The sequence below is a fragment of the Lingula anatina genome, chromosome 4 (assembly GCF_051362555.1).
Source record: "Lingula anatina isolate TDL-2025a chromosome 4, LinAna3.0, whole genome shotgun sequence".
NCBI classification, from domain to species: Eukaryota; Metazoa; Brachiopoda; class Lingulata; order Lingulida; family Lingulidae; genus Lingula; species Lingula anatina.
The window spans coordinates 1,318,837-1,446,651 of record NC_141770.1 but is presented as its reverse complement, the minus strand read 5'-3'; the positions used below and the strand labels follow the sequence as shown (position 1 = coordinate 1,446,651).

The 127,815-nt window shown below is 36.5% G+C and overlaps 4 protein-coding genes and 1 long non-coding RNA gene across 8 annotated transcripts; 2 read left to right on the top strand and 3 right to left on the bottom strand.

Moving 5' to 3' along the window:
- Positions 1–6,152: 6,152 nt before the first annotated feature.
- LOC147762021 (uncharacterized) lies at positions 6,153–19,470 on the top strand. The gene is made up of 15 exons (XM_087010577.1): positions 6,153–6,733; positions 7,719–7,940; positions 8,365–8,490; positions 8,746–8,796; positions 9,276–9,515; positions 9,731–9,870; positions 10,514–11,720; positions 11,906–11,983; positions 12,311–12,421; positions 14,398–14,477; positions 14,688–14,861; positions 15,210–15,429; positions 16,148–16,288; positions 16,511–16,620; positions 17,757–19,470. The coding sequence occupies exons 1-15, from the start codon at positions 6,154–6,156 to the stop codon at positions 17,895–17,897; spliced, it is 3,621 nt and encodes a 1,206-aa protein (XP_086866703.1). The 5' UTR covers position 6,153; the 3' UTR covers positions 17,898–19,470.
- Positions 18,615–21,110, bottom strand: LOC147762020 (uncharacterized). The gene is made up of 2 exons (XM_087010580.1): positions 20,969–21,110; positions 18,615–20,593 (listed from the first exon to the last, which is right to left on the bottom strand). Exon 2 carries the CDS (start codon positions 20,480–20,482, stop codon positions 19,106–19,108), a length of 1,377 nt encoding a protein of 458 aa, XP_086866706.1. The 5' UTR covers positions 20,483–20,593; positions 20,969–21,110; the 3' UTR covers positions 18,615–19,105.
- Positions 21,111–27,769: 6,659 nt separating this feature from the next.
- Positions 27,770–61,718, top strand: LOC106162425 (uncharacterized). Its single transcript, XM_087010578.1, has 16 exons — positions 27,770–28,491; positions 48,565–48,980; positions 49,657–49,884; positions 50,277–50,432; positions 50,678–50,728; positions 51,059–51,298; positions 52,186–52,310; positions 52,687–53,872; positions 54,056–54,133; positions 54,486–54,557; positions 55,945–56,030; positions 56,261–56,434; positions 56,832–57,054; positions 57,443–57,580; positions 57,784–57,893; positions 59,511–61,718. Exons 2-16 carry the CDS (start codon positions 48,581–48,583, stop codon positions 59,652–59,654), a joined length of 3,411 nt encoding a protein of 1,136 aa, XP_086866704.1. The 5' UTR covers positions 27,770–28,491; positions 48,565–48,580; the 3' UTR covers positions 59,655–61,718.
- On the bottom strand, positions 30,569–37,497 carry LOC147762019 (uncharacterized). The gene is made up of 2 exons (XR_015333789.1): positions 36,877–37,497; positions 30,569–31,351 (listed from the first exon to the last, which is right to left on the bottom strand). It is a non-coding gene; the product is annotated as an uncharacterized LOC147762019 (long non-coding RNA).
- Positions 61,719–118,445: 56,727 nt separating the features above from the next.
- LOC106163369 (uncharacterized) lies at positions 118,446–125,651 on the bottom strand. Of its 4 annotated transcripts, none has more exons than XR_015333996.1 (3): positions 124,373–125,651; positions 123,431–124,041; positions 118,446–123,261 (listed from the first exon to the last, which is right to left on the bottom strand). XR_015333996.1 is itself a non-coding variant. In XM_087011539.1 (3 exons), the coding sequence occupies exons 1-3, from the start codon at positions 125,450–125,452 to the stop codon at positions 123,168–123,170; spliced, it is 927 nt and encodes a 308-aa protein (XP_086867665.1). In that variant the 5' UTR covers positions 125,453–125,651; the 3' UTR covers positions 118,446–123,167. The 4 variants fall into 4 exon arrangements, 3 of the variants coding, with proteins under 3 accessions (XP_086867665.1, XP_023931705.2, XP_086867664.1); XM_087011539.1 differs by having other exon boundaries at positions 123,976–124,041; positions 124,686–125,651; XM_024075937.2 differs by having other exon boundaries at positions 118,446–124,041.
- Positions 125,652–127,815: the final 2,164 nt, after the last annotated feature.

Sequence of the window (127,815 nt, the reverse complement as noted above, 5' to 3'; positions counted from 1 at the left end):
AAAACAGCAGTTATAGATATTATTTTTATATCTGAGCTTGTCTTCAGACCACGTGACCTCCATTGATGGCTATACTCTGTTATAACCTCTAAAGAGATTTTAACAAAAAAAAACAAACTTTTTAGAAAAAAACCGGGACTAACTTTGAATGTAAAAATAGATTCATAAACCATTGGTAAGTATGGGAAAATTGTTGTTTACTCCAGGAAAATTCATTTTTTGGCCAAAACGAAGAGTTATTATCCCTTTAAATACTAAGTGGATAAATATATAACAATAAACATTTGGTTAAATATCTATAACTAATAATAATGATCATGGTTAACACACAATAAAATGTTCATTATTATATATCATAGTGCATAGTGATTTTTAAAAAAACCATAATATTTATCAAAACTTACAAATGTTATGTTAATTCCGTGCATCTCACACACTCTCAATAATAATGATACCTAGATCAGTGTCTGAAATCATTGAAGTAACAATAAGGAAGAATGAATCATAAAGTCATTCAAATGTTGTGATAGTACACACACTTCTTATACCAAAAGTTCGCTTGCAAAGATCAACACATTATGTTAACTATAGACACATGTAGAAAGTTGTTTTTCTTGTACTTCTGGTCAGGCTTCTACGTAAAAGATGGAGAAACTATAAGAAGTTTCCTGAGTGAATGCAATGGATATGTATACAATCCTATCAGACAAGTTACCCTCTTTCGCCAATTTGTCTTTTCATATTAGACCCCGGGGTAAGTCCCCCCCCCCCCCTCCTCCATCAAGTCTCTTTAATGAAGTTACTTTAAGATGCTAAATCATTTCATTTGGGCTCACTGCCGACGCTTTCTTAGCACTATTGGATGCGGTCACTTTACAAAATGTGATCAATTATTTTACCCCATAGTTACTTTGTCATAGGGGGCCAACTTAATTACCCCGGGGTCTAACTAGCCCCGGTCTCCCTTACGCCAGACAAATCTAGATGATTAAATGCATGTTCATTTATTTCTACCTATTGTGACAGTATACATGTGAGAATACCATTCATTATATTGGTTTTAGATATGTACCTGTGTACTGTCACTATTTCTCTTTTTATGATAATTCCTTGTCAAGTATATTACATTTATACATGATATTGTATATTTACAAACTATGAAAAACGGCAAATTACTCTATAAACCAACATAGGAAACGCCTTGTCTTTTGATCTGATTATTGATTTTCAAATTTCTAAATCCAAGTTGTCATATCCAGGTAAAGAGACAAATAATGCCGTTTTTTACAATATCACTAGTACAAATTACTGAATTATAATATTTGTACAAACTTAGTCTTTATCACAAGTAGACACGATATCTGCATAGCTGATTTTGATTTTTCTGTAGCAGTTAAGCTGTATCCTATGATCGCTCCATTCATTAAATAATTAATCAAAATCTTAGCTGTGAACACGTGTTATTTAATATCTCCATCATTACTGTGGTGTTCTAGCAAGTTTATTTGTAATATCATTTGTACATTATGTGTATCACCTAAGTCAACACAATGTCTTGATATTAATGGATCATGTCAACTAAATGAGAAGTCGAATAATAAATAAAGTTAACATATCTTTATCACTAAGGGGTCTAAATTCAGTTTTAATGCGAGATGGCCATTGCTATTTGATAATTATTTCTAAAGCTAGATAAATTGCATTTGAAACAGTCCACCAAAGTTAGCCCCGTAGAGCTGATAACACGTAGCTGCAGTGAGATATGCTTCCTTTCTCCTGAAATCACATACTGTGGTTAAGTATAAAATAAAAAAGGAATCAACAGAATAAAAATCGTCTAAATTAGCTATCCAAATTTTGGTCGTAATTTAAATTAAACAACTACTTTATTGTGTCATTTTCACGTTTTTAATTTTAAACAAATTGATTTGAGTTCAATGTTACCGAAATTGGCATAGTCATCCTAATTCAAGTTATTCCGACAGTGAACATGTGAGTAGGAAGAGGTATATCACAAAAAGTCATGTTTACCATAAAAACACACCTATATCTAAGACGTTCAGGATGAAACCATTCACTATTGTTCATTCTCAGTCTCCTCGCCATTGTTATAAATGGACATAACATGGATTCCGTTTCCTTCCACAGTAGTACACGTGATGGCAGCTATCTTCCCGTCGTCTGCTACTTTGATTTGTGAAAACATATCCGCCAGATTCAGTCCGCTATCACAGTCCTGAAGATCTTGGGTATCGGCCGTGTGCTCACTATCGACTGCCATTTCGATAGTTTTGTTGAACCTACAGGTATTATTTGACCGTCTTCTTTAACAGCTTGATGGACCGTCCAGAAGTCTTCACCAACCCACGCTCCACCAAGTATAGCCTCTCCTTCCTCATGCTTCAGATACCGGTTATCATGGATGCCCTGTGGGTCAATCAGGATCAAGCAATGGCGGCGGTCTGCCTCCATAACGGCGCTCACAGCTAACAACTTGGAATCCTTGCTGAACTCCAGCACACAGTGACGGGTAGGGAAGTCGTCTGTTGATTTTAAACCGGTCACACACGCCCCTTTTTATAGATTAAAAAAAATTAGCAGCCCTTCGAAATATGAAATAAATTAGGTTGTAAAAGGAAACATTTATATGAAAAGCCTTTTACCTGTGGACAAAAATAGTGAGATATTAATCTGAAAATATCACTCATACAATAAAACAATAAGAATAGCTGTTCTCTATTAGTTACCCGTAATAATAGCACAACCGGCTGCTTTGGGACAGCGTAGTCCGTGCGCGTTTGGTCTTGTACGGTATTTTCCGTTTATTGGTGCTTCTCCTTACCCACATGTATTATTACATTGACTTATGATTATAAAACTAGGGTTCATAACAGTTAAGTTTCTGTGACCTAATGCCATCATTACACGCAGGTTGTTTATGAAATTGATAAGGTACGTGTGACACTCATCGATTGTAGAAGGATATATTGATGCATCCTTGAAGATCTACTTAACAGTTGTAAAATAGAATGCGATGTTTCGGTCCCTGGGCCTTCTTCGGGGGTTATGAACAAAGAGTGAAAAAACAAACTCATGAGATACGTGACGTCGGTGATGTGTTGAAGACATGCGATGTCCCAAAAGTGTGCTTAACGTAAATAATGTCAAAATTCCGTAACAAAGAAAAAACAATACTCATTTAAGAAACTATTGTCCCTATTGAGTCCATTATTCAAGGTGTATAGTGTTCTGATGAATTTTTGTTCTGCCATCCGTCTTTGCCTAGTGTCGTTTAAGTTTCCTTTCGCATTTCACTTTTTGTTCGTAATTCCCGAAGAAGGCCCAGGGGCCGAAAACTCGGATTGTGTTAAGTAGATCTTCAAAGATGCACTAATATGTATACTTCTATTTTCCTTAAAGGTACATATGAACCGAGCATCGGTGGAGTGTGGATTCCGAGTAACACATGTAAACCACTTCTACTAGATTCTTATATGACTCAAATAAATTTGACATGCCAAGGGATAAACTGAATAGATCACTCGATCAGCCATAAAAGACCTTTAGACTGCTCCTTTCTTTTAATTTATGGTTGTAAATTTAACCTACTTCCGTGACCTACTTTCCCGCCCCATTGACATACATAGAATGCCAGCAGAAAAATCTGTTCAAACATAATTTTCGGGTAAAATTAAACAATGCCATTTAGTAATTCTCTTAGTTATACTACTTGAAACTATATGCTGGCATTTGGTTGGTTTTTGTGACAAAAAATTGACTTTGTATGCATCTTTAACATATATACGGTGAATTAACATGAACTCTCAACGATTGTATCGTTATTATTGCATTTCTCAGTTTGGTGTTGTTTCCCATCTGGCTCTCTTTTCGAATAAGATAATAATATAATAGTTCCGTGATTTGGAGTTGTAGTGCGACTGAAATTCTTATTTCAATTTTTCTAGACCCTGCAAAACGTATCGTAAAATTGAAATATTTGAAAACAACAGCTGAAAATCTAAAATATCATTTAATTACTTTGAAATGTGATGATAAATGTTCATAAATAAAGACGGATAAACGATATTCAATATACTGCAAACTTCTTAATTAACTTAGGGTAGCCAGTTTTGCGGGGATCATTTTTATTTGAATAAAAAACATTAAAACATTTTGTCATTCTGTCATAAAATAAAGGTGTTGAGTAAATGGGTGTAACAGAAATAAGGTGACAATAAGCTTGACACGTGCCACTTTGAACAAAGAGAGGATAAGAATGTGTGCGTACATCACAACACAATTTCTTTTAAATTTACAAGAAACACATGAAATATGAATTTTCCAAAATTTCTAATTTGGTGTACATTGGGCTTGTAACAATATTTTTTTTCATAGTTGGCAAGATGATAAAGGATATATTCACCAAAATATGTATTGGAACGGAAGAGAAGACAAGATTACGGATCGGTGCGAATTCCACAGCTATCACCGACAACCGAAAAATGTGGCGTATCAGTAACAACATAACAAAGCCCCATAACTATTTAACTAGCTATAAGGTACAATGGGAATGTCTTTACTAAATACTCTCATATTAAAACAGCATGTGTAAGAAAGTTAGCAAACAAAAAAAATGTACGAGTACATTGTACCTTTATGACATGAGAGTGTGCTTTGTGATTTCACCACTGCTGGTATGTATTTTTGTTGTTTTGTAAAGTCCCGCGTGGAAATGAGTCAGAACAAACATTTTAATATACCAGTACTCAATGTTAGCTACCAGTAAATGAATAGAAAAGGAAATATAGAGAAACACAACCCTTTCTTCGAACTGGGTCTTTATACAAATTTGTTTTTTATTTAAAGACTGTTTGTATTACGCGCTCCGCTTAGCACAAAGCATACGAACTTCTTTGTGTTTTGTGCGATACAATGAAATAGTTCAATGTATGATTTTATCGCGAGACTCACGTCCAATGTGGTTATTTTTAACTTAGCGTTTTTTCCGGAGCTGTCTCGATAAATTGCGCAGTTAAGTTGTAACACCAAGTTACCTGAGGTTTTAGATGTCGAAGCTGTAACGACAGATTTTACAAGGAGACCTTTCGGTAAGTTCATCAAGGGCGGCTAAACATTAATTTGTTCATCAACTAAATTACATGCGTGATTCTTTTTGCACCGTGCGCTGCCCAAACGTTTAAGAAGATCATGTAACCCTTAACTAGGGCCACATATTGCTTTCCCCTAGATATCCACAGGTATGCCCTAGCAGGGCTGATTCTAGTATAGATAGATATCATAGTATATTTGTGAATACCTAGCGGATACCAACCATTAATCCCGTAGAAGGTACACTGTGGAAGGCGATGGGTGAATGATGACCCTCTTCTAGAAATACATGGAGTGTACAGGACAAAATCAAAAGAAGAAAAATAACCTCAAGCCAGTGAAAGAGCAGTTACATATATCATCTATATTCAGTTTAAATAATATGATATTCACCTGTGTATTACACGTATGCAGTAAAAATGAAGCGTTCTGGTATGTATCTTGTCGCTAATTTTGTTCCTAGATTACATGACTGTGCAAAATATAACTAGCATCCTGGTTGAAATAGAAAATCATAGTACAAAAAATGGACACCCGGAAATCTTCATAATGAGTGCAGTAAAAGTTAATGACTAGTAAAGGAAGTGTGGGTCCCTTATAATTAGTAGAGGTTAAAATTTAGCCGGTGAGAAAGAAATGGTAGTCCTAGGAATGGAGTTCCCATGTGATGACTGCATATTGGGGGTAGCGGTCACAAAATGGATGTTGGTCCCGTTATTGTTTACACTGAAACTATTGGCTAGGGTAGGCAAATCTGATATTTGCTACTTCAATTTGGATTTTATGGTTCACTTCATGTGGTTAAATGGTTGAAAGTCAGGTTTTGTCACTGCAAGTTGGTATGTAGTATTTGCAATTTACCCGATCCCTTTTATAACCTGATGTATAAGACAGCAAAATATTAAGGTGCATTTTGAAACGACGTCTTTGGTACATAAAAAGCTCAATCTTTTTTCTTTATTGTTTACCGTTAATGTATAAATTGAGTAAACAACTAGAATAACGAACATATCATTTGTTTTTTATTTGGATCTGTAGACGACCATGGCAACGGCAGAGGGAATGCTATCTGAAATCCCAAGAAATGAAGAAGAAAATTATTTCCACATGCAGCTGCTCTTAGATCATGCAACTGACGTGCTTCGAGATGTTCTCAGGACTCAGCTACAAGCAGCTTATCCAGGACTGTTTGATCCTAATAAAACTGACAAACTTTTTGACGTACTTGACAATCAACAAGTCAAACATTCCTTGCTGTTGTTGAAAAAGAGAAAGGGATTGGATCAAAGTCAGATGAAACTCCTGTACCCCTCTGGCTCCCCTTCAACAACTGTGACAATGCAGGATTTGGATATTACCCTTGCAGTTGTTTTATTAAGAAACATCACCAATCTGGACCCTCGTGCTGAATGGGAAAGGCCATCAGCTTCCGACACCTCCATAGAGGCAAACATTGGTAGAGTGAAGTCCAGCCGCAATCAGCACGTGCACTCTCATCCTGGCCTCACTGGCTCAGCATTTCAGGCACAGTTTAATGCCCTCAAGCACGTCCTGCTGTCACTGTCACCAATATATACCAGCGATGACTACGACAAGCTTCTTCTTGTGCCACTGGAGGCTAAAGGTATGTTAAAACAGCATTTGCAAAAATAAAAAAGGGGTTCTTTATCATTATATTCCAGCGCTGAGTACGACATGCTTTTACTTGAGCCACTGGACATGAATGAAGGTAATTGTTTATCATGTTCAACATCAGCGTTTATAGACACATAATAATATTGATTCGCAATTTTAAAAATTGCATTTTACAGTATTCTCTTTTACCTCTTTCCGCCAACAAGGACAACACGTTTTTTTTTTTCGCCTGTCAGTTAGCAACATTATGCGAAAATTTTTGCACAGCTTTTAATGAACTTTTGACAAACTGTTGGGAGTGGACCAAGTAACAAAATATTACATCTTGGTTGTGAACTATTTTTTATTAATTGGTTAATTTTAATTTTATTAAAAACAAATTGAGAGGTGAGCTGCATTGACGAAATGTGCTCCTTTGGTTTTTTTTTAATGACAACTTTTTATTGCGTCCTGTCGACAAGAGGAAGACAATTGGGAAGACACTTCTTACCTGTTCTTCTCCATATCCTTGCGCCTCCATAAACTCTGGCAACGCTTAACCTGCTTTCATCTGAGAACAGTGTCATTACCCAGTTATTGGCTGGTGTTCATGCCAGAGCTTCAGTAATACCACCTGACGCGAAGTAAACAGTTCCTGGTAGTGACCTCTAGTCTCCTAAAGGCAAAACTTGCCAAAATGACTCTGCAGACGTCTCCTGACGATAAAATCAAAAACATATGTTAAATGTTGCAGTCAAGTTTCTTTATTTCCTGAAAAGTTTCTACGAGGAAGGCGTATAAATATTCTTTCTTCTCTGAGTGTGGTTTCCTTCGGTCGATGTACTCAAACAATCTAATATGTAATAAAAAATGCAATACAATGGTACCATTTTAAGCAATATATGTAATTGCGGAACAGGTGACACTCTTTTTGATAAGCGAGTATATACAGTACTTCTGAAGCAATATTATGATTGACATGTTATGTTTATTAGGAGAGTTTGGAGAACTGGTTCGCCGCTTATGTGAAAGTGGTAAGATTACAGTATACCGACAGCGAGTAGCTATTGTTGGACCTTCTGGTGCGGGGAAGACTCACCTCGCCCGGCGCCTCCTGCAAGAAAAATATGACAACGAAAGAGATGCTCTTACACCTGGCGTTGAGATACACCGCCACGTGTGTATAGTCAATAAATCTCTCTGGGTCAAAAAAACAGGTAATGAGAATATAGGAACACTTCTGACATTGATGGATTTGGGTTATAAAAAAACAAAAAAAGCAAAAACAGGAAATATGTTGTTTTATATGCAGTTGTACCAATAGAGCGTACAAAAGGAGTTATGGGGGTCTCACATGGGGTGGTAGCCGAGAGTTAATTAATACTTTTACGAAAGGGGTGACCATAGATTGTAGCCAGTAATGTGCATATATTTACAAAATGATCAGTTGCTCATTAATATATACATGAGTTTTTAGAGAAATACCTGGAAACAACTACAACGATTCCATGTTTATAAAGTGTTCGTCTCAGCTTGTTTTTTCACAAAGGTTTGAGTACAAATTTTTAAAGCTGTAACTATTTATACGCCTTGTTACAAAACGCTGCATCAACTTGAATGTTATTCACACGACTCTCCCAGAACATGTCCCAGAAAATCAATTTGTACGACACATGGCAAGCGCAATGCAGAAGCCAGAGACATACCTCCAGCTAGACCAAATGGGCCAGCCGCCATCAGCAGAATTCACACAGGAAGCCGAAAGCGGTACGTGTTAGGTTATAATGTAAAGTAAACAATACATTTACACTTCTTGCTTGCCAAAAAAACATTCTTCCATGCTGTAAAAGGTTATGCTACTTCAGTGACATAAATAGTCTTTTCCGACTTGTTATAATATATAGAAATTTGTGAAAATTAATGTTTAAATAATTATCTCCCAGTTATGTTCCTGTTTATTTTAACAACGTGGGTTTTTAATGCCTTTATGATATATTTATGCAAACCGTATATGTTCTCTAGCTTCTCCTCCTGTAGACAGTGAACCACATCCCCCTTCTGACAAGACAACAGGTAAATAATACGCTACTACTACAACGAGAGTTTTTTTATTTTTTTTTAACTTTATTTAAAGAGGGTAAACATGTTAAGCGTAAGCTTATCTTCCACATGGGCCTCTGTTACCATTCATTCAACAGTATTGTCTTTGTTCCCTACTTCAACCTTTATATGCCGAGTGCTAAGCAAGGAGACAGTAGGTACCATTTTATGATGGTCTTTGGTATGACCCGGCCGGGGATTGAACCCACAACCTACTGCACCGGAGGCGAGCACTCTACCATTTGAGCCATCCGGTCAGAGTTGCCGATTAGTCTGAGCTCGTTCGTTAGATTCAATGCTGAGATTTAATTAATATACTGCAAACAATATAGATTTTTAAGTTCCAAGATATTAACAATTACCAATTTTCTTTAAAACTTCAAAAAACACAAAAATTAAATGACATAAATCCACAATACTTTACCGAGCAAACCTTATTGTAATTTTCACAGCGGCAGTCAGGTACAAGAATATCGATCCGAGGCTGCTAAAAAAAATGGAGAAAATGACTCGAGGAGAACCTGTGGATCCCGAGAAACGGATCACAATTTGGGATTTCGGAGGCCAAGATGTCTACTACACCACTCACCAGACGTTCCTCTCACAGCAGGTCATCTACCTGTTGGTGTTCCGGCTTGACAAATGGCACAAAGGCAAGATTCCTATGTATGGGGGAGAGAGGACAGTGAAAGGTATGATAAAGTATATATTTATATCTACATAAGAGGTGCTATTTTGGGTTTGTTTTTTTTCAAAATTTGGTCTGGGTATTTTGATTGATATAGTTATTAATCAACGGTAGTGGCCATGTAGAATTTTGTTAAAAAATAGAAAACGTGAAGTAGAAAGTAGAAACTTAGTGATCAACATTCATCTTTAACGCATCACTTTTTTATAAACGTTTCAGAATTTGTAATGTTTTGGTTGAACTCAATCCACATGCACACAGTTGGAAAATTAGAGAAAAAAGACAAGACTATCACGCCATCCGTGTTGATTATTGGAACTCATAAGGACAAATTGCATAAAAAAAAATTCAAGTCACAGGTGAATATCCAATTCCTTATCACATTTGTCTTATAAATCCTTTAGTAGCACCCACCTCATATAATATGCACCCCTCACCAATGTCTATCACGAAGTAATTGCATGCCACTTATGTTTGTGCAATATATGCATGGCACCCATGACGAATTGGAGGTTTAAAGAAGACACGTTGCTTTCTCAGATAGTACAAGGGTGATACATAGGAGGTCCATGTGCCTTCATGGTCGCAGCAAAAAACTGACAGTATACCCAACAATGTGATATCACCCAGAAGTCGCCTAAGATCACTCAAACAACGTCCACTCTCTTAGGCGACCTCAAAGTTTCATGGTCGCTTAAAGGTCACCTTTCAGTGTAAAAAGGGGTTTAAGTCTGGGACATTACATGTAATACAAAGACACGATTTTCTGGCTTTGGTGAACGTCTTTGCCTAAACGTTGACATAATTTTGTGTCTACTTAAACGTGTCACTTTTTTACCCCCTCCTAATTTATTAGTTTATATACACCTTCTATCTGCCCCCCCCCCTTTCCTAGAAGGAAGTGGATACATATCCATTACAAAAGGATAATCTGCTTTGTACAGTAAATTGACATCATCATGTGAACAACGGCATAAAATCCCACATCATGTTTATTTATAGGTTGACAAGATTCTTCGTGAAGTCGAGGAGTGTCTCAACGAAAAGCCTTTACTCAAGTCCCACGTCTTCAATTATTATGGCATTAGCAACTTGGCTGAAAATAAGGAGTTTGATAACATAAAAAGTGCAATCGAATGTCTGTCTGGTTTTACAAGCTACGGTGAGACTACTGTTCCAGTAAATTGGATCCAACTGGAATTGGATTTGGCAGAGAAGAGTAAAGAAAAGCCACTCATAGATATTAAAGAACTGCGTGAAATGGCGAGCTTAGTTGGAATCCCTGACGCGGAGTTAGATGAAATGTTTGTCCCTTACCATCACCGCCTGGGAAACGTCCTACACTTCAAAGTGGATGGACTGGAAAATGTCGTCATATTGAATCCACAGTGGTTGGCCGATCTGTTTTCTGCCATCATAACCCCACCCGTCAGTGAACCTGCCATGATGGCCACGGCCAATACTGACCCTGAAGGCACCCACTTTGATAATCTGAAAGCTGATCTGAGAAGAGGGACACTAAAAGAGGAGGTGTTTGATCGATATCTACAAAGAATAAAGATGGCTGAAATAAAGCCCGTTGTAATTCGACTTATGCTGCATTTTGATTTGATGTTCGACATATCTGATTCGGTTGAATTCCCACTGTCAAACTTGGGGACGAGAACCTACCTTGTTCCCAGTATGCTTAAACCCAATGCCAGTGCGAATCCTGCGTCTTCTGAGAGGGATTCAAAGAAGTTTTTACTCATCTCATACCCTCACATATTTTTCCCTCATGGGTTATTTCATCGTTTGATCATCAGTCTGTTAGGGACGTATAACGCTCAAAACTATGTACACAAAATTCCAGTTGTTGGGTTTGACAGTGCCTCTTTCTGTCTGAAGGATGAACAGTCAATTCTTCACCTGGTCATTGAAGAAAATGCCATGAAACTGTTGATAAAGAAAGAAAACGCTACTGCTAGTCCACCACAGCCCTGGGTATACTCAAATGCACGAGAAACAGTTGAACGCGAGTTGTCAGATCTACAAACGGCATACTGCCCCGGGATGAATTTTAGGTACTTCATCAGGGTAAAAAATGACAAAATATGCCAAAATGTTTTAGTAGACTCTCAGACCGTCCAAACAAATGATGTCATCAATAGAGTCGTTGGAAATTCCGATAAGCGAATAGATTTGACGCCATATCGTGTTTGGTTTTCAGGTAAGCAGTTCAAAAAATACCTTATAGTGTAGAGGCATTATGATACTAAAACTTGATGGAATGAGAACTAAACAAATGTTAACAACCTACGTTGTCCAAAATAAGAAAATATAATTGAATAAAATTTCCATAAAAATTGAAATATTTATTCCGATTATTTATAAATATTTATTCATTTATTTTAGGAGAGGGGGCTGTGGAGAATGTGCCTCAGGTGCCTCAAAAGCGTCCTTCAGAAAGCAAACTTGGCATACGAGAAAGAGGTGCTTTTGATGAGTTCTAACCTTACATGTTACCCAAGCAATAGACATAAAATTTAAGAAAAATATATATATACATTTCATCTTTACGGTAACGTTTTTACTGATGTTTTGTTTATAGCACACAATCCAAGACAGATTTTGGAAGTTTTTGGCTTTTTTTTGTGGGAAACATGTACTAGTTTATGAGTTTAATTCGCAATTTTACTAATGCGCATAGGCTTTATTGCCGATGCAATAGCATATGAACGAGTGCACAATTGTTTTTAAATACATTCATTTCTAGGAAATAAGTGAAAATCATGTCTGTGTAATTTTGCATGCTTTCAGAGCGTGATTATCTGGCAAATAAAAGCAATTTCTCGCCAGCCAAGTCAGCAGAAAAAGAACAAGATCTCTCCGAAAGCCTGCCACTCGAAACTGCTTCTTTTCAAACACCAAGTACGTACAAAACTGGACGTAATCTTATCATAACAACTTTCATAGGGGTCTTTTAGCCACAATTTTAATATATTGATAGACACATCAGGACCTTAGCCAGGGGGGTTTCGGGGATTCGAAAGACCCCCCCCCCCCCTTTTTTCTGGAAAAAGGTCCAACCTGGGTAAAATTTGACCTAGGTACATGGGGATTATATTGTAAAAGGTCCACTTTTTCAGGAAAAGAACCCCCCCCCCTCCCTTTGGAATTGCTGGCTACGATCCTGCACATTGTGTCATTAATGGTTATAAAGTTGATCAGACCTTTGTGTCGTGTTACGCCTCTCTTCTTCCCCAAACGTGTCCTTAGCTGGCTCTCTTTTGGGCCCCAAACTTTTTCTGCGGTATAGTCTTCATTTGGAAACCTGCCAGTATGACGTTCCGGGAAGGGGAAGGGGTTAATTACAGTACTTGCAGTTAAGCAACCCAATTAACGATCAATTGGTTGATTCGCGCGATCAACAGGCTACTTGGGTAATATTTTACAGCATAGATTGTAAGAGATAAATTGCAGAGTAACCTTGTGTCCCAAGGATACTGCTTATAATTATTCATTCCCTCCATGCTCCCACCCCACCCGAGCACTTGTAATTGATACTCCGTATCTTGATTAATGTTAAACATTCAAAAGATAAAAAGAGTGCGCAGCCTTGCGTTTTGCGGGTCAGGTCACAAAAAATTGGATACGGCATCATACTGTAGAAATAATCCAAGATCAGGTGTTCAGAAATTTGTCCGTAAAATCATACTTGTTTTCGAGGACAGCACTTTTTCATGTTAAGCAGTAGGGGGGTTGCAGATATATGGTGGCGTATTGTAATGAACCTTTTCATATACATATGGAATGAATGACATAAACTTATGTAATTTTGAACGCTTAATTCAAGCGTGGGCTCGAAATAGGACATTGCGTTTTAGACTAACTTAGTGGATAACGCAATCTAAAGATTCCACGGTTCGTGTCAGATTTACGTAAGGTCACGCAAAGAAAACCCTATTCCACATAATGACCAGTTAAACGATGTATTCGTTGACGCTCGGTAACTATACATATTCTACGTGGTCTCCAACTCCTAGCTCTCCTAACCTCCTTCTTCGCTCTCTCTCTACCTCCCCCTAAAGTATCAGTTCTCCTTGCCTATATACTAATTTCTTATCTTACATGGATCCAATGCTGCACTATTGTGCGATGTACGTCAAACCTAATTACTTTTAATTGTAAAGTTAATTTCTTTACTTCGGCGTTATACACAGAGACCCCCGCATTACTTAACAGCTATTGGACTACAACACATTACGTCATCTGACTTTAAAAAAATATCTATGTCGGACACGAACAGTATGTCTATCTTCTTGACCGATATTCTCAAACAGCATGTTGCGAATCAATAAAAGCTTATTCTAACAGCTTTGTAATTTCAAATCGTTATTTAAAAACAAATTTATATAAGAGATCTAACGCGTATAACCTTCTGAGGAGTCGTCTCTGTAACCTTAGAAGTAAAAGTTTCCCACAAATAGACACGTTTAGACTGCATAATTCGCTAGTGCTCTCTGGCAGCAACAGAATTGCGTCAAAAATTCTTTATCTGTATTAAATTATCAAAGACATCCCAATTATATTTGACACATAAACCATAACCCCTACCAAGAATTAATCCCTGGAAAAGCTTAGATGTAACGAATGAACACAATCCTCCGGTGCTTGAAAGCTCTAATGGTGCTGTTATAAATCTTTCCCTCGAAGTGGTAAATTGAAACGGGGATATTGGCTTTTAATTTTGCCCAAGTGAGTACGACGTTGTGTAGCATTTACGCCGGTAAGTTGACAGCAATTTAGTGATGCTCCCCAAGGAGTTAGACCGATCCAAATGGAATGATCTGCGTATGGGAACCCAGTTTAAGCTAGACACATTATATACAATTTTATCATTTCAGGCACAAGCATGGAAGAGAAAGTCAAGGTCCGGCCTTGTTCACTTGACCGCTTCCAGAAGGAGGCATTCGACGATGAAAACGTTTGTAGTCACTCTTTATATGGTTTTATTTTTGATATGTATTTGTATTTAATATTTTATATATGTATTCATCTTTTAAAGCAGCTGCTATGACAAAAACTAAATGTATTTTTATTGTTACTTTGCAACTTTAAACCACGTAGTATAGGTTTAATGTAGTGAATAATTACCCGACTTCGACTGTCAAAAACCATTTTGAATTTATCGTAGGTCTACAAAAACTACACAAAGTTGAGGGGGAGAGCTGTGATCATCAACAATGTCAGCTTTGACAATGACTATTACCCTGACAGAGAAGGCACAGAGGTGGATGTTGAACGTCTGGAAAGATTATTTCAACAACTAAATTACCTGGTGCTCACGCATGACAACATGACTGTTGGGGTTTGTTGATCTAATTTAAATGTTCACATAGTCTGCCGCATATTTTTACTCTTAAGATACAGTTGGTAACATACCAGCTATAAACTCTATTATGACTACATATTTACTCTTTCTGTCATTGAATATATGATAAGGATGAAATTATTTTAATAATCCATTCTTTGATTATATAAAAAAACACAATGCTGGCCGTTTTTAATTCATTATGATGACAGAACTTTTCCCTCAGAGATTTACAAACGCTGATCTCGCTGATGAGATCAGGTAAAGTGAATTTCTCTTTGATAATATAATATTATCGAAGTGTACTGTTATCACCCTGAATTGATCAATCATTGCATTATACAGGCTATCAATCAACTAGCCGAACTTGAAGCTAGAACTGATCACAGTGCTTACTCTTCCTTCATGGTGATCCTGAGTCATGGTGGAGAGAACACGGTGATAGGCACTAACGGTTTTCAAATAGGATATGACCAAATACTGGCACACTTTGAGGCCTCCAAGTGTCGTGCGCTGAAGGGCAAACCCAAGATGTTCTTCATATCTGCGTGTCAGAGTCCCAGTAGTAAGTGTCCATCTTCCATATGGGGCATTGATGTGAACCAAACTATGTGAAGCAAGTTTTAATTTCATGAGTAAAGAGTGAGAGGTTAAATTGATTTCCTGTTTTCTGCTTTGACTTTAAAGCTGGGGGCCTTTTTGCAACCCCACAAATGAATTTTTTGCAAAATTGTTGGTAAATAATAACTTTTGCTGACTCATCGCATGGTAATTTTTAGGATGATGAGTCTCATTGAATATTTGATATATAATTTTTATCCCTAAGGCCATAACATTTAATACAGGCAACAATTTGCTACATTGTTATTATTGTTAATACGATTAGGATAGAGGAGTTATATAATAAAAGCGGCCTGGTTTGGCCAAATCACAAACAAACAATATTCCTTGTTGCCTTCTTTCTTGCTATGAATGAGACTATAAAAGTTTGTGGTACACTGAGATGGAGGAGACATAAAGCTATCATGTTGTATAGTACTAGATACTGCACTTTGCACTTTTATACAAACGGATGGCGTTGCTATTATTATTTTTAGATAAAAAGTTGGCCAATGCTGCGCTGTCAAAATGTAGTTCGTTTATGTATTTCAAGCAATATATTGTTCAATTTTGCCCAGTATAAAGCAAAACGATTTTTGTCAATTACAATTTGGGAATTGCTGCATTATACTTCATTAACTTTCTGTTGTCTAAGTACAAAAAAAGTATCCTTTATTTCACAGAACGTGAGGATAAAAGTGCGTCAGATGTAAAAACGAAACCCAAGCAAATGACAACAAAGCCGCAAAATACTTCCTCAAATACTGAAGACGGAGAAATAGCAGAAAAGGCCGATATGATATTAGTTACCTCAACGACCACAGGTAAGATTGTGAAGTCTGCTTGTTCTTTTTCAGCGGTTTCTTCTATTGATACTTTCTCTTTGTGGACAAGAATCCTACACAAAAGACATGTGAAATAAGTATAACTAGATAAGGTATAACAGTCAATTTTATGTTAAAATACCCTTAGCTGCAGGGTGACTAACGTTACTAACGGTTTGACATCCAGTCGCCAAACTGAAGTTTGCTGAATTAACCTTTCAGGTGACAAGTCTTGGCGATCTACTACACATGGCACGTGGTTCATTCAGTGTCTGGTGAGAGAGCTCTTGGAGAGAGCATGTGACACCCATCTATCTGATATATTGACAAAGGTAATCACGTATTACAACAGTATTCTTTATAAGAGTAGAGAATAGAGATTTATCTGTTGTTGATTTTAAAAAGGGGAATCCAATATAAGAACAAAGGGTGACCGTCGTCTCTATCAACGTCACATCGGGTACAGGGGTATCGGAGATTTTAAGCAGTTTAGAAAGTTGTGCATGATGCAGGAAGCAATCAGATTGCGTTTCACCGCCCACGAAGCCAAGTTCCTTCAATATAACATTCCCATACATAGCTCTCTACCTGCCTGAGCAACAGCGCTTTAAGTTCCCTGCACCAATAAGAAATGTTGGACAGGTCTATTAAATAGCAGTATGCTTAACTGGATTGACCCACTTTGAGCGGTTCTAACATGTAATCAGTCCAGTGGATTTTTACTCTCTTTTCAAAGTTTGATTATTGCTTTTGGGGATTTCTTTAAAATTACGACTGTGAAAAGGATATTTGTATTGCCTAGCGTATCATTGTTTTAGTCCAAAATAAAGTCTGAATAATAAATGGTGAAACAAGATGTATACCGCTGAAATATGGCTGATGGCTTAGCATGTTCAAGTACATGTGTAAGATACATAGATAGAAGGGTAAAACATTTGTGTAGATTTGATATAAGAGAAAATGTGGTGCTCTTAAGTTTGAAAAATACTCAGATTTTTTATAAGTGGAGCAACTTTCTGAACCAATCAAAATATTGATACTGAAAACAGAGAATATGGAAAATCGCAAATTAATATGATTTTTGGTTCTTAAACTCAAAACATGCGTTATATTTAAGAAAAAGCAAAGAAGCTGGAAGATAAATAAAATCATTGGTTAATGAAAGCTTTCAAAATGAAAGAGAAGATGGCAAATCAATTCCTTGTTCTGTTTAGATAGAAAAAAGAACATGAAAGTTAAAATAAGTGAAAAAAGAACATGATTGTTAAAATAACTGTTAAAAGAATCTTCAAAGTGAAAGGAGTTTTTAAGCTACCAATGAGCTGCAAATATTTCTCTATTAACATTTTGCTTCTGGATAACAGCAATAAATACAAATGTTTAAAATGCCATATTTTGAAGAAACATATTGGTTTTCAGATACATGTTCTCCATTTACTATGTTAACTAGTACTTGTTTGTCTTCAAGGTAATCAAGAGTGTGTCCCAGATGACAACTCAAGACGGCTGCAGACAAGTTCCAGAAAAAACAAGGGACAGGCTAACGAAGGCCTTGTATTTCTGGCCAGGTTTCTACATAAAAGATGGAGAAACTAAGCAGTATCCTTAGTGAATACAATGGATATATACAATCTTCTCTGACAAGTTGTCCGCTTTCAACATTGTCTTTTCATATTGAGACGCCACACAAACATGGATGATTAAATGCATGTTCATTTATTTTTACCTAATGGGACAGTATACATGTGAGAATACCATTCATTATATTGGTTTCAGATACGTAACTGCGTACTTTCACTTTTTCTCTTTTTATGATAGCTCCTTGTCAAATATATTACATTTATACATGATAGTGTGTATTTACAAACTATGAAAAACGGCAGATTACTCTATAAAAACATGAAAAACGTGTTTTGATTTGATAATTGATTTTCAATCACAAAAAATGTTCAAATCCAAGTTGTCTGTTTACAGTTAAATAGGCGTGTAATGTCATTTTTTATAATATTACTATTACTTACTACTGAATTATAATATTTGTACAAACTTAGTCTTTATTGCAAGTAGACTTGCATAGCTGCATATCTGATTTTGATTTTTTGTAGCAGTTAAGCTGTATCCTGTGAACGCTCCATTAATTTAATATTTAATTATAATATCAGTTGCGAACACGTGTTATATAATGTCTCCGATGTCTTTAGTGTGGTGTTCTAGGGCTTTGATTTGTATTATAATTTGTACATTATGTGTATCAGCTAAGCCAACACAATGTCTTGATATTGATGGATCATGTCAACTTAATGACAAGTCGAATAATCAAAATAAATAAAGTTAACATATCTTTATTACTAAGGGGTCTAAATGCAGTTTTAATGTGAGATGGGCATTGCTATTAGATAATTATTTCTAAAGCTGAATAAATTACATTTGAAACAGTCCACCAAAGTTAGCTCCGTAGAGCTGATAACACATGGCTGCTGTGAGTTATGTTTCCTTTCTCCTGAAATCACATACTGAGGTTAACTATACAATTAAAATGAATCAATAAAATAAAGATCGTCTAAATTAGCTAGCCAAATTTTGGTCGTCCATTATTATGCATAATAATTTAAATTAAACAACTACTTTATTGGGTCATTTTCTCGTTTTTAATTTTAAACAAATTAATTTAAGTTCAATTTTACCGAGATTGGCACAGTCTTCCTAATTCAAATAATTCCGACAGTGTACATGTGAGTAGAAAGAGGTGTATCACAAAAAGGCATGATTACCATAAAAACACACCAATATCTAAGACGTTCAGAATGAAACCATTCACTATTGTTCATTCTCAGTCTTCTTGCCATTGCTATGAATGGACACAACATGGATTCCGTTTCCTTTCACAGTAGTACACGTAATGGCAGCGATCTTCCCGTCGTCTGCTACTTTGATTTGTGAAAACATATCCGCCAGTTTCAGTCCGCTATCACAGTCCTGAAGTTCTTGAGTATCGGCCGTGTGCTCACTGTCTCCTGCTGCTGGCGAGTGCCATTTTGTCAGTTTTGTTGGACTTTTTATTTGACCGTCTTTTTCAACAGCTTGATGGACAGTCCAGAAGTCTGCACCAACCCACGCTCCTCCAAGTATAGCCTCTCCCTCTCCATGCAGACACTGGACATCATGGCCGCCCTGTGGGTCAATCAGGCTCAAGCAGTGGCGGCGGTCTTCCTCACGAACGGCGCTCACAGCTAACAACTTTGAATCCTTTCTGAACTCCAGCACACAGTGACGGGTAGGGAAGTCGTCTGTTGGCTTTAACTCGCGCGCAGAGGCCCTTGATACGAGGACCCTGTGGCCACAGAGAACAAAACCGTCATCATTCCTTCTGAATATCAGTAACACGATGCTGGCGTTTTGATTCTTTTCCCGCTGTTCTCCTATGACGGCGACGTAGTTGTCATCAGGAGATATCGCCACGGGGAACCGGTCCCCGTCTGGAATGTCCAGGCCTTTAAGGACTTCAAGTGATACTTCTGATTCCCTGATATCCAGCATTGTTTTTCTTTGGTCTGAAAACCCCAGTTTGCCGAATTCCGTGTCTAGAGTAAGAAAAATGTAGGATTGAGACAGGGTGGAGTTGAATGGTAGTCCCTGAACAAGAGACATTTTATCAAAGTAAGTCGGTTTGGACACAGCGAAGGCCACTGATAGCTCCTTCCCACTTTCTTTGCTTTGGATAGTTTGTATAGAAATTGTCCTGAAACACCCCTGAGTTGGCCCGTTGTTCTCTGCACAACCAGCGATAATGACGCTAGTGGTCCCTGTGGTGGTGGTACTGATTGCTACAACGCTGCTTCTGCGCGTGACACCGGTTGCGATAAATGTGACACTGTCCAAACGACAACTCTTCGTGTCATAAACCCCTCCAAAAATCTCTCCGTCATCAGCCATTGAACAATTTCGCCCCTTATCTAGCAAAACAATCACCTTATCGTCTCTATTGGGGATGGGGATTGTGACGGGAGGGTAAAAGCACTGACCCTCACTGACCTTCAGATACTGTGTCGTGTTCTCCTGTACACGCCATCCAACCGGAGGTGTCGGGAATGTGACGTCATCAGGGCACTGCGCGGTGGATGTGGTGAAAAGAAGGCCCCGCAGACGACTTTCCTTGTCCTGGTCCGCCATCTTGAAGTGCGATATTTGAGGCATGACGACCCTCTGGAAACTGGGCCCCTTGATGTCTATCTTCTGCACCAGAATCTGAGGCGGCTGCACGCCGGGAATGTATGTTGCCAAGGTTTGTACTCGTCTTGATTGAGACTGAAAAACAAGGTAATAATAATAATAATAATAATAATAATAATAATGGTGATGATGATGATGATGATAACATATTCAACGAATAGGTCTACTTTGAAAAACTAACGAAAAACTAAATAAAAATCCTTGCTTACTTTTATTTAGTCTTTAATAATTTTTCAGTTAGCGAGCGATTTGTAGTTTTTATAGAGAGAGTGAATAAGTTTGTTAATACAGCCTTATTTCACAAATGAATGTTCTGGCAAGATACAGCGTTTTCCCTTCGTTGTGCAAATGAAATATACTGTTGCAAATGTTGGGCCCTTCAAAACGCAATCTACATGTACAGTCGCAACTAACACAATGTACAGACTGTGCCGCACAGTGCAGATTTACCCGATGTGCTGACAACCGTCTTCCTTACGGTTCTCCTCGCCAGCAGTTCATATTCATGATCGACGCAAGGTAATATCGACATCCGGGCATTAAAGAAGTGTTTTGTGGGATTATCGTTTCTTTCACAAAGCTTAATAATCTGAGTGTTACGTCTCAGACGGCCCAGGTCGAACAGCGAACGATTTTAATAGATTATCCAGTCAAGGACTATAATACATTTTAGCAAACAAAAGAACTGCTGTGCTGAACTGTTCACATTCTTGTAAAATAAGTGAAACCACTGAGCGCATATAAATTAACGGGTTGTCCTCGGCGGTGAGCACTTTCCGTCCACACTGTAATTTAATTGACCGGGGTAAAACCTCGCCACAGACGAGTTAACTGACGCTGAGGTAACATTAAAGCTAGTGAACGGCCTTATTAACGCAGTAAGGGAGTTTATAGTGGAAATCAAACGCCGATGTCAGGGTTGTGAGACCTCGAGCGGTTAATATTATCCATAACCTCGTGACTAGTATTAGTTTTCGTATTGTTTTTCCTCTTGTCTCCACTACCAAAGCAAGATAACTCTGATTATACTAGTACATGTCTGCAACCTGTACACGTGTTAAAATATTCTCGTTTGAACTTCTAGGAGGTAATGCTATGTATACTAAACAATTTAGAACTAAGGGACCGAATTTGACCTGAGGAGCAGAATAGAGCCATAACATACGCCGTGGTGATTGTTGAGACACGAGTTACTTGGTGGCAACACATACCTTAAGAGGTCTAAAACCTGTAATAGAGAGTAAACCTCGAACGATGGTATTTAATTGATCTAATCGACCTCAGGCCAGGCCGTTACCTGAGTAGCAGTGCACATTGCTCGTGAATAATTTAACAAATTGATGCTAACAAATTTTAGAAGTTAACCCTAACAAATTTAACCCTGTCCGCAATGGAGCTATCTCGGAACAGATACAGCAATAAATGCTGTCGTTGTGCATATGCAGTCATCCGCGTCACACACACAAAAAAAAAATTTAAACATCCATGCCCAAACCGCGATTTGGAGGCAGCTGCGGATGGATTAGCAGCATCCCATAACTTGGGTCCGCGCTGGTTTCACTGATAACAGCTTAATAGAAAAATTAAATTGAAGTCAATTGTAACATTTGACCCTAGTAGAATACAGGATTTAAAACGCAGACACATTCACAATGATATTAATGCTTTTATGTCCATTCCTTCAAAACTTTTTCTCTGTTCCCTGTTCCATTAGCGGATTTGATGGGGGGGGGGGGTGAGGGGGGTCCTGAACCCCCCCTTCGGTTTCTGCAAAAAATCCAAAATTTTATCTAATATTAAAAACTAGTATTCCCCTTTTGAGATTGGAAAATTGATTTGCTGAATCATAGTTCTAAACCGTACCAAATGCCTTAAAAAAACAGGTCCTCTCCCTGATCCGCCCCTGCAGTTCTGTATTTTGGCTAAAAAAACTACTTTAAATATATTGATCAGATTGGTACTTGTGTTCAATATATTATGTTCAATGACCTGGCTGTGCTCATTCAAATGGGATTTTCTTGTGCACTGAGACACGCACACTGACAACGCAGAGACACACTCTAACAACACTGGGATATACCGGTATACTGACAAATATTTCATCAGCAGATTTTCTTGCGAGTTAACTTGAACATTACAAAACTGAATATGAAGGACGCATCGATAACAGGAAACGAAACGTCTTCAAGCGATTACAATCATGAAAATGTCAGTTTGAAAAACTTCAGTAAGGATTTTTTTAAACGGAACATCATATTTATGTTCTTATTTATATATGTGGTAAACAATAATGGCACGTGATGTACTCCAGCGCATTTGCTGTTTCTGGCGTTTGTACCGTGGATCGCTATCCGGTGTAAAAATGTAAAAGAATATTGTTTTAATCGATTTAAAGATACTTTAAAAATGTCATATAAGCTATTATTTCTTGGCACATTGATAAAAATGCAAACAATTCATTCAGCTGATAAAGTTCACACACACACACACACACACACACTCAGTAATTCAAAAAAACTGTTTTAAACAGACAATAAAAACTCAAGTTTAGTGTTAAAACGAGAAACAGCTTAAAAGGACAGAAGCTATTGAAAAACCTCTTACTAGCTTTAGACAAAGGACCCCTGGCAAATAAAAGAACTTCACGTAGGCATCACAAATACAGAAATGACCTTTCTTTGTGAACAACAGCCCCAGGTGCGTCTCGGAGACGAACACAATTACAGAATACAAAAACGTTTCTTCTAATGAGATAAAAGACCAGACAAAAGAAAACAGATCCACGTTACTCCAGCCACCCAGAGGAGCTCACAGTTGCTCAAGTTACCAGGGTAATTGTGTTACAATAGCATTAAGGTGTCCTGTCGCGTCCATATGGTATGACACTGAAGACAAACCAGAGGTTATTGGGCACGTTTGGCGTCATTATCACGCCACATCTGGACAGCGTTGCTGTCTGACCACACCTCAGCAGAAATGAACGCCGGACTGACCAGTGATACACTCCATATGATGCTGCCTCGCTTTAGGAGAAACCGGCAATCTAGGTCAGAAACGGCAAATCAGGACACAGGCAAATCAGGACAGTTGTTAATAGATGGCGTAGCAGTAGAATATAGAGGACATTGTGCTTTTCGGGGGCAAATGAAGAAAGATCGCCTTCGTCGGGGCCAACAATTGCATTATTATGGATTAAATCTATTTAGGCCTACATTTTTCTTTTGTACCTACACAGTTTGGAAATATTTTGCTCCTTGTTTATATCGGCTTATATAGTTATTATAAAGATATATATTAAAGCGATTTTGGAAAAAAAGAAATGTTATCTTGAATTGTTGCAAGGGTTTAAATCTATAAATATGTGTTTTCAGACTCTTTTTAAATATAAAAATAATGCTTTTTCCCACATCTCTCTCTCTCTCTCTCTCTCTCTCTCTCTCTCTCTCTCACACACACACACACACACACACACACACACTTTTTCTCTCTGATCTTTCAATATGTTTTCTGCTTTAGTTCCTTTACTTATTTTTTTTTAATTTCTATACAAGATTCTACATTTTAAAATGGGAAATAAAAGATGTGGGACATTTAACAGATACACCCCAGACAGCCTCAGTAATCTGGCCCACGTCTGGCCCAGATCTGGCAACGTCTGGCAATATCTGGGCCAGATTTTGCCAGACACTTGCCAGATCTGGGCCAAGTCTGGCAAAGTCTGCATGGCATTTATGCCACATTTTGCCAGACACTTGCCAGATCTGGGCCAAGTCTGGCAAAGTCTGGCATTTATGCCACATTTTGCCAGATGCTGCCCAGAATTGGGCCAGATATGGTACTTTCATTTTCAATTTTTATTTTCTATTTATTTATTTTTTATTGACCAGTGAGCTGAATGCATTGAACTGACGTCATTTGATAAATTTTGATTTAATTTATCTCTCTCTCTTTTCTTCAAAGTCCCCTCATAAGTGTGCTATTTGTTTAATTTGACTTGACATTTGAATGAATTCACTGTTCTAAAACTTTTTTGAACTACTCGTTCCGCTGTTGTAAGATTCCGCTTTTTATGCTAAGCCGCTCAAGGACCCGGATGTAGCGTTTCTTAGAGTTATGGATATGAAAAAAGCACTGCAAGCGTATCAAACTGATACAATTCGTTGAGTGATTTGATTCGTGATGCGATTTATTTCAAAGGCATCAACACTGGCGACGAGGATTAACACTAGTGCAAAACTGTGAGCCAACTTTCTTTGAAAAAATGGAGGAAAAATGTGAAATTACGGAATTCGAACAGTACAGAAGTCCGGAGACATTAGGGTCACGCTCGACGCGATGGCTAGACAGTTTTAACCTCTTCGCTGACGGAAAAGATTGATCTTTTCAAAACCAACGGACGGCATGAATAATGAACAAAGAGAGAAAATTAAAAATACATGACAGAGGAGACGCGCGCTTATGTTGTATTCAGCAGGGACAGGTGTACAATATATTTTCAGGACTCTCCCAAACACAGGTTAGAAACATGAATATACATAAGACAGTTAACGCTTTGAATGAAATTGGAACACCAGAAACTGTGAGTATGATGAAACCGAAGTCATTTGACAAACCAAGCCAGTCTAAACATAACGAGTTTAGACATGAAAAACGAAGTAGAAACTCCCCTACTGAGAAAACATGGAACGTTGGATCACTCTGCAAAAGTCTGCAAAACTGAAACTATTATTCATGTAAATGACAGCTTTGAACATGATAATCCAGGAGTGCATATACATTTGGTGTGGGAGCTAATGCAATATACACAGAAGACATGGAGGAAATAGAGGAGGTGTTAATCTCAGTGTATTACCAGATTCAGGTGCATATTGTAATATCATTGATGAAAATACATGGAGAATGCTGAAATCCAAGAAAAATAAATGTGGCTCTTGTGGAGGACCAGAAAACAAACAGTATTATTCATACACGTCTGAGAAACCTTTAAAAGTGAAGGGAACATTTGAATGTGACGTAAAGGAAGAGACCAGTAGTAGTGAAAGGACATGGGATTTGATACGAGTTGATTATAGTTTTGAGAATTTTCAGTGTGGTTTAAGGAATAAAAGTTGGAGTTCATATGCTATTCTGCAAATGTTTGAAAAGACATTTTAAAGACTGAACTGTCAATTAACATGTTTCGAAAGGATCGTTTCTCTCCAAGAAAGGAAGGGATGTTGTGTTTTGACTTGACATTTGAGTGAACTGTTGTTAACTTGGTAGAGTTACTTGTCCCATTGTTGATTCCTTTTATAAGCTTGTCAAGGAGCCGGATGTATCATTTCCTAGTGTTATGGATTTGAAAAAAGCGCAAGCATTGCAAACTGGTTCAATTCATTGAGTGATTTGATTCGTGATGTGATTTAATTCAAAAGCATTGATACTGGGGTTTGTTTTTGTGCACATGTAATTCTCTTTTAATTGTACATCTATATCTGTGCTGGAGTATACATATTTTTTTTTCAGAATTTACATGTATGTACAGTACTGTAGCCAGCATGCAAGTTGAATTGAAACAGTTACTGCATGGTTATTTATAATTTTGTTATAACTCTCCATCATCTAAAAAACAATGTTTTTTCATTCATTATTCAAGATTTATTTATTACAAAACTATATTCATTAGTGATTATTATTATTAATGATATGTTTGAATTAGTTTAAAAATGACTGTATAATATTATTTAGGTTGAGGTGTGCAAAAATATTTCCCCCTCAACCCCCCCCCCATGCATGATTAATTACAATTTTTGTAATTTGTGTTAATTCAGATTCGATGAGCAGCTTTGTGTTGAAAAAAAAAAAGTTGTTATAACTGTTTTCTTTACATGTATGTAAGTGACATTTCCTCCTGTCAAGTGTCTGTATATTTGCCTTTTTGCAGTGTAGTTTTTTTTTTTTCAAACATTGTTTTGTACAAAAAGACAAGGAGTGGCCCTTAATGTGTTACATGTTAGTTGCCAGCAAGGTTATATAATGTGTAATAATTTTGTTTAGGGTTTTAGCACAGAATAAATACTTGAATCTTGAATCTTGTATGTCTTTTTTTATAGTAATCTTATTGAATAATTAAAAATAATTTAAAAAAAAAAAGAAAAAAAAACAATCTGGGCCATATGTGGTCCATGTCCCGCCCTAATCTGGCCCACTTCTGGTCCACATCTGGCATGCCATACCTTTGCCAGATGAACTCCTGCGTTCGCTTTCTCTAATGACTTCTCCACTTATGTGGTATCAGTTACATTTGGGAGTAAACGGCAAATCAGGACAGTAAATCTTTTACGTTAATGTTATTGTTACTTCCTTTTTTTCTTCACATTTTACAATGATTTGTAAAAAAAAAGTGTCTCCTAGACATACAGTGTATCTGTTAAATGTCCCACAATTTTTTTCTTCTAAAAAATATATATAATCTCGTAGAGGAAGGAAAAATAAATAAAGGAAATAAAGCAGAAAACCTATTGAAGGATTAGAGAGAGAAAATGTGTGAGAAAGGAAGAGAAAGAGAACTGTGTAAAGAAGCAGGAGGGGGGCGTTAAATGCCTTTCAACTCCTGCGTTTGCTTTCTCTAATGACTTCACCACTCATGTGGTATCAGTTACATTTGGGAGAAAACGGCAAATCAGGACAGTAAATCTTTTACGTTAAAATTATTGTTATTTCCTTTTTTTTCCACATTTTACAACGATTTGTAAAAATAACTGTCTCCTTGACATATCTGTTAAATATCCCACTACATTTCTTTGTTACTTTTTAAAATTTGTATAGATCTAATCTTATAAAGAAATGGATAAAAATAATTATCTATGATATCAGATAACCCATTGAAAGATCAGAGAGAGAGAGAGAAGGGGGGAGATACGTAAATAACTTTTTGATATCGCCTCTAAAATGACCTCTTATCTCTGCACATCTGGTGGGCTAGATGTACGGCGGTTTAAGAAATTATTAACGTTTATTTTTTATTTGTTTTACAAATGCAAATTTGTCCCCTTCTCTGTTATAGGCCTATCTGTTCAACATTGTTAAATTTTGTTCTGAAAATTATTGCCTTTTTGATGTTGATGATGGTAATATATTTTGAATTAACACGAGTCCAGGGTCCGGGTAAATATAAGGCCTACTGTTTTTTTCTATATAACAACTTCTTCATACATGCATGCATTATATAGTAGGCCTATACATTAACAATGCAAAAGTGAATTTTCTTTTAACTAAACCTTTTTTCGTTGTTGCTCTCTATATATATTATTTGATTGAGTGATGGGCGTGAACTTAAAACCACGTACCGTACATACTCATATGCTACTCTCTACCAGGGCCGCAGTTATTATTGTGGACATTTTTTGCTGAGAGCCAAAATGACAGTCTATTTATCTTTAGATATATCTGTGAATATCTGTGGAAAATCAATCTGTCGCCCTGGTAGAGGGTAGGCCTACCCATATGCCACGTACTGTTGCTTAAAAGTCACAATTGAAGCTTAGTAACTTAAAAATCTTGGATATAATAACGCTTAAATTTAATTGGTAGGGCCTATATTGGGTGTATCATAATAAGATACTTAATACTAAAGTGAATCAAGTTCTAGAAAAGGTTCACGTATTATTTAATTAAAAGCAAAATCCCTCTCCTTGCTAATTCTAGTATTGATGATGTTCTACTGCTGCGCCATCTATTACTGTCCTGATTTGCCTGTGTCCTGATTTGCCGTTTCCGCCATTTTCTGACCTGGATTGCCGGTTTCTCCTAAAGCGAGTCTGCGTCCTCTCGCCAATCCCATAGTTTCACCATTGAGCTTTCTTTGCGATCGCCATTTTGATTTTCATTAGCTACAGTGAACAACATATGTCGTGTCGTACTTAAGTAGGTCTACAGCGTGTGCTCCTGTTATAACAAAGGCGCTAAAGGACGTTCAATCTGCGTCGTGCAAGGTATGTTGAGAAGCTGGCAAAATATTCCGTGATTAAACTAAAACTACCCAGTACCATGTTCTTGAATACGTGCTATATTCACTGTATTGATAATATTGATAAGCTAACTTCTGTGCGTATGTTTCGTTATAGTTAACTGCATTACTTCCATTGAATTAATATTGTTCTAAGTCTACTACTGCAGGGGCACAGTAATTAAATCTCGTCCCAATGCGAGGGACGACGCGTAGGGGGCGTGTGAGAGACGGAGAGACCATTACAGGATTAATCGATATTCCTTGCATGTAGGTCCGCTATATTTAGTTCCTAGACCAGCTAGCACTCGGCTCTTCTCACTATTGGCCCTACCGATAAAATCGTTTGACTTGAAATCAGTAATAAACAACAGTTTATTCAGCCATTGGTCAACCAGTTGATTGGTCATCATGGTAACCGTGTGGATCGGTCTTTGAATAACTAATCTTAGCCCTTAGCAAAATGAAAAGTTTGCAGCAAACTTGCAAAAAATTTGCAGCAAATTTGCCGCAAACCAAATAGTTTGCAAGAAACTGTTTGCAGGTTGTTGCAAGAAAAATCACAGTTGTTGCAAATTTGCTGCAAATTTGTAGGAAGATTAAAAGTTTGCAGGTAGTTCGCAAGAAAACTATCATTTTCTAGCGAATTCGCAGCAAATTTGCAAGAAAGCTTCTATTTTCTTGCAAATTTGCAGAAAATTTGCAAGAAGACCCTCATTTACATAAAAGTTTGCTGGAAGTTTGCAAGAAAGACTATACACTGTTGCAAATTTGCAGCAAATTTGCAAGAAACTGCTCATTTACATAAAAGCCTGAAGAAAGTTTGCAAGGATAAATATACCCTGTTGCAAATTTGCAGAAAATTTGCAAGAAAACCTTCATTTACATAACATTTTGCAGGAAGTTTGCAAGAAAGACTAACATTGTTGCAAATGCAGTAAATTTGCAATAAACTCCTCATTTACATAAAGGTTTGCAAGAAACTCAGCTTTTATACACACCAAGTTAATTCGTTTGCAAGAAATTGCAAAAAATTGTTTCATGTTTGCAGCAAATTTGCAAATTCTTTTTCATATAAAAGTTTGCCTGAGTTTTGCAAGAAAGTCCATACCTTTTTTTACTAACATACAGTTAAATTAATGATGTTTGCACTGAACATGGGTGTCAGGAAGTGCCATGTTCAAGCCAAAATATTAGTATTAAGTTTAAAAAAAGAAGAAAAAAAAAGACCAAGTTAACTAACAGCTTATGAGATTTTTGCACGAAACTAAGAAATTTATAAACTTTAGCTTATGAGAAGTCTGAAGACACCTGAAGACACTTGGACATTTGTTAATAGTTTGGGAGAAGTTTGCAAGATGACATTTACTTAGTTTGCATAAAATTTGCGAGATACTCAGCAGTCTACTTACAGTTTGCGATATGTTTGCAAGAAACTTGGACATAAACTTACAATTCACAAGAAGTTTGCAAGAAACTTAAACAATTACTTACAGTTTGCGAAAAGTTTGCGAGAAACTTAGTCAATTACTTACAGTTCGCCATAAGTTTGCAAGAAACTTAAACAATTACTTACAGTTTGCGAAAAGTTTGCAAGAAACTTAGTCAATTACTTACAGTTCGCCATAAGTTTGCAAGAAACTTAGACATCAACTTACAATTCACAAGAAGTTTGCAAGAAACTTAGACATTTACTTACAGTTCGCGACAAGTTTGCAAGAAACTTAGACAATTACTTACAGTTCGCGATAAGTTTGCAAGAAACTTAGACAATTACTTACAGTTCGCGATAAGTTTGCAAGAAACTTAGACAATTACTTACAGTTCGCGATAAGTTTGCAAGAAACTTAGAAATCAACTTACAGTTCACAAGAAGTTTGCAAAAAAAAAAAAAAGGGCTATTTGCTTACAGTTTGCAAAAAACTTATAAAAATAGAAATTAACTTTTTTTTTTTTGAAATAATCAAGATATAGGCATTTGAAAACTTCTTTTCCATTTTCGAATCCATCCTTACTCAAACTAACAAAATTGTACTAAAAAAAAAACAAACAAACAATTCATGTACAGTTATGGATTTTGCCCACTTTTTGGCCAAATTTATTTATTTACATAACCCCACATAAAAAAAAATAGTTCCAAAGGCTTATATAAATGATTATTTATTTATTACAACATTTGTACTTGATATAATTTAAGTTCTTATGTATTATTATCAAATTAATACTTTGATTTACTGCTTATAAAACCGAGTAACCAGGATGATGTTAAGATTTCATAGGGTTTTCGTGATTTAGGCAGATTTGGAGCAATACTGAATTATGATGTAACCCACCAACTATCAATGAACATAAAAATCAGGGGATGACATTCCTGAGAAGTACTTCTTAAAAACAAATAAACTCTTTAGCCCAGGGTGAGTTTGCAAACCAGTGTATACTGATGAGCATGTGAAGATCACTTAATTGACTCCCAGTAATTGCATGGGCAGACCACGGCATACAGAAAAATGAGCAAAATACTAAGGTGCACTGTCAAGTTATGATCAGGGTAAATTGGTTTGTCACATGGGTCATCACAGGTATCTCCATCGGATCATCATCACTGTAACTATAATCACCATCACAGTGGACTTCATTACTCAACTCTTCTTCGCTATAAGAGAAGTTAGGACCACAGTTTTCTTTGCCATTGTCATTTTCACAAACTTCTTTTAGTTGTGTTATTGTGTCAGATATGTCACATATAGCTGTTGCTTTAATATTCTGTACATCCAACTCTTTGGCATTCTCAGGATAAGGTCTTTATCTTTTGGGTCTCACTCTACCAAGTTGGTCAGCCATCTTGTCTAAAATAAATAAGAAAAAAAGAATTATGAAAAATATATGTCACAATAAGCCTAGATTGATCAAATTTATTATAACAGGTCTCATGATTAAAAAAAGATGTATATTTTCAGTCCCCATTTACTATAGATTACTAAGTAGCATTGTATTCAAAGCAGAAAGATTCTCATTTCATTATATAGCACCTACATAAGCAAACTGATTTCTATCTAAGCAAAGAACAGTGGTCCTTCAATTGAAATGCATACTAGTAAGGGTGGAACTTCAAATTCAGTGTCCTTGACACATCTGGTCTTTCAAATTTTCATGGATAATTACAGTGCAGCAGAATGGCTCTTTGGTTCTTTTATGGAAACTACACACCTGAGAGATAATTAACTAAGCAGACCAACATATTACACACTGATTCTTATCTGAGAGGTCTTTCAATTCAATTTGTTAAATCTCTAAGCCCTGTGGTTCATCAGAATGAAACAATGAAAGAATTAAATGCAAATTATTAAAACTTAACAAAAAAAAAAAAAAAACAAAAAAAAAAAAACAAAAAAAAAAAAAAAACAAAAAAAAAAACAAAACAGCAAACCCATGCTTATTAAGTTCAGTTGCATATATTCCTTTTTTCAATTATTTGTCCTTCTTGAAAAGTAATCATTATACTTGGATCCTCGGTTTTCAGTTTACATTACTAGTGAAGTATGAATAAAGTTTTATTTACAGTTATTTGTGCATTGATTATTTAATTTTCCTCGACTTTAAGACACCCCCCCTCCCCAATCCGACATTCTTAATAGTAAAAATGTATTTCTGCTTAAGCATGCTGTGGAATGGACATTTAAGAATAAAACCCTAGATGTCACTCAAATCATGTAATTCACAGGCTCTTAAACTCTAATGAGTGCCTGAATACCTTTAAATTTCTTCTGCTAGTTTGTACATTGATAGTCTTCATATAGCAATACATGTATATATTCCTTATGTCTGTGGTATTGGCTTGTTCGAATAGAATTGCACTGTAAAATTATCAAGTAAATGTTGATAGTCCTCAATGCTAGAAAATTATATTTTCCTTGGCACTTGTTATTATATTCTGAATCTTTTCTTGTAGTTTTTTTTTCACTTTTGACCTAATAACCTTCAAATTTTTGCAATGTATTAAACTTATTTTTTAAGAGACACCTGCCAGATTCCCCCACCATCCCCCCCATTCAAGTCTCTGACATGCTCATCTTGCAAGATGCTGAGAGAAAGGATGAAACCTGTTCACACCTGACTGTTAATAACTGATCTGTATCTAGGTAAAGATCATGGACCTTAAAATTCCTACTTGCTAATTAGAGAAGCATTTAACAACAAACAAGTATCTATCCCTTAAGGTACATACTGTCTTTCAACAAGCTTAGCTGAACAATTCCACTTCTAAGAGTATTTACAGGTCATCAAATTCTATATTATCTGACAGATATTTTAGGACTACCTAAGCTATTTAGCTTCACTGGATTATAAATGGATTCAGTTAAAAGCATTTCACCTCCTGACAAATAACCCAAATGACTGTGGAAGGGGTTCTAATAATGGAAAATTGCATTTTGTTATGTATATACCTAGAGACATCAAAATTTTATCAATTTTAGGATGCATAAATGGTAATTTTTTGCCACAAAAGCTCACCAATTGCCTGTAAAATTTTAAATAGTACTAAGGTACTGTAATTACCACAAGACATCATTTAATACTGCCCGAAAAATGATATTTGAACAATATTTTCTGCTAGCTTGCTATGCTGATATAATCCAGGCAGATAAGTAAGATATGTACTTGTATGTTAAATTTTCAGCCAAAATTTAAAATAAGGACAATTTTCAATTGGCCGACAACTATCTGAAATGCTCAGCCCACAAGATGTGCTGCTAGCAAGGAAGAGCCCTATTCACACCTGACTGTAAATTACTATAGCACTGATCTGTATCAAAGATTCGGGGAGTATTGTAAAGTGAATAATTATTTGTTGTTTAGGACAAGCAAGTCCCCATCTCCTAAGACTCAAACTGTCTCTTAATAAGCTTTCCTAAACAATTCCACTTTGAAGAATACAGCACATCAGAGCCTAATCTAACTGTACCTCAAAAATTTAATGTAACCTGACATATAAGTACATTTGGGCTATTTAACTTCACTGGATTGTTATAGACTTGATTTAAAATGTCATCATTATTTGACACAAGCTAAAATGTAAGCAGAAAAGATGCTTTTAATGTAAAAATGCATTTTATATGGCATTTATCAGTTTTAAGACATTAAAATTATTTAACTTTTATCAATGTCAATTCATAAACAAGGCAGCAAAGCTGTCAAATGTACAGACAAAAAACAGAAAAAAAAAAGATGCAAAATAGGTCATTATGTCAATTTTGATGCAATAATAAATGCTTATAATAGCACAGTCAGTCAACACTGATTTTTAATCATGCACAACAGGTAACATGGTCAATAACAGGAGCAGATTCAGAGATATTTTCTGACAGTATTCCAAAGTATCTTTGTTGATCCATCCTCCATTTTGAAAGTCTTCCAACAGAAACCCGTTAATATAAACTGTAAAATCTGACTGTCTTCCAGGAGACCCAGAAGATGGTCTTAATCCACCCTTTCAATAAGATTACAATGTCAGGACCATGAGAGTTAAAATTCACATGATGAAAGTCCCTATATATGATAAATGATGACAGTGCATAAAATAATATTACATCGTGTTTAAAGACATAAATACCAATACAGCTGCTTATGTGGAAATACTGAAAATGTGCACAGCCTCAGGTGGATGGGAGTTAAAAATCACATCTTAAAAATGCCAGTGTTGGAGAAAAAATTAAATAGAAACAACAAAAATATAATTCTAATGAAGCTGTTATTCACTGCTTCCTTATTATGGACACTATGTTATCTAGCAGAGAGCTTAACAGGGAAATATCAACAAGTGTGCTTTATGAAATTTCAATTAATGGCTACTTAATTAGGTAAATGAGTTTATAGCACTGAAATTAGCCTTGTGAATACCCAAGGGGAATTAACAGACTGACCACACAAATTTGTCTATCAAAGGTCTTCAGGCCCATAAGTCACACCTTAAGAAAAGCAGAAAACAATAATGCACAAAAACAGGAGACTGCCCAATTCTGATGCAATAATACATTATGTTTAACTGCACAGTCAACATAAAATTTTAATTATGCACAACAGGTAACGCTGATGAAAGTAAAAGCATAAGGCTCCAGGCCCATCAGAGTTCAAGTTTTCAATAAGAAAGTGCCAGAATGAGAAAAATGAAAATTTCACAAAAAATGCATAAATTTAATAAAAATGATGACCCAATTGACCTGGCTTTCTAATTTGAACTGCATGCCAATCCTAAAAATCGTACTTATAAGTCAAATATAATAATAAGTAACACAGTTTTCTTTTCATAATGTTTGCAGTAGCAGTGCAAAAAGATTATTGTCAATTTTGATGTAACATTACATAATAAATTATAGAATAATTATCACCAATTTTTGATTATTGACTATAAATAGCATGGACATGTAGAAAATTTGATTACCATTAGGCTTCATGTCCATGGGAGCTCTGAGTCCCACAATGAATATGCCAAAAAGATAATGAATATTTCACTAAGTGTATAACTTCCAGAAAAAGAAGCCAATTAGACTGCTTTTCCAACTCGGGCTGCATTTTAGTCCTGTGTTTCTTTTTTGAAAGTTTGACAGTAATAAGTAACACCGTTTTCCCATAATGGTCATCATGGCAGCAGCACCAAATATTGTGTTTTCTTCTATTTTGATGCAACATTACATAATGCTTAACAGCATAATGACCATCAATTTTAAATGATAAAATATACGTGTCATGGATTTTCAGAAAATGTGACTAGCAAGGGTCTTCAAGCCCGTGGAGGTTCTAAGTCGCACCTTGAAAATGTCAATAAGTGAAAAATTAAATTTTCACAAAAACTGTTAAATTGCCAGAAAAATTTACCAAACAGACTGCATTGCCTACTGAGGCTGTATGTTAGACCCATGTTTCTTTCTTGTAAGTTTGAGAACAGCAAGTGACATGTTTTCCCTTAAATGGTCATCATAGGAGCAGTGCCCTAAATAGGGGTTTCTTCAAATTTTGATGCAACGTTACATAATGTTTAACAGCATAATAACCATCAAATGTTATTAATAAAATATTAGTAACATGGACATTCAGAAAACATGACAAGCAAAGGTCTTCAGGCCCATGGAACTTCAAAGTCACATCTTGAAAATGCCAAAATGTGAACAAGACAGCACTGTCCTGAAATGGGTTTATTTCCATTTTTAACACTTTTTTAACATAAAACAAAATAAACATTTTACTGCCATTTTTATATGACCAACTAAGAAAATTGATGAGATGGGAAAAGTATCAATAGAACAGTGTTAAATGTCCAATTTCCTCCATTCTGAGATTCTGAACATAGTGGATGATTGAATCTGACAAACTGCAATGATATGAGTTTATTTCCATTTTTGACACTTTATTACACAATACATGATAACAAGTTTACCATGTTTTTTTTACATAATCAACTAACAATGTTGTAAAGATGCAGGAAATATCAAACAAACACTTTTACGCATCTAATTAGTTCAATAATGAGACTGTTAACATGCCTAATAATTGAATCTGAGGAAATGTGAAAAAACAGTATAACTTCTAAAATAATGGCCCGCTTATGCTGATTTTCGAACTCAACCTGCATTTTAGTAAGATTGACCACTCCTGTGAATATAATGCCAATTGGCCAATCCGTTTTTCTTATATTGTGTTATCAGTGTTGCATTTATATTGAAAAGTGAAAAAACAGCATAAATTCCCTAAAAATGGCCCAATCATGCTGATTTTCGAACTTGACATGCGTATTAAGAATTTTCATCAGTTCTGTAAGTTTCAAGCCAAAAGGTAAAATGGTTTTCCACTTACTGTGTTATCGGTGCTGCATATATGCTGAAAAAGTGAAAAAACAGCATAAATTCCCTAAAAATGGCCCAATCATGCCGATTTTCGAACTTGACCTGCGTATTATGAATATTCATCAGTTCTGCAAGTTTCAAATCAAAAGGCAAAATGGTTTTCCACTTATTGTGTTATCGGTAAAAGTGCACGGCGACGGCGGCGACGACGGCGACGACAGACGCAGATGATGGCTATATGTACAGACACATCTGTGTCTGTACATAAAAATACACAAACCAAATGGTCCTTTTAATAAAACAATGTAAAGATAATATAAATCTGATGGTAACTTAGGAATGGAAAGAAAAACAGTAATATTTACTAACACTCACTATTTAAACAATGTATCAAACTGTTTCGTGCTATTTTTTTTTTTCTGAAGAGACACCTGAGAGACCTACATTCAAGTCTCTGTTGACACCCACTCAAATATTGAGATGATAATTTTCAATCATCTGATAACTATCTTGCTAGATAAGCTGCTACGTACCTTTCACTGCATGGTTTGCTAGTGTTGCTGGGATTCATCTTCCGCGAAATAAAGACACGCGCAGCCTTGACGACTTTTCAACAATTCCACCCCAGTAAACATTAGTTGGTCTGGATGCAGGAGCAGATCTGTAGTGGTGTTGGCAGAATCTACCTTTTCTAATCGATAGATCAAATTCTTGGTCACGGGGGAGCTCTCATGAACAGCGATTATCTGACAACCGGAAATGGTCATGAAAACGATTAATCGTGATAGGTTGATGCGCGATCTGATGCATCACGGGAAATTTGGAAGAAGAAGACGGTTTGAGATTTACCGGCAGCTGATTTTAAGTTGGTGTAACCAGTTAGAAATTATGATGCGTTGATTGCAAAGCCAGGTGAGTGCAAAGATTAATCAGAACGTTTGATTCAAGATAGGATTTTACTACACTCAGAGAATTCTCATCATGCCTGCGAGTAGAAGGTAGAAAGTAAACCGATTCTAAATACAGTTCTAGTATGGGGGCGCTAGTATGGTACTTGTTGGGAAGGCCATCTCGTTCTCTCTCTCTCTCTTTCTCTTCTTATTTTCCTCCCTCTCTCTCTCTCTCTCTCTCTCTCTCTCTCTCTCTCTTCTTTTTTTTCCGCTCGCTCTCTCTCTCTCTCTCTCTCTCTCTCTCTCTCTTCTCTCTCTCTCTTCTTTTTTCCTCTCTCTCTCTCTCTCTCTCTCTCTCTCTCTTCTCTCTCTCTCTTCTTTTTTCCTCTCTCTCTCTCTCTCTCTCTCTCTCTCTCTCTGTAACTGTGGAATAAGTGTGTAACTATATTCTTTTTAAATTATAGAGACGTGGATTACTATTGGTTTTGACAAGGATGGAGTTGTATCAGTGGAAGACGTTTCGAAGTTTGAGAGGGAGGAAGAGTAAGAAGGGGAAGTCCCTACTGTTGGAGAGACACTCATGGCTCCTTGGGATGGTTGCTTGTATTTGGCAAAAGTGATTTACATTTAGTGGTAAGTGTATTCTCAATTAGTATAGTTTGCTTAGGTGAAATAAATTCAAAGGGCAGAAGGGTTCATACAGCACTTAAGGTAACAGAGCATCGCTGTAACATGGGTTTCCAGTAACACATATAAACTACTTCTTCAAATTTCCTAATTACTCAAATAAATTTAACATGACAAGGGGTAAACTGAATAAGTCACCAGATTGGTCATTAAAGAGCTTTAGACTGCTCCTTTCTTTAAATTTTTGGCCAGAAATTTAGCCTATTTTTATGACCTATTATTATTATTATTGTTTTTATTTATTATTATTTTTTTTTTTTTGCCCATTGATATACAGCATAGAGTGCTAGAAGAAAAATCTGTTCAAATATTTTTTTTTTTTTTTTTTTTTTTTTTTTTTTTTTGGGGGGGGGGTTAATTAAACTATGCCTTTTGGTAATCCTCTAAGTTATACTACTTGAAACTATATGCTGGCATTTTGTTGGCTTATGTGCATGGCCAAAATTTACTTCATATGCACCTTTAAACTTAGCCCCTTGAAATTACTTTTAATCTTGAAAAAAAAAACTTGCACATTCAATCATATCTGCCACAGGAAAAATTTACTAGTATAGTTTTAATAGTCTTGATGGTTTTAAAAGTCAGTTTTGGTCATTTCCACAGAAAGGAGAAATATCAAAGTGCAAATACATGTGTTTTAAAAGAATGCTTTAAGAGCTTGTCCACGAGAGAACCAGCCCAGGGTGGCAAGGTGGGGGTCAGCGGATTTCAACCAAATTTGTTGTATGGAGGCATATAAGGAAGTTATTCATGAGTTAGGAAGGAATCACAAAAATATCCTTTCTTCAGAGAATTATAGCCTATTATAAGTCATGGCTTATGTAGCCTCTTTGAGACTCCATTTTTACCTTGAAAAAATAATGATATATTTTGTGTAAATTAAACAAAAATGGAGAAAACTAAAAAATATTAGACCTTACAATCATTGAAAACAATCATTTGGCTTGCCACAGATATATGTAGAATTCAGATAAGACCCTGCTTGGGCGAGCCACACCCATTTATAACACCCCTCCCCCCAAAGTCCAATTTTGATACTACCATCTTTAATTGCATATATCTCTATCTTCACAGGGTTTACAGCTATAAAACTGCATGAATATTTTAGGCAGATATGGGTCATTCCAAATCAAGTTTCAAAAGTTACTGCTGTATTAAAACAGGTACTGAAAAATACCTCCAAAGTTGGCCATTTTTAAGGCAAAAAATCGTGGTGGATTCATTCAAGTCTATGTAGACGATAGGTTTGATTAATTTATTAAACCATTTTGCTCTACAATGATGTTACTAAATTAATAGGGCTGGTGAACATGGAAAGTGGGTGTGTACTAATGAATATCAGGTCAGTAGGTCAAGGTCACTGGGCTTCATATTTGTAAATTGCCATATATGGACTTCTTAATTTATATGGACAAAACATTTAGAGGAAATAAATCATAGATTCTGTTACTTTGGATAGGCACTGGCAATTAACTTGAGAGTTTACAAGATAATTTTAATATATATATATATTTTTTTAATATCATCAATTTGGTGAATACAAATTAAAATCTTAGTTTAGTAGCGATTTCTTTTTGGTGCAATATTTATCATATAGAGATTAGGATATGCCATAGTATTTATGATAGCAAAGCCAGAACAAATCTTTTTTAATTATCAAGAGTTTTTTTTCATCATCCACACCACTTTTTGGTGACTATTTATGAGCATACAGTAACTAAAAAATTATTCAATTTAGTTTATTGTTGTCTCAGATGAATAATTACAAATTATAAAAAAAATCACCAAATTATAATATAGCAATACATGCAAAGCAGTGCAACATTAGTTGTGATCATTACAAACTATATCATAATGTAGCAAAACAAGATAATTTTCTATTCAAAAAGCAAAACTAACACAACCGCAAAATATATCCTGGTGTTATGAAACATCTTTGCAGTTTTGTATCAAACATTACAGCTCATAACATCAAAGTTTTTAATACATTCAAAAATAACTGCCGATTTTTTCTTCCTGAATAGTCTGTAACCCTCCTTACTGACATTTCAATCTCATCTTCATGCTCACAAATGCTAGGTTCTGCTGGCCTGTTTCTTGTGCCCTTCTAAACTCCTTCAGTAAAAACTCCTTTACTTTATTTGAATATAGTTTCAAAGGTTTAGATGACTTTAAAGCTCATCCATTGTGTAACTCAGTGAGATATTCAAGAGGGTGGAGTTTTCTCACAGCTCTCACAGCTGATGTGCTTTAAGTTTTTCTTTAGTCAGATTGTTGGCCCACTAGACTTTAATTTGATCAAAAGCTGTTTTTTTGGCACATTTCATAACTGTGGTCTAAAAAAGGACCTTACAAATACTCTTCAGTCTTAGTAGCAAAAGATTTCAGAGAAATCTTCTCTGGACAAGAAAAAATTTCCCTGTTTGTGATCTTGCTTGGTATAGTCCCAGTTGGCATATTTGCCTCAGAAAAACCCAAATTAACTTTAACATCAGTATCACTCGTTAAAACTGCTCAAGGAAGGAAGACACCTTTTCTCATGTTGTAGGAATCAAGAAAGCTAAATTGTTGTAATTGGACACTCCAGTCCACGCAGGTTTGGAAGATGTCTGTCTAGCTGGATGTAGAAAATGGCTCCAACTGCAGAAACTAGGGCCTCATGCATCTCCTCAGCATTTGTTATATTGTGGCTTTCATTTACATACATGCCTTTCTACAACAGCCATCATTTCCACACTAGTTTCAGTTTCTGCAAGACTTTGGACTCTTTTGCTGACCATAAGATCACTGTGTGTCAAATAACACTTCTCAAATATGCCTGAAATATAAATATAGCTTACTATAGACACACGAAAACACTTATCTGAAAGTTAATTGATACATTGATGAAAAATAAATTATTATCCCATTTGTCCATGTTTTATAAGTAAGGCATGGTTTCGAATATTAATTATGATGAGCCTAGCAATTTTGCCAAGACCAGCCCTAGCTTCAATCTAATTTCAATTGTTACCCTTAAATTTATTTTACCCAAGTACCATTAAACCTACATAAATACCCACACAAATATAGCTTAAAAGATAAAATTATCACAGGTCCTTAGGATGCAATTTCATTATTTGAAAGGGGGCATTTTTCTTTTTAAAAAAATGGAGCGTTTACCATTAAAAAATTACACCTAGATCATTTTTCTGAGTGAACTTTTTTTCTGGATTTTAGCCTGTATTAAAATACAAACAAACCCGTTTCTTACCTGAACCAAGTGGCATCAGTATATTCAAATGGCTTTTTGTCTACACTGACATCTGCAAGTTAATCCCATGACATATTTCGTTATAGGCTCGTTTTCCCCTGTGTGGATGGTTTCCAGCACAAACCAAGCCCATATCCCAGTGCTGGTCACATGGTGTAACCCATTTATTCTCCCAAAGATACTTGAAAAAGTCCAATTGCTGTCATCGGATACAAAAGAATTCACACCTGACAAGAATCAGTGTGCTTTCGTAACTCACGCTGTTTTGCTTCAGGTAAACGCGACGAAGATGACTGTTAATATCTCTGTTGCAATTTTTCAATACACTACATGTTTTTTTATATCTGTAGACAGAGTATAAACCACATGATATACGACTTCGTTGAGGAAGATTTGTAAACAAACAGTCTGCGATTTCCGCCATGTTGGATAATGACGTTGTGTTGTTCTGACGTTAGTACATTAGTTTCACATGGTTTTAAAATGTGTTAGATGCTTGTTTTAACCAGAAAAAAATTAGAATAGGTAAAATGAAAATAAAAAGTTCAACTAACAGTGTTTTAAACCATTCGTTGACTTGAAAGAGATGGCTGAAGTTCAGTGCACCGATATACGTGTCCGCATATATTTACGAAAAATGAAGAAATTAGGTCATGTTCTATCTGTTACAACGGACAAGTTGTAGAACAGCAGTAAGTTTTGATTTCATGTATAAATAGATTAATGAGTTATCTGTTAGTCCTGAACACGCTTTATCCCAAAGACCTGTGAAGATGAAGATATTGTCAAAAATAGAAGGGGGGTGTTCAAAGCATGTGGTTTGTAGGCCTGAGAAAAACGCTTGGTTTGTTACCATGGAAACAAAGAGAGTGGAAAAAGTGTATATCATTTTAATCCCCTATCTTTAGGTTATAATATATCACCAAACTAAATCATTTGGTGACACCAGTATAAACTTTAAGGCCAATCAATATAACCCTGTTTTTCAGAAGAATTTTTGGTTGATAAACCCCCCAAATTGTCACTGGCCATATCTCTGTAAGTAGGGATTTTTTTCAGGAAATATTGCAGCCTCAGATATTGTTCATATAAAGGTTCAAACACACCAAATATGATGTAAATCCGTTCACCCCCACCTTGCCGCATTTTCTACATTTGGTTTGGTTTTCTCGTGGACACACACTTAAAAGCTATTCTCCTTTTATTTTAGATTACAGAAATGCATGTCAGAAGGAAAAGAAGGCATATGTGAAAGGTGAGTAAATGTATTTTCAGTGAGTGTCAAAGACTTCTGAACAAATATAAGAATTTAAGTGTATCGCCCTCATACTGACTTACCTCTTCTTTGTGAAACTAATATGTCTGATAATTCCATAATTATTGTTGGGTTTTTTTTAAATAGTAACACAGAATCCAAAATGTTTCAGTGTTGCCTTGCTTCTGAATAACAGGAACCCCACTTTTTGTTTTAGTTCAAACAACCATGCAACCTATGATGAACTGTTCATATATATATAACTATATATTCTTAATGCATCACTTTTTTGGTAGAATAACATTTTATGTTTTAACTTTTTTAGATAAAAAGGACAACCAGAGCAATGGTAGTAGTGTAAGTATATTGTTAATTGTCCTGCAATTGCTGTTGCATATCTTTTCCACTAAATGGTGAAAAAATTGTAATTTCCTCTTTCAAATAATAAGTACATTTTACACAGTGCACTTAAATTCAAATTTAATAAAGCTTTCCCTATGTTATTCAAGGAAAAAAATCAGAGCCAGCTTGTAATGCAGCAGTTGAAGAAAGTGTTTCAGTGCCTCGTGCATCATCTGTTCCCCGTCTTACTCCCACCATCTCCAACTCTGTGCCCTCTATATATCTCCCCACACCCATACCATATCCAACCCTGTGCCCTCTATATCTCCCCACGCATACCCTGTGCCCTCCATATCCATCCCCCCCCCCCCCCCATCTGTCTCATTTAGTTTTTTAAATGAAGTCGTGCTTTCTTTATTTATTGTTTAAATTCTCTTTCTTTCAGTGTATGTTATTAACAACTTGAAAATGGATGGGCCAGCAATTAAGCACACTATGAGTGCAAAAATTCACACTGCAAAGAGGGCCTTAAAAAAGGTAGGAAAAGTATTTTTAACTGTGATTAGATTATACCATGCCTGCTAAATTTATTTTTGTTTTACTTAACAACATAAATCATATATATGTATATATATATATATATAGGTGTATTTATTAAGGGAATCTACTAGAAGCTTACTTGACAAACTACCTGTGAGTGCAACAAATTTTACAAGAAATGTCAAGTTTTATTTTTCTCGTCTTTCAGATGTGATATGGTGCTTGTATCCCAGTCGAAATTTGGTCTGACTTCTCTAGCGGGTGAAACAACAGCAGTGATATGTTTTCCAGAGTTCAACTACAACCTGCCTGATCTCTATGTTTATTTCTCTGGCTGACAGATTTGGAGTCTCCTAGGACAGCAGGGACTATCTAGCTATCGGTTCAACTGATCAAACTCACTCTGAGCTCTTATACTAAGTTCTACTCCTTATATACTTATACACACAAAATACATTACAGTGAATCATTAACAGGATTGAGATATTGAAGCCAGTTAACAGAATTAAGACATATTACTAAGGACTCGATAATTAAACTCGGACTTCTTTAAACTTGGATGTAAATAAAGTTGTTGAACCCTCTTAAAAATTAAAGCATCCTTTATAGCTTGGTTACTGTTCTTTCCAATGAATAAAATGCAGAAGCAGATTCACGTTGTATCATTATATCAGAGACATCTGAACAATCTTTACCAAATGTTGATTTAATTTGATTAAAATGTGCAAGTTTCTAAAATAAAATATTGAAAAATGTTTATGGTGTTTCTTACTGATATTCTGTGTGTGTGCTATTTTTTCATTCATTTGATAATTTTCTGTATGTGTTCTGCCAGCTGTACTATATGGCTAAAATACAGTAATAAAATTTTGCTACTCCATGATTTCAAATATGGCATACATGATTTAATTAAAAAAAAGAACTGGCATAAATAAAAGCATAATCACTGGGTTAAATATTAGTTGTCAGTCTACTGCAATAGTGGTACTGCAGAAGAATGTTTTTTTTTTTTTTTATTTGTTTTTTTTTTTTTTTTTTTTTTGGGGGGGGGGGGTTTCCGGAAAAATTCGCGAGAACAGTTCTGGAGAGTTTGCAGCAAATTTGCAAGAAGGATTTCTTAAGAGTTTGCAGAGTGTTCGCAAGAACAGTTCTGGAGGGTTTGCAGCAAATTTGCAAGATCTTCTAGTGAATTTGCAGAAAATTCGCAAGAACAGTTCCAGGGTTCTCCCCAGGATTTGAAAATAGCCCTTATTTTTTTTTACGCGAGAGTACCGAAGCTCGCGAAGCGAGGCACAAAGGGGGGGGGGGGGGGGGAGTCCGGGGATGTGCCCTCCGGAGGAAAAACTTTCATTATTTCATGCAAAAAGGGTGCAATCCCATGCAATCTGAAGCTGTCATTAAATCGTTACGACATAGCCCACTTGCAGGACCAAATTTTGCGGGGAAAATCAGGGCTAGACACTAACTTTTATGAGTACCTGTCCGAATTTCAATCCAACCTGTCCAACAAAACTAATATTTTTTCTATTCATACCATTGAACTTTGTAAATAAATATGTGTAGTCATACATTTAATGCATTTATTGCCAAGACATTAAATTAAATGAGCCGGAAAATGCACCTTAAAGTGGATTTATTTTCAGATAAAAAGTTGTTTTTTCATACTTGTAAACTCCTGAAGATTTAATCTTGCATTTAAGTCTGATTTAACATTATAAAGTTTCAATCAGGGCTTCTCCTAGGATTTTGGGTACAGGGTCTGCTAATTGTAAATCTGCAATTTGATAACAAATTCACATGAAGTTTAACCAAAGCAAAATATAAATACCCTGAGTGGCAGGTGGGGAGGGGGTACTGTTAGATTAATTTTATTAAAATATTCAAAAGTTCAATGAAAAATTAAAGAATATTCATCTTATAATACTTTACTTATATTTATGTTAACAATTTAACTTTTTAGAGGTTATCTTGTGTTTGATTTTCTTAAATATATGAGTTAAATAAAATCAGTATAAAAAAGTTCCCCTTTTTATTTAAATTCTCATATTTGTTATTACTAATTTCTTCCTTACATCAATACCACACTGGTATATAACAGCAATGTTAATTTATCATATTCCAGCACTAAATTTTTAACTGTAAATAATATAGGTGATGATAAAGTCATTAAAGAAAACATCATACAAAATTTCAGGTTATATTTTGGCCAATAAACAATATTTCAACAAGATCTTCAGTCCCAAAGATTTCACGTTCTGTAGTGAGTAGATAGCATACAACGTATTTGATTGACAGGCAGTATGTTGCCTGGACAACGAACTAGATATAGCCAGTTCATCTAGTTCAATCTGGCTTTGTAACCAGCATAGTACTTGTGTCGTTTCTGTAACGGTCTTTCTCTCTAGAGCACGTAGATTTTTAACCAAATAAATATTCAGTAGTGAGCCTGTTATGTGAATAAATTTTGTCTGATGAAGTTCTGGAGGGTGTTCACTTTCATAACTTGGCGGTAAGTTTGCTCAGACTTCGTTTTGTGACTGCACGTGTTTTGTGCCAAAAGTAGGTCATTCTTTTCAGTACCGTGTAGGAGGAGACAAAAAGACGTTAGTATGCATTAAAAATGATTTTTTAAAAGATTTTTGCTCCAAATTTCTCATAAACCATGACCTGTCTGTCGGACAGCCAACCCTGCAACTTCACCTGTCCGAGCTGAATTTTTACCTGTCCCGGACAGGCGCTAATGTATTAAATAGCGTTGCATCTTTTCTGACATTTTCTCTTGCCGCATGGATACATTTATTTATAAATGATCACGACTGCTACTATTCTTCAGTCAAAATAACATGAAGGATTGACTTTTTATTATATTTTTCAAAAATATAGACAAAGCAAACAAATCTCACAGAATTACATTGATGACGAAACTAATAAGCGGATGTTGATATTCGAAACTTGTCAGTACGCAGATCCCGCGCCCTCAACATAAGATGTTGTACTTGTATTACTGCGCCAGGCAGAATAAAAATAAACAACTTAACGCGCACACAAGAGATCCAAGTACGCACACAGTCGTTTTTATTTTACGGTTTACGTCGCGACTGTCAGGAATAAAGGCATTAAAGGCATTGGTCACACACACACTCTTAAAGGGTATCGGGGTTCAAAGAAGCGTATCGGCAAAGAAAGAAGCGTATCGGCAAAAAAAATAGCGTATCGGGGCCGATACGCTATAAAGGCCTGGGGAGAACCCTGAGTTCTGGAGAGTTTGCAGCAAATTCGCAAGAACTGTAGTGGAGAGTTTGCAGCAAATTCGCATGAATGGTTCTTGAGAGTTTGCAGCAAATTTGCAAGAAACCTGTGACAGATTCCCTTTTGTCATGCTGATTAAGTTTGTGGGGAGTTTGCAGCAAATTTGCAAGAGACTTAATTTACATGGTAAATTTCCTCTTGCAAATATGTTGCAAATTTGCAGCAACTGTTTGCAAGAAGCCTTAAATTTTGCTAAGGGAGGACAATTGACAAGAATATAGAAAGCATGTAATGTAATTCTACAAACTTGTTGAATATTGATTATTTATAACTATTTTGCCTTTCTACAAGCGGAGAATGACCTTGTTACTCGGTTATTTAACTATTCTGCATTGTGTCGATCGCACTAAGTAACCAATTTCTCAGTTGCTGTTGAGCGTGAATCTTTGACAAAGGTTTCTGCGCGCGCAGGACTGCCCTAGACAGTCTCAGGCCTACCCAACTACAGACTCGGCACCTAAGGACCCTGAATTCACCGGTAGATCAGACCACACTACCCGTTTTCAAGGTGTATCAGATCGCATTACACAGTATCAGACGCGACACCACTCTTGCCTAGTACGCGATGTGATAGTGACGATTCTCAGCGGGTGTTGAAAAGCATTGCATCACCACTCAAAATTTGTTCAGGGTATGATACTGTGTAATGCGATCTGACACACACTATAGCTTCCGCATGGCGAACGGAGCCGAGATTAAATGGCTGTACCCCGCAGGGACGATGTGTGGGGAGGCGTGTGAGAGGCGGACTATTAAAAGATTAGGCGGTTTTCCTTTCATGTACGTCCGCCATATTTAGTCTCAGGATTTGTAAAGCCTGGCTCAAATCGTTGTGAATGCGGTCTAAGACTGCATTCCCACAGATTTATATCGATCCATCTGGATCGACCTAACTCCCTGGGGGGTCACGGTAAATTGCTGTCAGCCGAGCGCGCAGTATAGTTAATTACCCCCTTGCAGCTTATAGTAGGCGGGACAGACATTTAAGCCGATTAAGCTGACACCGATCTAGTGAGACTCCCCAGGGGGATAGATCGATTTAAAATCTGTGGGAATGCAGTCTAAGGCGTTCATACCCTGCCTCTCATCCCCAATGGGTTGGAGCGGTATCATCCTCTCTACGTCTTAGTGGCCTCACCGCACGCTCAACAGAACATTCAGAAGACGTTAGAGAATGACTCTAACATTTCTGGCATTTGTGCAGTTGAAATACAACGTACATGTTTACAAGGTTAATTCTGACTGAGGATATGGTTGAAAGTTAAACGATCAAACCAGTTGACATGACAAATTCTAAAATCCAGTTGTTTTGAACTACACATTACCAACACTCAACATGAATAAGTATAGATTATTACTGAATCCAGTAGATTGTTTTGGTCAGTTACTGCAGTGACTGATTGAAAACAACTGTATATCAATGGTTACAACTGAAGTAAATATATCTAAATGAATGTATTGATTAAAGGTAACCGAAATGTAAACCGTTTGGATTAGTTAAAAGGCCAACTGATTTTCATACAGTTCGGTCAAATTTCGGTTAAGTTTAACTGATCAGTTTTAAGAGTGTAATATTTGAAATCATACTTTGATCACGTAAGGGGGTCTGTTGTTCATTATTCTTTACAATAAAATGACGTCACTACATATGTTTGTTGCAAACTTGCTGCATTGAAATAAACGATTTTGACTTTGGCTTGAGGGACCTCAGAAATCTAAACAAGGAGCAGCCAAGGTTACAGTGTACATTTTTTGTCTATTTTCACTTTTAAGTGACAGAAAATTGTTTTGGTTGTATAATATCTTGTCATTGAAAAATGCGTAGTACTGTTTTTGTTTAATTGAAAAATGCGGATGCAATATCAAAATACGTTCGATTGCAAATTGTTCTCTACAGCTTTGTTATCGTTGGTGATTTTTTATTTCATTTTTTTTTTATTTTCAGTAAACAACCATTAGACATGTACAAGTACGATGCGTTTATGTACAGTTCTGAGGAAGATGAAGCAGTTGCACTGGAAGTAACACAAGCTTTAGAAAGCAAAGGGTATCGGTGCTGCTTGCCAATGCGGGATTTCACTCTCGGGACTCCTTTGTTCAGTTTAATACACGAGGCAGTGGCAGAATCAGAATTCTCTATGTTGTTCATATCGAATGATTTTTTCAGATCTGAGTTGTGTCGTTATGTAATGAACATTGTGGTGCGCGAGGCCCAAGAAACCCGTCGAAGTCCATACGTCATCCCTATCTATTTAGACGTCCAAACACGAAATATCCCTTCTCCACTTACATCTATAAAAGGGGTCACATACTCTGACGCCACCAAGGTCTGCAGTATACTGATTGGTGTTCTCGAAGCTGGTAAGTTTGTTATGTACTATAGGTACATTACGAAACATCCCTTGTGTGCAACAGCCAAGATGGTAATTATTAAGGCGTATTATTAACCCTTTGTGCAAAGTTCGAAGCCATGGGATGGATAAGATATAAACATGTTACAACAATATGATGTTTCAAGTCAAACGTTGTTGACATAATGAATTGTAACGTGTAAAGCACTGTCGTTTGTGTTATACAATGATATCAAAAAGAAAGGGAATCGATAATGAAATATGATAAAACAGAACAGGTATAACGGACTTGCAATGTTGTCGAGCTTTTATATCTATAAATTACCCAAAATAAAGTTAATTTTCAAGTGTTTGATATTTCAACATCATGAAAATTTCATACTAAAACAAATCCATGTTTCCAACTACATATTAGCCAGACAAATGTTTGGTTTTAGCAACCCCTAAACGATTCTGGCCCTCTGTCATAATTGTTTCTATTTTTGGCTTTTTTAAACAAAGACAAGTAGCGAAATGCTTTAAAGATGTAATTTTGCACCAAATCTCATCATCTTATCCGACCTAACAGCAGACGTTCAAATTCAAATGTAAAAAAAAAATCTAAGTTACGTAGGTGGCGGACGTTTACCCTTGTATGCTATAACTAAATAACAACATCATTAATTACTAGTACTGTTTATAACCAGGACTTAATAAAGGGTTTCTCCGCTTGTGTGCGAATGGTGCGATTCCAGTGTACAGAAAGCGAGTGTCTATCGTTGGACCTTACGGTGTGGGGAAGACTCATCTTGCCAAGCGCCTCATCCAGGAGGAATATGACGAGGAAACAGACGCGTGTACACGTGGCGTGAAGATATATCGTCATAGGTGCATCGTCCACAAAGCCGGTCAATCCTGCTGGGTCAAAGGAAAAGGTAAACAAGATATGGTACTTAGGTGGATCACTAACATAAAAAAAACTGAATGTGAAAAAAAATACTAAATCTGCCATTCGGCAAACCCCAGGCATGGGTCTTAAAATACATTTTCGCCTGTTTGGGATAAATCAGCAAAAGTACCGGTATATTCTCACAGTGAATGATGCGTGTATGTGTGATAATCAGTGACATGCATCAGGCTTAACAACAGACATGCAGACAAAAATAATGTACAACTATGAATATTCTATTTTCTAAAACTGTTACTGTAAATTTCAGACTGATTATACTATAAACGTTGCAAAATTTAAAAAAAAGTAGCTTGATACAGCATGTTCTTACTCAGACAAGTCTATATTGGAATACGTTTTTGTTTTCACGATCCTCAGATGACCCAGAAGACCAGTTTGTACAACATATGGTCATAGGAATACAGAGACTTGAGACATTCCGCAATCCAGACCAAACGGACCAAACGCCATCGATGGCCTCCCGACCAGAATTTGGAGAGACTATTTATAGCCGCACAGTGGAAGCAGAAAAAGGTACACATGTCCATCCTTAACAGCTGATTACAATGCAACTAAAACCAGACGAAACTCTTCCTTACTCCCCCAGAACAACCTAAAGCAACCTATGTAAAGGACAGGTATATCCCCGGATTCTTTGTCCTGATGCGGAGGCGTACTGTCAAACCACATGGTCATACTATTTGTTAACTTTAATGCTTTTGATTTTACTTAACGCTTTATTAATAAGTTTCGTTTGAACCGTGCTCTTTGTTCTACAGCAGCTCCTCCTGGTGGCAGTGTGCATCATCCCTCACCTGACAGAGCATCAGGTAAGTAGTCCACGTTTAGTTTATGTGTATCATTCACATCGCACGATATATTATGTATGCACATGTTGCTCATCTAGCCGTGCTTCAAATAAAATGTTTTTAATCCAATACTGCAAATAAAAAGTTGACAACTGTTGCGTCTAATCTTATTAGTATGATCCAATGTAGGGATGTTGTAAACTACAAATATAAACTATGAAAAAAAGACGTGAGTGTCAACTTTTGATTCAAACTGCCAACGTGATATAATCTTCAATGTCTAGATGCATAAAATGCGTAGTATTTATAATCCCGCTACTTTCAGAATTAACCTGAGTTTATTCTTTGCAGAAGGAATCCTTAGCCAGCATATCGATCGGCGACTTCTGGATAAAATACAGTCACTTGCTCAAGGAGAACCTGTCAAACCTGAGAAACAGATTACAATTTGGGATTTTGCTGGTCAAGATGTCTATTACTCCACGCACCAGACGTTCCTCTCAGAGCAGAACATCTACTTGTTGGTGTTCCGACTTGATGTAAACCTCGAAACCAAAATTCCCGTATACAGAGGAGAGAAGACGGTGAAAGGTATGATGTAGTTTACATTTACGTATATGCATGTTTATGGGTATTGTAACCCTTTATTATCGTCCAGATATAAAAAACGTTTTCCCTACATCTAATTATTCAATAATCCATGTATCTTTGAGCTGATTTAAAACGATAATATAACCCTCGGAAATATAAAATACCGGCGTTTATATTTCTCGTTGCAATATATAAGCATAGGCAGCTCAAAGCTTTAATCGTCAATTTAACACCTTTCTTTTTTAGATTAGTTAGCAATCCGTATGGGGCTTAACTTCATCCCTAAACAAGATTTTATCACAAAAATTGGCAGAATGTAGTGTTAGGGCTACAATCCCGTGCCGTTATTTTGGTTTAAATATTTTTGCGATGGAGTTATGGGCTCCTAATTACAGATTGCCATTAAACAAAGACATTTTTTGCATCTCAAAGATAAATTCTGAACTAGGACATATAAGAAAAAATGCTGGTGGGGTTTTGGAGTACTAAATAGTGTCATTATAAAGGCGCTGAAACGATGATCTTTGGTGCTCAGGTAATGGAGAAATTTAAGACACCGATTTTCAGTTTTTACCCCAAATTACGACGTCATTCGTAAGATGGCATATATGTAAATGTTCATTAATTTCTCAACTGAATTCTGAAGATTGATCTGTTACCCAAAAGAACGCATGTAAAGGAATAGATAAAGAGTTTTGTGCAAAGAGTGACGATAATCATTTCTAACTGTGCCTGTTCAAATATTGTCTGTAACCTATGTGCTCTATCATATAATAAGCCAAAGGAAGTATGTTATTGTTTATACTGTATTTGTTACCCAAAATGAGGGAAAAATATTTTGTGATAAACAGACATCATTTTACCAAAGCCTCTTTTATGTGTTTCAGAGCTTATAATATTTTGGTTGAACTCTATCCATATGCACACAGCTGTAAACTTGAAGGAAGAAGGCAAGAAAACAATACCACACGTTTTGATTATTGGAACTCATAAGGACAAACTGGATTCGCAGGTAGGTTTTTTTCTGATCACAGTTATTTTATTCCCATTAAGAACATACATTTTAACTGCATTATTGCATGCTCACTGCATATCACGGCACAAGGCGTTTAATCCAACCAGACTCCAAGTGGAAAAAATGTCAACAAAAGTTTCTGAAACCCGTCGTGTAATGGCCCAAATTAATATATTGAACTGACCATAAAAAAAGAAGAAAAAAAAAAAAAAATATATATATATATATATATATATATATATATATATATATATATATATATATATATATATATATATATATATATATATAACCGTTTTATTCACAAAAAAAAAAAAAGAATACATACAGGCTACATAACAAAAGCTTGAACCGTACTCAATAATCTTTCTAGGACGATGCTGAGGAGATCTTTGGTGATCTCAGGAATTATCTCAACGATAAGCAGGAACTCAAAGACCACGTCTACCGCTACTTTGCAATAAGCAACTTGGCCGAAGATGGGGAGTTTTGTGAAATAAAAGAAACGATCGAGCATCTTTGTGGTTTTAGCAGAGACAATGAGGCTGCCTTTCAAATGCATCCAGTGAGCTGGATTCAGCTAGAAATGGATTTGGCAAAGAAGAGTGAGGAAAGACCAATCATAGATGTTAAAGAACTGCGTGAAATGGCGCGCTTAGTTGGAATCCCTGACGCTGAGTTAGATGAAATGTTCATTCCTTACCATCACCGTCTGGGAGACTTCCTTCACTTTAAAGTGGATAGACTTGAAAATGTCGTCATACTGAATCCACATTGGTTAGCAGATCTGTTTTCTGCCATCATGACCCCGCCCATCAGTAAATCAGGAAAGGATCGCCTGGATCACCTGAAGGACGATCTCCGAAGAGGGTTGCTAAACGAGGAGGTGTTTGATGAATATTTGGAAAACGTCAACTTGTCCTGGATGAAAGAGTATATCATTCTTCTTATGGAAAAATTCGACTTGATGAGAGAAATACCTCAGTCTGTTGAAAAGCTAGTGCTACCATATGCAAAGGAAAGTAAAAGGACATTCGTCGTGCCTAGCATGCTAAAATCCATTGCCAGGACCAATGTTGCGTTCTCTGAGACAGATCGTCAAATACCTCTGCTTATCTCATTCCCTCACGGTTTCTTTCCCCCCGGGTTATTTCACCGTTTGATCATCCGTCTTTTAGGGTCATACGAAGCTCAAACGGTTGAGAATGACATCCCAGTTGTTGGGTTTGACCGCGCCTCCTTCCGCCTGGAAGACAAAACATCTGTGCTCTATCTCTTTACTGCAGAAAAGGATATTGAACTGGTGATAACGAACGCTGCCGGCCCACCAAAGCCTCACATATACTTTAAAGCACGACAAACAGTTGAAGACGAGTTGTCCTATCTACAGAAGACATACTGCCCTAGAATGCACTTTGGCTACTATATCAGGGTAAACGATGGCAGGCACAAGATTCATATTAAAAGAGAAACCGTTTTAGAAAGGGATGTCATCTGTGTATTTGTAGAGAATGCGGAAGTACCGATTGATTTGAGGCCATACCGTGTTTGGTTCTCAGGTAAGCAGTTCAAAAACATAACACCTGCTGTTGCCGTAAGTGGACAAAATAAAAGTTTAAATTTTGGTGATATGTGACATTAAACTTAACTAGATGTAGCTAGCTTTTTTTACCTTGAAATATCGACTGTTATACACTCTGCAACATACACAAATGAAAGAATATGGATGTCAATAATTTTAGGAGAAGAAGCAGTGGAGAATTTCCCACTCGTGGCTCAAATGCGTCTTTCAGAAAGCAACATTCTCATTCATGAGCAAGGTAAGGTTGTGTGCTGAACTCTGGCGTTGTTAATAAGCAAGATTAAAATTAAGATTATATGTTACAGGTAACACAAGTCAAGATAATTCATCCCAACTTGCGTTTAGTCACTACAATAAAACAGCGTTTAATTCTATTACACAACACATAAGGTTCACCTTTTCCACGAGTTAATGAAATTGTGATTTTACATTTATACATCGATGATATTGCTAAATATATATGAGCTCGAAATCAATTGTTCAATTGTTTCATTTGTATGTGTAAGTGTGTTTCCAAGAGTTTAGTGTCAATGATATAAAAGTATTATTTTACGCCTATTAAGTGTGATTATCTCGCATTTACAAACCAGGTAGGACAGAAGAAAAAGAAAAAGGGCTGCCCCAAATTCAGTCACTAGAAACTGCTTCTGCCCAAACATCAAGTACGTACTGATCTGGTATTGATCGTGGTCACTGACATTGGAATATTTTAACTACAGTCATAATATGTTGGTTAAAAAAATGCACCATTAATAATTGAACAAAGTACAGGGGTTGACAAGAGTACTGTATCCGTTTGCTATAAGGTGAAGAACAGCTGGATTTGTAAGGTTTTTCCAATAGTTTCTGGTAATGTCAAGTTAGTATATTCACGACCAGTTAACAGACCAGTGCTTATTTATTATGTCAGTATTAATATTTTGTAGGATGGCCACGTGATCCCAATAATGGTGATAATTCCTGTAGCATGGAGCCTTCTTTAAACGTTAATTTTGCTTAAAGATGCATACGAAGTCAATTTTTCCCACAAAAGCCGACCAAATGCCATTATATAGTTTAAGATAGTAAATATAGAGAAATACCAAAAGACATCGTTTAATATTACCACAAAACTATATTTGAACGGATTTTCCTGCTAGCTTTCTATGCTGTATATCTATGGGGCAGATAAGTAGGTCAGGTAAGTAGGTTAAATTTACGACCAAAAGTTTAAAGAAAGGAGCAGTTTAAAGCTCTTTTATGGTTGATAGAACGTTTTATTTGGTTTATTCCTTGGTATGTCTAATTTTGGTATGTCTAAGTTGTATAAGAAACTAGTAGAAGTGGTTTATATACACTACTGGAAATCCACGCTTCACCGACACTTGGTTCATATGTACCTTTAACTCAAACACCGTAAAGCTAATTCACAGCACGGTTCAAATTTCCAGAACCTTGGGAGCATAAAAAGACGCCAGTAGTCTGCTTTTTGTTGTTTTATGGACATCACCAGTGTCCCCCATCCTTCTGCAAACCCTGTATACAAGTTGACCAAACATACCACATATGGCGGCTTTCTGGGATACAGCTAAACCCTCCAGTCTCAGGGAAACAATTTCTTTGTTATCTTCATTTTTTGAGCTCCTGTTTTTTCACCATGATAGAAACTTGACATCCAGAAGGGCGTTAAACCTACGATGTCACCTCTTATTGTGCGCATGGATGAAAATCCATCCCTTGTTACGTGACCAATAAACCGCAAAGCACTTTTTACGAACGGGTCCTACCAGTCACATAGCTCCCTATTCATGCAGGTGGTGCAATAATTTTGTCACCCCCACCCCACCCCCTGTAGATCGGGTCTTTATGTATTATGGTATGGTCCACTTAGTTTGATCTTTAATCTTAACAGTTCTTCCAGAATGCTATAGGCAGTCAAGGAAAACTAGTTTTTTTGGTTCATGAAACACTTTTACCAAATTCTTAACACTGGTCTAACATTAGGCGCAACTAATCATGGCACATAATAACTCACCAACCTTCTCATTGGAGGATACTTTATAATTGTAGGCTCAAGCACTGAGGATTTGGCCGAGGTCAAAGTCCAACCTTGCTCAGTTGACCTCTTCCAGAAGAAGGCATTCGATCATAAAAATGTTAGTGGTCCCGTTTTATTCTGTTTTATTTTTATATGCAGGTGTATCTGTTACCGTATATAATGTTCAATAATACAGTAGCTTTGTCATGAAAAAGACATTTATTGCAACACGAACTGAATGTTTCACACTTTATCTTGTTAGTGCACCAAACCAAGAGAAGCATGTACTGAGGCAATAGCAGTGCAAGATTACACTTAAATTGTCAACAACCCTTTTGAATATTGCAGGTCTACAAAAACTACACAGAGTGGAGAGGTAGAGCTGTGATCATCAACAATGTCAGCTTTGACAATAACTATCACCCCGACAGAGAAGGCACAGAGATTGATGTTAAACGTCTGGAAAGTTTATTTCAGCAGCTACATTACCTGGTGTCCAGGCATGACAACATGACTGCTGGGGTTTGTTGATCGAATTTAAATGTTCACTTAGTCTGTCGCATATTTTAAAAGATAGAGCATATTTTAACAGATAGAGTCGGTAATATATCAGCTATAAACTATGTGATGGTAACATATTAACTCTTTCTGCCATTAAATATATGATAACTCGCGCAATTTCATCTGTGGTTATGGGTTAAGGGTGAAATTATTTGAATAATTTATGCTTTGATTATGTTTAAAAAATCCCAAGACGCCGGCTGTTCCTAATTCATTATGATGACAGGACTCTTCCCTCAGAGAATTACAAACGCTGATCTCGCTGATGAGATCAGAAAAATGAATTTCTTTTCGACATTATAATAGTATCAAAGTGTACTGTCGTTAACCTGAATTGATCAAACATTGCATTATACAGGGTATCAATCAACTAGCCGAACGTGAAGCTAGAACTGATCACAGTGCTTACTCTTCCTTCATCATGGTGATCCTGAGTCATGGTGGAGAGAACACGGTGATAGGCACTGATGGTTATCATATAGGGTATGACCAAATGCTGGCACACTTTGAGGCCTCCAAGTGTCCTGCGCTGAAAGGTTGCCCCAAGATGTTCTTCATATCTGCGTGTCAGAGTCCCAGTCGTAAGTGTCCATCTTCCACATGGGGCATTGGTGTGAACCACACTTTGTGAAACAAGTTTTAATTTCATGAGTAAAGAGTGAGAGGTTAAATTGATTCCCTGTTTTCTGCTCTGATGTTTTAAGCTATAATGCTGTATAGTAATAGATACTGTACTTTGTCCTCTTATACGAACGGAGGGCGTTTCTATTATTATTTTTACATATATAGTTGGTTGATACTGCTCTGTCAAAATATAGCTCGTTTGTGTATTTCATGCGATGTGTTGTTCAATTTTGGCCGTTATAAAGTAAAAATATTTTTTTCAATTACAACTTGGGAATCGCTGCTTTATACTTCATTGACATGTCATTGTCTAAGTTTTAACAATTATCCTTTATTTCACCGAAGGTGAGGATGAAAGTGCGTCAGATGTAAAAACGAAACCCAAGCAAATGACAACAAAGCCACAAAATACTTCCTCAAATACCGAAGACAGCAAAATAGCAGAAAAGGCCGATATGATATTAGTTACTTCAACGACCACAGGTAAGATTGTGAAGTCTGCTTGTTCTTTTTCAGCGGTTTCCACTATTGATACTTTCTCTTGGTCGACAAGAATCCATCACAAAAGACATGTGAAATAAGTATAACTGGAAAGGTATAACAGTCAATCTTCTGTTAAAGCACCAACATCTTTAACGGTTTGATATCCGGTCGTCAAACTGAGGTTTGCTGAATTGACGTTTCAGGTGACAAGTCTTGGCGATCTCCTACACATGGCACGTGGTTCATTCAGAGTCTGGTGAGAGAGCTCTCGGAAAGAGCATGTGACACCCATCTACTTGATATATTGACACAGGTAATCACGCATTACAACAGTATATCATTTTATAAGAGTAGAGAATAGAGATTTATCTGTTGTTGATTTGTAAACAGGGGAATCAAAAATAAAAACAAAGGGTGACCGCCGTCTCTATCAACATCACATCCGGGTGTATCGGAGATTTTAGGCAGTTTAGAAATCAAAGATGTGCATGATGCAGGATGCAATCAGATTGCGTTTCAACACCGACGCAATCAGGCTTCCCATACATTGCTGTCTACCTGCCGAATCTGCAAGAACACCAGCGACGTTTGACTTAAATTCCCGGCACGAATAACAAAACTTGGTCAGGTCTATTAAATAGCGGAATGCTTAACTGGATTGATCCAATTTGAGCGGTTCTAAATTTTAGGGATATATTTATAATTACGACTCTTAAAAGGATATTTGTATTGTCTAGGGTATCATTGATTTGGTCCAAAATAAAGTCTTAATAATAAATGCTGAAACAAGATGTATTCCGCTGAAATATGGCTGATGGCTAAACATGTTTAGGTAACTTTATTAGATGCTTTGATAGGAGAATTAAACATTTTTGTAGATTTGATATAAGAGAAAATGTGGTGATTCTAAGTTTCAAAAATTGCTCAGCTTTTTTATTAATAGAGCAACTTTCTGAACCAATCAAAATGTTGATACTGAAAACAGTGAATGTGGAAAATTGCGAATAAAATGTTTTTATCTTAAACTCAGAACATGCGTAGCATTTCAGAAAGAACAAAAACCGAAAAAAAATTTTTGAATGGGAAATGGGGATTGTTCCTTTATATGTACATGTAGAAATCGAAAGAAAAATAAAAACATTAGTTAATGAAATGTTTCAACATGAAAGAGAAGATGGCACATCAATTCCTTGTTCTGTGCACTGGTTATATAGGAAACAGAGCATGAACATCAACATAAGTAAGGTCTTCATATAAATGAAAAAATTCTGGGGTATACATGTAAGTTATGAAAAAATATAAGATAACTGGTAAAATTTATTATCATAACATTTATCTAAAGAGGGTTTTTACACAGAGTGTCATAAGCCTAAATGTGCTTTGCCAAGCATTGTCACTACATAGCATGACAATATATATCATAAATGAATGAATTTATATAGCTGTTCTGTTAGTGACCATGTCGCGCGGGGACTCTCTTACATTTCAGCCAGTCTATTAAAACCGTCAATATCTAATTGTACCGGTCCAGGCAAGTGTACCGCTAGATCTGGAAAAGGTTTAAGTGACATGTCCTTGTAAGAAACCATAACAGCTAGACAGCTTTATACACGACTGTCATTGACGCGGTAAACTTACGTAAAGCTTTGCCCATAAGATTGTATATACCACTAGTAGACTCCTCTGATGTCTTTGTTCAGAGAGAGGACTCCTTGTGGAGAGAGAAATGATCATCTCGTGCGTGTTGAATATAAAGGGAAGGGAGTTTTTAATCTACCAGTAATCTGCCAATGTTTCTCAATTCACATATTGCCTCTAAAAGAGGGCAAAAATACAAATCTTAAAAATGTCATATTTTGAACAAATATATTGATTTTCATATACATGTTCTCCGTGTTGATATGTTACCTAGTAATTGTTTATCTTCAAGGTGAACGGGAGTGTGTCCCAGATGACAACTCAAGACGGCTGCCGACAGGTTTCAGAAATAACAAGATGCACGCTAACGAAGTACGTGTATTTCTGGCCAGGCTTCTACGTAAAAGATGGAGAAACTAAGAAGTTTCCTGGGTGAACACAATGGATATGTATACAATCCTATCAGACAAGTTGTCCTCCTTCGCCAATTTGTCTTTTCATATTGAGACGCTTGACAAATCTAGATGATTAAATGCATGTTCATTTATTTCTTCCTATTGTGACAGGATATACATGTGAGAATACCATTCATTATATTGGTTTCAGATACGTACCTGTGTACTGTCACTCTTTCTCTTTTTGTGATAATTCCTTGTCAAGTATATTACATTTATACATGATATTGTATATTTACAAGCTATGGAAAACGGCAGATTACTCTATAAAAACAAGAAAAATGTGTTTTGATTAGGTAATGGATTTTCAATCACAAAAATGTCCAAATCCAAGCTGTCTTTTAACAGATAAATAGGCTTATTATGTCATTTTTACAATATTATTATTACTTACTACTGAATTATAATTTTTGTATAAACTTAGTCTTTATTGCATGTAGACTTGCATAGCTGCATATCTAATTTTGATTTTCTGTAGCATTTAAGCTACATCCTATGATCGCTCCATTAATTTAGGATTAAATCATAGTCTCAGCTGTGAACACGTGTTATTTAATGTCTCCATCATTACTGTGGTGTTCTAGCAAGTTTATTTGTATATTATGTGTATCAGCTAAGTTAACACAATATCTTGATATGGCTGGACCATGTCAACTAATTGACAAGTTGAATAATCACAAAGAAAGTTAACATATCTTTTTCACTAAGGGGTCTAAATGCAGTTTTAATGTGAGATGGGCATTGCTATTATATAATTATTTCTAAATCTGAATCAATTGCATATGAAGCAGTCTACCAAATTTAGCCCCGTAGAGCTGATAACAAATAGCTGCTGTGAGTTATGTTTCCTTCCTCCTGATATCACTTACTGAGGTTAACTATACAATTAAAATGAATCAATAGATTAAAAATCGTATAAATTTGCTAGCCAAATTTTGGTCGTCCAATAATATACATAATAATTCGGATAAAACAAGTACTTTTTGGGACATTTTCTCATTTTTTTTTAAATTTTAAACGAATTGCTTGTTTTCTTACCAACAGTTCTTGAACACGTGCACCCCCTCTTGTTTGTAAACAAACCGCTGCACCGCTCATAGTCAGTAGCTCCCGCCGTCAGAGGTCTCGCACTGCTCGACACCTGTGCCTGGTCCTGAAAAAATAGGCAGTAGTTTACATCCTAGCCAGCTAGTTGACACCATTATAACCTTAGCAACTTACAAAGAATACCGGGAAAATTGAAAAAAATAAAACACTTTTTTTATCTCAGCATTATACAGTCGTCTGTAACAGTCCGTGAATGCATGGTGACGTCTATTATGGTGTATTCTGCCCTACAGATTCACGGAGGACGCTACACGGGGCTCCCGTATGTTTAAAGAAAAGACGGTATAACGACAAATAATTGCCACACATATTTGCCCGGTCCTTTGTTAAATTAATTTTTATAAGAACACGTGTTTTTAGCGCATTAAACTTTAGGCGTGTGTCACGACGAACAAGCCTTCTCAAGCCCATTAGTTTAACTTTATTTTCACATTCTTAATTATTCAGTATGCTAGTCTCAGTTAGCAATATCATTACATGCAGTTCTGCTTTAAAATCATCACAGTACCAGCAAAAGCACAAAATCAGTAAAATTATAAGTTATCAGTGTGAAGTATTTACAAGTCTATGTAAGAGGCCACAAGTTTATGTAAACTGTTACAAGATCAATAGGCTTTTGGCAAGTTCGATCTAGAGTGAGTAGCTAGCCTATGTATACTATCATTCATTCTCTGCAGTTTTCATTGTTCTTTTAAGTAAGCAAGCAAATATAGAATGTATGAGTACATTGTGCCTATATGAATGACATGAAAGTGTGCTTTCATTGTGATTTTACCACCGCTGAGATGGTGTTTTCTAAAGATCCGTGGGACAAAGAGTCAAACAAACAATTTTAATATACCAGTACGCGACGGCAGCTACCAGTAAATGAATCAAACAGGTAAAAACAGAGAACCCCCTTTCATCGAACTGCGTCTGTACATAAACTTGGTTTTTATTAAAAGGCTGTTTCCATTACGTGCTCCGCTAAGCACAGAGCATACGTACCAGTACTTCTTTGTGTTTGTGTTTTTCGAGAAGCAATAAAACGCTTGCAGTCCAATGTACGGTTTTGTTAGTTATTTTTAACTTTGCTTTTAACTTAGCTGTTACTACAAGTTGCGCAGTTAACGAGCCCGTCAAATCTAAGAGAGACAGCATTAGGAAGAGGGGGAAATAAATTCCAAATTATCTGAGGTTTTCGATATCGGAACTGTACCGACAAATTGCACAAGAAGACATTTCGGTAAGTTGATCAAGGGCGGTTATACATTAATGTGTCCATTAACTGGATTACAGGCGTGATTCCTTTATATTAGGAAGAGTGTTTTAGAAGTGTCATGTAACTCTCTACCAGGACCCCATATTGCTTATGACTAGATATCTACAGGTATGCCCTGGCTGATTCTAATATAGATAGATATCATAGTATATTTGTGAATACCTAGCGGATACCAACCATTAATCCCGTAGAAGGTACACTGTATAAGGCGATGGGTGGATGATGACCCTCTTCTAGAAATACATGGAGTGTACAAGGCAAAAGGAAAAGTAGAAAAATAACCTCAAGCCAGTGAAAGTGCAGTTACATGTATTATCCATATTCAGTTTTAATAATATGACATTTACCTGTGTATTTCATTACTGTACATAAACCGACTGGATGGCCTTGTGGTTAGAGTGTCCGCCTCCGGAGCAGGAAGACGTGGGTTCAAACCCGTCCTGGGACATATCAATCCTTTATAAGCGGTACCTGCTGACACTCTGCTTGGCACTCAGCAGTAAGGGGTTGAAGCAGGGTGGCAGGCCTGGTGTGGCAGTGACGCTGTGGTATATATTTGTCGCTAATTTTGGTCCTATATTATATGACTGTGCAAAATGTAACTAGCATCCTGGTTAAAAATAAAATCATAGTCTAGAAAATAGACGTCCGGAAATCATAATGATGAGTGCAGTACAGGTTAATGACTAGTAAAGGAAGTGTGGGTCCCTTATAACTGGCAGAGATAGGTCCATAGTTACTATTGAACTTGAATAGGAAGTCATACACTGGCAATCTAAATGTGACCTTGAAATTGGTTAAATTTAGCCGGTGTGACAGAAATGGTAGTCCTAGGAATGGAGTCCCCATGTCATGACTGCATATTGGGGGTAGCGGCCACAAAATGGATGTTGGTCCCGTTATTGTTAACACTGGCTCTATTCAGTGTAGGCAAATATGATATTTGCTACTTCAATTTGGATTTTATGGTTCACTTCATGTGGTTAAATGGTTGAAAGTCAGGTTTTGTCACTGCAAGTTGGTATATAGTATTTGCAATTTACCCGATGCGATCGTTTTTCTTGCATTCCATACTGTAAGATAAGTGATTCCTGCTTAGTTCCCTTTCTACTGCATTTTAATGCATAGGGAACTGTGCCTGTTCTATGAAAAATTGGAAAAGCTTTCTCCATGGTATTTAACTTCCATTTAACCTCAGTCACAGTCACCACTAACTTTCTTGGCTAAATCAGCATCCTAAAGAGCTTACCATCTGAATGGCTATCTCTTCCCATGGAAGGAAATTACTCATAGCATTCCAAGAAATAATGGACTCAATTAAACAAGTAACCAAACCATCAAGATATTTTTTCGCCAAAAATCCTCCAAAGCCATATAATACCAGATAAAAGTGTAGGTGAATGGCAGACATATTAAAAAAAAAAAAAACTTGAGTACTGATAATTGGGAACAAACATTAAAGAAACGGATCACAAGAAAATGAAGTTGCTCCATTTCAGAATAAATAATAAAATATTCAATACTTATGCTTAACTTATGAAATTAACAAATTTGCAATACTGCTAGAGAAAATATTCTGTACGTTTTTTGGGATTGTCCATATGTAAAAAAGTTTTGGATGTGCATCATTTGCCCCGCTAAAGATAATTTAGGTGTGGACATTGATATATCTCCAGAGATATTTTTATTTGGGTTTGTGCAAGCATACACTATTTATGTATCTATCTTAATAATTAAGAAACAAGTTAGTATATGTAGAATGGGAACAGAAAGATGGGAAGGAACTCGAGGGTATGTAAAATGCTACAGAGATATCTGTGAATATATTATTAAATATATATTATATATAAATATATAATGTTAAATACTTGTTGCTAGGGTAATGTGCTGCCTAGCAACTGTTGCGATGGTTTACATGGGTTTTACATGGTGATATTTCTGGTGGTTTGAAACATAATTAAAAGCCTTTTTAATTATTTAAACTGAACAAGAAATGTCCAATTAGCTTTTTGCACCAGTCGTCTAGACTATATAGAATGGCTCTAACATTTGTGGCATTTTTACATTTGAAATAAAACCTGTTTACAAGGGTAATTCCGACTGGATATATGGTTGAAAGTTAAACTATCCAAACAGTTGACATGACTATTCGTAAATTCAGTTGCTTTGAACACATTCCCATCACTCAACATGAATAGGTAGATTATAAATGTATTTATTGTCCTTTAACGGGTCAATGATGACGTGTCTTAGGAGGAATGTCCTTAGGAGATACAGGGGCCGCTGTATTCAAAAGGTGAGCAGATCACGTGAGGAAGGGAAATGATCATTCGAAGTCGACCTACGCTGCTGTACGGACATTCCAGTTTATTCCAAAGTTTTTTGTATAAAACATTTGTATAAAGTGAGAGTTTTTCTTATGCGATGCAAAATCATCAGATTTATATAAGTACAAACTGTACCAGAATTGGAATTGGGCTATGCGGGAGATCTAACTGGTGACGGAGCAAACGTTTGTATGTAATATTGTATCGTCTGCACAAAGACAGAGGCACATCGACTACTTCCTATTTATAAATAAATGATTTGATGTTTGGAGATGAAGTGATTTTGTTTGTTGAGAGGTATTAGACGACCAATAATTTATATACGTTTAAGGGTAATCGAATTGGAATATAACTGAATGCAGTAGATTGTTTAAAACCAATCAATTTAGTTAAGATTAACCGTTTTGGTGAGTTACCAGTCACTGATTGGAGGCAACCGTATATAAATGGTTATAATTGAAATGGTTTTATGTAACTGCATGCATTGCTTAAAAGTAACCGAAATGTTATGCAACGGTTCACAACAAAGTCTATTTCTCTTTGTTCTTATTTATTCCATACCATCTTGCTGTAAATATATAAAGAGCGATGAGACAATAGAAGAATGTGCGATCATCATAATAATGTTATTAATAGCTATAATCTTAATATATAATAAGTATAATAATAATAATAATGATAATATTCATAAAAGAATTAAACTATTGACCACGTACCTGTAAATATATAAAGAGCGATGAGACAATAGAAGAATGACAGAAAAAGGCGGCGACGATATTTATAAGCGACGAAAGGCGGGAAAGATGACCAATGGGAATGAGAGAGTAAGATGACGCCCACGTGACAAAACAAAAGACGAACACGAGTGAAGAAAATACATTCATACGGCTACATTCACCCCCCTTCTCAAAGAAATGTCTCCGTACATTTCATTCACTCCACAAATAATAATAACACTATACAACAATGATCTAGTTTTTATTAAAATATGACACTAAATTAATCAAAGCTTTAAGTTAGCCTTGATATTTTTCTGGAATCCTCTTCTCCCTTTTAGACCTCCTTGGAATGGAGGGATCTTCAACTTGCGCTTTTGTCTCATTACTCTTCCTCAATCCTCCGACAGGTAAAGGAAGTAAGTGATTTCTGTGAACAACTTTCAATGTTCCACTTTTGACTCCTTCTTCTTTAATTTTGTATACCGGTATATCTTTATTTGGTTGTTCTACAACCACATATACTTCAGGTTTCCATCTATCGGCCAACTTATTCTTTCCTTTTAACCCCAAGTTTCTGATCAATACTCTATCTCCTTGCTGGACGACAGCTCCTCTCGTCATTTTATCAAACCGTTCTTTGTTATTCCTTTTAAGATCTACAGAATTCTTAAAAGCTAATTCATAAGCATATTGCAATCGTCTTTTTAATTTTCTAATGTAATCTGAGTGCTCTGTATTCCCACTCTGTTCATCTAGACCAAAAGTCAAATCTACAGGCAGTCTAGGGTTTCTACCAAACATTAGAAAATACGGAGAATATCCGGTTGCATCATTCTTTGTACAATTGTACGCGTGAACTAAACTTTGAATGTACTTTTTCCAGTCCGATTTTTTATCTTGACCTAAAGTACCAATCATATTTAGCAATGTTCGATTAAATCGTTCACACGTACCATTACCCTGGGGCCGGTAAGGCGTGGTTCTAGTTTTAGTCACTCCTCCTATTTCGCACAAATGTTTAATTGTGCTACTCTCAAAATTTCTTCCTTGATCGCTATGTATTTTTGCCGGAAAACCATAATGAACAATCACGTTTTCATACAACAACTTTGCCGTAGTGTACGCAGTCTGATTTTTAGCAGGATATGCCAATGCATACCTGGAAAAATGGTCTGTCACAACTAACACATTGGCAATACCACCTTTATTATCTTCTACGGTCAAATAGTCAATACATAACATTTCCATTGGCTGTGATGAACTCATACTGACTAAAGGTGCCTTATCTGAAATTGATTTTCTTTGTACACATCTGTCACAAGTAGCCACATAATTTGCAACATCGGAATACATTTTATTCCAAAAAAATCGATCTCTGATCAACTCTATCGTTCTGTCTCTACCAACATGCGCCATATCATCATGACACATCTTTATAGCTTCATTCCGCCGATGCTTCGGTAATACAAGTTGCCAACTTGTCTTTCCTTCTAACTTTCTTTCTCTGTACAAAACACCATTTCTTATAATCAAATTCTTCCACTGTTTTCTATATTCACTAGTCACGTCTGAAACCTGCAACTCACCTTTTAAACAAGAAATAACGTTCGTTATTTCTTCATCTTCTGACTGCTCCTTAATCCAATCTAAAGAACGCTCAACATCATATCCCTGTATCACATCAACTACCTTTTGCGACATTGAAATAGTTTCGATAAAACCTTCCTGCCCAGGACTTTCCAAAATGGCGTGAACACTATCTGAGCTAATGCACTCACCTTTATCAGGCCATTGGATTCTAGACAAGGCATCTGCATCTACATTTCTACTGCCACATTGATATTTGATTGAGAAATCAAAATTGCTTAGTTCAGCAACCCACCTGTGACTTGTAGCGTCCAACTTTGCTTTGCCCAATACGTATGTAAGTGGATTGTTATCTGTGACAACTTGGAACTGGTGACCGTACAAATAATCGAAAAATTTTTCCGATACGGCCCATTTTAATGCCAAAAATTCAAGTTTGTGTGCTGGATAATTAGTTTCCGATTTTTTAAGACTCCTACTGGCAAATGCTATAGGTCTCAGTTTATCATTCTGTTTCTGATACAGAACTGCGCCAAGCCCAATTTTACTGGCATCAGTGTGTAACTGAAAGGGAAGAGAGTAATCAGCATAACCTAATACTGGTGGGGACATCACACATTTTTTTAACTGCTCAAAAGATTTTTTTTCTTTTTCCCCCCAACTCAACTTCACAAACCTCCCCTTCTTGTCCCTTTTTAAATCATGACCTCTTAACATGTCTGTCAAAGGTTTAGCTATCATACTATACCCTTTTATGAAATTTCTGTAGTACCCCGTAAATCCCACAAACTGACGAAGTTGAAGTAACGTTTGTGGTAAGGGCCATTGCTCTAAAACTGACAATTTAGAATTATCAGCTTCAATACCATTTTCTGATATTATGTGTCCTAAAAATTTTAATTTTTTTCGAAATAGTCGGCATTTTGATCCATGCAACTTCAACCCAGCTTTTCGTAATTTTTCAAATATCTTTTTAAGTTTTTCCAGGTGTTCTTCTACTGTTTTTGAAAAAACTATAACGTCATCGAGATATATACAACAATCCCATGGAGTCAACTCACCCAAACACTTTTCCATCAGACGTTGAAACGTTGCAGGTGCATTTGTTAAACCGAACGCCATTTTTGTGAATTGAAACAAACCTAGATTTCCAACTGTAAATGCTGTTTTTTCTTTATCTTCTTCTTCCATGGGAACTTGCCAATATCCCGATTTTAAATCAAGTGAGGAAAACCAACATGAGCCAGCTAAATTATCCAATGTTTCTTCTATCCGCGGCATGGCATATGCATCTTTGATAGTTCTGCTATTTAATCTACGGTAGTCAACACATATTCTTAAAGAGCCATCTGGCTTTCTTACCGTGACTATATTTGACGACCAAGGACTTTCAGACTCTTCTATCACGCCAGCATCTAACATGTCCCTCAAATGATTTCGAATTTCATCATACATACCTGCTGGAATCCTCCTGTACTTGTCTTTGAATGGGGTATGGTCTGTTAGTCGAATTTTATGTTTGACCAAATTTGTTGAACCAATGTCAGTATCGCCCTTTGCAAAAATGTCATTATATTCATAAAGCAATTGGTCTACTTGCCTTTGTTCTGCATCAGTTAAATGCGTTCTCTCCAACATGTCATCTCCGCCCAATGACTGATTTTGAACACGAAGATGGTCACAACTACTAGTAGAATCTCCACTTTCATTTAGCATGGACGAAACGTTGCACGCTCTATTGACATTACACAAAATGTACTTTTTTGGTATTGTAACAGCCTTCTTTGAGAAATTTGTAATAACTACAGGTATTTCATTTGACCTACCTTTCACACTTACTAAAGAAGGGCGCATTATCAAACCCCCAGGCAATGGACTAAGATCATTTGGTTCCAAGACTGCGTTTGTACTGTTCGTTATAATTGCCCTTTTGCATATCCCATCGATTATTTTAGTTTCGCCTGCATTGATTGTAATTGAAAGCTTACTTTCAACTTTACCAACATCCATTGATTTGTATGCCAATTCCCAACAATCTGGAAGGAACTCTCTTTTCTTTCTTTCATTATCCAGACCCTTTCCATAACACAAAATATTAGTGCCTATGCACACTGGCACCTTTTGTATGTAAGCACCACTATTCGGGACTACTAGTAAAATACACGGGATTTCTTTTACGCCGTGATAAGTTGGCAAACTCACAGTTGCTTCAACAGATCCTAAATAAGGTACTATCTGTCCCCCTGCCGATTCTACATTCAACACATCTTTTAAAGGGATAATTTCTCTCCCTAACCACTCTTTCACGAAATGTTCTGATACAGTTGAAACCATTGAACCGGTATCTATCAACGCATTACATGCTATACCATCAACACACACCTTTGTTTCATTTGCTTTACCAATAATCGTGGCCCGCTTTACTGGGTCGAGGGTCTGGGCCCCGGAATCGACGACCCTTGTGCGTTTAAAGGGCACCTGGAAGAAATATGTCCTTCCTGATTACACTTAAAGCAAACAACTGGCTTTGCATTTCTGTTCCGTGACTCACTCATTTTTTCCTCCAAATCACTTACCCGACGGCCGATTTTTTCCATGCCCGACACCAACAAATCTAATTTCCTATTCATTTCTAAGACAGAGAAATTTTCATCTTTGTCTTCATAAACACGATTTTTCCGTTGAGAACTGTCATTTGGATCAGAGTGCTCTAAATCTGATATGCGAGAATCTAACATATCTACTTTTTTCATCAAGTCTACGGAAACATCAGACTGAGGCTTACCTTGGTATGAGGAAGTTTCACGGGAGCCTGAAAATTCTAATTCTGCCACACGTGCACTTACCATCAATTCCTGAAAAGTTTCTCCGGAATGGTAATGATGCCTCAATGCATGCTTAACGTTGACTGAAAACAATCCAGAGAAAAATTTCGACCGTAAAATTCTATCACGTTTTTTTCCTTCCCTAACTTCCGGATCTACTCTACTAATTGTATCAAAATATGCTTCTAAACGAGAAGCCCAATTAACAACTTTTTCATTAGAGTATTGGCTTGCTGAGTAAAACTTTTCCCATGCAACATCTACGGGTACCACGTCTCCAAAAATACTGTCAAACTTCTGCAATATTGTATTGACAGAAGCTCCTTCCCCGCAATGCATTAAAGCATCGGCTGCTGATCCTCGAACTGACTTACGGATTGCTTGTAAAATAATCGGTTCGGAAAAAACACGATCACCTAGTAATGCTATCACTTCAAACCTCCACTGATTATATGTGACTTCGCCCTTGCCGCTTTCTCCCGAAAACAAGGTAATTCTAGGAGGTCCAACAGAATGAATAGAAACATCAGTCTTTTCAGTGCATGTATACGGAAGATTCGAAATTTTATCTGAGACCGCGACTTCTCCGTCATCCTCGGAAGATATCGATCTGGGACCATGTAAACAAGTACTCGAAATTTTAGGTCGCGTACCCCTTTGCGAGGCCTTTGGAGCTTCCTGCGCTTTGGTTAATTCTTCGTCACCTGTAAACCCGAATAATCTCACCATAAACATCTCCTCTGTCGGCGCTGGAGACGATGCCTTAACTTTAGTACCTTTTATGTACAGTCCCGCGTCAGCGTGGTCAATGAATTGTTCCGCGGAAATGCACTCTTTAAATAACACTAAAGCAGCACATCTTCCCTGAAATGCAATGTGGTCATACTCAAAACCTTCTTTGTATAACATCCTTTCAATATCTTTCCTTGCACACTTCTTGTTTAACCCTTTCAACCACACAGTCCTTCCACACAGAGAAGCCATTATAACGTTATCTTTGAGATACTAAAAATGGTATATATCAAAGGTTAAATCAAGTGAGTGCAAAATGCCTCGAGCAAGAAAAATGAAATAAGATGAGGCCAGATGATACATAAAATTATGACAGTGATTGCAATGTAAAAAAAAATTAATAACTTAAAGCCCAAACTTCGAAAAATATGAAATATGACAAATGATAGATTGATAAATGATGAAGCTTAAACCGATAGATTGAATATCAAAATTAGAGAAAGAATGAAAATTAATTTTAATCAATTACGTAACACCCGACTTTCTGAAAATATGAGATATGATATGAGCACTATATGAGATAAATGATAAAATGGAAAATGAAATAAGAAAAATAGTGAAGATAAAAAAAAACAGATGACTCTGATCTTATTTTACGTGGGGAAAATATTTAACTCTTTAACCCCAATTATATTGAAACAATAAGAATTATAATCACTTTACTTACTGTAATTAATAAAAAATTAAATGAAGTTATTTGCAAAAATAGGTAAGTGATATTAATACTAAGATATTTTAATACTATAGAAATCCGAAAAAAAATTAATAATGATAATCTATAACTCAGTGATATCAGATGAAAATTAAATAAATAAATGAGCACAATATTCAATGTCTGTCTCTATTCCCCAATGCAACAAATATAGAAGTATAAGGTTTGGTGTTAGTTATGACATTCCAAAAACATACATGACACCACACACTTCAATTAATGTACATGAACACCACAAACAATTGTTATGACAAGGGAATTTCACTAAAATGTGAAAACTAAACAAATTTGCAAGTTCAAAGTAAATTATCTACATACCTGTACACCTAATCAAAATAAATATGATGACTGGATCTAGAATTTATTAAATGACACCAAAATTGATAAATGTCCCGAACATGTTACTATAATATGCGATTTAATACGACAAATGAGTATCCAAGTTACTTCTATAACAAAGAAAACTTATGATACAGCAATGAAGTAATGTTTTTGTTAAAACACCAACTATATGACAAATACAGAGATGCGTTCTCAACCAATATACTTATAGATAACAGAGACAAATTAGTTTACAGCAACAACACAAATGGCTAAAGGTAATACTATAAGCAGGTAAACGTATAAACAAATGCCAGGAAACTGAATGAATTGCGTTTGAATTTGAATTTAAGTTTGAATTGATAGAAAACAAAATATCTACAAACACACAAACATAAATGTCAACACCACATAAATATGACTGATAGGATCGTTATTAATACATGTTATTGTTTAATTCCACATAGCTCATAAACAAACAGGACAATTGGCAAAAGTATTGCAATATATATGAACACTGATAACGTTCAGTTGTACATAATACCGACGTCACCTTGTCTTGTTATTTGTTATACATGCTACATATAAGCGGGGTGAGCACAAGCGCAACATGTGAACAATGCACACAAAGAACTAAGACAGTCTAGTTAGAATGTTAGATTCTGTAAGCCTTTTTACTCACGTATATATTGTCCTGGGATACAAGGTTGGTGCCTCAATTATCAAGACTGCTTCTCCGGTGCGAATTCCATAACATAGCGAATGGATTGTCCCATGTCGATCCAACATTTCATTTCTGAATCCATGAAAAAGTTATTAAATCAAAAAGTCTCAAACAAAGGCTACCAATACTCCTGGATGATATTCGCTTCCACCAGATACGGACATGTACAACACACCGATCGCACAGTTTGTGTGTTGTTTTTCCAGACATTGTATAGTTAGGTCCTTGATGTTGTCATATCCTCAAATGTATTACATGATTTACTGATCAGCGACCACTATATAAAGTAGCGGCAGTAGGCTTAGATGGCGTAGGATGAGTGAGTAAAATGTGTAAAAAAAAAAACACTGATCTTATCCTCATAAATGATGAGTGGCTAGATCATGGCCAGCGTGGCTTGATTTCATGGTGTTCTGCATGAAAACATCACTCATTCGGGTGTAATGGCCTCACACATATCAGTTATAGTGGTAGCATCCATATAAGAGTAGACCTAACGTTTCTTGCGTTATGAACTAACAACTTCAATCGATACGCTCTGGCTCACGCTCTCTTAGGATGTGGATACACAAGGTTGAACATTAGTGAATTGGTTAGAATACCCTGCTCGCAGCGCCATATGCAACGGTTCACAACAAAGTCTATTTCTCTTTGTTCTTATTTATTCCATACCATCTTGCTGTAAATATATAAAGAGCGATGAGACAATAGAAGAATGTGCGATCATCATAATAATGTTATTAATAGCTATAATCTTAATATATAATAAGTATAATAATAATAATAATGATAATATTCATAAAAGAATTAAACTATTGACCACGTACCTGTAAATATATAAAGAGCGATGAGACAATAGAAGAATGACAGAAAAAGGCGGCGACGATATTTATAAGCGACGAAAGGCGGGAAAGATGACCAATGGGAATGAGAGAGTAAGATGACGCCCACGTGACAAAACAAAAGACGAACACGAGTGAAGAAAATACATTCATACGGCTACAGTTAACCGCTTGGATCGGTTAAAAGGCCAACTGATTTTGATATAGTTAGGTCAAGTGAATATTTAGTCGGCTGTATATTGAATATATTTTCGGTTAAGTTTAACTGATCAATTTTAATTTTGATATGAAATCGTACTTTAATCATGTAAGAGGATGTTTTTTTTTTTTTTTTTTTTTTTCATAACATAATTTTTCGGATAAAACAAGTACTTTTTCTCGTTTTTTAATTTTAAACAAATTGCTTGTTTTTTTACCAACAGTACTTAAACACGTGCACTCCTCTGGTTTGTAAACAAACTGCTGCATCCCTCACAATCAGTAGCTCCCGCTGCCAGAGGTCTCACACTGCTAGACACCTGTGCCTGGTTCTGAAAAAAATAGGCAGTAGTTTACATCCTAGCCTGCTAGTTGACACCATTATAACCCTAGCAACTTACAAAAAATAACCGGAAAATTGAAAAACAATATTTTTTATCTCAGCACTAAACAGTCGTCTATAGCAGTCCGTGAATGCATGGTGACGTCTATTATGGTGTATTCTGCCCTACAGATTCACAGAGGACGCTACACGGGGCTATCGCATGTATGAAGAAAAGATCGGATAACGACAATTAATTGCAACACATATTTGCCCGGTCCTTTGTTAAATTAATTCTTATAAGAACACGTGTTTTAGTGCATTAAACTTTAGGCGTGTTTCACGACGAACAAGCTTTCTCAAGCCCATTAGTTTAACTTTATTTTCACCTTCTTAATTATTCAGTATACTAGTCTCAGTTAGCAATATCATTACATGCAGTTCTGCTTTAAAATCATCACAGTACCAACAAAAACACAAAATCAGCAAAATTATAAGTTATCAGTGTGAAGTATTTACAAGCCTATGTAAGAGGCCACAAGTTTATGTAAACTGTTACAAGATCAAGAGGCTATTGACAAGTTCGATCTAGTGAGTAGCCAGCCTATGTATACTATCATTTATTCTCTGCAGTTATCATTGTTCTTTTAAGTAAGCAAGGAAATACAGAATGTATGAGTATATTGTGCCTATATGAATGACATGAAAGTGTGCTTTAATTGTGATTTTACCACCGCTAAGATGGTGTTTTCTAAAGATCCGTGGGACAAAGAGTCAAACAAACATTTTAATATACCAGTACGCGACGGCAGCTACCAGTAAATGAATCGAAGAGGTAAAAACAGAGAACCCCCTTTCATCGAACTGCGTCTTTACACAAACTTGGTTTTTATCTAAAGGCTGTTTCCATTACACGCTCCGCAAAGCACAGAGCATACGTACCAGTACTTCTTTGTGTTTGTGTTTTTCGAGAAACAATAAAACGCTTGCAGTCCAATGTACGGTTTTGTTAGTTATTTTTAACTTTGCTTTTAACTTAGCTGTTACGACAAGTTGCGCAGTTAACGAGCCCGTCAAATCTAAGAGAGACAGCATTAGGAAGAGGGGGAAATAAATTCCAAATTATCTGAGGTTTTCGATATCGGAATTGTGCCGACATGTTACACAAGAAGACATTTCGGTAAGTTGATCAAGGGCGGTTATACATTAATGTGTCCATTAACTGAATTACAGGCGTGATTCCTTTAGGAAGAGTGTTTTAGAAGTGTCATGTAACCCTCTACCACGATCACATATTGTTTTCCCTAGATATCCACAGGTATGCCCTGGCTGATTCTAGTATAGATAGATATCATAGTATATTTGTGAATACCTAGCGGATACCAACCATTAATCCCGTAGAAGGTACACTGTATAAGGCGATGGGTGGATGATGACCCTCTTCTAGAAATACATGGAGTGTACAAGGCAAAAGGAAAAGTAGAAAAATAACCTCAAGCCAGTGAAAGAGCAGTTACATGTATCATCCATATTCAGTTTAAATAACATGATAATTACCTGTGTATTATATATATGTATATAAACCGACTGGATGGCCTTGTGGTTAGAGTGCCCTCCTCCGGAGCGGGAGGACGTGGGTTCACACCCGTCCTGGGACATATCAGTCCTTTATAAACGGTACTTGCTGTCTTCCCGCTTGGCAATCAGCAGTAAGGGGCTGAAGCAGGGGCCTGGTGTGGCAGCGGCGTTCTGGTATATTTTGGGTCTAAATTACATGACTGTGCAAAATGTAACTACCATCCTGGTTAAAAAGAAAATCATAGTCTAGAAAATGGACGCCTGGAAATCATTATGATGAGTGCAGTACAGGTTAATGACTAGTAAAGGAAGTGTGGGTCCCTTATAATTAGTAGAGGTTAAATTTAGCCGGTGTGACAGAAATGGTAGTCCTAGGAATGGAGTTCCCATATATATATATATATATATATATATATATATATATATATATAACAAGCGTGAATGTGGAACAGAGTGCTCAACAGTACGGAGCATTTGTACACAATTAAAATTAATAAATAAATAAATAAACAAAAGACATGCAATAACCCCGACTCCGAGTTTCACGTGCATACCCAGAAGGTATGCCCGATCGTCAGGAGGTTTATTTGAAAATGGTTATATTAGCCGTTTTACATACACAGCGTGACGTCACTTACGTCGCACGCCGTGTTAGTTACGTCACTTTATGCCGACACATGGTAATTATCTCAGTTCTTTTATTCAGAGTATCTGGTGTTATCATTATCAACAGTTTTTCGTCTAAGCAAAGATTGCATAGGTGCTGATTTCTCCTTTGCGGCGTTGATTTCTTTATGATGTCCCATCTAATGTCATACTGGGTTTTATTTTCTGTTAATTTCCAAATGTATTTGGATAATTCAGTATCTGCATCATATTTCTTGTCTCTAAATGACTTGGTGTGATTATTGTATCTCAACTTAAATTGGCCACCACAAAGCCCTATATATTTCATGCATTTGTCCTTAGTAGTGACTGATGCTTGGTACACAATGTTGCTAGACAAGCATTCCCCTCTCAAAGGACACTTACTAGGAGCTCTACAATTACATTTCTTATCTTGAGTGTTAACTAACATGTTTTTGAGAATTTTTTTATTGTGACCGTGAATGATTTGCTGTATGTTTTTCATACAACAGTAACTTACTTTTACAGTCGATCTGTTGAATAATCGGTAAAGCTTGCTTCCGCGAGGGAAATGCTTGTCTAGGAACTGTAGGAATATATGCCCGATTTTCGTTCTTACATTTTTCGAGTATGGTGGGTTGAACCAAATAAGTTTCCTGTTTCGTTTTTTCTTTTCTCTGGGACGAGAGCTGCTTGCTTTAGAGTTATTACCCAACGACATTACGGTATAGCCCGCGGTTTGAAGCGCAGTCGTATATACCTTATCTGATCCTTCTGCTACCACTCCGTCAGACGAAAGGGATTGCAATCTTTCGCCGATGGCTTTAGGAATGTTCCTTATTATTGCCGGTGGGGGGGGGGTGATTTGAGTGTTTGTGAACATAGATCGGCTGGGCGTTCGGTTTTACGAACGGCCTGTGTTTCCCGGATTCTAAGTCTAGGTTAACATCAAGGAAGTTAACTGCTCTATCGTTGGTGGATACAGTGATGTTAAGGCCATAACTTTTGAAGAGCTTAACTAGATCCTTTCTAATGCTGTCAGCTTCGCTTCCACCACAAGATTTCATCACGGCTTAGCCGTCGTCCCTGTATAGTCCTACCGATGTGACGCACGCTGCTCTTCCGGGCTTCTTCGTCGGTACACATATTTCTTCCTGTATCCTATCTAGCAGGAATAATCCGACTAATTCGCAAATTTCAGCGCCATAATAGGCTCCCATAGACACGTCAAACTGTGAATCCCTATCTTTCCTCTCCCAAATTTTACCACTGAGATCCTTTAATAATGTACGCCTGGAGTACCGTATAATCTGGGTATCGGTCAACGTTATTCGGGTGAATTTTTTTGCCCACTCCAAGCTGTTCCTAAGTAGATCTTCCGATATAGAGGGATAAAAATCCACGACGTCGAACGAAATGAACTTCAGTGTTTTTTTTTTTTTTTTTTTTTTTTTGTTATGAAGGTTGTTAAACCATTCTAATACTTCATTTGTGCTTCTCCATTGTATCAAACCTGTCTTTGATCTAACGTCCCTATTTATCCTGTCAAGGATAACCTTGCTTACTTTCCCCATTTCTGGTTTTGTCGGATTTATAAGTCTGCATTTAATATCATTGGGGAAATTTTCTTTATGATCCTTCAGTGTTATGAAAGCGTCTTTAGCCTGCGTTCTATCTATTCTATCGCTAATATGTAAACGATTAGACAATTCCATGGACTCTCTGCTAATTTCATCTGTAATATGTTTTTTAAGATATTCCTTTTTAGATGGTAAAGGTATGTTTTTTGTCGAATATCCTAGGTTGAAATACTCCATTTTCATTGTAGAATCAACATGTCTTCAGATAAAAGTCCACTTTTAGAGCGCTCAACAATTTCAGGAGCGTAATATAACAAGCGTGAATGTGGAACAGAGTGCCCAACAGTACGGAGCATTAATAGCCGTGATGAAATTTTGTGGTGGAAGCGAAGCTGACAGCATTAGAACGGATCTAGTCAAGGATCATAAAGAAAATTTCCCCAGTGATATTAAATGCAGACTTATAAATCCGACAAAACCAGAAATGGGGAAAGTTAGCAAGGATCGGAAGATCTACTTATGAACAGCTTGGAGTGGGGAAAAAAATCCACACGAATAACGTTGACCGATACCCAGATTATACGGTACTCCAGGCGTACATTATCAAAGGATCTCAGTGGTAAAATTTGGGAGAGGAAAGATAGGGATTCACAGTTTGACGTGTCTATGGGAGCCTATGATGGCGCTAAAATTTGCGAATTAGTCGGATTATTCCTGCTATATAGGATACAGGAAGAAATATGTGTACCGACGAAGAAGCCCGGAAGAGAAGCGTGCGTCACATCGGTAGGACTATACAGGGACGACGGCTAAGCCGTGATGAAATCTTGTGGTGGAAGCGAAGCTGACAGCATTAGAAAGGATCTAGTCAAGCTCTTCAAAAGTTATGACCTTAACATCACTGTATCCACCAACGATAGAGCAGTTAACTTCCTTGATGTTAACCTAGACTTAGAATCCGGGAAACACAGGCCGTTCGTAAAACCGAACGCCCAGCCGATCTATGTTCACAAACACTCAAATCACCCTCCCCCCCCCCCCCCCCCCCCCCCCCCCGCCCACCGGCAATAATAAGGAACATTCCTAAAGCTATCGGCGAAAGATTGCAATCCCTTTCGTCTGACGGAGTGGTAGCAGAAGGATCAGATAACGTATATACGACGGCGCTTCAAACCGGGCTATACCATAATGTCGTTGGGTAATAACTCTAAAGCAAGCAGCTCTCGTCCCAGAGAAAAGAAAAAACGAAACAGGAAACTTATTTGGTTCAACCCACCATACTCGAAAAATGTAAGAACGAAAATCGGGCATATATTCCTACAGTTCCTAGACAAGCATTTCCCTCTCGGAAGCAAGCTTTACCGATTATTCAACAGATCGACTGTAAAAGTAAGTTACTGTTGTATGAAAAACATACAGCAAATCATTCACGGTCACAATAAAAAAATTCTCAAAAACATGTTAGTTAACACTCAAGATAAGAAATGTAATTGTAGAGCTCCTAGTAAGTGTCCTTTGAGAGGGGAATGCTTGTCTAGCAACATTGTGTACCAAGCATCAGTCACTACTAAGGACAAATGCATGAAATATATAGGGCTTTGTGGTGGCCAATTTAAGTTGAGATACAATAATCACACCAAGTCATTTAGAGACAAGAAATATGATGCAGATACTGAGTTATCCAAATACATTTGGAAATTAACAGAAAATAAAACCCAGTATGACATTAGATGGGACATCATAAAGAAATCAACGCCGCAAAGGAGAAATCAGCACCTATGCAATCTTTGCTTAGACGAAAAACTGTTGATAATGATAACACCAGATACTCTGAATAAAAGAACTGAGATAATTACCATGTGTCGGCATAAAGTGACGTAACTAACACGCCGTGCGACGTAAGTGACGTCACGCTGTGTATGTAAAACGGCTAATATAACCATTTTCAAATAAACATCCTGACGATCGGGCATACCTTCTGGGTATGCCCGTGAAACTCGGAGTCGGGGTTATTGCATGTCTTTTGTTTATTTATTTATTTATTTATTTTAATTGTGTATATATATATATATATATATATATATATATATATATATATATATATATATATATATATATACTGAAATAATTGGTTGTATTCAAGGCAGTCAAATCGTATGGTGCACTGCATGTGGTTAAATGGTACAAAGTCAGGTTTTGTCACTGCAAGTTGGTATGTAGTATTTGCAATTGACCCGATGCCCTCGTTATTCTTGTATTCCCAGTGAAGGAACTGTCCATACTCGAAGATGAGTGATTCGTTATTACTGCATTCTGCTTAGTTCGCTTTCTAATGCATTTTAATGCATAGGGAACTGTGCCTGTTATATAAAAAATTGGAAAAGCTTCCTCCATGGTATTAAACTTCCATTTAACCTCAGCCACACACCCTTTATTTTTAACCATTTTAATGAAAAGTAATTATTTCCTACATGTAGGTCCAACGACCCTTTTATAACCTGATGTATAAGATAGTATACATTGAGATGCATTTTGAAACTTCAAAACGTCTTTGGTACATAAGAAGACCAATCTTTTTTTATTAGTACTGTAATAATAATAATAATAATTATTATTATTATTATTATTATTATTATTATTATTATTATTATTATTGCTTACCGTCAAGGTATACATTGAGTAAACTACTAGAATAACAAACACATCATTTGTTTTTTATTTGAATCGGTAGATGACCATGGCAACGGCAGTGGGAATGCTCTCTGAAATCCCAAGAAATGAAAAAGAAAATTATTTCCGCATGCAGCTGCTCTTAGACCGTGCAACTAACGTGCTTCAAGAAGTTCTCAGGACTCAGCTACAAGCAGCTTATCCGGGACTGTTTGATCCCAGTAAAACTGACAAACTTTTTGACGTACTTGACAATCAACAAGTCAAAGATACCTTTACTCTGTTGAGAACGGGAAAGGTAATGAACTGGACAGAAAGGAAACTTCTTTACCCCTCTGGGACCCCTTCAACAACTGTGACAACGCAGAATTTAGATATTACACTTGCAGTTGTTTTATTAAGAAACATCACCAACCTGAACCCTCATGCTAAATGGGAAAACCCACCAGCTTCCGACACCTCCATAGAGGCAAACATTGGTAGAGTGAAGACCTACCGCAATCAGCTGTTGCATGAAATACCGTTTGCCATCACTGACACAGACTTTCAGAAAGATTTTGATGCCCTCAAGCACGTCCTGCTGTCACTGTCATCAATGTATTCCAGCGATGACTACGACAAAATTCTGACTGTGCCACTGGAGGCTAAAGGTAATTAATTTTAATGTTAAAAACAGCGTTCACTGACAAAAAATAAAAGTAGTTGTTAATTTAAGAAACTTATTTTACGAAGTTGAACTGTTCAACTTGAGAGCGGATTCTCAACGAATTGAGCCAGGCTTTACAAAGCCGGTGACCTAAAAATGGCGGACGTACATGAAAGAAAAACCGCCTAATCTTTTAATAGTCTCTCCGCCTCCCCACACGTCATCCCTGCGGGGTACAGTAATTAAATCTCGGCTCCGTTCCGGGCTGGGTAGTTCTGTGAATATCTCTGGTGATATTATCTCCGTAGATAGTCGATTCGTTGCTGCTCTACGGGCCAATTCATTCCTTTTTCGTCATTGTTTTGACAGATAATAAAACAGAAGAGCTTTTTTCCTTCGAACGCCTTCAGCCGCCATGCTTTCTTCACCACGAGTTTAACTGATGAGCATGCGCACTTAATATTTCTCAGGTAGCTTCCGCATGGCGAACGGAGCCGAGATTTAATTACTGTATCCCGCAGGGACGACGTGTGGGGAGGCGGAGAGACTATTAAAAGATTAGGCGGTTTTCTTTCATGTACGTCCGGCATTTTTAGGTCACCGGCTTTGTAAAGCCTGGCTCAATTCGTTGAGAATCCGCTCTAAGTCAGGCATTCAGCCTTACTATACTCCCTACCAAAAAAAAATCACCCTTATGCAATGCGCAAAAAATGATACAAAATACATTACATTAACCAATGTTAATTATGTAACTTCTAAAAATAATTAGCCACAACACTTTACTACCTGTACAAAAATGAATAAGACAGCCATACATGTAGTTTAAAAACGCATCGTGTTTAATACTTTGCAGTTTAATTTCTCCGGGTTGAAGGGCGCTCCTCACGCATCTGTGCCTGGGATTAAATACATGTAGATTAATAACGTTGTCAGAGTGATGGCGTTCCACAGACGGTGCAAAGAGATTTTTCGGGGCTACCTCTCAGCTTTACATAGAAAACCCGACACATTCTCAACGGGATTATGATCTAGGCTGGTTGATTTAATTTTTAAAATTTGCTTTCTGGTGTCGTTTAGAGAAATTATATTGGAAATGTTCTGTTAATTGCATGTATTAAAAGGTAAATGGCTTGGAATATATAACGTTTATTTTGCCTTTAGTGGAGGGAGATTCCCTTTGTATTTATATTGTTACATGTGGTCCCAAGGAAATTTTCGCCCCTCCCCCACTTTTGTGACAAAAATACTCCTTCGTGGCTGGTGTGAATGCTGTTACGAAATGCTTCCAAAAAAGTAGGAAGGTTTATTTTAGGCAATTCATATCAGAAATCCCACGTAGATCTGCGAAATTAACCGACATAGAAAGTTTAACCTTCACTTCCACGATACGACTGACAGATGCTGTATCTCTAAAGAGGGGCATGGGCACTCATCTATTGAAGACGATTTACAGCTTTGCCAAATTTGAAATTTTGTTGTGAATAGAGTTGGCTAAATCAAAATACTTCTTGGTTGGGATATTTAGTCAAAATGAATATAACCACAAATCATAACAAAACCGCTGTATTCAGCTTATTATATATATATATATATATATATATATATATATATATATATATATATATATATATATATATATATTGCTGAAACATAACTGGGTGGTCACGGTCCACAAAGATATTCTCGACGGAATCTTTTAAGTATCTTTCCAGTAGTTGGATGGATTATTCTTTAAGCTTTCCGTTGGCCACCGCCAATTTGCCTTCTCCACTGTTTCACGTCTTAAATGGGGCGCGTCCTGTCGACCGGAGGCAGACAATTGGGAAGATGCCACTTCCAAGCTGTTCTCCAAACCATTAAGTGTCCATCCCTTCTGACGAAGCTTCCTTAATCTGATAACAATATCATTGCTGGCTAGTGCCTATGCTAAACTTCTGGTATGCCATCTGACTCGACATAGACGTTTCCCAACGGTTGTGCGGACGTCTTCTGGCGGTTAATTCAAAAATATGATTTGCCTTATTCTTGTTAAATGATGCAGTCAAGTTCTTAAATGTCACTAAATATTTTCTTAATGGAAGGCATGTGGGTGTGATTTCCTTCAGCCCGGGCTACTCTGCGCATGTAACCTTTGCCGACCTTTCAGCAACCTTATTCTCAAAGAGGTTGGCATAGGTTTTTAATTGGTTGCATAAGATTGTTTTATAGCTCACACCCCCTACAAATATTCTATTTAATATAATTTGCAACGACACATTTAATTGTAGGTAGAAAGTACCCGAATTTATTTATTAATAAATGTAATAATGAAATTATAATGAACCTCCGGATGTTGTTGTCTTCTTTCAATTTTTCTGTTCAAGAATTAAAGGTTTCGCTTTCAACGAGAGTTAGAATAAAACTAATCCATTTCCAAGTATTACATCAGGCAACACGCTATTATGAAGGTGTCCTTTCTAAAACGTTTTGCCACCCTTTTGAGAGGGGGATTGGTGTGAAAGCAGCATACATGATCTTTGTGTTTACTAATCGACAATTGATCGCTACAGTCCTGCAACCGGTTTTCTATTATGAAGTGGTTGCTGACAGGCTGTTTAACCCTCAGCAAACGGTGTAGATCTGATAACCTTTAACTTGAATGTTCTTGAATGTGGTCTTAAAGAGGTTGCAGTTATCATACTGCAACTCTGTGACAACCGATTTGCTTCTTATCAGCTTGCAAAGTGATCACAAGCGACCGCCAGATATTGTGGTTGCTAAAATGTTACCAAAAGGTTGCAAGCGCAGTGTAGCCCGGGCTTTCTGGCGGCTTTACCCAGATAATCTTGCTCTTGTGTTTGTTCGGTCATAATTTTGTTTTACCCACTAAATAGTTCGCATGGAACAACTGAAACTTGTGGTAATTAGGCGGGTTGAACCTTCACCCACCCACCCCACCCCACCCCCACCTGCGTCACCCGCTTGGTAAATAATGTATCCCACTGATTTAGGAACTCCATATCAAAATATAGTTGCTGTTGTGGTCACGCTAGGTAGGTTCATGTTCTACCACTCACACCCCCAATTTACACGATGGTAGTTATGTAATAGTGCAATTCAATCTACGGGTACTCTTGAAGTCATGTACATAAATGCGGTAGGGGTGACAATATTTGGTATGGGAGTATATTATGCAATGCTTCCATTATTAGTATATGCAATGACAAGTTAGCTGAATCAGGCATACATACATTTGAATGCAGACAGGATCTAGCAATATAAACTAATCCTTGTGAACCAATAATTTTGGAATAACGGCGCCGGTAATGTGTGGTATAAGTACAATATGATTTGGATTTTGAATAAATGTTTATTTAAACTGTTCGATTATGTAATATTTCATAAATCATAAAAAAATGTAATAGATGGATAGGCTACCAAGGTGATTATTTCAAAAAGTTATAGTCCTGGGGCCGTATTCTCAAAACTTTGTAACTTACAACAATTTGTAACTATTTACGTGAATTTGTAACTTTGACTTACACGGTATTCTCAAAACTCTTGTAAGTCGTGGACTTACAAACTCTTGTAACTTTTCACGTAACTTTCCGGAAGTGACGTTTGGTCCATGAATAACCCACATCGACGTATTCCACTGCCTTGCTTTGCGTCAATAAAATGCTTATCTAGACATAAAAGTCTCTTGAAATATATTGAGAATCATTCAAAAAGATGTGTCCCAGCATTTTCTTACAAGTTTCCATAGGAAAATCCACTCATAATGAATGTGCTTCCTCCGACATGCGAGCTCAGAAATCGGACTTGGCTCCTCTTGTGGGATTCCCCAAGCTGGGATTCCCCACGTTTGCCGCTAGCAAAAAGTGCGTTAATTCATTAAACTTGCAATGAAAACGTTCGAATATATTCTCTAAAGTAAGTAGTTTATAATAAACACTCACCACATTGTTCAAATTTGACACCTGCGTGGGTTTCATGCTGTCTTAGTACACCAAAGTTCCAAAGTCATACAAAAAAGTTCACTCAATGTGTGACATGCAATTTGATATGAAAATGTATTTTAAATTTAATATATAAACATTGTTACTAAGTGTGAGTGGGTATAAATGATTTTTCTTGCCTGTGATATCAATTTTTATCATGAGAATTGAATGTTATTTTCATGTTAAGCCACAAATAATATTAATAATAGAAATAAAGTCACATGAATAAGTTGGCCCATTTTTTTTTCCCAAAAATGACATTTCCTTTAATATAAATGATACATTTGATTCATTAATGGGGGTGTTGTAAATGTAGAAATATTTCTTTCTTTATACCTTTGTTGCTACCATGAAGAGTGAGTACATTTTTTTTCATGTCATCATTTCATTTGCACTGGTACAAATGAACATGTACCTACAGGTTGGTTAGTGCAATCAATACAGAAAAATGAAAATTAAGGAAGTTTTAAATAAATAAAAACAGAATAATAATAATAATAATAATAATTATAATAATAATAATAATAATAATAATAATAATAATAATAAAATTGATCACTCATTACTCAATCACATTTTCAATAATTTCAGGTATTTTTTATATTTATAATATTTACTAATTTACACTCACTGAAAACCAAAAATATTCCTTCCTTCTGAATTTTTCACCAAAAGTTGTCAAATGAAATGTAAATACTTTACAAGTGCCCGTGTTCTTGTTTTATTTCACTGCAGCTGAGACTTAAAAAATCTTGACAAAGATTAAAGTAGTGTGTGTATATTTGTGTGTCTGACACAGTATACATTAATGACACATGACTCTGTTGCTGTGTACACCCAAAATTATGTCATTTTAGGTTTATTTAATCATTTTTATCCTTGAAAAGTGGTAGAATTTGATCTTACATAGTTTTTAACCTGGATGCATGAAGGCAGTAATTCACAGGAAGGGAGATGACCCTTTTTGGACATCATTTAATTTCTATTTTTTTTATGTTTCATCATTAGTGTGTAAAAAATTAATTTAAATGATATATTTCTTGTTTTTTTTTCATTGTTATGTGAACTTATGAGTGACTGTACATTGTTCTCATTTGCATTCAGAGTCCTTGAAAAGTAATTGAATTAAAGTCTCAAAATTCTTATAAAATCCTTAAGTTTGTCCTTAGTGTTCCTGTATTAATCTTGACTTTGCACACTTTAATCATAGAAAGTTATACAAACATCTATGATAGCTCATAAAAAATGAAATATAAAGTAAAAGGTGGTAATTATCCCTAAAAACGACTTGTTCTGTGATTACTAATTATAAGCTGAGATATACTTCAAACCATAATTATAAGATGTTTTTGTTTACTCAAATTGAAGAATTCAGTTACCTGAAAATAGAATGAAATTCACTGTATAGTACATGCAATTTTAGTTTTAGCCTTAAAAATTGTGAATAAGAAATGCAAATTAATTCTTTATCCAAAACAAAACCCAAAATAATTCCTAATAAGTGTGTGCATGTATGTGTGAGTGTGTGCTCAAGCATCATAAAAGAGAAATGTTTCAGCATGCTTTTTTTTTCCAAAATAATAAGCATTTAAAGTTATAATCATTGTTATTATTGTGATGAAATAAATAAATCATTTTACATTCATTATTATTGTATCAAGACTGATTCTTTTTTTATTTCATGAGGAAAATCGAAGTTTAATAATGGATATGTACAGTGGTTCCTTTGGCAAAAAGGTTTAATTAAGGTGTATTCTGGTTTTATTTTGCCTAGGACTGCAGCAAGTACATGGTACTAAATAAATGCAGGGAATTTATTTTGCAATATGGAATCAATTTCAAGATGAAATAGTAGCAAGAAAACAGCTACAGTTGTCATTATCAAGTGTAACCTAAGCGAGTGTCATTTTACTCTAAATTTGAATTTTCTTCTGTAACTTTTTAATAATTACAATGTTATGCAAGGAAAGTCATAAGTGTAATACTATCACAAATGCCAATGTACAATTTTTTTACTAACCCACACAATACTACTAAGTCTTTTTGGATATTTAAAACAGTTTTAAGTCATCTTTTTCTTCCATCAATGATGATTACCTCATTATTTGAACTGGATCTCCTTCGTTTAAATGGATAAACCGAGCCTTTTAAATTAGTTAAAATACTGTTTAAATATCTAAATTCATTCGAAAGTAGATGATAAGTCATGATAATCATCACTGAATGCTGCCAATTCATTATTATTTACAGAACCTACAAATAAAAGTAATGAAACTTATGCATAGTTTTAAATACAGCCATCAGCTGATCGAGGTCACAACGTCACTGGAAAGGGGGTCAACATTTGCAACAATTTTTTCTACATGTTTCAAATCCTTTGGCAGGCTCTCGATACTTTTTGATACATGTTGTACAGCATACCATTTTAAAGCATTTGAAACGGACTTACTAGTGATGTAGAAGACATATATTTGCTCTGCCACATGTATGGAATAGAGGCATAAGAATTTGAGTTAACGAATCGCCGATAAAAATGGCGATTTTCAGATACACCTTGACGATAAATTACCACAGGATTTTTGAAAACAATATAATGACATATATATATATATATATATATATATATATATATATATATATATATATATATATATAGTTAAAGGCCATACATTTATACCCTACATATATTTAGCCATCAAAAACGTCCTACTGCTAAACATATCCAGGTTTTTTTCCCACTGGGTGGGGTTAATATAACATTGTTTTCTGACGTTGATACAACGTTGTTATCTGAGGTTGACACAACTTTCAAATCCAACATTCAATGTCTTCTCAACGTTATGGTTCAACATTGTTTCAACGTTAAAACAACATATTTTGCCTGCTGGGATGTTTGCTGTCATTGTATTATTTACAAAAATTCTGGGAAAATTTATCGTGAGGGTGTGTCTGAAAATCGCCATTTTTATCGGCAATTCATTTACTCAGGTTCTTATGCCTCTGTTCAATACATGTGGTGGAGAAAATATATGTCTTTTACATCACAAAAAAGTACATTTCAAATGATATAAAATAATATGCTGCATCCTATGTATCAAAAAGTATCGTGAGGCTGCCAGAGGAATAGAAACGTGTAGAAAAAAGGTTGCAATTGTTGACCCCCTTTCCGGTGACGTGGTGACCTTGATCAGCTGATGACTGCATTTAAAACTATGTATAAGTTTCATTAACTTTATTTTGTAGGTTTTGTGAATGACTTTTCATCTACTTTCGAATGATTTTAGATATTTAAAAAGTATTTTTAACTAATTTAAAAGGCTCGGTTTATCCATTTAAATGAAGGAGATCAAGTTCAAATAATTGCTATCATCATTGATGGAAACAGACAAATGACTTAAAACTGTTTTAAATACCAAGAGTTAGTAAAAGATTGTACATATTGGCATTTTTGACAGTATTCCACTTATGGCTTTCCTTACATAACGGTCCGTGTATGGGGGGGCAAAGTGATTTCCATTTCGTCAGAAAATGAAAAAACGGCCGTTTTTCATTTTCATTTTATGGAAATGGCCCAAATGTAATGGAAAATGAAGCTCAATTTTCGTTTTTCCATTTAAAATGAAAAATGGAAAAACGGAAATTGCCCTCGTTTTTTCATTTTTTCCAGATAATGCAAAATAAAAGATCGACCGATCCCTGACGTATTAGAAAATATAAATATCGACCGTTTTCGTGTTTTCCAATGATGAAAAGGTGGAATAGATTACAAAATACCTTTTTTTTCACTGTCTGTGCAGAAATGAGAGAATCGAAAAGTGCTAGTTTTTCCGTTTTCGATTCAAATGGAAAAACGAAAGTCAGTTCGTTTTTCTGATTTTCATTTTAGGGATGAAATGGAAAAACGGAAGTCAGTCCGTTTTTCTGATTTTCATTTAAGGGATGAAATGGAGAAAACGGAAGTATAGGCAGAAAAATGGCTGCCATTGAAGGTTTTGTAGATATTATTAGAGATTTAGTTAAGAATTTCAAGACAAATGAGGAAATTTCGAGCATTCTAAAGACCCAATACGGAGTCTTGAGAGGCGCATCTGTAAGGAGCATAAAGACAATATGTTCGAAGTACAATATTCGGAGGTCTTATGTAACTCCCACAGAGGTCGTGGCAAATGAAGTCGCAAAAGCTATTGGTGAGGTAAGTAGCTATCTGTAAACGGTATTTGGCTGTGCACATATTACAATATCAATAAAACCCTTCCCAAACTGAAATTAGACAGCTGAAAACGGAGCTGCTGCTATAAAAGTACAGACAAATTCTATCTTATAAAGCTTATAAAGATGTAATGAGCTGACATAAAGTTTCCCTTTAAGTCATAACAGAAACGGAGATGCATAACTAGTGCTTGCTTATTTTTTTGCGCCCATGAGAATTCCACGCCGATTCAAAAATTCAATTATTGCATCTGAAAAATCAAACTCACACTGGTCCTCTACCCACTGCTAATATTGGCCAATCAGTCTCCTTCATAGTGTTAATTCATATTTTAAGTTTATTTAAAACATGCTGTTTTTTAAATGATATAATAGCGACGAACGTGTTTTATTTAAAGGTAGGAACTACCTATGGGCGTAAGATGATGACCGGTTATCTTCGGTCAAAGGGCATCAAAGCAGGGGAGACGCGAGTCGGGAAAGTCTTAAGAGAGGAAAACCCGAATCACCAAAGGCGACAGGTTCATCTCATGATTAAAAATATTCTGACTGATTCATATTGCATATCAATATAAGCGGTTACGCAAAATAAAGATTTCCAATTCATTTCACGCACTATATAGTGAAAAAATATTATCATTCATTGGCACTAACTTGAAACTGCAATTAACATATGACATGAATAGCGTGATGTGCTCATTAGCTTTGTGATTCATATTTCAGGTCTCAAAAAACCTAAACCCAATACCATATCAGGCGGCTTATTTCAGACATAAAATGCATATAGACCAGAACGAAAAGCTGGTCATGTTTGGAGTGACCCATGTACTAGCGCGGGATGGCTTTAGTGGAAAAATCGTGTCCCACGCAACCATGGCCGTCAAAAACAATTTGACGATTTATGAAGAAGTTTACAAGTAAGTAGTGTTATATATTAAAGTTTCCGTTACAAATGTCTCAATATTGTATTTCAAAAATTGATCACGAGACTTTTGTCCTACGTTAAAGTGATTGTTACGCTTATGTTTGGTATGAATGCAATATTGAACTTTATATTACAGGCCTGCCGTTAAAATTTACGGAATATTTGACCAAGTCCGTGTGGACCATGGTAAAGAATTTTACTTAACCCTGTTCATGCAAGAAGAAAATGCTGATATTCGCATTAACCAAGAAAGGACGCCATATCTCCAAACGTCGTCTAAATATGTACGTTAAGTTAACGTTGTCTGCAACCCCTTCTTCCACTAGCAATACTAATTTCATTTAATTATTTATTTATTTTATTGAGAAGAATTGTTCGCTCAAGTGGAATTCAGCTGCCATAATTCTACAACTTAAAAAATAAAAGTAATGATTACCAGGTTTATCTGCTCTCTCTCTCACACACACAGACACACACACACACACGCACGCACGCACGCACGCACACACACCGGGTAAACGGACTAAAATTTAAACCGTTGTTACTGTCGCTGGCGGCGCTATCTCACGTTCTCTAAATCTCATGCCGCAGATTCCCGTCAAATCGGCCTTCTCTGAAATGCATTATTTGCGACGAAAAGCTCTCACATGTGCTGTATTTTTTAAAATTTCAGAACCACACCATTGAGAGAATTTGGCCTGAGGTTAACAAAAGGGTAAATTACCCTTTTAAAAACGCCATGATTGAACTTGTCGAAACAGAAAAGATTTCTTTAGACAACAACGTACACAGATATTGCATGTCTACATTATTGGTCAGCTTGTGCAGCATCGGTGTGCAGCGAGTCGTCGATGCCTGGAATGAGCACAGAATACCAGGTACATTGAAATGGATCTTGATTTCTTCATATATTGTTAGTTTTGAGTTCAGTGGCGTCATTCAGGTCACATTTTTCAGCCAAATGTTTTGTTCTTAAAAAATAATTATTTCAATTGACACGTTTCGATTCAACATTTATCCTAATCAACACATTCACTGCGACAGATTTTTACTTCTATTATTGTACGGATTTATTTGTATATTTCCTTGTGTACTGCAGGTAAAGGCGTTCCCAATGAAATCGCTTCAAGGGAGGCATGGGCCCCTGTAGCTGACCCGCAGAGATTTCCGTCCAAGGAGGTTGCAGCGGAGAGATACCGTGCCCGCACTGGGACGACACTTAAAGAATTTTCCCACTTCGCAAGAGACCCATTTCCTTCTCCAACTGAGCGCGATGCAGTGCAGACTGCGTTCAATTCCTCTTTTCCAGACCTAAATCAACTATGTAACTCTGTCTGTTCCGGGCATTTCGTCCCGTTTCAGGATGCGCTATTGAAATTCATAGAGCTGACGGAACAACACAGTTAGAGCTGTTTATGGCTATGAGGTTTTGTAGCTGTAATTACCTCTGAAAAGATCTTTTTTTGACCTGCTCTTTTTTGTGTGTGAGTGGTCAAATGTTGTCTTTCGGTAGCGGCCGGCCACAGAGAATCATGTGCTGGGATTATGTGGTCTGCAACGGTGACTCTTGGTACAGCCAATACTTACCCCAACTTCTGCAATGGACAGTTTTTATTGCGCGCATATGTGATCGATGCGTCCCCTTTGTCTTAGCATGCAGCTACCTAGGTTTGGAGTTGCTTTCTCTCTGGCGTTGCTTCCACTTCTCTTCCCGTCAGTTCCACCTCTGAGTTTCAGCTCACAATTCCCCTCATGCTTGTATATAGTCCACAATCTTTTCTTTTTGAGTCCAATGATTATACATCTATTTTTATAGCAATCATTAAGATGGCAGGTGGCTCACATCTCACGTGATGAATAGAGTTTTTAATGTTTACCTTTATTCAGGTTGGTGAGCCAGTTGACCGGTGTGAAGGGAATGGATGTCCGCCGTAATTCATGTCCGTAGGACATGTATTCCTAGGAATGGGAATGCATGTCCTGGCTCTCTTCCTTTCCTAGGAACACATGTCCTAGGACATAATTTCCTGGGATTTAACGTCCAGTGGACACCCATTATTTAGTATTCTAAGTCCTGCAGACAGGTATCGATGTCCAAGTCGGACATATTTTCCCACCCAGACTAGTAATACATGTAGATGCCCTCTGACATTTTCATATTAATGATGTGTTAATTTTAGAAGATTTAAACGTGATGTTTAATAATGTTATAACGCTAATTATAATTATTTTAATTATTTGTAGACATGTACCCCTTTACACATTAACTGAATATATTTTAAATAAACGAAAAATGACTACAAATTAATATTAGATTTAGGATATATATATATTTTCATTTTATTTCCGATTAATATGGAAAATATGAGATTCGCGCAATTCAATGCACCTTGTGAAATATCTCGGCCTCTTCATATTACATTAATGCCTTAACTGTTGTTAATCGGCCATTCACATACAACTGTATGTCTGGGGTACACAGCTTTGGATTTTGGCTCGTGTCCATTTCTAACCAATATCATGAATATGTTTTTTGTCTATATACACATCACATTATACGTTTCACGGGGTTTTTTTCGGTGAACTACGAGTGTGTGAAATAATACACTGCCACCCTCTCTCGTCTTGTGAATTCCTGCTGAAAAAAAAAACAAGATCCAGTGAACAACTTAGGCTTTTCCTTGACTTTAAATTTATCTGTATAGCCGTTGACTGTTATAAATTGTTTAACATGGTCACTTAACCATTGGAAATATTATATAACTTCTGATCTATGACCTTTACACATAGTTCTTTAATTAGCAATGCTGTAATTTTGACTGACCCGATGTGGCAATTTCCTAAAACCACCGAACTGGTAACTTAATTAACAGTAGCACGAACACGAAACTGACATAAAATTATGACATCTATTTTCAATTGTGGCAGTTGAACGTGCCATTTAAATTATTGGTAGAGATAATTTGCCAGCCATAATAGGCCACTAATTAATCGTTCGTACATGTACGTCTACCGGGTACTTGAGATCGGAAGGTTGTATGTATGGCGTGTTAAGCTTTATACAGATAAAAAAGTTCCTATCTTGCTTGTGTTGATGCGCATTTTACATTTATTGTTAGCCTAGACGTTTGGCACCACCGGTATATTTCAATCATCTGATCGTATGTAATTCGTTTTTAGCAAATCAAGCTAATGCTCATGTCATTATCAATGTATGATTTTTGAGCTTCGTTTAAAACTTGTGTTCAATCTTATAAAATCGGGCATAAGTGACAATGATTGGCAGGGAACTTTCTTGATACCATTTGAGTCTGTCGAAGAAACTAAACTACAAGCAATGCAATACAGAATAATTCACAATGTGCTGTACACCAACTCCAAACTGTTCGAAATGAAAATAGTTACTCGCCCAGGATGTATACAATAATACATCGTTTTGTGGAATGTGTACGCGCAAGAAACTTTTGGATTGCATTTGAAAACTGGTGGAACACTCCGAATAATACCATTCAATTCAGAAAAAATGAAAAAAAACTATAATGTTCGGGTGTTTGTCTAGCGACCAGTGCGCAAAAGCTTTAAATTTCTGTATTATTGTGGCTAAACAATTAATAAACAAAAATTCAGAAAATCCATTAGTATTTGATTTTGAACTCTTTCTGCATTTTCTCAGTCAGAAGAAGAAAATAGAAAAATACAGTGCTATAAAGACAGGAAAAGAAGATACATTTAATACGAAATGGAAACGCATTCCATTGCCCCCCAAAAATTGATTTAGTGATCTCTTTGTTGATATTGTGTAGTCGACATATTTGGCGGTTTCATATGACTCAAGAACTTATAAGAGATAACTGAAGTGTGTAATATTTTATTGTAATTTTGTTCTCTTGCAAATGAATGCACTTCTTTCAAAATACCGAGTGTACTAAACAACGTATGGATTATACATGAAAATTCTCAAACACAAGCCTAAAAATTTCTGTACCGTTAGCTTACACCCAGTTCTTTAAGTAGCAAAATTGGACTTTGTGAGTAAAGTGAAGGATATCATTCTGGGACCACAGGAAGCCCTAGACCTCGTCAGGACAAGACAGCAACCAACTTTGAGTCAACAGATACAGTCAGAAAACAACAGTTAGTGGGGGGGGGGGGGGGGGGGGGGGGGGTCTACCTGACATTTATAAGAAGGTCCTGGCCGCTGTACCACCTAGCGGTCAGTGAGTGTGAGCAACTACTCACATCAGTCTGATGAAGGCCTTCGACCAGGTTGGCCGTAAGCTAAAGCCTAGGTCCCAACCACGTTTTCCACGCACGGTTTTTAGGTTCCTTGCGTCCGTCTAGGACGTAGCTATATCGCAGGGAGGGAATCAAGTAAAGCTTAGGTCCCAACCCGAACGTACGGGCTGCTACGTGTGGTCTACGGCCAAAAAAATGGGGAAAACGTGGGAGTTCGTGCGTGAGGAGCACATCCATCGTGAGACTTTTGGAGGACGCAAACAGCACGTAGAAACTTTTCGACATGATCAACAGCCGCTACGTGCGATCTTGCTACGTCCTAGCCGGACGCAAGGAACCTAAAAACCGTGCGTGGAAAACGTGGTTGGGACCTAGGCTTAACGGTACAGAAATTTTAAGCTTGCGTTTCAGAATATTCACGTATGAATGTCGTGGTAATTCAATTCTGGAACTAATAAATCTTGGAGATTCAGTCTTCGAATATGGGCTTGAGTGCCTCGAGTATCGGCTCAAGGCCCCTGACCGGTACAAAACTAGGGCTCGAAGCCCTACACTTCGGGCAGGCGTTCCTCTGATGGGTTGTTTGCCATCTTTCAATGCAGGCCTGGCAGGTTAATATGGTATTACAACAGCTGCTGAAAACAGGAGTCCGGAGTACGCCTGAATTAAACAAAGTATAGGAAATGGTTAAGTGAAAAAAAATTATTGGGAAAGCAGGTGCTGTAACACAAAATAAAAGATCTTTAATCAAAAATTAATCTGAATCAATTATACTCAGCATCTTTGCTCTGAAGTTTCTCTATAAAATAGACTGCCCATTAAATAATTAAACAATTGACTTTGTGCCTAGATTAAAAAGAGTTCACTTAGTTGTGCTAAAAGAGAGATATGTTTATACAAAAGTGTGTTGTCACGAATATTTAATTGTGTTGCCGAAATATAACCTACCCATGCAAATACTGCAGCCGAAAATGTCTCTGAAGTTATCGATCTGGGTGGGTGACAAGACCAGGATTTGTCTCCGTTTGGCGGTTAATTCTTCTATCAGAGTTTCAATATTGCGAAGTTTTCTAACTGGGTCTGTGTCCTCAAACCTTTCAAAGGCGGCGGTATGAGAGCGCCTAAAATTAACATTATTTCAGTAACATTTACAGAGTTTCTCTGTCAGATGTGCCTTTGGCCTTAAAACAATCTTTCCACTTTTTTTCTTAGATCTCTATGTGTTTTTTGTGTTCCTAGTAAAATCTTTCAGTTTTTGGTACTGATATTGTGGCATTTTTCATTCCCTATTGTGTGCCTGTTGTTGTTTTAATGTTAAACGAGATAAATATATATAGTTCAATATATGGTAGTTAAAGAAAATTAATCAAATCGACCACATATTCATATATGAGAAAAGCTTATACCTCCGCCCACTGGTTCGCGCTGCATTTAAAGCCAGGGCATCGCTCTTTGCTAAAATGTATATTTTTCTGGAGTTACACTTCCAGAATTCACTTGCTGGAAATAAAGATGAAAGTCTTACAATCATGAATGTCACTTTTGAAGCGATTTATCTTACTTGTATTGTTATCGGTATTAAAAACTGACAAAAACTGACCGAAAATATTTGCTCAGAAAAGCTGACTTTCATTTCATAACAAAGACGGGGGAAAGCATGGAAGACGGACGGCTAGAATTAAATTGATAGAATAAGAATTAGAGATAGAATGAGAGTGAAAATCTGTTTAAGTTTTTTGAATTTGGGCATTTTTTTTCGCCCCTTATGCCTTTTCATGAGTTGCTTCATCTCATTAGGGTCGGACCGGCCTACCTCTTGTGGCTTCTGTATCAGTCAATTCGAACCCTGCCGAATCAGTGAGGACGTATTCTCCGGGTAAGTGACCCGTTTCTATCACCATCCTTAACACATCAGGTACGTTGCATGTATCGGGCGTCATATTTATAGTAATCAGTGCCCCAGGGCTTAAAGATTTGCCGAAAACCACCCCCTGATAAATCTTCCTGTAAAGAGAAATCAGCTCTATTGATTTTTACTTTCAGAAAAGGGCTATGTCTATTATGTTATTATTTTAATGGAAGGCAATTGCAGTACATTCTTTTGTAAATCAATAAAGAAACACTTAAAGGGGTAATAACTCTTCGTATGATATCTATATTTCACAGTAAAAACCTTGTGAATAACTCATAGAAATATAATATATTCTGTTTTACCAAAAAACAGCAGTTATAGCTTTTATTCTGATATCTGAACTTGTCTTTAGACCACGTGACCTCCATTGATGTCTATACTCTGTTAAAATCTCTTAAGAGATTTTAACAAAATACCAAACTTTTTAGAAAAAAACCAGGGACTAACTTTGAATGTAAAAATGGATTCATTAACCATTGGTAAGTATGGGAAAATTGTTGTTTACTCCAGGAAAATTCATTATTTTGGCCGAAACGAAGAGTTATTATTGCTTTAATGAAATAGGAATGCAATTCATGCTGTCACCTGGCAAATGATGCACCCCTACTCCTAAAGGAGAGTACGGGGGGTGTAGGAGTTGGTAAAATCAAACTACCGGCAGTGCTGTTTACGGACTCCGGGGCATACCCCTGCAGGTTGAAGATAAAACCATTTAAATTTTCCTCCGAAAATATCCCCTCTTCCGAAGGGAAGATTGCTTCATTGTCTGCATTTGTAACGTATAGGTCACTTTGTTGTTCGGGTGGAATCTGAAAATATGTTGATGCATCATTTAATAAAAATAAACGAACAAACAGACAGACAGGGACGGACGGACGAATGGATAGGTAGATAGATAGACTTAAATTATTAACACACTGTAATGATATTCTTTGTTTGATTTAGAGTGGAAATGTTTATTTTACATATCCATTTTTTACTCAGAATTAACAGGACAGACTCACACACGCACACGATACAACTTAACGTCCTTCTTTTTCTTTAACTCCGGTGTGGCTTGGAGATAGTGATCGCGGGAAATAAAAACAATGAAAAAAATCACAGTGAATAAAACTTTATTTCATATTTCACTGATGCTGCAAGCTGAACGTCCGTAAAATCAATCTGTTTTATGTAAAAGAGAAAAAAAGTCGCCTTAGTGAGTCACGGGCATGGATCATGTTACTTTCCCCACCTTAAAATGATTTTTGTGCCCGATCAAAACCCAGGGGCGGATCCAGGATTATTTGAGGGGAAGGGAGAGGGTCCGGAACGACAGGTTTTGGATGCGAAGCTGACCATCGGCCCCTTGGTGTTAGGTTCGAGGCATGCTCAAGGGCCCCAAAATTATTTGGTGATTTAGAGAGCAAACAGTTCTCTTTGGTACGGTTTAGAACTATGATATAGCTATTACAAATTCTAATTTCGGAATATTGGTGTGAAATATTTTTCAGAAACCGAAGAAGGGGGGGGGGGGGCGGATCCCCTGCCCCCCCCCCCCCCCCCCCCCAAATCCGCCGCTGGTTTAAACCCGTTAGAAAAGGGCAATTCCTGTCAACGCCTACGCAAAAATTCATGCGTTATCACTCCTATTGACGATTCTGATTTGTACTGTCTGTGCACAAACCCGCTTTTAAAGTTTTCAGTTACATTTCGGTCATCATTTTTACTCGTCTTAAAGTTTTATTGCAAATTTATTTTTTTAGTTATTACTAAAACCACCTTAAAAGATGAGTAAAAGAATTAATATATGTGTAAAATAATGCAATAAAAACAGTAATTAAAACGATTTTAAGAGCAGTCCCGCCGACACGTATTCTTTTGAGAGTCTGTTCTGATAGCTGGGGCTGTTTAACAAAAATAACAGCGTATCAACCAGTCCTGCCGGTGCATGCAGGCCCGGACCAGCATTCCGGATTCCCGACCCACTCAGACATAAAATCGGGTTCGTACCGTAAGAAACAATCCTCTGAAGCAACGACCCATGCACTATGGAACGATTAAGCATAAAATGAGACAGCTGATGAGTTAAAAGGTTAAGATATGGTGTGTCAATGGTCATTACCCTGCGGTATAGTGATTCCACATTTCTAGATATAGTGTAACTAATTTTCGGAACATGCAAGGCTTCTAGGAGAGCAGAGGTATGAGATCCCGAAGATAAACCCATGAATCTTGTGACCTGTTTGTTTTATAATGTATTCAGGTCTTTTATATTTTTACGAGACAAACAGATGGAGTTAGATCCATAGGTTATGACGGGGGAGACCAGTGCACCCCATATATACGATTTGGGTTTTGTGTCCAGACCCTTATAGCACACCCCATGCGACATTGCTCCATAATACGCCTTGGTTGCAGAACAAATTCTAGCAGCCGTGTGGTCATCCGCCGTGCAGTTGCTATTAAAGGTCATACCCAGAATATTTAAAGAGTCCGTCGTTTCCATAGAATATCGACCTAAGAACCACGAAGGGGGTGTTTTTAATAATACTTTTCCTACCGTCATACATTGTGATTTTTTGAGACTAAATTTCATTCTCCAGCGCAGGGAGAAGTCATAACAGATATTAATCAGCTCTTGAAGTCCAGTCACAGTTGTAGAAAAAATTGTTAAGTCATCAGCTTAAGTTATATTATTGTATAAGTTGTTTCTGATTAAAACACCAGCTTTTGTAGAGGATAATTTCTTAAGCAGCTCGTCAATAAAAATGTTAAAAAGGATCGGGGATAAAATACTACCCTGCCTTGTTCCCCACCTTACTGAAGCACTTAAACATTTATACAATTTATAAAGATATAACCAATGTGAATCGGGGAGGACATCAAACAGTTTATAGAATAGCCCGTTGTGCCAAATCATATCGAAGCATTTTTCGGCGTCGAGGCTGCACATATACAAAGGCGAGTCACCGTCTTTCACAGTGCACATAATATCATTTAAGGAGCTGCAAGCGACATCCGTTCCTCTTCAAACTGGATGCCAGCAGTGGTATAGGCCACACTGGACTCGATAAGTTTCGAGTATGTAGTGCTGATAGTGATTGGCCGGTAGTTCTCCGGATGGTTTGGGTTTAGACCACGCTTTTTGAGTATGGGGATTAACACCCCCTCCGCAAAGGTGACTGGGACGATATTGTAACGAAGAATAGCAGTGAAAATACAAGCGAAAAGATCGCATAGCACGTCGCTTTTAGCAAAAGCAATATGTTCGGCAGTTACACTATCGATGCCTGGAGAACAATTTCTTTTCAGGCGACTTATGCTTTCCATAACTTGTTTAGTAGTGACTCTTATTTTAGTTTGAGAACCAATTTACGATTTGTAGCTGAGGAAATATGAGCTTGCTCTGAGGTCAGGTCCTCACTGTCCGTCATAATCCTTTTGGCAAATTGAGTAGCAGTTAAGTTTGAGTTTGGCTTTATAGAGTTCCTTCTCCACAGCCTATTTTTATTCCTGGTATAAAATAGATTATTCATTTCATTAATTTCAGAATTAATTGTGTTTTGGGAATACGAACGACAGAAGTTTCTGAACAAATGTTTAGCGTTTTTATAGCAGTTATAAATTATGCCTTTCCGAGGGCGGCCATTTGACGTCCAGATATGCCACCAGAGCTTTTTCTTTTCTCGCAATTGACTCAGGTGTGGGCACCACCAATGCTTGAATGAGGATTTATTTTGTACTGAGCATCCAGCCTCTCTAGCTGCTTCATGGAAAATGTTGCTTAGGCCGGTCAGTGCACCGTTGATCTCGTTTTCTATTTCATCGGGCTGTAGCGATTCAAACGTCTGCAACTTTACTGGCAACTTTACTAGTTTTTCATTTACTATCTTACAATATGCTGCATTATTAGAGCCATTGTTCCAGTTGAGGGTATGGTGTTTGAACGCACCAGTCCCAGGGGTTGTGGATCCATTAATTATCATTTTAATACACAGACGGAGGGGTAGGTGGTCAGATAAATTCCCCTGATCGGGGCCTATGATTTTACACGAGGCCACGTCTTCCATGCCTGACGCTGATACTAGAATGTGGTCTATCCATGAGTAAACATCTCTCGGGGTAGGGGTCATGCCGATACTCCCCCGCACCGTTACTCCCCCGCACTGTTACTCCCCCGCACCGATACCCCCCGCATAATTACTCCCCATATGCAATTTTGACGGAACTGAGGATCGAGTAACACAGTCAACCCTCCATTTAATTATACAGGTTAGGGTCAGTCTAGGTAAGTGGATCAAAATCGATGACCCGTTTAAGTCCAAATTTTGCGGAGAATCTCATGTACCACGCAAGTCCTTTATGTGAAATTTATAGTTCGCACGTATGTAAGCACGTACGGAGGATATTGAACATTTCCAATAGATTCTACGAATAATCTGCGAACAGCGAGACCGCAAGCGTAATTTGCTCCCTTTCTAAGGAGTTTGCGATTGGTTTGCAAGTGAGAGACTCTGAGTTGCCTAGTCCAAGATGCAAGAAATGAAGGAGAAAGTGCCCTTTGCGTGTCGAGTACGGCGAGTCTGAGATCGCCTTTGTGTAACGTTCTTTATTTTCCCCAATATATTTCGAATAAAATGTGTCAATTCTGGGTCTCAAGAGATGGTGCATCTTGAAAAAAGGCATTATAGAAAGTGTTGTGAATTACGAATGGGGTTTACAAAGCCAAGGGAATCTATGCCTTGGGGGGGGGGGGGGGGTAGTGTTTTTGCGGAGTATCGGTACGCGGGAGTATCAGTGCGGGGGAGTATCGGTGCGGGGATGTAAAGAAGCGGGGGAGTATCGGTGCGAGGGAGTAACGGTGCGTGGGAGTATCGGTGAGGGGATGTAAAGAAGCGGGGGAGTATCGGTGCGGGGGCGTATAGGTACGTAGCCGTGGCTACGTACCTATACTCCCCCGCACCGATACTCCCCCGCACCGATACTCCCCCACTTCTTTACATCCCCGCACCGATACTCCCCCGCACCGATACTCCCTCGCACCGATAATCCCCCGCTTCTTTACATCCCCGCACCGATACTCCCCCGCACTGATACTCCCGCGTACCGATACTCCGCAAAAACACTACTCCCCCAAGGCATAGATTCCCTTGGCTTTGTAAACCCCATTCGTAATTTACAACACTTTCTGTAATGCTTTTTTTTTCAAGATGAACCACCCTCTTGGGACCCAGAATTGACTAATTTTATTCGAAATATATTGGGGAAAATAAAGAACGTTACACAAAGGCGATCTCAGACAATGACAGTACGTAGGTCTACAGCTCTTCCTTGTGATTTTTGAGAAATGTTTTTGCAAAATTAATTTCGTTCTCCTACTGTACTCAGTAGTTACTGTATCTATATTGTACGGCCTTTTATTTATCTATTTATTTATTTTTTTTATTAACTTAAGGCAAAGTTAGTTTTAATCTAAGATAACGCAGCTATGTCTTTTTTTTCAGGCAACGATGAATTCGTAAAATTATTAAGTAATAAAAAAGAAGTGCTAAAGCGCTTCGTTTTCTGTCTTTTTCCTCCAACCTTCTTTTCTGCTCTTTAAGCTTCTTTCCCTTGTCTTTTGAATCTGAATTAGATTAGAATCTGAATTGAGCAAAATTCAAAAATTTTGAAAATTGTTGCACAACGAAATTGTCGAGACACGAGCATGCGTCGTGAGCACGCCTCTTATAGTCGCAGTCCCGTCTTGTTTTCGATTTTGTTCGTTATAGATGTGAGGGCGTGCGCCGTACTCAACACGCAAAGGGCTCTTTCTCCTTCATTTCTTGCGGCGTGCATCTTGGACCAGGCTAAGATCTTATCAACAGTATTACGCTTGCGGCCTCGCTGTTCGCAGATTATTCGTAGAATCTATTGGAAATGTTCAATATCCTCCGTACGTGCTTACATACGTGCGAACTCGAAATTTCGCATAAAGGACTTGCGTGGTACATGAGATTCTCCGCAAAATTTGGACTTAATCGGGTCGTAGATTTTGATCCACTTACCTAGACTGACCCAAACCTGTATAATTAAATGGAGGGTTGACTCTGTTACTCGATCCTCAGTTTCGGCAAAATTGCACAGGGGGAGTAATGATGCGGGGGAGTATCGGTGCGGGGGAGTAACGGTGCGGGGAAACAACAACGCCGGGGAGTATCGGTGCGGGGGAGTAACGGTGCGCGTATAACGGCAATTTTACAGGGGGTTTATCGATGCGGGGATCTATCAGTGTGGGGTCGTATCGATGTGCATAATGCAAAAATTTACTAAGGGGGAGTATCGGTGCGGGGGAGTAACGGTGCGGGGGAGTATCGGTGCGGGGGAGTAACGGTGCGGGGGAGGGCGCAGACGATGCATATTTTTCTATTAGAGAATGAAGGCAGGCGATAGTATCTATATAAATAAAATCTAAAAGAAAGACCTGTAATCACAGCGGGTTAAACTTGTTTTGTTGTTACCGTACGTAGTCGCTCAAGGACAGAGGAAAATTTCCCTACATTTTACACCAAGTGGGCGACATACTACCTTTTTATACTCAATATAATATTTTATTACTCAATAATTGTTATAGTGAGGAATGACGACAGCAGTTTGGAGCTTTCGTACGTTTATTCACCGACTCCTTTTTCACAGAATGTACAAGTATTGTTTATATTCTATTTTCCATTCTCAAATTTCCCATTCTCATATGACAAAACTCTATTCAACATTTCCTAATTTGGTAATTTTAATAAGACTTGTTTATGATTTAAAATATTTAAAATTTTTCCCAAATTACTCATCTTGGATCTTGTCCAACTCTAGTATGCATGAGTTCTACACGTGTTAAACACGCGCAAATCGATAGAAAAATCAACCAATCAGATCCAACTATATCGGACTTTGAAACGTTCCATCTTTTCTTACTTCGAGAACAAAATCTGCACTTACTGACGCTTAAAGAAATTAACTTGCACTCAATAACTTCTTACACATTTGATTCAGTTTTAAATGTTTTGTAATTGCCGAAAGTGTATGTCATTTGCTTTGCAACATAATTAAACTGATCGACAACTGAAGAAATACATATTTGCGTAATTTTCTACACAAACTAACATTAGAATAAAGGACGCACGGGTGATTATTATTCACAAAATTTAAGTCTTATTTATTCGCTTTTACATTCCTCATTTTCGAGGTGTTTGAGGGATTTATTTGTCAACCCTTTCTCCGCTAGCCTTATCGGTAAAATGCGACACTGCACAGCTTACGTACGATTGTTTCAGATGATAATGTCACACTACTAGTGCAAGGGAAACATACTTTAGATGCAATATAGCGAAGATAATAGGAAGTTTTATTTTTTAAAATGTGTTTTAACGCATTATATTGTAAACATCATTGTGTTATTATATTGTGATCGTATTACTGTTATTGTATTATTATATTGCAAGTCAACAACAAATTCCATTTTTTGGGCGAATAAAATGATGCCATCTTAATTTTATCTCTTTTAAGAGAGTTAAAACTCATTTAAAACAAGTGTGCTAAAAATTTGTTTTCGTGGCGTCTGGGGTCATGGGGTGTACTCGACTTCCTGTAAGTATTTAAGTCTGTAACAATTCATTTTTATTTTGTTAGATTGTATAAACCTCTTTATTTACCAGTACTAGTATTGGTAAACAAGGATTTCAAGTGATGGAATTATGGCCTTTATTTCATGAATATATATTAATCATAGCGTTATTTTTAACGTTTCCGTGAACAGATTAGAGGAACAAACTTTAAAAACAAATGAAAGTACGATGCAGGAAAACCCTGGCTATATAGGCCTATACTGCCATTGAATTGTAACAATCTGCAGTTAAGGAAGGTAGGCCTACATGAACATACGTACATGTAGATCCGATATTTAAAGAAAAATAAATTTTACAGTCAAAAAGCTAATAAATTAATAAAACGATTATGAAAAGAAATTGAAAATAATATCAGAAATCTTTAATGTGCAGAGATAACAGAAAAAAAAAAAAACAGAAAAAAGGGGGGGAGGCGAGTCGCACTGAAAATTTAAGGCATATATTGAAGCTTATACATTAATTTTTTTTAATGTGCTAATGAATAAACTTTATTTACTTACTCTGAACACCTGCGCTAACCTCCTAACATTGAGGTCATTGAGTCGAAGGTTAAAGGTTCCCTTCACAGGATGTGTAATGGAATACGTAGCCATGATGACTGTGGTGATTTGCCGCCAGATCTCTATATATAATATATCACCAAGCCGACTGCACTTCCGTTTTCTCGTTTTTCAGTTTTCATTTTAAAATTGAAAAATGAAAAACGACCCATTATTCAAAATTCGTTTTGCCACGTTGTTGTAAATTCTAACTCATTTTTTCAACATTAAAGATTGAAGCACAGTAGTGAAAAATGATTTAGAACGAAATCAATTTTAGTAATAAATCAATATATATACAAATACATGTTTTATTTCATATTTCCATTTTTAAGCATTTTTAAGATCATAGAAAATCGAACCATTTCTCGTTTTTTCATTTTGAATGAAAAAACGAATTTCCAACCCGTTTTCATCGCATTTCCGCTGTTTTCTTGAAATGAAAATGAAAAACGGCCGTTTTTTCATTTTCTGACAAAATGGAAATCACTTTGCCCCCCCATACACGGACCCATAACATTGCACTTATTACAATGTTACAGAGTAAATTCTAATTTAGAGTTAACTGACACTTACTTGGGTTGCACTTTGATCGTAACCATTATAGCTGTTTTCTTGCTACTGTTTCATTTTGAAATTAATTTCATACTGCAAAATATAATTCCTGCATTGTCTACTTGCTGTAGTTCTAAGATAAGGGTAAATAAAACCAGTATATACCATAATTTTAATTTAAATTAAAAATAACCTTCTTGCCAAAGAAATAAGTCTTTTTTTATAATTTAAGTTCCTCACAGAATACACATGTTTAGTCTTGTTACAATAATAATAAATATAAAATGGTTATTTATTTCATCATAAATAATAACAATAATAATAACTGCAAGTTTTAATCCTTATCATTTATCTGTATTTTCTCTTTTATGATGCACTCACACATACATGCACACACAAACAAGATTATGTCTCTTTCCATTATATATTGCTCATTAGGATTTATTTTGGGTTTTGTTTTGGATAAAGAAGTATTGTGTATTTTCTTATCACAATTGTTATGGCTGAAACTAAAATTGCATGCACTGCACAGTGAATTTCCTTCTATTTTCAGGAAACTGATTCGTTTAATTTGAGTAAACAAATAGAAACATCTTATAATTCGCTATGAAATATATTTCAGCCGTGGCTTGTTATTTGTAGTCACAAAACATATTTTCTTTTTTTTTTTTCTTAAGTCAGTTTTAGGGATAATCATCACCTTTCACTTTTTATTTCAATTATTTGTGAGTTATCATGGATGTTTGTATAACTTTCTATGATGAAAGCGTGCAATGTCAAGGTTCATACATGAACACTAATAACAAATTCAGGATTTTATAAGAATTTTGAGACTAATTCAATTGCTTTTTAAAGACTCCTTAAATGCAAATGAGGACAATGTAAAGTCACTCATAAGTTTCTATAACAAAGAAAAGAGGAAGTAATATATCATTTAAATTAAATTGTATACACACTGGTGATGAAACATTTAAAAAATAGAATAAAATAATGTCCAAAAAGGAACATTTCCCCTCCCTGTGAATAACTGCCTTCATGCATCCAGGTTTAAAACTTAATTCAAGCACTTTTCAAGGTTCAAAATGAGTGAATACACCTAAAATGAAATAATTTTGAGTGTACCCAGCAACATTTTCATATTTCATGAATGTATACACACACACTAAATGAATCTTTGTCAAGGTTTTTTAAGTCTCAGATGCAGTGAAATAAAACAAGAACACGGGCACTTGTAAAGAATGTACATCTCATATAACAACTGTTGGTGAAAAAATCCAGAAGGAAAGAATATTTGTTAGTTTTCAGTGAGTGTAAATAAGCAGATATAATATGAAACAAATAATACCTGAAATTATTGAAAATGTGACCGAGTAATCAGTGACCAAATTTATTATTATTATTATTATATTTTATTTATTTACAAAATTCTTTATTTTCATTTTTTTTACTGCTTATACTAGCCAACCTGTAGGTACATGTTCATTTGTACAAGTACAATGTGTTTTTCATACTGACATGAAAAAAATACTAACTCTTTATGGTAACAAAATAAAACATATTCACACTTTTATACCAACACCCATTAATTAATCACAGTTATCAATTTTATTTAGAAATAACATGTAGATTATTATTTTTGAAAAATTGGGCCAATTTATCTGTGTGAATTAATTTGTGTTATTATTTGTGGCTTAACATAAAACTATCATTTACCAACTCTTCATCCTAAAAAAAATCACAGCAAACGTGAATAGAAAAAATATATATACTCACTCATACTTAATAACAAAGTTTATATATTTAAACAATAATTTATATCTAATTGAATGCCATATATAGAGTGGAATTGTGTGAACTTATTTGTATGGCTTTGGCTAAGACAGCATGAAATCCAAGCAAGTATCAAATTTGATCAATATGGTGAGTGTTTATTATTAGCAACTTACTGTAGGAAATATTCACACACGTTTACATTGTAAATTTAATGAAATAAAGCGCTTTTTGCTAGCGGCAAACTTGGGGAATCCCAGCTGTGGGAATCCCACAAGAGGAGCCAAGTCTGATTTCTGAGCTTGCATGTCGGAGGAAGCACATTCAAAATGAGTGGATTTTACGATGAAAACTTGAAAGAAAATGTCTGGACACATCATTCTGAATGATTCTTAATATATTTCAAGAGACTTTTATGTCTAGATGTTTTATCGACGCAAAGCATGGCAGTGAAATACGTCGATGCGGGTTATTCATAGACCAAACGTCACTTCCGGAAAGTTACGTGAAAAGTTACAAGAGTTTGTAAGTCGACGACTTACAAGAGCTTTGAGAATACCGTGTAAGTCAAAGTTACAAATTCCCGTAAATAGTTACAAATTGTTATAAGTTACTAAGTTTTGAGAATACGGCCCCTGTTTATTATCATATTTTGATTTTTCCAGCTGTCCCGTGTCAGCTCCTCTCAGTACAGCTACCAGGAACACTTGTTGACCTTAAAGGTCGTGAAGACTTGGTGCAACGAATACAGCAGTATATTGCAGGTGAAACCCGACTTGTTCTTCTAACTGGGATGGGGGGCATTGGGAAGACATCGGTGGCTATCGAAGTCGGGCATCGTGAACAATATGTACTTTATATTGATATGAGACAAGTCACCAACCTTGAATCTGTCAAGTTATCTCTGGTACAGCACTACCACCCAACACGATCCCTGGAAGATTTATACAGTGACTTTCAAAATATGTTCATACAAACTTTGTCTAGTTTGTCTTCAGGCACTGTTTTTATTTTTGATAACAATGATGAGGTAATAAAGTCCAATTTGCAAGAATTTCATAAGTTGGTGCAAACCATTTTGAATTCAACAAAGCATGTCACTTTGTTGTGTACCAGTCGTGAAGCATTCAGTCTTGTGTCACATAACATGACTGTTGTAGATGTACCCCCCCTTGATAAGGCACCCTCCATTGATATCCTTTGGGAAGGAAAAAACCCTAGTCCCACTGATAGTGAGTCATTAGTGTTAGGTGAAATTGCAAAGAAATGCGGGGGGAACCCCCTTGCATTGAAATTATTAGCAGTTCAACTCGAGCAGAAAACTGCACAGAGAGTATTAGATAGGATGAAAAACAAAAATGTTATTGAAAGCCTTAAGGTGGCAAATCTTCCAGCGTCTCAAGAAATGATGTCATGCCTGGATATGTCTTATGAAACACTGAATACTGAAGAACAGAAATTATTTCGAGCTTTACATATGTTCCCAGTTTCATTTCATGTGGAAGAAGTTTCAGAAATGCTAGAAATAGATGAGGATGAATGTGAATCTATCCTTGACAGTCTTTGCAACAAATCCCTTCTTAGTCCAGATCTTAGTTTTTATGATCTTCACCCCTTATTGAGAGCGTATGCAGCGTTTCAAGCAAAGAATCATCAAAATGAAATAGAACACATACAAGAAGCGTACTGTAAACATTACATGAAGCAAACACCTCTTCTGGTATCCGAATTTGATACCCTTTCGTCCAAGGAAACATATGAAAAAGCCCTAAAAATACTACCACACCTGAAGGCTATAGCTTGTTTGCTATCTGAACAACTTAGCAACAAAAAACTTCATGATAAAAAAATAACAATTTTAAAATCAAAAAATCTGTTTTTAATTGCACGTGTATTTCAAAACGTTTTCTTGTATGCAGAGGCATTACCATATTATGAGAAATCTCTTGAAGTTGAAAAAAAAATACTTGGTGAGAAACACCCTAATACTGCTGTTACCTACCAGAGTATTGGCAATGTACTAAGTCACATGGGTAAGTACTCAGAGGCACTTACACACTATAAGAAATCTCCGGGAATCATGAAAGAAATCTTTGGTGAGAAACACCGTAATACTGCAGGGGCATACCAAAATATTGGCAATGAACTATATCACTTGGGTAAGTATGCAAAGGCGCTTACATATTATGAGAAATCTCTAGAAATCCAGAAAGAAACCATTGGTGAGAGACACGCTGATACTGCCGTTATATACCAGAGCATTGGCAATGTACTAAGTGGCATGGGTATGTACTCTAAGGCACTTACAAATTATGAGAAATCTCTTGGAATCATGAAAGAAATCCTTGGTGAGAAACACCATAATACTGCTGTGACATACCAGAACATTGGCAATGCACTATATCACATGGGTAAGTATGCAGAGGCGCTTAAATATCATACGAAATCTCTAGAAATCCAGAAAGAAACTCTTAGTGAGAAACAGCCTTATACTGCTGTTACATACCAGGATATTGGCAATACACTACGTGGCATGGGTGAGTACGTAGAGGCACTCAAATATCATGATAAATCTCTTGAAATCAGGAAAGAAGTACTTGGTGAGAACCACCCTGATACTGCAGGGACATACATTAATATTGGCAATGTACTATGTAAAATGGAAAGATACGCAGAGGCACTTACAAATTATGAGAAATACATTACAAAACAGAAAGAAATACTTGCTGAGAAACACCCTCATACTGCCAAGGCGTACCAGAATTATGGCAATGCACTAGGTGACATGGGTAGGTACGCAGAGGCACTTACATATTTGGAGAAATCTCTAGACATGCAGCTAGAAATCCTTGGTGAGAAACACCCTGATACTGCTGTGACATACCAGAGCATTGGCAATATACTACGTGACATGGGTAAGTACTCTGAGGCACTTACGAATTATGAGAATTCTATTAAAATTACGAAAGAAATCTTTCGTGAGAAACACCCTCATACTTCTGCGGCATACATTAATATTGGCAGTGCACTATATGCCATGGGTAAGTATGCAGAGGCACTTACATATTTTGAGAAATCTCTAGAAATCCAGAAAGAAATACTTGGTGAGAAACACACTGATACTGCTACGGCATACCAGAATATTGGCAGTGTACTATGTGTCATGGGTAAATACGCTGAGGCACTTACTTATTATGAGAAATCTCGTAAAGTCTTTGTAGAGCATTTTGGTCCCATGCATTCAAAAACCAGACGTCTTGATAGTTTAGTACGTGATGCAAAAAGATGCGTATTAAGAAAAGTAATCATGAATATGAGCAAATACATTGCCACTGAATTGATTGTCAAGGGAAAATATGGTCAGGCTGGTCGATTCTTGAGTTTTATTGGTTGGGATTTTAAGCTCCATTACAATTTTTAGAAACATGGAAGGTCCAACTTTTGTTTCCAAGTGAATGGTGGCAATAATTTGTATCACTACTGTGATATGCACCAATACATTATGGATGAAGTGATAGATGAGATATTATTTTAATCAGTGTTTGCCATGCTTGAGTCAATTTTCAATTAGTTTGTACCTGTTATCCCTGTCCCACATTTTGAACTTTGTCAGCATGCAAAACATTATTTGTATGATTCTAAGATTATCAGATATCTCATCTGAACTCAAATTGAGACAAAAATAACTTGTAGCTTTCCTTAGGTCTTCATCTCTGCATCACTGGCCAGTCAGATTTGCACCAAACACCATGCGTTCTGTCTGGAAATAACAATTTATGTCCACCCAAATAATATCACTGAGCCAATGACAATGGTAAAAGCAAAGACTTGCGTTTTTACTTTTTTTTTTAATTATTGTTTGGCTTGTATATATCCCAAGACTTGCAGATACTTTCCCCTTCATACCTGCACTACATCCACATATCTATTACATATGCTATCTCCCCAAGATTAGACTTTCAAGTTTATATAGAGGCGTTCCGTTTTTCCTAACTTACTGTAACCTTCTTATATAGCTGTGACTTCTTATAAATTGACAAAATTGGTCAAAACTGCAACATCACATTCATCCTCATCTGTGTGGTGGAGATTGTCTTCACTTAATTACAAATGTGTTTAAATTAAACATCTCGAGGAAACGTTTTATTTTGATAGTGGGAGGGTTGTAAAGCGATAAAATAGTTAACGTAGCAGTAGCTTAGTTTTTGTATGTAAGCAGATCATAAGATCATATATATATATATTGTACAGGCTCCGAATTCGTCAAAAAGAAATTGCTTGTTTCTGAATTACTGGGCTCTAATATTTGAAAAGGTCACTTCACAGGCAGATACAGATTAAAGGTCAGTGGGACTTCCCTTCTCCCTCCAAGACAACCCCCCCTCAACACTGCACATTGCTCAACAAAACAATTAACTCACCCGTGTTCCGGAGCACTATAGAAACAGTATATTCATTCCATGGCTTTCCTTCTTGCTGTTATCCTGAATCCAGGATTTTTTCCCTCACTGTTAAGTAAATTATTAATAAGGTTGAAAATTTGCTTCATGATTCATTTCTTCGTATTATTATCATTTTTAATGTTGAACACTTGCTATGTGATTTATCCCTTAGTGTTATTATCATTTTTAAGGTTGAACACTTGCTATGTGATTTATCCCTTAGTTTTATTATCATTTTTAAGGTTGTACACTTGCTATGTGATTTATCCCTTAGTTTTATTATTCTTAAAGTTGAACATTTGCTATGTGTTTCCAATAAACAAATATTGTTTCATTCGTCAGTAGCTTTAGAAACGATTAACTAAAATTAAATGTATAACAACTATTCATGTGTAATCTTTATTTCATAGTAAATACATTGCAAACAACTCCTAGACATATAATATAATATCTTTTATTTTACCACAAAAACGGCAGTTATAGCAATTAATCTGCACACTTTGCTTGTCATTGGACTACGTGACCTCCATAGATGCCTATACTGTGTAATAATTTCTTAAGAGATCTCTTCAGAGATATTATAAGAAAAACAAAATCTTTAGACAAAAAAAAACGGACTAAGTTTTAGAAATGGATTCATTAACTATTAGTAAGTATGGTAAAATTGCTGTTAACACCAGCTTTTTTTGCCAAAATGAACTGTTGTTATCCTTTTATATCAATTAATATTTATCCGCTGCAAGTAGATTTTAGTTACTTTTCCATATTTGTTGACTTAAACACAGTTTTTTTTTTCAAGTTTAGCTGTTGTAATATATACACCAGATACAGTATTATTTAACAGCTGATATCATTTGTGTCCAATATGGCCCCAAATGCTGATATGTTTAGCCTGTCTTGTTTTCATAACATGTAGTTAAAAAAGGGGAGAATGCGATTATATATCTAGTAACAGCATAACTCATTCAAACCCCTATGAATTGAATAACATGTATATAAATATATGACATTATGTCTACAATCCTATGATGTACATGTTTGTAAAATCATATTTTATCTGTATACAAAATTGATGTTATGTTGTTTTCGACAGAATTTTGAGAACAAAATGATGTAATCAATGGAGTTATGTTTATATATGATAATATGTAATGGTTAATATAAATGTACCCCTGTTTTACAAAGTACTTTTAGTTTAATATGATGTCGACAAATTTGAATTGATATGGTATGACATATTATATATGTACCTATATTATACAAAATTTAATGAAGCAATCACCATATGTTTGTTGCACATCTTGTCAATTTAACTTCTTTACTACAGATGTATGTTGTTATCTATGGTTTAAAATTCCGATATAAAGAAAATAACGCGCTATTATAAAATTACTCTTTTTCAAACTGAGATTTTATTTATTCACCCGTAATTTTCATCTTCGTAAAATAAAACTTATAACACAGGTAAACAGTCAATGTGGTGTAGTGAAGTCGAATGTTACAATAGATTGAGTAAATTCATGACTAGAATAAATATCATATTTTTTAAGATAATGAATTTTAATAGAAACGGACAGCTATTTGAATTCACACATACGTGAATGTATTGAGCATTTGGGGAAATTATCAGCTAGACACCCCGTAAACCCTATATTGTACTTTCCACACTTTTCCTAGCTTTCTTTCCAAACGCGTTTTAAATAAAACAAACTTTTTATTCCGATTCATTTACTTAGAAGATCAGCTGTCGTAAATGTTTATCTTTAAATGATAATTTCTTTCAAGTCAGATATCCTATTAAAGATGACTATTAAGCATATCATTTGTCAAATTATCGTCTTTAACCTGTCAAGTACAATCATAGCCTTTGTTTCAAATATAATATGTTAAAATGGCTTAGATTGTTCAAAACAGATTTCCACGTGTCTTTTATGTAAAATAGTCATCTAGGCAACCACACCTGGCAACATGGACAGAGATGGAGATGACACATTTCCTCGTGCGCCATCTCCCTCCCGACCAACCTTAATATTCCTGGCGTACCAATACTACACAGAGTGGAGGGGGGGGGGGGGCTGTGATCATCAACAAAGTCAGCTTTGCCAAAAACTATCACCCTGACAGAGAAGGCACAGAGGTGGATGTTGAACGCATGGAAAGTTTATTTCAACAGCTACATTACCTGGTGTTCAAGCATGAAGACATAACTGCTAATTTAATTGTTCACTTACATGTAGTCTGCCGCATATTTTAACCCTCAAAATAGAGTCGGTATAATGCCAGGTTTAAACTATGGGGAGGTACATGTAACATATTAACTCTTTCTGTCATGTAATATACGATAAGGATGAAATCATTTGATTATCTTTTCTTTGATTATGTAAAAAAAAATCGCATATATATATATATATATATATTGCTGTTCAGTTAAAGTTGCCATGTTACGTGTCGTCCAATCTATTAAACTGTCAATATCTAAAAGTGTACCTGTCCAGGCAAGTGTACCGCTAGGTCTGGGAAAGGCTTAAGTGGAATGCCCTTGTAGGAAACCATAAACGCTAGGCAGCATTATACACGACTGTCATTGTCGCCGTAAATTTCAATCCAACTTGCCCATAAAATTGTTAATAACAAAAAATGCCATGTTTTGAAGAAACATTTTGATTTTCAGATGCATATTATCCTTGTTGCTATGTTACCTAATAATTATTTGTCTTCAAGGTCAACAGAAATGTGTCCCAGATGAAAACTCAAGACGGCTGTCGACAGGTTTCAAACATAACAAGGTGCACGCTAACGAAGTGTTATATTGAGTAATAACGACTACAGTCTGGAGCTTTCGAACATTTATTCACCGACTCTTTCTTCATACAACTTCACGAATATATATACTCAATTTCTCTTCACTGATCACGCATTTACTTGTTTTCTTTTCCATTGTCTTCGCGTGATTACAAGGAATTTTCCATTCTCATGTTGTGAGTCACCGTGCAACATTTCCTTATTAGGTAATCCCTAAGATACTTGTTTTCAATTAAAGATATCTAAAATATTATTTGAATTACTCATGCTTGGACCTTATCCAAAACTCAGTTATCATGTGATAAATAGATGATCAAAATTAAAATATGTTATGAAATTAACCAATCAAATTAACTGTTACTGACTTTGACCTTTTCCATCTTTTTCTGACACTAAAAACATGTTCTACACTTGTTGACTATTGATGAGACTTAATTTACACTCAATAGCTCCCTATCCTTTTACTCGTTTGATTCCGTTTTAATTGTTATCTGCAATTAGTGAAAGTGTAAGTAATTTGCTTTACAACGTACACCCCTTTTTCAAAAGAATTCGTCCTGGAATTCTTAAACTTTACAACATACGCTCCTTTTCATTTTTTTAAAGCACAGCAAATAGAAAATCATATAAAATACGTACATTTTCAAAAAGCTTAAATGACAAGGTAACAGTTCTCTCATCAATTCAAATGTTATAACTTAATCAACTCACACATAAAATTAGAAACACAGTCGACATGAAACCTAAAATATAGCTGGAAGGAAAATAAAGTAATAACGTTTTAGGAAAATACAATTATTCGGGGATATATTCCGTAATGTCAGTCACACTATTCAATCTGTGGCACAAGAGTACAGGTACTTTTTTATTTTTCCCTGTGGATATCTTAAACTGTTACTCTCTTATTATGGCTTTGACACATTGTATTATACAGTTTTCTCTTTCTGTTGACATTAAAGACATATTAGGAATGCACTACATGAGACAATAGGGTCGGCCCTCCCCTGTCCAATGAACAGCAATCACTACAACGTTGCGACCAGCACATCGTTCATGATGAAGTACCTGTTCATCTTCATATTTGTCCATACTGTAGCTCTCCTCTGTGATGACTATAAGAGAAACGCTTTGTTCATATCAAATTCAATCCACGAATTCACTAAAATTATACTGATAAATAAGTCCCAAAATTTGAGAATCTTCCTTAATGCATATCATCAGTTTCATGTCTTCGTCATTACAATAAAAATTAAAGGGATAAAAACTCTTCGCATGAGGTCTATATTTCACAATAAAAACATTGTGAATAACTCATAGAAATATAATATATTCTGTTTACGACAAAAACAGCAGTTATAGATATTATTTTTATATCTGAGCTTGTCTTCAGACCACGTGACCTCCATTGATGGCTATACTCTGTTATAACCTCTAAAGAGATTTTAACAAAAAAAAAACAAACTTTTTAGAAAAAAACAGGGACTAACTTTGAATGTAAAAATGGATTCATAAACCATTGGTAAGTATGGGAAAATTGTTGTTTACTCCAGGAAAATTCATTTTTTGGCCAAAACGAAGAGTTATTATCCCTTTAAATACTAAGTGGATAAATATATAACAATAAACATTTGGTTAAATATCTATAACTAATAATAATGATCATGGTTAACACACAATAAAATGTTCATTATTATATATCATAGTGCATAGTGATTTTAAAAAAAACCATAATATTTATCAAAACTTACAAATGTTATGTTAATTCCGTGCATCTCACACACTCTCAATAATAATGATACCTAGATCAGTGTCTGAAATCATTGAAGTAACAATAAGGAAGAATGAATCATAAAGTCATTCAAATGTTGTGATAGTACACACACTTCCTATACCAAAAGTTCGCTTGCAAAGATCAACACATTATGTTAACTATAGACACATATAGAAAGTTGTTTTTCTTGTACTTCTGGTCAGGCTTCTACGGAAAAGATGGAGAAACTAAGAAGTTTCCTGAGTGAATGCAATGGATATGTATACTATCAGACAAGTTACCCTCTTTCGCCAATTTGTCTTTTCATATTAGACCCCGGGGTAAGTCCCCCCCCCTCCTCCATTAAGTCTCTTTAATGAAGTTACTTTAAGATGCTAAATCATTTCATTTGGGCTCACTGCCGACGCTTTCTTAGCACTATTGGATGCGGTCACTTTACAAAATGTGATCAATTATTTTACCCCATAGTTACTTTGTCATAGGGGGCCAACTTAATTACCCCGGGGTCTAACTAGCCCCGGTCTCCCTTACGCCAGACAAATCTAGATGATTAAATGCATGTTCATTTATTTCTACCTATTGTGACAGTATACATGTGAGAATACCATTCATTATATTTGTTTTAGATATGTACCTGTGTACTGTCACTATTTCTCTTTTTATGATAATTCCTTGTCAAGTATATTACATTTATACATGATATTGTATATTTACAATCTATGAAAAACGGCAAATTACTCTATAAACCAACATAGGAAACGCCTTGTCTTTTGATCTGATTATTGATTTTCAATCACCAAAATTTCTAAATCCAAGTTGTCATATCCAGGTAAAGAGACAAATAATGCCATTTTTTACAATATCACTAGTACAAATTACTGAATTATAATATTTGTACAAACTTAGTCTTTATCACAAGTAGACACGATATCTGCATAGCTGATTTTGATTTTCTGTAGCAGTTAAGCTGTATCCTATGATCGCTCCATTCATTAAATAATTAATCAAAATCTTAGCTGTGAACACGTGTTATTTAATATCTCCATCATTACTGTGGTGTTCTAGCAAGTTTTAACTTTAAATTTTAAAGTTTTAAATTAAAATTTGTAATATCATTTGTACATTATGTGTATCACCTAAGTCAACACAATGTCTTGATATTGATGGATCATGTCAACTAAATGAGAAGTCGAATAATCAAAATAAATAAAGTTAACATATCTTTATCACTAAGGGGTCTAAATTCAGTTTTAATGCGAGATGGCCATTGCTATTTGATAATTATTTCTAAAGCTGAATAAATTGCATTTGAAACAGTCCACCAAAGTTAGCCCCGTAGAGCCGATAACACGTAGCTGCAGTGAGATATGTTTCCTTTCTCCTGAAATCACATACTGTGGATAAGTATAAAATAAAAAGGAATCAATAGAATAAAAATCGTCTAAATTAGCTATCCAAATTTTGGTCGTAATTTAAATTAAACAACTACTTTATTGTGTCATTTTCACGTTTTTAATTTTAAACAAATTGATTTGAGTTCAATGTTACCGAAATTGGCATAGTCTTCCTAAATCAAGTTATTCCGTCAGTGAACATGTGAGTATGAAGAGGTATATCACAAAAAGGCATGTTTACCATAAATACACACCTATATCTAAAACGTTCAGGATGAAACCATTCACTATTGTTCATTCTCAGTCTTCTTGCCATTGCTATGAATGGACACAACATGGATTCCGTTTCCTTCCACAGTAGTACACGTGATGGCAGCTATCTTCCCGTCGTCTGCTACTTTGATTTGTGAAAACATATCCGCCAGTTTCAGTCCGCTATCACAGTCCTGAAGTTCTATATCGGGCGTGTGCTGACTGCCTCCTGCAGCTGGCGAGAGCCATTTTCTCAGTTTTGTCGGACCTACAGGTATTATTTGACCGTCTTCTTTAACAGCTTGATGGACAGTCCAGAAGTCTTCGCCAACCCACGCTCCTCCAAGTATAGCCTCTTCCTTCCCATGTTCCAGACACTGGCCATCATGGCCATCCTGTGGGTCAATCAGGATCAAGCAGTGGCGGCGGTCTGCCTCACGAACGGCGCTCACAGCTAACAACTTGGAATCCTTGCTGAACTCCAGCACACAGTGACGGGTAGGGAAGTCGTCTGTTGGCTTTAACGTGCTCGCCCTTGACACGAGGACCCTGTAGTCACAGAGAACGAAACCATCAGCATTCTTTTCGAATGTCAGTAACACGATGCTGGATTTTTGATTCCTTTCCCGCTTTTCTCCTATGACGGCGACGTATTTGTCGTCAGGAGATATCGCCACGGGGAACCTGTCCCCGTCTGGAATGTCCAGGCCTTCAAGGACGTCAAGTGATACTCCTTCTGATTTCTTGATATCCAGCATTGTTTTTCTTTGGTCTGAAAACCCCAGTTTGCCGAATTCCCTGTCTAGAGTTAGGAAAATGCAGGATTGAGACGGGGTTGAGTTGAATGGTAGTCCCTGAACAAGAGACATTTTATCAAAGTAAGTCGGTTTGGACACAGCGAAGGCCACTGATAGCTCCTTGCCACTTTCTTTGCTTTGGATAGTTTGTATAGAAATTGTCCTGACACACCCCTGAGTTGGCCCGTTGTTCTCTGCACTGCCAGCGATAATGACGCTAGATGTCCCCGCGGTGGTGTTACTGATTCCTACAACGCTGCTTCTGCGCGTGACTCCGGTTGCGATAAATGTGACACTGTCCAAACGACAACTCTTCGTGTCATAAACCCCTCCAAAAATCTCTCCGTCATCGGCCGATGAACAATTTCGCCCCTTATCTAGCAAAACAATCACCTTATCGCCTCTACTGGGGATGGGGATTGTGACGGGAGGGTAAAAACACTGACCCTCACTGACCTTCAGATGGTGATCCGTGCTCTCCTGTACAAGCCATCCAACCGGAGATGTCGGGAATGTGACGTCATCAGGGCACTGCGCGGTGGATGTGGTGAAAAGAAGGCCCCGCAGACGTTCCTTGTCCTGTTCCGCCATCTTGAAGTGCGATATTTGAGGCAAGTCGACCCTCTGGAAACTGGGCCCCTTGATGTCTATCTTCTGCACCAGTATCTGAGGCGGCTGCTTGCCGGGAATATATGTTGCCGAGGTTTGAACTCGTCTTTTTTTTTTTTTTTTTTTTTTTTTTTTTTTTTTTTTTTTTTTTTTTTTTTTTTTTTTTTTTTTTTTTTTTTTTTTTTTTTTTTTTTTATTGACATCACAAAACAAAACATACATTTTCACACTAAACACATATTACAACATATATGCAACAGACAAACTAGCATACAGTAGTCTTATTGGACATTAACAGCACAAGGGAGTGACAGAATACGTTGCACAAAATAACAAAAGTAATAGTATACAATACACATAACACAAACTGATTAACATCGTAACATATAAACAAAACAAACCAGATTATTATCATATATGAGTCACACCGGATTCTACATATTACTAACGTACCATTTATACCACAGTCACAATATATATTATTATACCGATTGTCGGGAATAACAGAAAGCATCGCTCCCATGATCATACAGAACAAATAAGCGTACGATAGTCTCCACTTAGCTGTGAACTCAGGTACACATAACAAGTTGCTACACATAACACGAACTGCTTAACATATATGGTAACAAACAAACAAACCAGCTATTATCATATATAAGTCACACCAGATTCTACATATTACTAACGTACCATTTTTACCACAGTCACAACATATGTTATTATGCCGATTGTCGGGAATAACGGAAAGTATCACTCACTTACATGATCATACAGAACAAATAAGCGTACAATAGTCTCCACTCAGCTGTAAACTCAGGTACACATAACAAGTTGCTACACATTACAAACCAACATATAACAAGTATCCATGAACAATCTGATGCAACACAAAAGACTGACAGTACAGACTATCGAGATGTGAACTTAGGTACGCAAAGATATTAGACATGCACAATTGGTTATGACTCCAAACAGTAAGAGATTGTCATACATTTACACTCGACACGTATTGTATCATTCTAAGCAAGTCTAAGTATTAAATTGTGCAAGCAAACGTACATGGCCTTAAGGTGGTCCAAATTCTGTACCGAGTCCAGATATTTTTTAGCAAATTCAACAAAAGAAATAAGTAATAATTGTTTGTTTCTGCACCTAAAGCTGTAGATATAGTATTTGATTAACATATTTAGGACATTATACGAATCTTTATTATTTTCATTTTTGTCAAGAATTCCAAATATAAATGTTTTTTTCTCTAAAGTCATATTCAGCTTGTCTTTGATTACATTTAAAAAGGTTTCAGTTACAGAACAATCCCATAGTACATGAATAATTGTCTCCGTCTCTTTCTCGCACCTTTTACAAAGGGGGGTGTTAACTAAACCAGTTTTTGCAAGATAACTATTTGTCGGTAATATATGTTGATTTATTTTATACTGGAACCATTTAAATTTAGGACTGATAGGAAGGTTGAAAGGCAGTTTATTTATTAGAGACCACTCTTTGTCATTAATATCAAACAATTTATTCCAATTTATTTTGCCCTTTGAAATAGAAGCATTCTTACTAAGTATTTTATAAAAATCTTGGCAGCCCTTCTTACTTTTAAAGAAGATACTTAAATACTCTGGGAGTTTAGGGAGCATTACTTCAGATTCGTTTATATTATGCAATTTCAAGTATCGCTTAATAATGCTTACCACCCCTTGATATTCTAGGAAGTTGGTCTGAATGCCATATCGCTTATTTATTTCTTCTTGTGAAAAAAAGGTAATTGTTTTAGTGTCTTTTATAAAGTCCCTTATTGTAGATATACCTTTATTAAACCAGTGCTTATAGTATATTACCTTACTGTCTACTTTTAGGGCTTCGTTATACCAGACAGGGGTGTCCAAAACGGGCTTGTTTTTCCCCCTTAACTTGTCTTCCTTAACCCTGAGTTCTTTCCATGCAAGTAACACATCCCCCCAGAACCGGTTTCTGCAAACTTTTAGACATTTATTCAAATACTCATTACCACCCACTGACAAAAGTTCAAAATTTAGATATTTAGCTACGATAATTTGCCATTTTTTCCTTTTTGTATAAATACGTCTAATCCATGTTAATTTTAGTGATGATATCAGTGAAGGCAAGTGTGTCATTTTGATACCACCTTCATCGTAATTTTTAATAATTATATCCCGCTTAACTTTATCGATCTTTGAGTTCCACAAAAAGTGGAAGAGGTCACTCTGAAGGTCATTGATAAACCTTTGACTAGGATTCGGTAAGGATATAAACAAGTGATTTAATTGGGAAATTATTAAGGATTTTATAATTATACACTTGCCGATGGGGGTGATCATTCTTCTGTTCCATCCATTAAGAATAGACTTAATTTTTACTAATTTCTTATCGAAATTAAGTTTGGGGATTTGAAATAGATTAACATGAAATTCAATTCCCAAAAGATTAAACTGGTGCTTTCCCCAATCAAGATGCATATGTGGCAAAAATTTTAAATTACTGAACTTCATACGTCCTATCCATACTATTTTTGTTTTATCTTTGTTTATTTTCAACCCTGATATTTTTGAAAATTTCTCTAATTCAATCATAAGTTCGGATAAAGACTTTTCTGAGCCATCAAGCATCACAGTCGTATCGTCTGCGTATTGGGTTAATAAAATGGGGGCGTCATCAATAGTGATACTTTTTATATTTTTGTTATTCTTAAGTATTATTGAGAGTATTTCTGCGCATAAAATAAACAAATAGGGGGCTATTGGGTCTCCCTGCCTGCAACCTCTTTCAATGTAAAAGGACTCTGAGAGATTGCCTCCTTGATTTATTGCTGCTTGTGCACCCTTATTAAAAATATTTATCCATTTAATAATACTTTCACCAAAATTAAAAAAAACTAGTACCCTGTCAATAAATTTCCACGACACAGCGTCAAAGGCCTTTTCGAAATCTAATAGCACTAACATTCCAGGAATATCGTTATCTTCTGTGTATTGCATAATATCGTATACAGTACGGATACTTTCCCCGATGTATCTCCCGGATATGAAACCGCATTGATCGTCTGAAATAAGTTTGCCCAGGTATTTCTTGACTCTGGATGCTATGACTCCGGAGGCTATTTTATAGGTAACGTTTAACAAAGAGATCGGTCTCCAGTTTTTCAAGTATTGCTTGGGCTTTTCACCCTTAGGGAGACACGTAATTACACTTTGTCGCTGTGTAATTGAAAGCTGGCCAGTCGAGTAACCCCAGTTTATGGATCTAACAACAAAATTGCCGAGCTGTGACCAGAATACCTTGAAGAATTCGACAGTGAACCCATCCGAGCCTGGACTCTTATTACTTTTCATTTTTTTCAGAATTTGGGAGGCTTCATTTAGACTAATTATACCCTCTAGTTCACTTGACTCAACATCTGTGAGCCTCAATGGATAATTGTGCGGTAAAATTGTGCTTAAGTCAACATCAATCACTTCATTAGACTCTGCAAATAACTGTTCGTAGTAGCATTTAATTTCTTTTAAAATTAATGTTTGGGTAGTAATTTCTTCTCCGTTATCTTTAACTATCTTGGGTATTATTTTTGAAGTGAAATTTCGGTTTTCTAGGTTTAAAAAATATTCAGTGGGTTTTTCACCCTCTTCCAGCCACTTTGTCCTGGATCTTATCATACTACCCCTCATTTTATTTTCCCTGATGTATTTTAGTTCCTCTTGTAATCTCTCTATATTATTTGCGTTTAGATTGCAATTTCTCTCCAAATTACTTATTTCTGTTATCAATTTTTTTTCTCTGTCATCAACTAGTTTTTTCTTATAAGATGAAACTGAAATGGTTTTGCCCCTGATCTCCATAAGTAGGGTCTCAAGAAAAAGTTGATCATTTACGGTAAACTGTATGTCAGAGTCCGGAATTGAGCTGATATTATTTAGGTTATAGACAGGAAGTGCATACTGGATTTTTATATTATTAATAAGTTGTTTTATATTGTCTATATATTCTAAATCATCAAGCAGAGAATTATTGAATTTCCATAACCCTTTACCTTTCCTAAATGGGTTAAATTCAATATTAATCCCCACAATGGAGTGGTCGGATCTATAACTCGATTCGATATATGAATTTTTAATACTTCTTACAAGGTTTTCTGTCACAAGGAAAAAATCTAGTCTCGCTTGTTTAATGGGATTTTTTCTCCTCCAAGTATATCTCTTATAATATTCATGTTGTTCTCTATACACATCAACTAAATCGTAAATTTCAATAAGTTCTAATACTTTTTTCCTTGCTTTTGGGTTGTTTATTTGTCGATATGTCTGATCATAATCTATTTCTGGATTTAAAACCAAGTTGAAATCACCGCAGATAATAGAGTACTCATTATCGGTATCCTGTAGCGCCAATTCTATCTGTTTATAGAAGTCGGGAGAATCAAGATTTGGACCATATATATTGATCAATGTCACTTTTCTATCTTCTAATAAACAATTTAGTAATAGAAAGTTACCCGCATCGTCTTTTTTTTCACTGATTACTTTAACATCGGCAGTGTTATTTAAAAGTATAGCGACGCCCCTCGAGTTCGACCTGTACGAGCTAAAATAGGCCTTATATCCCCACTCAGACCCAACCCTTGATTCTACTTCTGACGTAAAATGTGTGTCTTGTAGGCATAGGATATCATATTTCTGTTGTCTTAAATAAGAAAATATGTCTTTCCTTTTTTGTCTATCCCCAAGGCCCTGGCAGTTAACGGAAACAATCTTAATACAATTTGTCATTTGAAAATACGGCTCTAATAAATGTCGAGGTTAGCTTTTTCCCTTATTTTGTTTTTCATCGCTCTTACCTCGAAACAACTTTTTACCACCACCAGATTGGCACCGTTCTTCCAAATAGCTCCACCTATCATCAACATACAAATATAATGCAATAAGTACACATTAATTATACTAGTGGACAAGTATAAGAGAAAAATTAAAATTAACATAATTTGTCATTGTAGGCTATCTTATACTGTAGTACAACAGCTTATTCGAGGTAAGGGCGTACCCTTAGAAACTCTCGCACTTACACTTGCTAGGTACTCCCTTTCACTTACACAGAAAAACATGAGCTGTAAACTGTCCATTTTGACATACACACTAACACATACATTCACACACACACATATCCACAATACACGAGTCATCACTACAAAATACCTAGGACGTATCACAAGTCCTAGAAAAGACAAGGCAGCGGTAACACTCACGACGCTTGCATACATCAACTAGCCATCGGTCACGTGCACAGACACGGTGATTGTATTGTTGTTACAAACTGTAAAATATCGGTATGTTCTATTTTACACATGTCGGCTGGGACACCTAGGGGCCCTTTTTGTGTTTGTGACATGAGCGAATAATAATAGGAGTTTAGTTCCCCGTCACTGCCTATTAAGCAATATATATTGAGCAATGTGCACATAATCGTAGCCAAATACTCCCAATAGCTACGATGTCCCCTTGTATTCGCAGCGTACCACCGACATTGAAAAATGAGCATTGTTGAATACATCTTATATTTGCTTGTATTGTCAATAGCTTAGCTAGTAGTACCACATGTATAACAGCATACCGTATCTCGAGAAACGAGTGTGTGTGGTCATCCGGTGCCCACATCAGCAAGACGCCTCGTGAATACCTGTATTATAAAAATATATGATCAATAACTCAAAACTATATATATAATTATTACTATCAAGTACACTACCGAGACACAGATAATCTGTACATCTGTACACCCACACAGGCATTTGACTATATATATATATATATATATGTTTACATCTTATCAAACAAACTAACCTAGCCCACACGATCTAATCTAGTTGGAGAGCGTCAATTGCGGACTCTTGGTAATAACTGAATCTCTCTGAATTTAAGTGCTGTCCAACCACCCTTGACACTACAATCAATCTATTTTCTACCCTCTTGGCTTCTAGGAGGTTGGCCAGTGTTTTGGCTACACTTACATCGTTATTGTCATTGTAATATACTGTCCAGGCACCGCCACTTTTTATTCTGTAGGCGTAAACAAGCAAGGCTCCGCTTACTTGGCCGCCTGCTATAATGGAGGCAAGCGCAGATTGTGCGTCTTCGACTGAATTCACTCTTGTAGAGATTCCCGTAAAGGAGTTACCCTTTGCTTTAGTTTTCTTTTCAGAGAACTTTATTTCATGTCGATGGTTTTTCCTATGTGTTGGTAGGTTTTTTAGAGAGTTATCGGGCCTGCGATCATCTGGGGTATATAAGGAGTTATTTACATAGAGTTTTTCGCCCACTAACCTGTGTTTGATATTTTTTGCCCTTAACTCTTTCATGACGGGATAAAGCGTTCTTCTTCTTTCTTCCACCTCCTTGGGATACTGGTCAGTTATCCTTATGTAGGTCCCCTTTAGATTTTTGGTATATTTCATAACAGTTCTTTTGTCATGGAATGTCGTACATTTTGCTATTATTGTCCGCGGTTTGGGTCCGTTAGTTACCGATCCAATGCGATGAACCCTATCAAAAGACACGTTTTCTTCCGCGGGGATCTTCATCTGTTGAATCAGCACCTGCCTCAGTGTATTCTCCACGTTTTCCTGCGGTCCAGTCTCGGGAATGTTATGAAATAGTAGGTTATCTCTCATGGATCTCGTTTGTAGATTTATTATTATCTGGTGATCCGTATCGACTTGTCTTTGTAGGCTTTGTACTCTCTGCTCGCTAACATTGAGTTGTTCTCTTAGCACATTGTTCTCAGTTTCAAGAGCACTTACTTTCTCGTCCAGTTGGGTCATATTTTCATCGAGACTTTTAACCGAAATCTCAACTTGTTTGAGAGAATCTTTAAAGGTTTTTGTAATGGCGTCCAATTTATCTTCGAATTTTGCCAAACAATCACTGATAATGTCCCTGATTTCGGTATTGTCTGTAATGAGATATTTGTCGCCCTCTTTTTTCCTTGAGCTTTTATCCATATTGCTCTCTTTGATGTGGAGTTTGGCCAACGGTGTGTTTTCTGTACTGGATGATGAACTATGGGAAGTCCTTTGTCTTCCCCTTTTCATTGTTTCATTGGCGCGATTTTTAAACGCACGAAAAAATCACTTTTATCGTCACAGTACCGGGAATCCAGCCCTTTTCCGCTGTCATTTCACTTTATATTCATCCTCACACAGTCAGCCACAGTCCAACTACAACCGATCATATATAATTTAAGAATTTTGTCACCGTGGCCCCAGCTTGAGTGCTATACCGTCGCCATCTTGAATTCGCCAGGAACAGACAGGGCATTGTATAACATCAACAACCATAGAAGACATAATAATCTTGGAAAGAGAGCCACGAGATCTACACCGGAAAGTTCTTGAAGCAATTAACATCCGCTTACATGGGGCCAAGTTGAATCGGAATGATGGGACTGAGCTACCCAACCTCTACCTACCACTCCTAAGGGAGGGGCAGGCAAGGGGGGGGGATCTGACCAAATAGCACACCAGAGGGGGTAACAGGTTGTCATACCTGTCACAACCTCATTCCCTGATGAAATCTGACTGCAAGCAGATGAAATATTGGATGGTAAGATCAAACTAATATAAATAGCTATAGACAAAAGAATCTTCACAAGTCTACCGTACTAGGATTAAGAATATGTACATTTACCCCGGGGACCATTTGAAGATTACACTGCGATTAATGCGGTGGAAAATACAATAGAGAGAGTGTATAATAATAGGGTCGCTAAACGATTGTTGACGGCATAAAGTAACTAGCCTAATCCCCTGGTCGCCTGGGTAGCCACGCCCCCTTAGAGTACTTAAGTAAACAAACGGTCTCCCGTAGCGAACTATCCTTTTGTTCAACAGCTTCGCGCGTGCAGCTGATTATGTATGTAGTGACACTATAGCTAACTGCATATAAATTTGTGCTAGCTGTTATTTGATTCATTCTGCTGTGTCGGTTCGTTGACTTATGTTTTTCTGAAGATTGGTGGTGCAGATTTTGAGTGCTTAATTATTTACCCTCCTTCTAACAAGAGAAAGGGGAAGGGAGATAAAAAGAGAGAGTGTCAAATGAAACGGGTAATGAGTAATACATTACATTAAATAAAGGGAGTCGCGGTGGAAGAAACGATAGACTGTTTTGCATCAAGGTATGCCATTATAATCCGACATGGCCCATAACATGATCCATAACATGACTCATTGTTGTATACCTTATATTTGTGCCGACTTATATTTTACTCTCGTTCATTTCGTGAAACTATTTCCTTGAATAAAGTTTTGCCTGTATAAATTAATTTTGTGACATGAAGTAATTAATAAAACGCGCCTGTTGAAAAGGGGTGTTTTCGTAACTAATAAAGGTTCACTATTCAGAAAAAGATCGTCGCCGTTCGTCGCCGCTACCTTTAGGAAAGCGTACCCTCCGCGTGGATCACCGGCATTTTTGATTATCTGACAAATTAGGGCAATTTACGTTTTAGCTAATAATTCTGAATTTACTAATATTTTGGACTAAATTCGATGTCAGATTCATAGCAATGACTGAGAGCCGCCAGAGTAACTGTTTAATTTTCTAAACCAATCAAACTAGAACGCGTGGCGATAAAATGTGTCGCTAGATCTTGTAAACACTCAGCGAAATGCACCTAGTGACTATGTTCAATGTGCCGCCACTTAATTGCTTTCTCGATTTCATTAATTGACGATAGTAATTGCAGATAACAAGGAAGAAGAAATGCTGAAGACAAAACAACGTCGGGTCTTTGTGTGACTTTCTCCCTAAACACTTTTTATGTTGCTGTCAAAGAAAAAGGAGTCTAGATAGCGATTATTTAAACCACTGCTGCTGCTTTTGCAGGTAGACTTCCTCGTTTATCATTTAAATGCTCCCCTCCCCCAGCAGACCCAACTTGATGCATGTACGTCTTGGTAGCTTTAGTACAGATCTTGGTTCAAATAATGAAAGGTTTAAGCACAAAACGATAATTTGAGGCTATTTTTTCATTCAAGACATAAAGTATCTATGGTGTGTGACAATAGGGACTTTACAAAGCTTAATTTGTCCTTAAATATATATTCCAGTAGCATAGGCGAGCGACGTAATTGTAACCTCAACTTGAGGTATCCTCGATGAAAGCGGAGTACAAAAATTAAATTTTTTAAATATCGATTACAACATGCTGTACAATGATATTGAGACTAAAGGGTTTAATGGACTTCTTTGCCTTAAAAGCAATTCATTTCAAAATTAAAAGAAACAGTTTTTTCGGGGAGCGCGGGTAGACAGTTTACGTCAGGTGATTCGTTAAAGTCGAGGAGTGTTTCACTATCAATGTTAATCATATATGTCATTAAACACTATAAGAAAGTTTTTTTGTTACGATCTGCAACAATTGTTCATTTATATAGCAGGGCGAAGTTAAAGC

Bases quoted from the DNA above. Each gene is read 5' to 3' on its own strand.
- LOC106163369 (XM_024075937.2), bottom strand. From the start codon at position 125,452: ATGAAAAGGGGAAGACAAAGGACTTCCCATAGTTCATCATCCAGTACA. The intron at 124,042-124,372 runs GTAAGTGTAGCC...TTTATAATACAG, and splicing joins ATTACAATGACAATAACGAT to GTATTCACGAGGCGTCTTGC.
- LOC147762021 (XM_087010577.1), top strand. From the start codon at position 6,154: ATGGCAACGGCAGAGGGAATGCTATCTGAAATCCCAAGAAATGAAGAA. The intron at 9,871-10,513 runs GTGAATATCCAA...GTTTATTTATAG, and splicing joins AAAAAAAATTCAAGTCACAG to GTTGACAAGATTCTTCGTGA. The intron at 14,478-14,687 runs GTTTGTAGTCAC...AATTTATCGTAG, and splicing joins AGGCATTCGACGATGAAAAC to GTCTACAAAAACTACACAAA.
- LOC147762020 (XM_087010580.1), bottom strand. From the start codon at position 20,482: ATGCCTCAAATATCGCACTTCAAGATGGCGGACCAGGACAAGGAAAGT.
- LOC106162425 (XM_087010578.1), top strand. From the start codon at position 48,581: ATGTACAAGTACGATGCGTTTATGTACAGTTCTGAGGAAGATGAAGCA. The intron at 48,981-49,656 runs GTAAGTTTGTTA...GTTTATAACCAG, and splicing joins GATTGGTGTTCTCGAAGCTG to GACTTAATAAAGGGTTTCTC. The intron at 54,134-54,485 runs GTAAGGTTGTGT...TTTACAAACCAG, and splicing joins CATTCTCATTCATGAGCAAG to GTAGGACAGAAGAAAAAGAA.